Consider the following 144,179-nt stretch of genomic DNA (forward strand, 5'->3'; position numbering starts at 1 on the left):
GTTCCAAATCACCTAACAGAGCTAACCAAATCATAAAAATTCCAATCCGAGATTAAATACAAACAAGTCAAATCTTGGTCAAACCTTTCAAATTTTAAGCTTTCAACTGAGACTGTTCTTCCAAATTCATTCTGATTAACCTGAAACCCAACACCAACGATTTACATAAGTCATAATACACCACACAGGGCAAGTCATGCTCGAGAACTGGAGAGCAAAGTTCAAAAGCTCAAAACGATCGGTCGAGTCATTACATCCCCCTCCCACTTAAACATACATTCGTCCTCGAACGTGCCCGGAATTGTTCCAAAAGCCAACCAATTGCTGAATAACCTCACCATGCACATACCTGGGGGTGATCCCAAGTCACCCTATCATACATAGGTCTGATAACACATAGTAACTGAAATTTCACAACCCAATCTAACCCATAAGCCTTAGAACCACATTTCCACTTCTAAAATCATTCACAAGATCAGAATCTCACATCTATATTCAGAATAAGCCCGAACAAGTTGTAATCACCCATACAGGCAATCTCAGGTGCAATCACTTGATATACCATATAACTCAAACACTCGTAGTGATAACTTCTAATTACAATAGCTGCACACAACACACGAATACCGATAGAAAAACTCTTATCAACTAAAGTCTCACCCCAACACTTTCATATACTGCCAATGATCACTAAAACACGCGGTAAGCCATAACCATTTCCTAGATCAACCATTCAAGAAGCCACTCCTCCTTTGGCAAATACCACAGCAAATTTCTGAGTCGAAGCTCGATATTATCCTTCCAAAATGCTGAAATTGAATCCGTTCATATTCATTAATGATCCCAACGATCTCCTCTAATCCAACACACTACTCTGGTGACATAACATATCAGTACAGGCCTAAGCCACCACTTGCATAATACGCGCACCAATAAGCAACAGTCAGAACATACCTCCAATCATGAAAATGACTCAAATGAAAGAGCTATACCTCAAGCTCACTAGTACCACCACAACACAAGGCTAAGAACCCGTCTCGCATCATAGGAACAGAACACACGAATCTAACCCCCAAGGTCATACCTCCACATAACTTCGTTGTGTTGCGCGATCCTATCCAACACTGCACCACATGAACCACCTCAAGCCACTATGCTCGAAATCGACAACCACACACAATTTGATATCTGGAACCAAAGCAAATTATCATACCCATGGTAGAGCAAATAACCTACACCACACAAACCCGAAAGGACATAACCAATACACAATTCATCGAGTAGCACCCAATTTCTCTTCCCGCTCAACTTCCACTATGAAACCTCAATAGAACCGCACCCTAGGTGCCTATAACTGACAAGTCACAACACCTCTCCCAGCAATACAATTCGGAGCCAACCAAGCCGACTCAAGTTAGAACACGCATCCACATTGGCCTGCCAATGAACTCCTCATCAAGGAAATCCTGAGGTTGTTCCTTCAACTCCTCTAACTTTGCCGGTGATATACGATAAGGTGTACGACATCAAATCAATACCGAAATCAATAACCTTGCCTGGCGGCATGCCCGGCCACAAGAACACATCCAAAAAGTCCCTCACCACCGGAACCAAATCAATGGTAGAAGCTTCTGCACTGACATTTATCACGAAAGCCCACATAAGAAAGACAATTCTTCCCAGTCGTCTGTTGGGTCATCGAAAAATAAAACCACTCCACTAGGACATATTCCGTCGAACCTCGCCACTCAATCTATGACATTTTCGGCATAGCCAACAGCGCCGCCTTAGCGCAATAATCCAAAATGGCACAACGTGGAGACAACCAGTCTGAACTCAATATCACATCCAAAATCTAACATACCCAGCAACGAAAGATCTGCTCGGGTTTCCAAACCCCGATAGTCACTAAACAGTGCTGATACACATGACTCACAATTTCAACATAGCCTAAATGTGAGAACTTCCCTGCCTCCAAATCCGTATGGCAAATGACTCAACACGCCTGACCCCAATTTCGTTGTCCGAATGCATACCACACCTCAAATACCCAATCATTCCACGAGAGATACTCTGAAATTCCTCGGTGCCACCAAGCAAACTCGAATACCCGCAATTGATCCAGCAAGAAGGTGCCGCAATACTATCGAAGTACCATCAACTTAGTCATATTGCCTTTCCTGAAACATATACCCTCGTCAAATCACTCCAATTAGTAATACCATTTCCTTAATCATCTGAAGATCATCCCCCTAATCATCTGAAGCTCGTTTCTCTAATCATCTAAAACTGCCTGTGCTGCCTAAGAATTTTATGGCCTTCCATCCAGAACTAAACTGTAACCTTACACATGCAAATCTCGATCCTCCACACATACCGCATATACCATACCATCCTAAGATAACCATGAGAACTTCATATCCCTTCTGAACTACAAGCAACTATGCACTCAACCAACCAAGAACTTTCCATTGAGCCCAACCTGGAAGAAAATCACTATACATCCCCTACTCCTCACGCCAGCAGAAATATACATCTCTAACCATGGTAGAAATCGACAAGAATTTGCCAACTCCCCTTTGCATAACAAGTCCGTCAGGGCTGAATGTTCCTATCTCAGCCAACCTACACAAGCCACTAAAACCCAAGGGCATTGCCACGAAATACCCGTAAAACTCATTACCTCGAACACCCCCAAGGAATTAATCATATCCCTACCATACCGATCCAGCCTACTACCAAGCTACCCCATCTATCCGAGTTCCCTTCTGATTTACCTTCAGCTTGATATCCCTCCTTGCTATATCATCACAATTCCTCAACCCAGACTTACCACACAGAACCCAAGCATAAAGCCACACCGTCTACGGCTCATAAGCCGCTGAATACCTTTTTTTAAAGTGTTCCCAAAGCCATTACCTTCACCTTCCCGATACTGATATATAGAATCCCATAATTAATATAGAAAATACCACAAGTCTTGCTATTTTCCACTGAAAACTCGGTTTCTAGCCAAAAGTACAACTTGAAAGCCTCCAATTATTGCATTTAGAGTTTTGAACACAATAAAACCATTCTCTAGAGTCATTCACTCTACTCAAACCGCAGTTAGATTGATTAAACGAACCGAACAACCTGTGCTTCGCTAGCACTCCGACACTGCAGAATGTGACCTCATTCCAATATAACCAAGCAACTTCCTGTCCTATGCACCGAGCATTCCTTACCAACCACAACTCAAGTCATTCCCCGATTGTCGTACACCCATACAACATAACATAGCCTTTATTGAAATTTCCGTTACTCGAGCCATAACTAATTCACAAATACGCCTCAAACTGGAACCATTAGAGCACATAACCGTGCAATCAACTATTCAATAGCGGACTACCCCACTTGGCTTGAAGCCATAGATCAAAACACGCACCATAACTCATAACGCATACACTTTATTGTTGCCTTAATACCATAGTGAGATTAAACTCAAACCTTCATAAGCTCGTGAAACACATACCATCTGGTACCTTGAATCTTCTGCGAGTCTCGTATTTATTTCTTGCGACAGTCAAGCCCACTCTCTTAAGCAACTCAAAATTCAAATTTCAACACTTATATTTCACTTGTAAATGAGACCTTCTAAAAGACACATAAGGATCACACAACCTCGGAACACTTCGCAGGAGATAACCCAGCTTTGCCTCCAACTAACATTTTGGTATACCTTCCACCGTCATAAACTGTACGCAGTCACTTAGTCTTCCTGAGTCTGAATCATACCGCAATACGAAATTTACTTCACTTTCAACTGGGAAACATGAAAATATCCTTCACATGCCCATAACTCGGGGCTATACCTCGAATCACGATGGAATTCAAGCACCTAATAGTTCTTCTATCCTCCCGCGGACCTTTCTCGTCGCTTCCAAATCATATGGATACATCTCGTAGTACCAACATACTCATCGTATAGTTATCTGGCCGTCACTTCCACTAATAGGGACAACATCGAAGATATAAGTTCAAAAACACTTGCTCACACAATCAGCACCTCGGTGCTCGAGCCATAGGCAAAGATCTGGCCTCAAGTCCTCTAGACTGGCCCAACATCAACTCACAGAGATCCCACCTCGCCCCTCAATCGGGAAATCACAAGCCATTGATGCACATCTGATACTGAGTGCTCATACGCGCATATAAATGCGTGGAAGGAGTTTTAAAAGTTTACTTTTCAAGCTAAATAAAGGACGCAAAATAAGAATTCAAGAATGTGAAGTTCTTCCTGCCTCTCGAGGATAAATACAGACGTCTCTGTACCGATCCGCGAGACTCTACTAAACCTTCTCATGACTTGTGAGACCTATGTAACCTAGGCTCTGATACCAACTTGTCACGCATCTAACCCCGAACCCGGTCGTGATGGCGCCTCTCATGAAGACAAGTCCAGCCAATTATACCCAATTCACTTTTTAAAACAGTTAAACAAATATAAAAGCAGTCTAATCATGCATTAATGATAATGAGTAGCGGATATACAACCCAACACAACCCTAACCGGGGTGTCACAAGTCACGAGCATCTACTAGAGTATTAATATAACTGAAGGTCTGAAGTGTACAAATACAGTCTAATGAAATGAAGAGAGAGAAAAGCAATGATGCGAATGCCGACAGCTACCTTGCTAAACTCTGATGACTCTGCCTCCGATCAACCAAAAACATACCTGAATCTGCACACATGGTGCAGGGAGTAATGTGAGTACTCCGACTCAGTGCGTAATAGTAATAAATGAAGACTGAAGGTAAGAAATCACGTAAAACATATCAAGATGTTGTATAGAAGCAGTCCAAAACCAGTAAGAAAGCAGTGAAGCTGTAAAAATCTCTTTAAAATATTTTGGCTTAGTTTAAACTTCTTTGAAAATGACTTTTCCAACAGTACGCAAATGAATGCCAAATATAGTTAGTGCAGATAAGCACAGAAATCTGTTTCTCGGGCACAAAGACCATAGTTTAATAGGTAAAATGACAAGTAAATATGAAAGATAAACATATAAAGGTTCGCCCCTCGGGCACAATGTCAACAACTTCGCCCCTCGGGCAATATCTCAGAACAATATCAGCCCCTCGGGCAATCATATAGAATGGTACCAGCCCCTCGGGCAATCACATAGAACAATACCAGCCCCTCGGGCTATCACATAGTACAATATCAGCCCCTCGGGCTATATCTCACATCACAATGGGTACCCGCGCTCACTGGGGGTGTACAAACTCCGGAAGGGGCCCCTTACGGCCAAGCGTAATATCAAGCCATCTTGTGGCATCAAATCTAAGCCATCGGCCTCATATTAGTCAAGCTACCTCGTGGCGTACATATCTCAGGCCCTCGGCCTCAATCAGTATCAGTGTTTCCTCACAACTAGGCCCTCAACCTTACTCAGTCAAAAATACTTACAAGCCCCTCGGTCATTAGTAAAACAGTATTTCTCAGCCCAAAACATCATTTAAAATATCATTTAAGTCTCAAAACGGAGTAAAAATGGCTGAGTGGTAAAACAGTAGAAAATAGCATGACTGAGTTCAATTAATAAGTCAAAGCAGTGAGGAAATAGTAATAAAAATCCCCGAAGGGTTCAAATAGTTGGAACGAAGCCCAAATATGGCAATCAGCCCAAATCATGATGATAACAAATAAGTTTCAGTCAAATACGCGGTAAAATCATCAATCGGGACAGACCAAGTCACAATCCCCAATAGTAAACGACTCCACGCTCATCATCAAGCGTGTGTCTCACCTCAATATAGCACTACGATGTGCAATACGAGGTTTCAAACCCTCAGAACATTATTTACAATCATTATTCACCTCTATCCGGTCCGAACTCTAGCTCGTGATGCCTTGGCCTCTCAAATCGGCCTCCGGATGCTCCAAATCTAGCCGAAATCAGTACCAAACCATCAAAATGTGCTAAGTGAACAAAGCCCACTCGAAAATAATCAAATTACCATAAAATTCCCGAAATTGGTCAAACCCGACCCCCGGGACCACATCTCGAAATTTGACAAAATTCACAAAACTAGAATCCTTATACTCTCACGAGTCTAACCATACAAAAATTATCCAATTCCGATACCATTTGGTCCTTCAAATAATCATTTTACATTTTTGAAAGATTTTTCAATTTCTTCCCAAGTTCCATCCCGAATCACGAATTAAATAATGAATTCAATGATAGATTCATGTACTCTAGCCAAATCAGAGTTAGAATCACTTACCCCGATGAATTTCTTGAAAAACCTTCGAAAAATCGCCAAAATTCGAGCTCTCTAGGTCAAAATATTAAATAAAACCCAAAACCTCATATTTATAGAGTACCCCACGGATTTCCAGCTCTGCGGACCGCACAAAATCGACCACGGTCCGCACAAAACCAGTGCGGTCTGCACAAAAACGATCGCGTCCGCACAAGTTTTCCTCTGCAGTGATAGGCTTTAGTATTTTGGCCATAACTTTCATTACAGATGTCCAAATGCCTATTATAATATGTTTTGAAAACTAGATTCAAAGATCTAAAACTTTCGTTTTTGAATCATCTCAAAATTCCTTGTAGATCAAAAGATATGAGCTTCCGAAGTAGGACCAGTAAAAATTTCCTCACCGCGGCCACACTTCATTTTGTGCGGTCCGCACAACACATACCGCGGACGCACTTTTTTTGTGCGGACCGCGCGGGTGAGTTCTGAGGCCTGCAACCTTTCTGGACCTGCTACAGCTATGATTTCGGCCTAAAACATCCCGGAACCTACCCGGAACTCCCGGAACTTCAAACCAATTGTACCAACACATCCCATGACATTGTTCAAACTTGTTCAAAACTTTGGAATGCTCACAACAACATCAAATCACCAATTTAACATAGGATTCAAGCCTAAGAACTCCAAGAACTCTTAAATTATGCTTTCGATCAGAAAGTCTATCAAACCTCGTCCGAATGACCTGAAATTTTGCATACACATCCCAAATGACACAACAAAACTACTGCAACTCTCGGAATTTCATTCCGACCTTTATATCAAAATCTCACCTATCAACCGGAAAATGCCGAAATCTCAATTTCGTCAATTCAAGCCTAAACCTTCCACGGACTTCCAACATGCATTCCGATCACGCTCTTAAGTTCCAAATCACCTAACGGAGCTAACCAAAACATAAAAATTTCAATCCGATATCAAATACAAACAAGTCAAATCTTGGTCAAACCTTTCAAATTTTAAGCTTTCAACTGAGATTGTTCTTCCAAATTCATTCTGATTAACCTGAAACCCAACACCAACGATTTACATAAGTCATAATAAACCACACGGGGCAAGTCATGCCCGAGAACTGGAGAGCAAAGTGCAAAAACTCAAAACGACCGGTCGGGTCGTTACAATCAGCAGATTCTTCAACAAAAAAGCTTCAACAATCCTTTTTGCCTAATTTTTAAAATAAGTCGAGCTGACGACGTTAAACTCAGAACTATTTTCTTTCCTTCTCTTTAATTGTTTAAGTAATTATTAGTAGTAACATATAATAATTCCTTTTTAGTAAATTTATTTAATAAATTTAGTTTTTTTTCTTATATAAAAAAACTAATAATAATAATAATAATAATAATAATTGAATGTTTGTATATATATATATATATATATATATATATTGTGTGTGTGTGTGTATTTAGTATGTATTAATATATTTTTCCATGATAAAGAAGCACTCCCATGATTTTGACAATGAAAGTTTTCTCCTATCATGAAAAAGAATATTTTCTTTGCCATAATCTTGTCTTTGTTATATGAGAAAGACCCTGAGAAGCTAAGAAAAAGGAAATGAGTCCAGAATTGAAAAAAATTCAGGGAAGCACTTTTATCTCCTTTTATTATTATTATTATTATTATTATTATTATTATTTGTTTATCATGAGGACATGATATTATTTAAGCTTGGGGTAGAGGAAATTTTTGTTATACATGTGTTTCTTTAAAGTTTTTTATTTTTCCTCTATTAAAAGCAAAAGGTAAAAAAAAAACTCAAAAATAAAAAATAAAAAAATTGATAAAAATTGAGTTGCCTTATTCCTAAGGCGACTTATTTCATGTACTTCCATGGATTTCTTATTCGGTTCTTTGCCATGGTCGTAATATTTTGAATCGAACATTTTTTTAGGACTTTTAGTTGTTTAATTTGTTTTGGTAAATAAGTTGGCTAAACTTGATTTGACTTGAAAAGCATGAGACTTAAAAATAACGAAATTGATTAAGTACCAATCACGGGTTTTATGATTACCTTTCTAAGCTCATACTTACTTATTGGTGATTGAAATCATAATTTTTGTGGTTCCAAGTATATTGTGCGGTTAGCTTATATTGTCTAGTTCTCTTACTTATTTGGAAATCTAGAACTTGCCTTGAATGTGGTTTGAAGCGAAATTCTAGGTAGATCTTTGAGTTGAGAAATGAAAGTAGGCCTTCTTTGTTGAGCCACCGCCTAAATTAATCTACCTTGATGATCTTTATCCCTAGTTAGCTCAGTTGAGCCTAAATAAATTATTATTATTATTATTGTAGCCAAGCTTTAACTCTTATCTTGTTTGTTGTTAAGACTTATTATTTGTTCACCCAATTCCCTTTGGGCACTTTAAGAGTTGATCTAAATGTGAAAATCTAGGGGTGAGGTGTAATTGTGGAAAGAACTGATGTAAGAACAAGTATTTGAGCTTGTTAATCTCTTGAGATGTTTTTATAAAAAGAAAAAAAATAGTTGCTTCTGAAATTCAAAAAAAAATGAAAGTTGTGAATGGGTTAAGAAGAAGAAGAAGAAGAAGGGGGATGTCGATTGCTTAAAGAAATATGGAAGACAATCATGCTTGAGCGATAAAGTAAAGTGTAGAGCCTACAGGGAATTTGAGTCGCTATTATCCATATGTATCCTTCTGATCCCTAAGCCTTCATTACAACCTTGTAAAAGTCCTACATGATCTTAACTCATAGACTCCTATATTAGTAGAGAATTACATAATAGTCAAGCTTATGGTAATTTCCAGTAGCTTGAGGTACTTTTTTTTTAGAGTGAGCGAAATTTTCTATTCATGCCCTTCTTTGTTCTTTATCTATATATTGTGTGATATACGGGCATCTCTCTTCATCTAGTGAGACACACTTGGGATTAAATAATATTATGATTTCGATACTCAATAGGTGAACATGAGTACGGTTAAAGATGTTTGAACTCATGGATTGGTCTTAATTAATTCTTCTCTGTCAAAACTTCTCATGATTTCACTTAAAGTGTTTAGCTACCATGTTTATTTGATATTCTTTTTTCTCGAGGACAAGCAAATATTTAAGTATGAGAGAATTTGGTAAGAGAAAAATATCATGCATAAGTTGAGCTAGAATCTAATTTTTAGTACTAATATTTTTCTCTTTCTTTGCAGGAAATAATTAAACTAATAAGAAAAATGAACAATGAAAAGAAAAAAAATTCACTTTCCAAGTTTGCAAAGAAAAACTATAATGCTGAAAAATTAAAAGTAAAGTGGTTTATGCAACTTTACAAATGAGAAAGTAGTTGTACACATGAAAAAAAATCCAAGACAAACAAAATGGAGAAAGAAAAGGGACAACCATTGCTGGAAAGAGGAAACCAAGAAGGACTAAAATCATTACTAGCAAGTGGACATGTGCTACTTTTTGAAAGAAAACATTGTCAGCAAAACCAATTTCAAGACACAAAGTTTAATTTGCCAAGTAGATCCAAGTTGCCGTGAAATCAATTTGGCATTTGTTAGTTGGCAACTTGGGCCAACTTAAATGAAAAAGCTGACAAAGTTTTATTTAATTGAAAAAGAAGTCCAGAAATAACGGGAATTGTTGGGGAGAACTTGCTATAAATAGCTGCATCTTGAGCTGTTTGAAGGGGGAGCAGAAGGCAGAAACCTTATTCTTGATCAACTCATTTCTTTCAATTTTCTAAGTTCTTATTTTGTGAATATTTTCTTTCTTCTTTTAGCCACTATACTGGCTTCATTTCTAGTTCCGAATAAATTATAATATTGAAAATTACTCTAGCACCTATTTTTAATAAATAGGGGGAATTATTCTCTTGAATATTTCTTTCTATTTTCTTATTTAATGGGCAAGAATATTTCCGTTGTCAATACTAACTCCATTATGGAGTAACTTTTCTTGTGTTGGGAGAGTGATGGATCTTAATATTTCTATATAATAGTAGATATTATCCCTCAATTTCACATGTTTTAGCTGAAGTTTTACATTTAAATTTTATCTGCTTTATAGTTAGGTGTTATTTAATTTGTTAACATCTATCTATTTCATACTAAACATTAACTCTTACTAATTCTGTAATCAAAAGAGGCAGAAGAGTAAATAGTTAATTTTGGTATTGATAAATGTTAACTTTTAGGCGAAATGGCTTCCTGCTCACTTAAACTTGTCGGGTTTTTTAAAGCCGATACATAAACTTTTTTATTTTTCCATTTGAACACTCGAACTCGTTTTTTTCATAACTAATAAACGCATCTGACAAGAGACCATGTGCGCATGTATTACACATACACATACGTCTCCATCCAGTCAGTAAATGACCAATGGATGTCTTACACGTCAAGGGCGCGAAAACCCTAACCCTGGTCCCCTCTTTAATGCAAGCCTTTTGAATGAGCCTGATTTGGTAAAGAGAGCCAATGCTGCTACGATTATACACACCAACAGCCAAGAATTTGAGATGGAGCTAGAGATCCTCTGCAGTGTTCGCCACAACAGTATAGTTAATTTGTTAGGTTATTATGCAGAAATGGAGGAGCAGATTCTTGTTTACGAACTCATGCCTCACGGAACGCTTTACGACCATCTCCACTGCGATCTTTCTTGTCTGAGATGGAACCTTAGGCTGAAGATTGTGATGCAGGCTGCAAAAGGGCTCGAGTACCTTCACAAGGAAGTTTCTCCTCCTATTGTGCACCGTGATGTGAAGAGTTCGAACATTCTGTTGGACGCTGATTGGGGAGCTCGTATTGCAGATTTTAGATTGCTTACACCTAATGAGAAGGATCTTAACGGAGATGTGACAACTGATGTCTATAACTTTAGGATTGTGCTGCTAGAGATTCTTAGTGGAAGAAAAGCTTATGACAGGGATTGCACACCTTCAAGTATTATTATTTGTTAATCTTGTTCTGATCGAGCTTCGTTTGGTCCAAGTGATGCAAAACTTAGCTTTAACTCTACAATGATAAAATATACAACTTTCCACCATTTCCACGGTCTGAAAAAATAAAAAAAATTGAAAATGGAGCTTCAAATTTTTAAAAATGGAAAGGGGGGTATTTTAGAAGGAACAAATAAGAACACAATTAAACACAACCCATTTTGTATTGTTGGGCGTTGGGAAGGGGGGGTTTCACGCTCTTGTGGGTCATGTTCCTCATGTGGGCTGCTGATTAGGACCAACTGACGCCACATGGGTATGGTCAATGGTCATATATATTTATTAGTTATGGAAAAAATAAGTTCGAGTGTTCAAATGGGAAAGTTATAAGTTTATGTATCGGCTTTTAAAACCCCGCCAAGTTTAAGTGGCCAGGAAAGCATTTCGCCTACTTTTATTTAGTGACATCTAACTCTTATATGTTAAAATTGATTCTACACTTATTTGTAATCGAAAGAGGCAAATATTGTAGTAATTAGTTATAACATGTAGGGTAACCGAAAGGGACTTACTAAAAAAAGCAAGTTTTAGTTTAAGCATACATTTCTGGCTCTTTAATATTACTATTCTAACGATTAATTTGTATAACCGAGAGGAATGCAATTAATTGTTCAACTTAAGTAATGATATATAAATGTAATCGTGAGAGGCATTTATACATTTGTGAGAAATAGAAATTGAAGGATAATTTTACCTATTATATAATAGAAATATTAAGTGAAGTTATGATCCCAACACCTTTTTATTATATTTGTGAAAAATAAAATATTTTCTATTGCTCTATTCATGCATTTTTAGTTAGTTAATTCACAACTCAACTCTTCCTGGTTTTCTCAAATAGTAATTAAAACAAGAAACGTCTGTAGAATATATAAACCAATATCTATGGGTTCGATATCTTTATATACTATAATTTGACAGAGTACGAGTTTAAATTTTATACACGCCATACTCTTGTCAATTAACAAACTTAGCCCGCACCCCATCAATACGCAATACCTCCCCAAAATCCTAATCTTCCACCAGTACCCACTCCTCCTCAACACCAACATCTTCCAACTCAGTACCCGCAAACCACTTACCATACTCCTCAGAATACCCCGCAACCTATCCCTGATCCGCAAAATTCAACTAATAATCACCACTACACTCTAACCCCCAGCACCCACCAAAATAATCTCATATACGTGGAAACCTTACCCCACTCTACTTAACTAATCTCATACATTCCAGAATCCACCGAGAAGGACCTGCTTATTAAGAATATGGTGGAGGAGCTCAAGAAGCTCACAAGCTGCGTCTAGGGTGTTGAAGGAGGCAAAGGAATTGAGGGTCTGAATTATGAGGATCTATGCATTCAGCCAGACGCGGAACTGCCAGAAGGTTACAAACCTCCTAAGTTCGATATGTTTGACGAAACGGGTGACCCAAAGGTACATTTGAGGACATACTGTGATAAGCTCGTGGGAGTGGGTAAAGATGAAAGAATTCGCATGAAACTATTCGTGAGGAGTCTCACTGGAGACGCCCTATCTTGGTATATCAGTCAGAATCCCAAGAAGTGGGTTAATTGGGTAAGCATGGCATCGGACTTCATGGACCGATTCAGGTTTAATACAAAGAATGCACCAGACGTCTTCTACATACAGAACCTCAAGAAGAAACCAACGGGAACTTTCCCTGAGTATGCTACTCGATGGAGGTTAGAAGCTACAAAGGTCAGGCCAGCACTAAAGGAAGAGTAGATGAACAAATTCTTCGTCAGGGCCTAGGACCCACAATACTATGAAAGGTTAATGGTCATCGAAAATCACAAGTTCTCCGACATCATCAAACTCAAGGAAAGGATTGAAGAAGGGATCAAGAGTGGGATGGTAACCAATTTTGAGGCATTTCAGGCTACGAACAAAGCATTACAGGCAGGAGTATATCAAAGAAGAAAGAAGTGGGGGCAATGATGGTAGCCCAAGGTCCAAAATCTCCACTCACATACCAAATACCTCCACCTACATACCAAACTTCACCTCTACCGCCTATCACACTTATAACACCTAGCCAGTCTATTACCATTCACATCCAACCCGCCAAAACTATCAAAAACCTAGACCTAGTTTCGATTGCATGCCGCCCAGATAATACACCCCTATTGTTGAGCCTATCAACGAGATATATGAAAGACTGAAGGCTGCCGGATATGTCACCCCTATTCCTGTCGTCGCCATCTCAATGGGTCAACTCGAACAAAACATGTGCGTACTATTCCGGCATGAAAGGGCATACTATTGATTAATGCCGCACTTCGAAATATAAGATTCAGACCGTGATTGATACCAAAGTCATACAAGCAAAGGAAGCAACACCTAATGTCTGCAACAATCCCCTTCCAGATCATAGGGTGGAGGAGTAAATGTGATAGAAACTAATGAAGAATGGATCCTGAAGGGTTGATTGGGCTTATTTGGGAAGATGACGACCCTAAACCTACAATCACACTTACTCCTATTATGGTACAGATACAACTACCGGTCGAAGTTGAACTAGCCATATCAGTTTCGTTTGAAATTGAAGTAACAACACCTGCAACTACACGTACTCTATTTGAAGTAGAAGTAGCCACACCCTTTATTGTGATGGTAGCATCCACATCACCCTTTAATTCCAATGACATACCTTGGGATTATATTGCCGAAGCTAGGAGAAAAGAAAAAACAAAAATAGAATAGTCTGGTTCTACACAGGGGATAACAGAACTGGAAAGATCTATACACCCGAAAATTTGGGAGGAACAAGCAAGGAAGTTGTTGCCAAACAACCCATCATTGAAACTGGTCTAGATGATCTCTAGAGGAAAGTACAGGCAAGAGAATACTCTGTCGTTGATCATCTGAACAAGACTCCTGCCTAGATATCCATCGTGTCACTGCTACAAAATTCTAAGGCATATAGGAATGCTCTGATGAAGGTGTTGAGTGAAGCGTACGTGCCCAACAACATCACCAGTGGAGAGATAGCCAACATGGTGGGCAAGTACTGAAAAGCCACAAGATCACCTTTCACGAAGATGAACTGCCACCGGAAGGACTAAGTCACAACAGGGCCCTGCACATCACAGTACAGTTTGAGGACAAATTCATCGCCAAAGTCCTAATAGATGGAGGTTCTGTCACAACTCAAACCTATGGGCCGCGACGGGCATCCGATACCTTACTTAACCGAGTACCAACATAACATATTATTCTTATCGTACTTTCATTGGCAAATGGGACAAACGGGCCATCATGGGCTAACTAGAATGAACATGGGGGAGTACTCAATATAGGACAACCCAACCTGATATAAAAACTTACCCATGTGACATACGGGCCTATAAGGCCAACATGATCATTTGTATACTTAAAACATAGGCCGACAAGGTCATACAAGTATCCGTATATATGACATCTGTCTATAAGACTCTAAATTATATAGTTATCATAAAGGTTGGGACAGAGCCCCGCCATACCAAACAATACATGTCTAAATCATACTGACCAAACAAGCAACTCCGGAGCAAATGGAGTGCACCAACATCTTCCGCTGAGCTGATAGCCTGCTTGGAGGACTCTTGACCTGTCTTTCGGGACCTGGGGGCATGAAACACATCATCCCAAGCAAAAGGAACGTCAATAAAAATAATGTACCGAGCATGTAAGGAATGAAAATCAGTAAATAATCGATAATAGGCATGAGAGAAGCATGGAGTAAAAAACTCGACATGTAAGTCTGGATAACTCTATAAATCATGTAATACTTATAGTGTCATGCATATGCATATGAATGTCATGTCATGCATAGGTACATGTGTTCATAACATCATCAAGCCTCTGAGGGCATCCCATCTTATCATCTCGGCCACTGTGGGCAAAATCATCAACGTGCACCAACTGTTGAGGTGGTGGTGCGTATATAACGCTGTAACCTTTTTCCATATACCATATATATATATAATATACATATATACGCGTATATAACGCTATCTGATCATGGGTCAATGTACATGTATAAATACATGAAATGCATAAGAAATACGTTAATAAGATTTTCTCGGAATGCCATAAAAATCAATATGCCTTTCGGATAAACTTTATCAAATACGTATTTTTCTGAGACCCATGAACAGAAGATATAATAATAATTCACATGGGGAATCAAAAATATAGACACCCCTAGTATTTCTATGAATAGAGTCATTTATGAAAGTTATGTATTTTGCTCGTTTCATTTGTATTATTTGGATCATGCCAAAAAGAAAGAAGGGATAGCCTTAACATACCTGAACTGATTCTCTTGTCATTTCCTCTAACATACGTCTTTTGTGAAACACATAACGGTGGATCAAAGTAAGAGAGAAGGGATAGCCTTAACATACCTGAATTGATTCTCTTGACATTTTCTCTAACATACGTCTTTTGCGAAAACACATAACGGCGGATCGAAGTAAGAGAAAATCCGTATGATATTCTTGAGAAAAATTGCACTGTACTCTCTTAGAATCACAAAATCCTGTTGTTATTAAATTATAACTTCATATGAATTTTTCTAAGCAAATCACGCTGCCATTTACTTCATATGATATGATATCTCTCTTTGTGAATTTAATCAAAGTCTTGTATGACTTTGTTGAAGCTTCACCCGTACAGTTGGAGTTTCCATTTTGTGAATTGAAAATAGGCTCCATCATATCACATAACACCAACTCTTAATGAGATAAGAATATCAAGTCTTATATTTGTGGGTTTGTGGGCCCCACTTACATTATGACTAAGCCACAAAAATTTCTCAAATTTTGCCACCTTGTTACATGAGTTATGACTCATTATTCAAGACATATTTGGCAACCACATTCCCTTAATCCCACGTGAATTGCCCCATAATGCTTATCCAAGATCACTTAAATAATTATCCACAAACTTTTAATTAATTTTTTAACTTCCCACTCAAATCAATAATTAACCAATTATCCACATAACTAAGAATTATCTCAAACTACTTAAAATACTACTCACTTTTAACATACTGCATACACTTTACTATCATGGTCATATGGTACCCTGTATGATACTAGTCCATAAATACCGGATATTTTAGCTCGGGCTATATTTTATTCCAACATGTCAAACTTTGATGAAAATTTATTTTCTTTGATTTGCTTAACCTCTCACCTTCTCGAATTTACTCATCACTTGTTTGAAATAGCATAATGCTTATAATCTCAAAATAATTTCATTCCTGAGCTTACGTCGATTAACTTTACGATGAAACTTTAACATCCGAAAATGCAGAATGTAACATCTCATTACCGAGCTTTCATCAATTCACTTATGGCATACTTTCATGTACGAAAACATGGGGTGTAATAGATTCAAGCCTCAACATTTGCCCATTGATTACTCTAAAAAGGCTGGGTAAAGATTTCCATGAGATACAAGCAAGGAGTATGAATGTGAAGGCATTTGATGGGTCTCAAAGAGCCACAATTAGGGGAATTAACCTTTGTTTACAAATGGACCTGACTTGGTTCGATGTTGAGTTTCAAGTATTGAACATATCTGCTACGTACAATCTTTTACTGGGACGACCTTGGATACATGCCGCTGGAGCTGTGGCTTCTATGCTAAACCAGGCCGTGAAGTTTGAATGGAACCATCAGGAGGTAATCATTCACAGAGATGGAAGTAATCCCATTTACACCAGTCAAACTATCCTGGTTGTCGAGAATAGAAGAAAGTTGGGTGGAGAAACTTATCACCGCATCGAGCATGTCAATGCAATTGAGAAAGATAAATGGTGGAGCAGCAAAATAGAAAGCATACTGGCATGGTCAGGGTATGAACCCAGCAAAGGACCTGGGAAAACTCTAGGGCATTACCAAACCAATACAGTTGAAACGTCATGGTACAACTTTTGGGCTTAGATATCAATATACATAGCAAGAATATGATGATTGGTCGCCCCCATGGCGTGGTCCCTATTACCCTCTTGAGCAGCTAGTGCCGCATCTAAGTTAGACTTTTCACCAGTCCAACACAACATAGGGATCTTAAGAAGAGGAAGCTCTGGCAAACACACTGGCTACTCTATCTTCCATGATACAACATTCAAGAATCCAAAACGAGTTCGCAGACGCACTGGCTACTCTGTGTTCCATGATACAACATCCGGATAAGAATTTTATTGATCCCATCTCAATTAAGATCCATAGTCAACCAGCTTATTGTGTTTATGTTGAAGAAGAAACGGACGAAAATCCATGGTTCCACGACATCAAGGAATATTTGGCGAAAGGAGACTACATAGAGCAGGCGAATCATACTCAGAAATGCACACTGCGTAGGCTGTCCAATCATTTCTTCCAAAGTGGAAGAATTTTGTATAGGAGAACACCTTATCCATAACTATTAAGGTGTGTTGACGCCAAAGAAGCTTCCAAACGGCTCGAGGAAATACATGCCGAGACCTGCGGTCCATCTATGAACGGTTTTGTTCTAGCTAAGAAAATACTTAGAGCAGGATATTTTTGGATGACTATGGAAACAGATTGCATTCGGTATGTCCAGAAATGCCACCAATGCCAGATATATACAGATATGATACGAGTGTCGCCGAACGAACTCAATGCAACAAGTGAACCTTGGCCTTTTACTGATTGGGGAATGGATGTCATTGGTCCAATCGAACCCACTGATTCAAACATAGATTCATTTTAGTGGTCATCAATTACTTCACAAAATGGGTAAAGGCAGCATCTTACAAAGCTGTAACCAAGAAAGTCGTCACAGATTTTATCAAGGATCATATTGTTTGTCGATTCGGGGTTCCCGAGTCCATCATCACTGCTAATGCCGCCAATCTTAATAGTGATATGATGAAAACCATGTGTGAAACTTTCAAAATCAAGCACAAAAACTCCACAGCATACATGCCTCAAATGAACGGAGCCCTGAAAGCTGCCAACAAGAACATCAAGAAGATACTAAGGAAAATGGTATAAAATCACAAGCAATGGCACAAGAATTTACCATTTGCCTTATTAGGGTATATTACCACAGTTCGCACATCAACCGGGGCAACTCCCTGTTTGCTGGTTTACGGTATCGAAGTTGTCATTCCGGTCGAGGTAGAGATTCCTTCTTTAAAGATTATACAGGAAGTCGAACTCAGTGATGTAGAACGGATAAGGAGCCACTATGAGCAATTAGCTCTCATAAATTGAAAAAGGATGAATGCAGTGTGTTATGGTCAGCTTTATCAGAACAGAATGTCCAGAGCTTTCAACAAAAAGGTCAAACCAAGACAATTCACACTGGGGCAGCCAGTGCTGAAGCGAATCTTCCCATATCAAAATGAAGCCAAAGGAAAGTTTTCACCCAATTGTCAAGGGCCCTACATGGTTCACATGGTACTAATAGGAGGTGTACTCATACTTGCAGAAATGGATGGACAAGTTTGGCCAAAACCTATCAATTCAGACGCAGTTAAGAGATACTATATTTAGATTGTTTACATTTCTTTGTCTAATGTAACTAAACTACGCTTGACTGATTCCCGTTTAAGAGGGGATACATTGGCAGCCCTGTGGGTTTGGTCACATCTTAATAAAATCTTCATTTTTCCTAGAACCAGAAACTGGGGCAGAATTTTGAGGAGGACCCTCAAAATTTTGGAGCAAGTCTAGCTGATGTCATCATATGTAAGACAGTTAGAAAATCGGTAGAGTAATTGGGGCAAAATTTTGAGAAGGATTCTCAAAATTCCGGAGTAGATCCAACAAATTTCGTTACATACAGAACGACCGAAGGATCACTTACTAAACTGGGGAAGAATTTTGAGGAGGACCCTCAAAATTCTAACGCAAATAAAGCCGTAATGCCTCTAAAAGTGTCGTAGTCATTAGTTCGTCTAATTTACTTGATGTTATATACCACTATGTTTTCTAAAATGATTCTATTTCATCAAATAAGTGCATATTTTTCGATACTTTATTTCTATGGTAGCCAGGTGTTACTCAGGGTAACTCGAACAGGATCTCCAGAGCAAAGCAAAGCAAAACAAGAAGACAAAGACACGACCCAACCACCCACGCAAAACTCACAATTTTTCTTTGAATGCAGGGAAAAGAAATAACCACAAGTACGTGGGCCTTAAAATCATTACCTTAATAACAACTAGACCGCCAAGCGCAAATATATCTCTAGCTAAGAAATATTTTGCTCTTATTTGTTATTTGTTCATTGCATGAGACTAAGCCCTGTCTTAGATCTTGCATGAGGCTAAGCCCTGCCTCCCTATTTGCATAAGGCTAAGCACTGCCTTCTCTTTGCATGAGACTAAGCTTTGTCTCAGATCTTGCATGAGGCTAAGCCCTTACTCCCTATTGGAATAAGGCTAAGCATTGCCTTATCTTTGCATGAGACTAAGCCCTGTCTCAAATCTTGTGTGAGGCTAAGCCCTTCCTTCTCAACTGAGTAAGGCTAAGCATTGCCTTCCATTGCATGAGACTAAGCCCTATCTCCTCTTCTTATGTAAGTCTAAGCTTTGCCTTTCCTTGTCTAATGCCAGACGTTACCCTATTTGAAACCTAGTACCATCTTGCCTTTTCGGGACTAAGCTCTATCCCGATCTTATACAAGATTAAGTTTTGTCTTGTTTTGCTCATATGCATCACCATGCCTCTGTCCGAAGGCGTCATAGTCCGAAGGCATCATCCTCATAGCCTAAAGACACCATGTCATGGCCTGAAGATCTCTCAATATCGCACATCATTATTCAAAGACGTCATAGTTCGGAGGCACCATTCTCATGGACTGAGAACATCATTTCATGGCCTGCGAATCCCATATCTCATGATTCATGGCCCGGGACGTCATGGTCTAAGGACGTTATCCTCACTATCCCAAGACAACCTTCATGGTCCAAAGGGAATTTGCATCATGTTTAAATTCTCATAGTAATCCTTATATATTTGCACGCATCGTGTTTTAAATTTTGTAGCTAATTCAAAAGTTAACCATTCTTCAAACAGGAGCAACCTTTGCTCCGGTTTCCGCTCATACCATTCACACTCTGCCACTATTTCAAACGTAACTGACTCCCATCAGTTACACGCCTTAACTCTATGACCGTTCAGATATCTATCCTATGATACATCCATTATGCTTCAAATTCACATTCATAACTCTGCATAAATCCATCTGATACTATCCTTCGCAAAAGAACCCTTTCCAAAACATACGACTATTCCTATAACAATTTCATCGGTTTCATTCACCGTTGGGTCCAGAACTACACACGGCCTGATTCCTGTAAAACAAGGGATATGTAGGTAGCTCAGAGACCAGGGTGCGGCCTATATTTTTCAAAACACCTCATTCGGTCAAAATCGGTCATCATTTCTTTACCCGACAATACTTTCATCCTTCCCGAGTAAAGAGGGACAGTTGTTGATACCCAATGTTTTCCTCACATATTTCAAATATGCACATATACCTTCAAAATAGTGCATGAGCATCACCAAGTATTTTTTTTTCATAATTTTCTATAATTTTTAAAGGCTTTTAATCAATTTATTCATGTATTTTTATATAAATAATTATTAATTACATCACAAATAATTTTATAATAATTTATTATTTAATTTTTTCATCATTTATATCCATATTATTTTAAATAATATATATATATATATATATATATATATATATATATATATATATATATATATATATTTATTTATTTATTTTTGTATCCTTAGGCTAAAATTGCATATCTTGCAATAATAGCCCATATATATGCATAATTATACTATTTACATAAAAATAAATTTTTATATTTTTATAATGTTAATTAATTATTTTAAATTATTTTCATGCACAAGTGATATTTTTGTTATTTATTAATTATTTTTATAATTATTTACTTATTTAATTGGTATTTAAAATCTAGCTCTTTTTCTTAATTAATTTCGGACCTAAACACTATCCATTACCCCAGCCCAATACCAATTAACCCAGACTCATACTCGTTTAAAATCCCCTGACCCAATTCCCTTTTTAAAATCACAGTCGTTGATCTCTGATGATCAATGGCTCACAACACCCTTACCCCTTTAATTATACCCATCCGCCCAAACCCTAAATAGCTTTACCCCAACCCTCTGTCTCTATACACTCCTTCTTCTTCATCTTCTTCCTCTCAAAACCCTAGCGCCGTCACTTGTTACCCCCTCTGATTCCAACCTAAGATGGAATCAATCAATGATTCCCTTACCTTATTGAGGCTTTCTCGCTACTAGCTACTCATTTATGCTGTTACATAATTGCTTGCCTAACATGGCAAGCAGCTCTCTCTCCCGTCGTGAACAAAATCTAGTTCAAATTTTTGCTTCTTTCTATCTATGTTCATTCTCCGTCTCTTTATGGCACGAATCTCTGAGATTTTCTTTATTGTTTATTTACCCTAAAGCTAGGGTTTAGATCTTTTAAGATCTGTTGAGATTTTGTTCCTATTTTGTTAAAGATCTTAGTTATGTTTCCGCATGTCTATCTCTGAATGTTTTGCGATTTTTCGTCAAAAGTTTTCTGTCTAATTTACACGCCCTAAAATTAGAGCCCAAATCTTTTCAAAGATCTATTATGGTTTTGTTTTTGTTAAGTACCTTCTTTGTTATCCGTCTATGTGCATTTTCTTAGTGATTTTAGTTAAAGTTTTCTGACTAATCTCATTTGCCCTAAAATTAGGGCTCAGATCTTTTAAACTCTATTTTGGTTCTATTTTTGGTTGAATATCTTCTCCAATGTTCCGTATACATGTCTATATGCATGCTATTGTGATTCTACTCGCCCAGAATTAGGGCTCAGATCTTTTCTAATATGTTATGATTCCTTAATTCTGAGTATTTTCTCTTCAATGTTCTCATATATCTACGTGCATCCGTGTTACTCCTTTGGTTATTTCTGACTATTTTACTTACCCTAAATTAGGGATTTTTGATTCTGCAAAATCAAACCAAATTTATTTGACTCTTTAATTATTGTGTTAAAATATCTATCTATATGCCTATATGTATCTCTTTGCTTGTTATTACTGCCGATTTTATATATTTTACCTAAAACTAAGGTTTGAGACTTTTACTCTTTCCTTTCTCGTATAGTACTGATACTTTCTTTATTTCCAGTCAATCTACCATGCTTCTTGTATTGCTTGCTTTATTTACCATGAGACTGACCGTTAATTGATATTTTCCTTATTATAAGTAGTACTTGCCTGATTACTCATTAATTGACTGAACTCTGACTTCAATTGAATCCCGATTTATTCCTTACTTGTGTATATTTGATTTATTTCCTTATTTGTCTTCCTAATTGAACACTATTTAAACCCTTTCCCCTCTTCCTTTAGGGCAGACTCAAACTCTCATACTCTCATTAAAACTTGGTTCTTTCACTCTGATTATGCGCTCATTGTTTCTGGTCTTGACCGGCTGAAATCCAAGGCCAAGTGATTCTGGAACTTAACTGATGTAGCATATCTACTTGCTTAACTGGTAATCCCTAATCCCTTGTTATTTCATTCTCCATGTTTTTTCATAATCAGCGTTACTTGAACAGCATGTCTTGAACCCTACTTTTAGCATGATTCTACTTTTTGTGCTCCTATGACTCTCTTCTAATCTTATGGTTAATATTGTTTGTTTAAGATTATCTATTTTGAATAATATGAATCCTCTTATAAGTTAGCTTAATGTCCAAATTTGTCCGGGCACACTATTTGCTAATCATGCACCTGTTTTGAACCTTGCATTCTTAGGATACTACAAACATGTAATTAGTTAATTTGTTCTAATTTGTTGCTTAACTCATGTGCCCTGTCTATTAATATGTCATGTGATGATCTGATTTCTTTGCCTGAGTTATTTTTGTGATTAAAAAATGGTTGTCTTAAATGTCAGCATGCTCCCTTAGTGTTATTAAGTCTCTCTTCTGAATTAACATGTTTGAAACTATGTACTTTGCAAACTTGCTGTTTTTTTTCTGAATGCAATCCTGTGTTTTAACCTTGTTTCTTCTGAATTCAAACTATTTTGAAATCTGCCCCTACTCCCTTTTACAAGCAGATTTTTTTAAAACCTCACTCTTAGTCCCTTAGGTTCTCAACCATCCTAGTATGAGCACTGCTAAGAGTCCACATGAGACTCATGTGAACTCTGACACACTCGGAACTGGTTACCCATCTCTTGTGAATCATCTGCTGAATACATGGTTCTGGTGTGAGCATTGCCCTGTGTCTCTGAGGCCCTTGGAAACTTTGACACACTGAAAACCGGTTCTATATTTACTATGAGTAAATCACTCATATTTTGGCTATGTTATACCTATGAAATGAGCCTCAAAGTTGATTGGTGTGAAGGCCTGGTTCCCAAGTTTAATTGGGCCTAATGAAAGATCCATATAGTTTATCTTACTACTATTATGTAATTCATTCATTTACTCTAGCCTGTAATAAGTTTGTAACAAACAAATTCTGGGGTATATAGTAAAATTGGGAAGGGTCTTTATTCTCTTTGACCAATCCGGGTAGAGATCTTGCCAATAGGGTTTCATTTGCTCTGTTAACCCATCGCTATTAAAATCGTGTGGGTGATGTACTGTGCTTGCATATTGGAAATCCTGCCTATAGAAAATTAAACTGCATTAGAGATCTTGCCTATAGGAAATTAATTGCATTAGAAGTCCTGCTTATAGGTTATATTAATTTGTCCAACAAGCATATGTTAGCAATCATGCCTATAGGACCTCAATGTTGATCTAACTATTTTCCTTTTGGTAATATGTAAAATTTCTACCCGTATTAGTGCTCAATAGATACCATGTCTATTGGACTAAAACTGGTTTCAAATCTAGAATTCATGCCTATAGGATTTAAATCAATTCTGAAATAGATACCATGCCTATAGGATAAAAAATCAGTTTCACATCCTGGAGATCATGCCTATAGGATTTAAGTCAATTCGATATTAGAAATCATGCCTATATGGTTCTATCAATTGGTTCTGAACATAATCGCCACTGTCATCACTTAGACAATATGCCTATTGGACTTAATAATAATTCTGGATTCTGTAAGCATGATGCACTACTGTTTGAAGTCCCCCGCTATATCACTGAATAAAATCAGTAAGCAAATAACATGTCCTAATACCCGCCTTAATGAAGCTGCTCCTACATAACAATGCGCGCCTATTTTCTCACATAGATATCTTGTCTATAGGATTCTGCAGATTAACAAAACCTACTAATTAATTACGTGCATTTGTTGTTTATGTGTGAAGGTTAACATGAGCCCATATTTGCTTTATACTTGCAAGTCCTAACATGTTTTGTTTGTGGTTTAGTCTTTTACATTTTTTAGCAACCTAGGCTTAGTATAGAACTATTCCAAATAGAGGTCCTAATACCTCCAGGTCCATTGGTAAGGGATGGGTAATGCACGCATAAGAATCGAACTATAATCAATTAGAGCGCTTTAGGTAACAACTTAAAGATAGTAATCAGGTAGCAGGAGATGATAGTCTATGCCCGCTGAATAAATATGAGTAACACCCCAACTCTAAGGAGTTACGAAGTATTATTTATATTGCACGGGGTGATCCTTTAGGCTAAAAAATTTAGGACCCCCATCCTTATTAAATATTCTTATCGCTTCTTTATTAGACTAATTCATAAGTTAAGTTCGGCTGGGACTCACCGTTGTGGACCTCGAGGGGTGCCTAACACCTTCCCTTCAAGGTAATTTCGAGCCTTTACCTGGTCTTTGGTAATGTAAACTGGTACAACATGATTTATCTGTTTTAGGTGCCCTAACACACCTTAATTCGTTAGGTGACGATTCTTTCAATCCCAATTCCCTACCCTCTCAAAAAGGAGTTGTCCAAAAAATGTCGAAACCCGATTTTGCGAGAAAAAAGGGGCGCGACAGTGTGGTCTGAGTGAGTTCTTGGTAAGTGTTGCACAATTGATTCTGGAAATAGTGTAACCCAATCGTAGTTTGCTAAGAGTCTATCTAATCATTCTAAAATATGAAAGCCATATCGTCGTTTATTAGTCCAAGTGTATTTACTGTCCTTGAAGCCAAGATCAATCAAATTACAGTAGTTTATACAATTCGCAAACGGGTTTGTTCAGAGATCGTCTGCCAAATTTCTCAGTGGAGTGCAATATTTCATTGAAGTCGCCCCCAATGACCCATGGACCCTTATAATGATAAAAAAGACACATAAGGTTTTTCCATAATAATTTGCGGTTAGCATGATAAGGCTAGAATATATAGTAGAAAAAGTCATTTTTGTGGATTAGGGAGTACCTGGATCATGACGTGGATCTCCTACTCTGTCATAGCTACATTATCAACACTCAAGAGATGGTCATGCCAGAGCATGACTATACCACCTGCTTGGCCGTTGGCAGGAACCTCATAATAGTTGGTAAAACCAAAGTCGTCACGTAGTATAACATGGTTGTGCATGTGAGTTTCAAAGAGAACTATTAAAGTCGGACCATGGTAGTCCAGTAGTAAACGAAAGTTACGACAAAAATCAGTAGTGTTAGCACCTCTACAGTTCCAGAGCATAATAAGTTCATGGTTAAAGAAGGTTGGGAGAGTGCTACAGATAAGTCAGGAAGAGGTTGGGATGTCTCCCTGGGGACTAGGGGAAGGAGCTCCTGTCCGGGAACCAAAAGGCCAACCGGCTTAGAAACTTTCCGAGCCTCTTTTATTTAGGGTATGACACTAACAGAATAGGGAGTCTTAACCAGTAAGCACATCCCCGGAGGTAAGAAGAGTAGGTTTCGGCACAGTTTATATACAGTTCAGATAATATCAAAGCGGTAAAGGCAACATTTAGCACATTAGGCTCAAAACATGTAAAAATCAGATAAAGCCAAACATAACAATTTATCTAAGCTCGAATTTCTAACCCTGAACCAGTGGTTCTGGGTCAAAGTATTCCCCAGCAGAGTCGCCAGAGCTGTCACACCTCCTTTTTCCGCACCCGCGAGGGTGCAAGGGAGTTTTTCCAATTAAAGGACAATCGAGACGGGATTGGTTTATTTATTTCAGAGTCGCCACTTGGGAGATTTAGGGTGTCCCAAGTCACCAATTTTAATCCCGAATCGAGGAAAAGAATGACTCCATATTACAGTCTGCGTACCAGAAATCCGGATAAGGAATTCTGTTAACCCGGGAGAAGGTGTTAGGCATTCCCGAGTTCCGTGGTTCTAGCACGGTCGCTCAACTGTTATATTCGGCTTGATTGTCTGATTTTATACAAATATGAACTTATGTGCAAATTTTATCTTTTAACCGCTTTATTATTATTGTTTTTAAAAGAAATATGAACATCGCTTAAAACACGTCTTTGGACTGCGTTACATGAAATGCACCCACAATCCGGAACACGTTTTATTTGATGTTTTGGGATTTGGATTCGGGTCACATGAAATGCACACCCAGGCTTAAGAAAGTAAAATATTAAACACGCGCCTAAAGAGACTATCGCGTTATTATTTTGGGGAAGACCGTGAAATTCGCTAAACGGTCCTTCCGAATTCTAATTAAACCATACATTTTGTGAGGGCCCCGCAATCTATACGTTTTATTTGGCGAGGCTCGTCTCATTTTTATTTTTACAGGATAAACCTACAATGACTATATTTTCTATTAAGTTCGTCTCTAAACTAAAAGAAAATCTCTTAATTATTTACATGCTGAAAAACGTAACTTATTAGTTATTAGTTTACGGCTAATGCGAATGGAAAATTGCGATCGAGTTTGTACAAAGAAAAACTGCTTTCATTTTATATTCTGTTATTCAATAATACTAGAACATGAGATTGACCATAATATCAAAACAGATTAATTATTCTCCGTAATTTAAACTAACATTATTAGATGAAGAAAGTATACATATGCAACCTCATTATTCATTAATCATTCAACTACATCTTTATACGAAGAAAGAAAAATTATATTCAACCACAAATCTAAACAGGAGGAATTCAACAGGAACAAAGCCTGATTAATATTTCATTTTTTGCTTCAAGCCGAGATTGTACAAATGTGTACCTGGAAACAGCAGTACAAGAACAAAAGAAGGAGAAGTCAGCAGCAGTAATAACACAGCAACAACAGATTCAGCAACATCGCAAACCAGTACAGTAGGAATAGCAGAAAACCCAGGAGACTATAAACGAATCCAAGTATAGTGAAGAAGTAAAAGGCAGGAAGGTTCTGACTATTTCAGATCTTAAGCGAGGCAATGAAGCAGTAACTATTTTTTTTCAACTTCAAAACTCTCCAAAATGAATTCTGCCCCTGTATATTCAGTGTATACAGAATGTATATCGGGTGTATACTTCTCACTCCGCCCCCTCTTTTTTCTTCTCTCTATCTAGTTTTTCCTCTCTTTTTTCCACCCTTCTTCCTAAATTTTCTCTTCTATTTATAGCAAAATTTTCGAAATTTTCAGATTTGTTTTTTATTATTTTATTATTTTTTTAATTAAAAGAAATCCCACTTACAAATTGCTTTTATTTTTTTAGAAAAAGAAATCCCACCTTTATTTACTTTTATTTTTAAAATTCCAACTTTAATTACTTTATCTTATTTAAAATCCCACTTTTTATTTTTTTAAAAGAGAATCTCACTTTATTTAACTTTTCTTTAAAAAATAAACCACTATCTTTTCTTTTTCTTTTAAAAATGCTACTTTCAATTACTTTAAATTTTTTAAATTTTCAAATATCTTTATATTTATTTTTTAATTCCAACCTTCTTTTACTTTTAAATTTTTTAAAACTTTTTACTTTTTTTTTAAATTTTCTACATTCTTTTACATTTTTTTATTTTTTTATTTTTTATTTTTTTAAAATCATTTCCGAAATTACTATATATATATATATATATATATATATATATATATATTTTTTTAAAATAAAAATAATAAATAAAATAAAATATTTTCGGATTTTTTTATATATATAAAAAAAACAAAAAATAAAACTATTAATAGTGATAATTCACTTTTTATTTTTATTTTTTTATTTTTTTGGTTTTGTTTTGTGTTGGACAAAAATGAAGAAGGGGTGTTGGGTTAATGGACTGGGTCGACCCAGTTCGAAATGGACTGGGTCGTAGGGAAGATTGGGCCATTTTTTGGGCCTATAGCTTGAAATTGAAGAAGAGGCCCAATTCCGACTTTCTTTATATTTTCGCTCTCTTTTCTTCTTTTATTTTTCTAAAACTAAATTATAAAAATACTTAAACTATTATTAAGAACTAAATTAAGTTATAAAGGCGCAAATTAACTCCCAATAACAATTAACGCACAATTAAGTATTAATTAAGCATAAAATTGTATATTTGGACATTAAATGCTAAAAATGCAAACGATGCCTATTTTTGTAATTTTTAATTTTTGTAAAACAATTTTAATTACTAACAATTGTAGAATTAAATCCTACATGCAAAATGCGACATATTTTTGTATTTTTTATTAATTTAGCGAATAAACACGCACAGACAAATACAAATAATTCTTCAAAATATCACAAAATTGTACACCAAAGAAAAATCATTTTATTTTTGAATTTTTTGGGAGTAATTCTCATATAGGGCAAAAATCACGTGCTTACAGCTGCCCCTCTTTGCCCGGAGACACGAAGGGTTTTCGTGCAAAGATAAAGCGAGCGATTTTTGCCCATCCGAGTACTCCGTTGAAGCATTTTTTGAAAAAGATTTGACCGAACCTTTGCTTCAAAGGTTTCCTACATATCCTGGGCTAAACAGGAATCAGGTCAATGTAGTTCGAGAAATTTTGGTAGCTGGGACTACCGTTGGACTGCAATGTTACTGTTGTTGCATGTTATTACTACTGCTTACCGATCTCCTTGTTATACCGTGCTTAAAAAAACAAGAAGCTAGGCTAGAGTACAATTTGTTTTTGTTGCCTTGCTTCCTTGTCTGCTTGCATTTCTTTCGGTGCTTTACTTCTTTTGACACATGTACTTGAGTTTGTACTGTGACCTCTTGTTGCAACCTTCTGTTTCCCGGTGCCGGGGAATTTTATTGTTTCCTGCTGGGGATTCCTATTGTAACCCTCTGTTTTATTGTCCTCTGACTTGATTTTGAAATGTATGCCTCTGTTATCTGGGCGGGCTCCCAATTTTAATACTTGAAAATTAAAGACTTGAAATGTATGCCTCTGTTATCTGGGCGGGCTCCCAAGTTCAATGCTTGAAAATTAAAGACTGAAATGTATGCCTCTGTTCTATGGGCGGGCTCCCAACTTCAACAACAACTTTAAAAATGAATGTCATTCCTCTCTTCAACCAATACATCGCCATTCTGTTCTTCAGAGGGGGCTCCTGATTTCAACAACTTTAAAAAATAAAATCCTATTCGAGGGCGGATGAACCCGAAATATCCTATTCGAGGGCGGATGAACCCAAAATATCCTATTCGAGGGCGGATGAACCCAAATATCCTATTCGAGGGCGGATGAACCCAAAATATCCTATTCGAGGGCGGATGAACCCAAAATATCCTATTCGAGGGCGGATGAACCCAAAATATCCTATTCGAGGGCGGATGAACCCAAAATATCCTATTCGAGGGAGGATGAACCCAAAATATCCTATTCGAGGGCGGATGAACCCAGAATATCCTATTCGAGGGCGGATGAACCCAGAATATCCTATTCGAGGGCGGATGAACCCAGAATATCCTATTCGAGGGCGGATGAACCCAGAATATCCTATTCGAGGGCGGATGAACCCAGAATATCCTATTCGAGGGCGGATGAACCCAGAATATCCTATTCGAGGGCGGATGAACCCAGAATATCCTATTCGAGGGCGGATGAACCCAGAATATCCTATTCGAGGGCGGATGAACCCAAAATATCCTATTCGAGGGCGGATGAACCCAAAATATCCTATTCGAGGGCGGATGAACCCAAATATCCTATTCGAGGGCGGATGAACCCAATATATCCTATTCGAGGGCGGATGAACCCAAAATATCCTATTCGAGGGCGGATGAACCCAGAATATCCTATTCGAGGGCGGATGAACCCAGAATATCCTATTCGAGGGCGGATGAACCCAGAATATCCTATTCGAGGGCGGATGATCCCAAAATATCCTATTCGAGGGCGGATGAACCCAAATATCCTATTCGAGGGCGGATGAACCCAAAATATCCTATTCGAGGGCGGATGAACCCAAAATATCCTATTCGAGGGCGGATGAACCCAAAATATCCTATTCGAGGGCGGATGAACCCAAATATCCTATTCGAGGGCGGATGAACCCAAAATATCCTGTTCGAGGGCGGATGAACCCAAAATATCTTGTTCGAGGGTGGATGAACCCAAAATATCCTATTCGAGGGCGGATGAACCCAAAATATCCTATTCGAGGGCGGATGAACCCAATATCCTATTCGAGGGCGGATGAACCCAAAATATCCTATTCGAGGGCGGATGAACCCAAAATATCCTATTCGAGGGCGGATGAACCCAAAATATCCTATTCGAGGGCGGATGAACCCAGAATATCCTATTCGAGGGCGGATGAACCCAGAATATCCTATTCGAGGGCGGATGAACCCAGAATATCCTATTCGAGGGCGGATGAACCCAGAATATCCTATTCGAGGGCGGATGAACCCAGAATATCCTATTCGAGGGCGGATGAACCCAGAATATCCTATTCGAGGGCGGATGAACCCAGAATATCCTATTCGAGGGCGGATGAACCCAGAATATCCTATTCGAGGGCGGATGAACCCAGAATATCCTATTCGAGGGCGGATGAACCCAAAATATCCTATTCGAGGGCGGATGAACCCAAAATATCCTATTCGAGGGCGGATGAACCCAAATATCCTATTCGAGGGCGGATGAACCCAATATATCCTATTCGAGGGCGGATGAACCCAAAATATCCTATTCGAGGGCGGATGAACCCAGAATATCCTATTCGAGGGCGGATGAACCCAGAATATCCTATTCGAGGGCGGATGAACCCAGAATATCCTATTCGAGGGCGGATGATCCCAAAATATCCTATTCGAGGGCGGATGAACCCAAATATCCTATTCGAGGGCGGATGAACCCAAAATATCCTATTCGAGGGCGGATGAACCCAAAATATCCTATTCGAGGGCGGATGAACCCAAAATATCCTATTCGAGGGCGGATGAACCCAAATATCCTATTCGAGGGCGGATGAACCCAAAATATCCTGTTCGAGGGCGGATGAACCCAAAATATCTTGTTCGAGGGTGGATGAACCCAAAATATCCTATTCGAGGGCGGATGAACCCAAAATATCCTATTCGAGGGCGGATGAACCCAAAATATCCTATTCGAGGGCGGATGATCCCATTTTCAAAATCTTGGAATTGTCTTACCTCCGACTGTTTTTCTTCGAATCGTGTTGTCTTGCTATCTCTTAAAACTTGAATTGATTTCCTCGTTCTTCCGAGAAAATTTTCGACAATGGCAGAAAATCTTCTGCCCCAGTTTTGGTGCTTTTCCTTGTTCTCCAGGTGGACGCCTGACTTCTGATATTTCAACTGTTCTTCCTTGTTCTCTAGGTGGATGCCTGATTGCTGATACTTCAACTGTTCTTCCTTGTTCTCCAGGTGGACGCCTGACTGCTAATACTTCCATTTCTCTTCCTTGTTCTCCAGGTGGACGCCTGATTTCTTCTTCAATTTTTCATCCTCCGCTCTGCTTTGTTCTTGCTTGCTGGGGATAATACCACTGTGGGAGTCTCCTTTCTTCCCCTCCTTCAAATTCAATTTTTTTTTCAGAATTTATTTTCTCTCAACACTGCTGGGGATAAAAGTGTTATCTTCTTGGGATAACGTTGTTGAGGATAATGCTGCTGGGGAATTTTATCCCTTTAAATTGATGCATCATTCTTCTTGAAGCTGCTGGGGATGATAATGGTTTTTGCTCTTATGAGCACAAATGTCATCCCTTTGTTCTGTCTGCTGGGGAACAACTTCTTTTATTAAAACTTGTTATGCTGGGGGTAAAACTGGTTCAAAGACCACTTCCCTTGAGACTGATGCTATATTCATTTTACCCTGAATGGGTATCTGACTTCCAGAAAAATTTCCAAATGAAAGGAAAATTTTCTGCCCCAGTTTGACAGTCTCCCTTATGGCCTGTATTTCTGTCATCAATGCCACTTCCTTTACCTGTTTCAATTTAAACAAAATTTGTTAGTTTAAAACGCGGTGGTTGGTTGTGATACTCCCACTGGGATGGTTTTCCCTTTTCCCTTCCTTGCTCTGCGTTCCACAACTTGTTGGGGATGATATTATTTGCTGGGGATAATCCTTTTCTGCTGGGGATATCCCTCTTCTTTCGTGGCATGGCTTGGAAACTTGCATTTTCCCGACCTTTTAGTCTCGCATGAATTTCCCAAATCATGCTTATTGTTTTTCTTGTTTTGTCCATGGGCTCTGGTCTTGAGGTTTAATAACCTTTGATTTCGGCAAGGATATCCCTCTTGACACTCGTCAATCCTTTTGCTGGGGATATCTTTCTTGACACTGGCCTCGCGCTTGTTCCTTCCTGACTATATCACTTGGATGTATTAGTCATATCCTATCTTGGAAAGCTGATGGCCTATTTTGAAATCATTTCCCACTGGTTCTGACCAAACAGACTCTACTGGGGAATTTTTCTATGAAAGGAAAAGATAAAAGGGAACAGAATAAAAGACAACGGAAAAAGATGACTCTTTAACAAAAGAAACTATAAATAAAACCCTATCAAACGCAGACACCGACTCTAATGGTCATGACATGCCTATGTGGCCTATCCTTCGTCAATCATCTTTCAAGATCTTCAATTGGCAATTCCCCATCTGATTCTTAATCTTATTCGACTTGTAGTGCCCGAAGGGTTTTCACTATCAAGCCTCTCTCATTTTGGGTTTTTCTCTCAACTTTCATCACCTTATGGTGCATGTGAAGGTTTTCACCGATAAGACTCTCTCATTTGTATCACTTTTCAGCTGGGGTTTTGGAGTGTTGCCGGTATGACTCTTTCTGTTGGAGATTAGAGTCCTTTCTGCTGTGGAACAAAATGTTATGCTCACCGGTGAGACTCTCATTTGTCTGACTTGAAATCTTTTGAAGACTGATCAGAAGGTCTTTCTTTGAACCGTAATGTGGGTTTTGGATAGGGCTAGAAAAAAAAAGGTATTAAAGGCTCAAAAATGCATTAATTTTTGGGTTATTAGTTACAACCTTCGGAATTAGATTTATTTACAACAAATGCAACATTTGCCCCAGTTTCTTGCTTGGGGTTATTTTAATTGATTGGTTTTTTTTTCATTTTTTTCAAAACTATGACCGAGCCGTGAAGCGCCTACGTATCCTCTTTGAGGAATCAGGTCAAACGTAGTTCCCAATTCCTCTTTTTTCATTTGACTTTCTTTTGTTTTTGTTTTTTTTCATTTTTCTTTTTTTTTTTTTTTTGATTTTTCTTTACCTTCCAGGCTCGTATTTCCTAGTCGTTGCTATTGATTCCGAACGAGGGGTATGAAAGAAAATAAATAAGGCTCTAAAGGGGTAACGAAGGATAAAGTATTTAGGTAGCAGAATAAAATGCCTTCGTCATTCCAGTCTTCAAAACATGCCAAGTGCAAACAACACAATTGAACAATAGATTTATAGTCTCTTCCGGTGGTGCTGGACTTGACAATTATATTCAACATCTGTTTGTTCATTTGTCACTTCTAAAGCACCGTTGGGCGACACTCTCATTCTCATTATTATGAACGACCCTCATGCCAATTTAGGCGAATCTTTCTTTAACGGTTTTCTTTGTGTTTAACTTGCCCCAGTTCCACATGACTCGGGCTCCAAATAATCTCAAACCGTTCTTATTTCCTTTAAATGCTTTGATCACCTTCCCAGGGTTTTATGATTAACTTTTAAGACTAGGCCCAAACTGTGTGCGCATGTCATATCACTGGAATCGGCGCTGAACAAAATGATAAAAGGACTAAACAAAAGATGACTGGAAACAATAAAAGACCGGCTTTTGTATTAGACTACCGGTGAAATGGTTTGAATAATAAAACAAACAAAACAACCAGAATAAAATCTTAACACAACCTTGACAAAACTTAAACAAATTGATATGACAAACTGGAAAGATAAGAAGGTTTGACACAAGACAATATTCGGATTACAATCCTAATAATCCGAACAACAGAAATGACAACAAAATAAGACACCACCCGCTTCTCTTTTGCTAACCAAGGAACGGAGCGACCTCCCACTTTATCAAAATTGGCATCTTTAGCCACTGAGCTTTGCATCAGTATTGTCTAGACCATTTCCAACTTCGATATCGTCAACCTTAGTCAACAAGTCCCAATAGGATTCGAGTGCTTCTGCTATCTGGCCTGATCTCCGCAAAGTGTGCTTCTGGGTCTTGTATTTCCGGCTTACCACAAACCAACCACCTTCTTTCTTTGCGATTCAAAACAGGTTAGAATGGACTCCGTCGGTCCCCATAATTAATAACATCTTTTTTTTCATTTTCTTTCTTTCTTTTTTTTTCGATTTTTTTTTTCATTTCATTTTTTCTTTTTTTTTCGATTTTTTTTTCATTTTTTTTTGTGGTCGAATCTTATGGAGATTGCCTACGTATCATGACCCCGCATGAATCAGACCTTGCGTAGTTCGGACCAATAAAAGATAAGCAATACTAATCATTTTTTCAATTTTCATATTGAGTTTCAAAGGTTTAAAAATGACCTACAAACTTGAAAATCAAACGACCCACATATTATAATCAAAAGTTTTACAAACTCCAAAACAAACGGCAAGCTTCCTTTCTCCGTTTGACAAATGCAACCGAACGATTATTTTTGCAAATGTGGCCCTTCCGAATTTTGAGGCCGGAGAGGATTATTTTATGACACTTTACAAACTTGCTCATTCTTTTACGAAAATAGCCTTTCGACAACTGAAAGATACTCTAAGGCTATTTCGGCAAGAACGGTTTAAGACGCGGTCGAAGCTGGCTCGACTTATTTTGACCAAAAATCCAAACGGTATTCACCTGACCGCTGACTCTTTGTTTTGTTTTTTTCAAATTACAATAAAATCGTGTGTTGCAAACATGGCCCTTCAGCGCCTCGAGGACGAAGATTTTTAAGGCCGTGTGGGTCGACTGGACCAAAATCCTACCCATGACCCCAAAAATGGCTGTTTATGCGAAGTCAGCCTTCCGGCGTCCCTTTCGAGAACATTCGGCTATTTTTGACAAAAACAGCACCACCCTGACTTATTTATGACTCTTTAAAATTTGTCATATATTTTTTTTGTTGCTATTTTTAGCAAAAAGGGGGGGTTGGACACCACCCGACTTATTTATGACAAAATTAAAATTTTGACACGTTTTTATTTATTTATTGGTTTTTGGCTATTTTAGCAAAAAGGTGGGGTTGGACCCGATGAGGGTTGCCTACGTATCTCACATCCGGTGAGAATCAAACCCGCGTAGTTCGGGTCGGTCATGAATAAAGTAAATAAACTGATTTTAAATTATGATTTTTTTTTGTAAAAGAACTGCTTTAAAAGAAGAAAGGAAGTATTTTTATATTTTTTTTGGATTTTTGATTGATTTTCTTTTTGAAAGAAAGATTTCTAAGAATTCCTTTTCTTTTGATTTGAACTTTGAGAATTTCAAAAGTAAAAGGAAGATATTTTTTTTCTTATTCTAAGAAGAAAGAAAATATTTTTTTTTTGGAATTTTACCTTTAATAAAAGAAACGCTTTCTAAAAAAAATATTTTTTGAATTTTGAATTTTCTTTTCAATTTTTAAAGAAGAAGGAAAATATTTTCGAATTTATTTTATTTTATTATATATATATATATTTATTTATTTTAATAATTAAAAAGACTTTCTAAAGAAGTCAATAACGGAAATTTTTTTTTTTGGATTTTTTTTGTTTGAAAATTGAGAGTCTAAAAAAACTTTTCTAGACTTTTGGCACGACAAATATTTTTGCAACAAATAAAGATATATATACATTTTTTGGAAATAAAGAACAACTTTTTTGGATTTTTATATATATACATATTTGCAACAAATAATAAAACCACTTTCGACGCGACTCTTTTTATTTTATTAGTTATTTTTATTTTGGTATCTAAACAAATAAATAAATAAAAACTCATTTTAAAACAAGATTTTTTTTTCATTTTTATTTTTTTTATGGCAAGACAAACTATTTTTTTTTCTAATTTGTTTTTTAAAAACAAGACAGAACAACGACTCTTTTTTTTTCTTTCTATTTTTCCTTTGCTTTTAATAAAACAAACTAATAAAATATTTTTTTTTCATTTTCTCAAAATTTCGGCAGAGTTTTGACAGTTATTTGGGCATTGTTTTTTTTTCCAAAAATAAACAATCAATTCCCTAACCGCTATTTTTTTTCAATTTCAAAATATTATTCCTGATATTCAAAAGTCAGTCAACACAAAAGTCCGAATCAAATAAATGCGCAAATAGCAGCAAGTAAGATGCATCAGGATGGTCATTTTCATTTTTTGGTACACCTGTCCTAGACAGACCCAACCCCTGTGTTGAGCCTCCAAAGTCAAATGCACGTGATGCAAACAAACGTTCCTACTAGGGATCCGGCATGAAGCTGAGTTATTCTAAGTGAAAAAAAACCTGAGGCATATTGTTCTAGCCCTGGCTTACCCAAGTGGACAACTTGAGCCGAAATGGGGGCAACGTACCGGGAGCACGAAAGTCTGCCCGGCCTAGTTACTTGTCCCAACTTCGTCTTATTTGGTATGACTTCTAACAGAAAGGTGGGTCACGCGCACGTGTAAACCATAAATTTAGAAGACTCAGAAAGAAGAAGAGTTTCGTAGCAGTTTTATACACAATTCAGATAATATTAAAGCGATAAAAGCATCATTTAGCATATTAAGCATAAATATGTAAAAATCAGATAATAAATAAAGCCAACTATAACAGTTATTTTAAGCTCGAATTTCTAACCCTGAACCAGTGGTTCTGGGCCAATATCCCCAGCAGAGTCGCCAGAGCTGTCACACCTCCTTTTTCCGCACCCGCGAGGGTGCAAGGGAGTTTTTCCAATTAAAGGACAATCGAGACGGGATTGGTTTATTTATTTCAGAGTCGCCACTTGGGAGATTTAGGGTGTCCCAAGTCACCAATTTTAATCCCGAATCGAGGAAAAGAATGACTCCATATTACAGTCTGCGTACCAGAAATCCGGATAAGGAATTCTGTTAACCCGGGAGAAGGTGTTAGGCATTCCCGAGTTCCGTGGTTCTAGCACGGTCGCTCAACTGTTATATTCGGCTTGATTGTCTGATTTTATACAAATATGAACTTATGTGCAAATTTTATCTTTTAACCGCTTTATTATTATTGTTTTTAAAAGAAATATGAACATCGCTTAAAACACGTCTTTGGACTGCGTTACATGAAATGCACCCACAATCCGGAACACGTTTTATTTGATGTTTTGGGATTTGGATTCGGGTCACATGAAATGCACACCCAGGCTTAAGAAAGTAAAATATTAAACACGCGCCTAAAGAGACTATCGCGTTATTATTTTGGGGAAGACCGTGAAATTCGCTAAACGGTCCTTCCGAATTCTAATTAAACCATACATTTTGTGAGGGCCCCGCAATCTATACGTTTTATTTGGCGAGGCTCGTCTCATTTTTATTTTTACAGGATAAACCTACAATGACTATATTTTCTATTAAGTTCGTCTCTAAACTAAAAGAAAATCTCTTAATTATTTACATGCTGAAAAACGTAACTTATTAGTTATTAGTTTACGGCTAATGCGAATGGAAAATTGCGATCGAGTTTGTACAAAGAAAAACTGCTTTCATTTTATATTCTGTTATTCAATAATACTAGAACATGAGATTGACCATAATATCAAAACAGATTAATTATTCTCCGTAATTTAAACTAACATTATTAGATGAAGAAAGTATACATATGCAACCTCATTATTCATTAATCATTCAACTACATCTTTATACGAAGAAAGAAAAATTATATTCAACCACAAATCTAAACAGGAGGAATTCAACAGGAACAAAGCCTGATTAATATTTCATTTTTTGCTTCAAGCCGAGATTGTACAAATGTGTACCTGGAAACAGCAGTACAAGAACAAAAGAAGGAGAAGTCAGCAGCAGTAATAACACAGCAACAACAGATTCAGCAACATCGCAAACCAGTACAGTAGGAATAGCAGAAAACCCAGGAGACTATAAACGACTCCAAGTATAGTGAAGAAGTAAAAGGCAGGAAGGTTCTGACTATTTCAGATCTTAAGCGAGGCAATGAAGCAGTAACTATTTTTTTCAACTTCAAAACTCTCCAAAATGAATTCTGCCCCTGTATATTCAGTGTATACAGAATGTATATCGGGTGTATACTTCTCACTCCGCCCCCTCTTTTTTTCTTCTCTCTATCTAGTTTTTCCTCTCTTTTTTTCCACCCTTCTTCCTAAATTTTCTCTTCTATTTATAGCAAAATTTTCGAAATTTTCAGATTTGTTTTTTATTATTTTATTATTTTTTTAATTAAAAGAAATCCCACTTACAAATTGCTTTTATTTTTTTAGAAAAAGAAATCCCACCTTTATTTACTTTTATTTTTAAAATTCCAACTTTAATTACTTTATCTTATTTAAAATCCCACTTTTTATTTTTTTAAAAGAGAATCTCACTTTATTTAACTTTTCTTTAAAAAATAAACCACTATCTTTTCTTTTTCTTTTAAAAATGCTACTTTCAATTACTTTAAATTTTTTAAATTTTCAGATATCTTTATATTTATTTTTTAATTCCAACCTTCTTTTACTTTTAAATTTTTTAAAACTTTTTACTTTTTTTTTTAAATTTTCTACATTCTTTTACATTTTTTTATTTTTTTATTTTTTATTTTTTTAAAATCATTTCCGAAATTACTATATATATATATATATATATATTTTTTTTAAAATAAAAATAATAAATAAAATAAAATATTTTCGGATTTTTTTTATATATATAAAAAAACAAAAAATAAAACTATTAATAGTGATAATTCACTTTTTATTTTATTTTTTATTTTTTTTGGTTTTGTTTTGTGTTGGACAAAAATGAAGAAGGGGTGTTGGGTTAATGGACTGGGTCGACCCAGTTCGAAATGGACTGGGTCGTAGGGAAGATTGGGCCATTTTTTGGGCCTATAGCTTGAAATTGAAGAAGAGGCCCAATTCCGACTTTCTTTATATTTTCGCTCTCTTTTCTTCTTTTATTTTTCTAAAACTAAATTATAAAAATACTTAAACTATTATTAAGAACTAAATTAAGTTATAAAGGCGCAAATTAACTCCCAATAACAATTAACGCACAATTAAGTATTAATTAAGCATAAAATTGTATATTTGGACATTAAATGCTAAAAATGCAAACGATGCCTATTTTTGTAATTTTTAATTTTTGTAAAACAATTTTAATTACTAACAATTGTAGAATTAAATCCTACATGCAAAATGCGACATATTTTTGTATTTTTTATTAATTTAGCGAATAAACACGCACAGACAAATACAAATAATTCTTCAAAATATCACAAAATTGTACACCAAAGAAAAATCATTTTATTTTTGAATTTTTTGGGAGTAATTCTCATATAGGGCAAAAATCACGTGCTTACATTAAGCAGTGACTAATACAATGTAATTTTTCCCTTAATTTACTTTCCTTAGTGGATGTGGGATTGTATGAGGAAAGAGGGTAAAAATTTCACGGGCCGCCCTATTTGGTAGCCGCTATTTAACCTGTGCCCAAAGTATAGAGAATTTCATATTTTCTTTCTTCTCCTCCTCCTCTTCCTCCTTCCTCTTCTTCTTCAATGTGAAAATAAAAGGTGAAGGTGAATTTATATGGTGTTTGTGAGCATGTTTTAAAGTGATTTATGGTCTTTTGTAGCAGTGAGTTGCTGTGATGCTTTATTTTTTATCCTCCTCCTCCTCCTCCTCCTCCTTATTATTAGTTACAAAATGGGTTTGTAAGATTTAGTGGACGTTTGGACATAAGAATTGTAAATTCCAAAAAAAAAAGTAATTTTTTTCAAGTGAAAATTGTATTTGAAAATTAGAGTTGTGTTTGGACATGAATATAGTTTTGGATTGTTTTTGAATTTTTGTGAGTAATTTGAGTAAAAATTTTGAAAAATAACTTTTTGAAGTTTTTCAAAATTTTGAAAGTTTCCAAAATTCATCTGCAAGTGAAAATAGAAAATTTTATGACCAAACACTAATTTTGAAAAAAGGTAATATTTTTTGAAAAAATTCTTATATCCAAATAGGCTCTTATTATTGTTTTGACAAATTGATAATTGGAGTTTGTTCTTGATGGTATTTGGAAGTTACATTTTAAATTTGAGCTCATTTGAAGTCGATTTAGATGTCAAATCATATATTGGATTGTTGAAATTCGAAGAACAAGTTTTTGTTTCTGGGCAATTTGCATTTAAGACATATTTGGCCTTAAGTGCATATGAAGTGCAATTTTTTCACTTAGACCTATTTGGCCTTAAGTGCATGAAAACATTTGTTGCACTTCATACTAATTGGCCCTAAGTGCAATTTTTGCACTTTAGATTTAATTGGCCTTAAGTGCATTGCACTTTAGACTAATTATTTTCTTTCAACTACATACCCGATAAGTCAGAAGTTGATCCTAAAGTGGGTAGACTTATAATTTTTTATATAAAGTGGGTACTTCAATTGTGACCCCAAAATTGAGTATAGATACAAATACCCTGAAAAGACACCCAACCGTGGATGGTAGGCTTAAGAAGTATGTGAGAACCTAGTGAAAAAGCTTTGCAAATGAACAAAAACGAGGGTTTTTGCACCTATATCCGATTTTGGGGTTACAATTGAACATATATCCACTTTGCAAGTCTACCCATTTTACCATCAACTTCAAACTTATCGGGTCTGAAGTTAAAAAAAATAGTCTGAAATGAAAAAATTACACCCCAGATGCACTTAAGGCCAAATAGGTTTGAAGTGCAACCAATGGTTTCATGCACTTAAGGTCAATAAGTCTGAAGTAAAAAATTACACTTTAGATGCACATAAGGTCAAAAGGTGTGAAGTGCAACAAACGTTTTCCTACACTTAAGGTCAATAAGTCTGAAGTAAAAAATTACATTTCAGATGCACTTAAGTGTAAGGCCTCGAAAAATTTCGACAAGTAATTTAAGATTTCGTGGTGCCAAGGTGTGCTAATTATATTATTTTGTATGCAGATGAGGACTATTAATATGATGGATATCAATTAGATATAGTAATAAGTGTACGAGGTATATTATAAGTATTGTGGGGTCTAAAGAGAGGCATAAGTCTAAGTAAAATTGGAAAATTACATAATAGACTAAAATTCCAAATGAGTACGCACAAGACCAAGTTTTGGACGAGCATATCTGCATATATATAATGCACAAACTATCAAATAAAAAATCTTCGAGTCTAGTTTATAACTCTTTAAACCTTTTGTCATTTGGACACTCCTACAAAAGTTATGGCCAAATTACCACAAGCTGGCAAAATACAATTATGCTGCCAATTGTGCGACCGTAAAATAATTGTGCGAACCGCAAAAGTGGTATGCGAACCGCAAAATGGTCACAGACCTATCCAATGTAGCCCAGTTCTGGGCATCAGTTTGTGGTCCATTGTGCGACATGCATACCCATTCTACGGTCCATTGTGCGACCTGCATACCCGTTCTACGGTCCATTCTGCGACCGCATGCCTGAGTTCGGAGGATTCATTTTTCTATTTTCATAACCCGATCCCATTTTAATAAATAGGCTTTGGGGATTTATTCGGGGCAATTTTTTGGTGAATCTAGAGAGATGCGAGAGAATTTTAGAGAGAAAAGGAGGGGACCTAACATTCCAATCATCCAATCTTGCACAAATCTTCAAGAATCAAGGATCATCCATCCGGATAAGTTTTACTTCTAAGCTCTCATTCATGAAGCTATGAGTTTAAATATAGTATGGGGTTAGAAATAAGTCATACATGTGACACTAGGTTGTAGTATGTGGGATTAATGAACCATTATGAGTAAGTTTCTTGTTGAAATCCGTCGAGGGAGGAGGGGATTACCATTTTAGAGTCTAGTAGTCTATTTTGCATGTTAGGTGTTTGACAAAATTCCTAAGAGAGTTACACCATGGGAATTCTTCGAATCATTAACCCATTCTCGCTATCTTCCTATAGATTGTTAATTGCTAGAAGTGTCGGGGTGTTGTAGTAACTTAAGGAAAACTCAAACAAGGTATGTTGGCTAAACTTTCTCTCTCGGAATCGAATTCCGTAATATTTCTCTATGTTCAAATATGGGTGGCTCAAAATCCCTAATTTCTATATTCTGGGTTATCCCCTATAAACTTGACTATTTCGCATGAAACTTATGTAGAAAGATATATGTTTAAAGTATGGTTTGCGTATTAAAATGTTATGGCTTTGAGTCGTGATTCAAGTGAAATCTAGTATGCCAAATTGTGTAAGGGAGACTCGATGTGCTTGAGGCTCCTAATTGCTCATATGTGTACCTAAAGTCTTGATTGAAAATGTCTTGTTGTTGATAATCTATAAAGATGTTTGAAAATAAAATAAGTGAATTGGGGGATATAGTGTATGGCCAACGTGCCAAGAATTTACGTTATAATTGTGACTAGTGGTGCCAATGAAATGAGAAAGACTATGGAATGAGCCTCGACTCAATTGTTTTTAAATGACTTCTAAATAGAAATTGCCTAAAATCTCTTGTACACAATGTATGCCCATAAATGATTATTTTTAACTAATGCATTGCCTTATAGATACATCCAATGTGATTCAAATTTTTACATACCCCAATATTGAAATTGTACATTGTCGTTGTTGGAAAAGAGTATTTCAAGAATAATTTGTGTATTGCTTGTCTATGGCTTTGATGTTGTTTTTATTGCTGTTTGGTATGCCCCATTCTTTGAGAAAAAACCTTTTGCGTTTAAAGTTTTCGTTACTAATGAACTTGAGGTATATGATTTCCGAAATATTCTTTATATTAATATTGGATGGTGATCCTTGAAAATTAAAAAAGTGAAAATGAGGAATATGAAATACTGCCACTGTGCTATGAATAATGAATCTTGTGAATGGCCAAAAGAGCCAAGGAAATATTATGGCTGTGAGAGGCTGAAAATACTAAAAAAGATTTATACAATGTGAAAGATGTCTTTCCTCGGCTAATGGAAAAAAATCCTTCTTTTACCATGTCTGGCGCCATCCATTTCCAAATAGTAAATGCACTGCTAAACTCAGATGTCCACTCGTCTGACAAGTTGGCAGCAAGCACTTCCTCCCCTTTTTGTTACCTTTGTGTTCAAATTAATATAAAAATATTTTTGGGAGTATCGATAGTCACCGAGGAAGGGTAGGTTGAAATAACCTAACCCAGAAACTACATGTGCCGGTGTAGGAGTGAGTTGTGTATATTCCCCTTATCTGGTACGAGATTGATGTGATGAAATTATTTTTCTCAATTAAGATGAGATTATTGGTAAAAGCGGATGGTGTCGAACCACACGACATTGTGGAGAGACGACCTAGCTGATCGGGCCATGATCGGATGCCATGTCGCACACATGGTGGTGATTGTGCTGGAAATTATGATATAAATCTGTGACATAAATTGTGATTGTGGTTGATGTCTTCAAATAAGGCAGCCTAGCCGATCGGGTCGTGATCAGACTCCGTGCTAGATTCACGGTGGTATATTTGCATAGAGAATATGATTGTGCTTGAGATTGTGATTGTGGTTAATTTCTCAGATGAGATGGCCTACCTAATCGGGTAGTGATCGGACTCCGTGCTAAGAGTACGATGGTATTGTGAATAGTGGCATTGTGAGCAATGGTATTGTGGATAGTGGTATCGTGAACTATGGTATTATCGGTACTAAAGATCTTCCAACTAAAAATATGTATTATTTTTGTATTTTGAAAATTGAAATGTTTCAATTGGGCATTTGGATATTATTGGTTGTGACTTGTTGTTTCTATGGTTTTCCTTTTCTTATATGGTCATTCTATTTTGAAGGAGGACTTTTAGCTTTACATACTAGTACTATTCGACGGTACTAACGTTCCTTTTGTCGGGGGCGTTGCATCTTTAAATGGATGCAAATGGTTCCATAGCAGGCAGTGTTGATCAGCGATAGCGGCACATCCTCTTTCCAGCAGACTTGGTGAGTCTCACTTCATCCCGGGGCCATGTGTTGTATCTTTTTTTCATATTATTATCAAATTTTGAGGTATAGTCGGAGCCTTGTTGCCGACACTATCATAACACTCTTTTGTATCTTTTAGAGGCTCCGTAGACACAACGTGGGTTGTACATGGATGCTAAAAATGTCAAACAAGCTATGTTGTGTTTTGATCAATTGTTCCATTCAAACCATAAGAATGTGTATAGTTTGAGACAAAAAAATGATGTGACTAATGAAAACAGTTTGATATTGTATGCATGATCACCTTATTGGTTAATTAACAATGTTATGTACTCTCTCTAAAAAAACATGGGTGAGTTTAGGTGGAAAGTGTTCAACATGCTTGCTTAACCGGGTTCACTCGGTTGAGTGCCGGTCGCACTCCCCGAGTTTGGGGCGTGACATTAAGGCCAAATAGGTCTGAAGTGTAACAAATGGTTTCATGCACTTAAGGCCAATAAGTCTAAAGTGAAAAATTGCACTTCAGATGCACTTAAGGCCAAAAGGTCTAAAAATACAACAAACGTTTTCATGTACTTAAGGCCAAATAGGTCTTAAGTGCAAATTGCCCATAAATTGAACTTTATTCTTCGAATTTTAAGAATCCAATATACAATTTAATACTTAAACCTACTCCAAATGAGCTCACATTTGAAACATAACCTCCAAATATCATCAAGAACAAGCCTCAATCATCAATTTGTCAAAATTATAACAAATCGAACGAACCCATTTTGCAATTAAGAAAAAGAAGAAGAAGAAACCCTAAGCAACAGTAAAAAATAAAGGGCCTCAACAGCTCACCACTTTAAAATATCACAAACTACCTTAAAATATATTCACAATCACCATGTGAAATCATCGTCACTCGAAGAAGAAGAAGAAGAAGAAGAAGAAGAGGAAAAGAAGAGAAAAATGGCTGAAGTTGTTTTAAAAGTGAGTAAAAATTAATTTTTTTTAAAATAATGGATATATATTAAATGGGGCAGACTAAATAGGCCAGTGCAATTTTTACACAAAAAATACTAAAAGGTAAATGGACGAATTGAAGGAAAAAAAAAGTAAATGAAATGGAGATTCATCATGTCACGTCTTCATGTTGATAGTTCGTAGTGTTTGTAAAAGGGAGATAAATGAGAACAAAATCGAAATATTCAAACAAACATTCATATTTTAATTATTATACCTCTTTCAAAATGTTTATTTATGATACTCTAACCAATTGACTATTTATTGTTTTTTGAAATGAAATATTCCACCATTTGACATTAGGCAAAATTTTTATCTTATAATATATTTTATTCAAATTTTGGCTTTTCAATTTATATGGGGACAATTTATCCACTTCAATTTTAAAAAATTGGTCGAATAAACTCATTCAACAAACAGAAAGTGTCTAACAAAGAAGAAAAAATGAAATAAAAGTGGCTGGATCGTTGCTCTAGGCTCTCTAGCGCGGGGTTGAAGTCCAAATTAGAATTCCTTCGACCGTACCCCTATTTCCCCTTTCCTTCTCTTTCAATTCAAGTGTTGGTGTTCCTATCAAAAATCCGGATCTTGTCTTATAGAGAGTTTTCCTACTGCTCTCTCTTTTCTCCTTCGACTCCTCAGATCCAGTGCTACATTTCTTCTCTTTCATTCGGTAAGCTCACGCCGTCACTTTACATGTCTTAGCATTTTTGTTTTGCTGTGGAATTTTGCGGAGGTTTTCAAATTATTGGATAATTTACGAATTTTGTTTAACCTTTTGATGCCTGGATCTAGAGAATTTCTATTATGCTCGGATAAAGGAGGATTACTGATCGACTGTAAATTGCCAGCATTCAGTTGTTGCTAGCAATTAATTAAACTAAGTACTATTTACTGATCAAATAAAAAAGAAAAAGGAGGGCGAGTGCCCTAGGTTTACGCCAGCTTATATTAGTCCAGCCATACTGAATAACATGGAAGATACAGAGTATTGAGGATTCTTAATGCTGATTCAGCTAGAGGCATAGTTGATTGATTGATTGGTAGATCTTTTGTATATTCTTGTTGGCATTATGTGTCTTCCATTTATTTTTGCGTTTAAAGTGCTATATTTATTATAGTTGCAGGTTGCAAGGTGGTCCTAGTTGCTTAAATTATTGTAATCATTTTCTCTGCTTCCTCCATCTATGTTTGGGAGTCTTGTGGATGCTCCTGCCAACAGTCCACATCTACGGAGGTCTGGAAGCCGAGCAGTTGTATCTGATATTGGTAAGAAACATTGTCCCCTTTTCATGTCCTTTCCGATGCTTCCTCTCTGTTTTGTTTTTCCTCAATGGTTACGCCATATAGACTTTTAATAAACGTAATCATCTAGGTGTTATTGAGCTTGGAGGAAGTCCTGAAGAATCCCTTTTGCATAGTATAGAGGTCGATGAAATGAAGGGTGTGACGACACCATTGAGCAGTGCGGCCATAATGCCATCTCCTGTTCTTTTATGGAGGTTTAAGGTGTGAAATTTATGACAGTTTCAGTATATGAACATCTGATCTTTATGCTCTGTTCGGGAATTTTGAGATCAGGATCAAGCCTAAGTTTAGATCTGTATTATGGTGAAACTAATCTAGAGCTAGTTTTCTGGTTCATGTTTGATATTTGTTTGTCACAGTTTAAAGTTATTTAGGATTTAATTCAGTCCTAGTTTGAAAAATCAATATCTGGATTTGCAATTTTTTACATGAATAAGACTAAGTTTGACAAATTATTCTCCATGATGGAGCCTTTGAAAAGAAAAATGTAGTAGCAATGTATACGTAATCATATATTACTTACAACGCAGTACAACTTAGCAAAAAAATAATAGCCTCGAAAGCATCCTATTGCAATGTTATGTTCTACAAAATTGATGGTGTTAAGTTTAGTGCTCTATACACAGTACTCTCTCTGGCTCATCTTATATGACACCATTTGATTGGACCGATAAGATATTAGTTTGACTTGTATATTACATACATAATTGTTTAATCTAATTAGTTAGATGGATTCGAATATAAGACTAGTGTATTAATAGCATAATGATTTCAAACATTTGCAAGATAAAAATGATACCACGTGTTTGAACCCTTCCGCAGACAAAAGCATGGTGTTTAAGTTGAGAAGGGTAGAGGGGTGGGTTTATTATCCACCGAGTTTCAAAACGTGTGCTAGCTAGCCCTCGGAGATTTCTTAAGTATAAAGAAATTTGGATATAAGTACAAAAAATAAAAATTCATAAAAGTAAGAGCCTGTTTGGCCGAGCTGCCAAAAACTACTTCTTTTGAAAAAGAGCTTTTGTTCAAAAGTGCGTTTTGAAAAAGTATTTTTGCAAAATAGCAGTTTGTGTTTGGCCAATTCATTTGAGTAGTGCTTTTTGCAAGCTCATTGTGCTTGGCCAATTTTTTCAAAAATTACTTTTAAGTATCAAATTACGAAAAAGGACAATAAATATTCAAATTGCAATTAGTATTATTTTAAAAAATGAATGTAAATATTTATTATAAAATAATTAATTAAAATATAAAACATAAAGTAAAAATATAAATTAAAAACTATTATCAGTATAAAATATATTTATTCCAAAGTAATAGTATTGAATTTCTAGTATTACTTATTGTTTACATGATAATTTAAATATATCGAAATACATTATTTAATATAAATTAAAAATCTACTCTTAGGAATAGGAGAAAGAGAATAAAAATATGAATGAAATAAAAAAGAGAAGAAATGTATGGTAGAAATAAAAAGGAAAAGGAAAATGTTAAATTAATGAGGAATAATTTGGAAAATATCAATTTATTGTAAGGTTATTTTTTATGTTGAACAAATAATTTTCTGCTTCTGCTTCTTGGAAGAAGTTAGAATTTGTAGCTTCTCCCCAAAAGCAGAAAAAATACTTTTGTTGCTGCTCAAAAGTACTTTTCCGTCTTGGCCAAACACCTCACATTATCCAAAAAGTACTTTTTTGACAAAAAATGTACTTTTGGCCAAACAGGCTCTAAGAAAAAGAATAGAGTGGAAACTGGGAAGCAAAATGATGCAACAAAATAGATGAAAGGAGAGATAATCCTCTTTTTAAGCCAAAACAATCAGGACAAGTTCAATCCACAAGTTCAAACCAGATTGGAGTGCTTCCCCAACACTACTTTGATCATGCTTTAGTCTTTGCTTTCTCCATAAGTTCCTTCATTTGATAGCATATTGTTTTTTGAGAATGGTAACAAATTTTATTCATCAGCACAAAGATTATGTTGGCAACAGTATTTACAAGGTACTATCCTTGTGAACTTTACAAGGCTTCCAAAAATTGTGGAATAGATTCTGCATCTCCTACAGAAAACTGTTTACACCAAAAGTGAAACTTTAAAATACAATTTGCTTTAACTACTTGTATGGAGCTACTCCTGTCTTCAAAACATCTGCTATTTCTTTCCTTCCATATGGTCCACCAGATGCAAGCTGGGATAATCCTCCACCATTTTTTCTGACTGACCATTTTACCAGCATAGTTCCAAGCTTTCAGTAGATCACATGTGTTTCCCGGCATTATCCATTTCAAATTTACCAGGGCCAAAAATAGATTCCATAGTTGGGAAGTGAAAGCACAATGGAGAAAGAGATGGCTATTGTTTTCAGATTCAGCTTTGCAGAGGAAGCATCTGGAGGTTAATTGCATACCCCTTCTCTATAGAATATCCTGAGTTAGACAAGCCCTTCTTGCTACTAGCCATGTAAAGCAGTTAACCTTGTAAGATATCTTCATCTTCCAAATTTGCTTCCAAGGCCAGTTGATGTTCTGTTGTCCATTATTGGAGAAATAAGTATATGCATCTCTTAGTGTGAATACCTTACTGCCCCTACCATTCCATACCATGGTATCCTCACTATCATTGGGTCTTCTCAATCCCTCCAAAGTTAGATAGAATGCAGTCACTGTCCCCATTTCACAATCATTTAATGCTCTACTGAAAGTGAGATTCCATCCATGTTGGCTCCATACTTCACTGATTGTTGACTTAGGAAGAAGTGCTAACCTAAATATTTCTGGAAACCTATCTCTTAAAGGTTCATGCCCTATTCATTTATCAGACCAAAATGCTTTTTTCTACCATTCCCATGGCAGAATTCAGTATTAGCTGTAAAGTCTTCCCATAATGCTCTGATGGACTTCCAATTGCTCACCCCATAGGCTGTGTTGATAGGTTTGGTGCACCAATGACCCATTTTCCCATATTTTTAAGTTTCCACCTCTTTCCACAGGTTATTTTCTTCCCTGCCATACCTCCAAAGCCATTTACAAATTAAGCTCTTGTTCTGAATTTTTAAGTTCCTTATTCCCATGCCACCTACTATCTTACTTGAGGTTACTGTTTTCCATCTCACCAAATTATACCCTTTCTTATCTGTGTTTCCATGCCATAAAAAATTTCTCCGGATAGCATCCAACCTCTTCTCCACCTTGGCAGGAAGCGGAAATAATGACATAACATATGTAGGCAAAGCATCCAACACAGTATTTATCAAAGTGGTTCTACCACCGAGTGATAGATACTGTGTCTTCCATCTAGCCAATTTCTTTTCACATTTGTCTAGTACATCATTCCAGATCTCCATTGCTTTGTACTTGGAGCCTAGAGCTAATCCCAAATATTTTGTGGGCAGAGATCCCACCTCATTTCCAAGGATACCAGCTAGAACCTGAGTTTCTGCACCTCCATTTACTGGATATAACTTGCTCTTCTCCCAATTAATATATAACCCAGAAACAGCTTAAAAAAGGATCAATATTAATCTGATGTGCCTGACATTCTCTTTATTAGCTTCACAAAAAATTAATGTGTCATCAGCATATAGGAGATGAGTAATGGCTAAGCAGTTTGTTAATCTGCTGTTTATTTGAAAGCCCCTGATCCATCCATTTCTAGCAGCCTTCACCATCATGTTGTTTAGTCCCTCCATGGCAATAATGAACAGGAAAGGAGATAGAGGGTCTCCTTGCCTAAGTCCCCTTTGAGATGGAAAAAACCTTCAGGGCTACCATTCACTAGTATAGAGAATCTGAGACTGCTAATACAGAAGTGAATCCAGCTAATCCATTTGGAACCAAAGCCCATGTCCCTTAGGATATTTGTGAGAAATTCCAATTTACATTGTCAAAAGCTTTCTGTATGTCCAATTTGCACAGTAACCCTGGCTCATGTCCCTTCATTCTTGAGTCCACACACTCATTTGCAATTAAAGCTGCATCCATAATTTGCTTCCCTTTGATGAAGGCCATTTGATGTCTGCTTACCAACTTATCCACCACTTTCTTTAATCTTTCAGCCAAGATCTTGGAGATTATCTTATAAACACTGCTAATTAAGCTAATAGGTCTAAAGTTCTTTAGCTCTTTAGCCCCACTCTTTTTAGGAATCAAAACCACATATGTAGCATTAAAGCTTTTCTCTCTTTTTTTTTTTTATGAGATAAGTTGCTTCATTGCAAGCATCAAGAAGATGCAAAAGTTACAAGAAGGATCAATGTTAGCTCCATTACAATATAACAAAAACCTGCCCAGGAGCTAACAAAAAGAATCAAAAGTAGAAAGGGGCTAGCATTAAAGCTTTTCTCAAAGTACTCCTGTGAATGAAAGTTATGGATAGCATCCATAATATCACCTTTGATCACCTCCCAACATGAATGAAAGAAACCCATGGAAAATCCATCAGGTCCAGGTGCCTTTTCTGCCTCACACATCTTAATGCATTCAAAGACCTCTTGTTCCTCAAACTTTCTTTGTAGCCATTCTTGTTCTTCCTCAGAAATACTTTGGGAGTCTTCCAAAGTAGACTGTGGTCTCCAGGCCTCTGTTTCTGAGTACAATTTCTGATAAAAGGAGATAATTTCTCCTTTAATTTCTTCAGGTTTAGTGATCTCTGCCCCATCAATAAGTAATTCATCAATGTGATTATGCCTTTTGTGAGCATTTGCCATTCTGTGGAAAAATTTAGAGTTCTTGTCTCCCTGTTTCAACCATAGTATTCTAGATCTTTGTCTCCAAGCTATCTCCTCATGCCTTGCAATTTCTTCCACTTCTACTTCGAGGTTTACTTTCTGGGCTAGTTCATCATCAGTTAGGTTTCTTTGCTCTTGTAATAAATCCAGATGGGCTATCCTCTGCAATATGTCAGTCTTCTTCCTTTCCAAGTTCCCATAATTTGCCAAATTCCATTCCTTGAGCTTTCCCTTCAGCATTTTCAGTTTAATGGCTAGAATATAATCTGGTCTGCCAGTCACTCTGAAAGACTCCCACCATTCCTTCACCTTCTCTTTGAACCCTTCTGTCTGTAGCCACCAACTTTCAAATTTGAAATAAGATTTACTGGTTCCCCATTCACCACACTGTAAACTTATAGGGTTGTGGTCTGATGCAACTCTTGGGAGTGTAGACTGCCTAATGTGTCTGAAACTCTCATCCCATTCAGTGGAGAATAGAATCCTGTCAATTCTAGATGCCTCACTCTGATTATTCCTCCTCTTCCAAGTAAAAGATCCCCCAAATAAAGGGGGGTCTACTAGTTCCAATTGTTGAATGATATCTGAAAACTCCTTCATGGCTCTAGTAAGATTGAAATTATTACTTCTTTCATTGATGAATCTAGTTGTGTTGAAATCTCCACAGACCACCCAAGGTCCTTCCCAAATTCCTCTAATAGCAGCAAGTTCCCACCATAGTAATTTTCTTTCCTTCCTGCAGTGAGGCCCATATATACCAGTGATGCACCATGTGAAACTGTTGTTCATATCAGTCAATTTACATGTGATGCTGTAACTGCCTGTGTTGACCAACTCACCCTTATGACCTCTTTTATCCCACATAATCACTATCCCTCCCCTAGTCCCACTTGCCTCTAGGAATACAAAATCTACCCATCTATTGCCCCATAGTTGACTGAAAAAGCAACTATCATCACCTTCAAGCTTTGTTTATTGTAAAACCACCACATCTGCCTTCCATTGACCTAGCAGCATTTTTACGACATCCTTCTTGACCTTTTTTTTCAAAGCAGTGAACTATGAAACTATGAACTATCCAAAGCGTGATTTTTACGATAGCATATTGTTTCTTTGAAGGAAGATAGATTATGAAATTGGACAAAGCAGTGAACTATGAAACTGTACCCACCTGAAGCTATTCTATTTCTTGAGATTAGCTATTACTTTATCTATTTTTTAATGGCTTACTTTGACATAATAATGGGGCTCATCGGTGTTCGCTCATCGGAGGCAGTATCACAGGAATATTGATCTTGAAAAATGATTGCGTGATTTTCAAGTAGGTCTCAATGAGTGATAAGTTGACTAATAAGATTTAGATATTCGTTTAAGAAAATCCAAAAAAAGGATTTGGATATTCTTGAGATTGCTTACTTCTCTTTGTTATTTCTTCAACTTTAATCATCCCTGGGGCCTCTTTTCCTGCATTTCTTGTTGTTGTTGTTGTTGCTGCTGCTGCTTTCTTTGATTTATTTTCTTATGCTTCTCTGAAGTCTGAAAGAGATGTAATGCTCTCTTATGATTCTAAGCATGCTGTTTTGTTCAGGTACTTCTGTTCCTCATTTGGGGTGTCAGTTGTTGCAAGGTTAGTATGACCAAATTTTTGGGAATGTACTTGGTTCATTGTGAACATATCCGCGTTATGTTTAACGAGTATTTCTCCTAATTTGCAGATTGGCTGGGATTCAGTCATGAGAATGAGCGTAAACCTTCGTGATCTATTCTTATACGAGGCTTTTCTTTATTACAATCCTCTTCTTCTTGTGGTTAGTGAAGATCATAATACTAGTTTATGCAAAGTCCTTTCTGCAACATTACTCTTATTTGCATTTCTTTGGTTTTGGTGCTGCAGACCATGATGGTTTGGTTTTGGGGAATAAACCTATGGGTTTTCGCGCAGGCTAATGTCAACTATGCTAAAATTTTTGATCTTGATCAGAATCATCATCTCTCTCACAGAGAGATTTGGAAGGTAACTTACACTTGTCATGAGCTTATAGTCTTGCAACTTAATGCATCCTTAACCAACTCATTTTCACCTAAATGCTTTGGTGCTGATGCATTTATTTTAAGATGGCTAAGTTAAAAAAGGAAAGAGATGGCTTAGTTCCTAATATTCTCATTAAAAACTTCCTAGGGAAACATCAACTGTCACTTAAAGTGCAATATGTAGATTTACACTACATTCTTAAGCATGGTTAACTGAGTTATTTGGTTTTACTTTTGTCTCGATATGCTAACTGTGGAACTTTGAGCATTGAGGTTTGGCTATATAAGTCTGTTTCTCGGTAAACATTTTACAGCCCTTTTAAACCTAGTGTAGTAAGATTTAAATATCAGATCAGACGTCATGTATTCCACGAAGCACCCTCTTTTTATGCGATATATTAAATATCATTTAATGAAACTTAGTACAACTTGCAGCAAAAGAAAATTTCTGATATTTCTTTCATATGAATTCACCATGTCAACCTTTTGAAAGTTGATTTTAATACCCCCTATATTAGCTTAATGGAACTTTTGCCCTGCTTGAAGTTTCTGAACTTTGTTTTAAGGTTTTTTTAAGATACGTGAAATTGATGAGAGTGCTGCAATATTTTTGTCTCTTGCATATCAGATTGAAGGAAAGAAGTAAAGGGAATAACTAATCTCTGTTGCATGACATTTGCCTCCTTCATAACTCTCCATGAACTGCCTGTTAGATTTTTGTTTTCCTTGTACAAATAGAAATTTTTAAAGGTCCCTTGATAATGCAGTGTGCTACTTGGATGACGATCATTGTGCCGACAAGCATGACGGCCTATCTCTATCTCTATTCACATGGAGAAGTTTCATTGGCTGCATCTCAACCAGTGTAATAGATGCTTCCTTCCCTTTTAATTGATAGCAGTTTTTGCTTTATCCAATTTAAGTCATATTCAATGTGAACTGTTGTTTTGGTTCCTGGAAAAGCTTCTGATAAATTATCGAAAGGGAAGATGACCATTTGTTCATAATAACTGTCCAAATTTGGTTCGGACTTCAAGTTCCTCAGCTTGGTCATACTGTTATACAAAATTCTCAAGTGTGACAGTTGCATTGGATCAGAAGTATTAAGGATTCAAAACTTCTTATTCTTTTAACCAGAGGATTTGGCATCAGAATTTGTATATTTCGGAACTTACTTTTTCCAGTTCAAAAAAAAGAAAAAAAGAAAAAAAGAAGAAGATGTGCCAAACCCTTCTGATTTTAGGGGCAATTATTGTAACGAAACCTCGCTGATCTTTAGTTTACTCACTCTATTGAATAGGCAGGTGCTGCAGAAGTCTTGTAAATGTGATACTTCTTATCTACTATTTTAATGAATCTTTATGTCATTGTAGGTGCTTCTATATGCTGGGTTTGCCATGGCTCTGATATTTCCATTTGATATATTCTTTTTGTCATCTCGCTACTTTTTGTTAAGGACGCTTTGGCGGATAGTTTTCCCGTTACAGGCAAGTTTGCGTTTCTATGTTACATCGAGAAATACTTTTGACTCTTAGCCGTAAAAATTGTATCATTGATCTCTCAATATCAAAATGAAAATGATATGAAGCTATATTGATTATCCTTCTCAAAAAATAAAATAAAATGAAACTCTATTAATTTTTACCTGAAAAAGTTATGCAATTCATTTATTTCTATATTTTATGGCACTTTTTTTTTTAAATTGAAACCATTGATATCAGCATGGGTGAATATTTGGTGATTACAAACTGTAATGTGCTTTGACTGGCATTTTAGTTATAATTTTGACATAATCGAGTACTTTAGTACTAGCTGATATGGGAAGAATTAGGTAGCTTCTAAATAGGATTTCATCTTCTTCAAATGCCCATCATTCCATATAGATTTGATTGGATTTGGTGGAAAGAAATATTCCCTTTCCCCTAAAGTGGATTTCTGTTTGATTTTTCATAGTATACTTACTGCGTCAGAGCATTTCTATGTTAGTTTCTTAATATTGTGAAGCATATTTTAGAGGAATAACCATTTACATTCAAATTTTTAATCATCATATAAATCATGCCTACAAAGATTCCTGAAATTAATTAAAAATATGAAATATGTCATACTAATTTAGATAGAGGGTTCCATATTATTATTTGTCTCATATTGCAATTTAATTCTTTTTGGTATCGATGCAGGCTATATCATTTGCTGACTTCTTTCTGGCTGATATATTGACTTCTATGTCAAAGGTATGCATCTTCTTCTCGCCCAAAAGAAAAGAGGACGTTAACTCATTAGCTTGTATATCCTTATCAAAATTTCACTACTTTGTATATTTGTATATACTGTGACATAGTCTAGTTCATCTTTTTCAACTAAACCATTCTGTTTCTGAAGTAGGATTATGCATCTTTTTGTTTTCTAGTACACATTTCTTTTCAATAAGTAGGTCACACATAGTTCTATCAGTTCATTACTAGCTTGGAAACTATACTTGGAAGCCGTAAATGTTTCGTCGTTTTTCTTATTTGTACTTAGCATTTGATATTGTTATTTAGCCATATTTCATGATGATACTATCAACAGGAGCTCTATAGGGCCATATTCCAAGCTGCATAGACTTATGTCAGATTTATCATCATATTAATGCATTGGTCAGGTTGTCCCATCATTGTTGCTGACTGGTAAAATTCGTAGTTGATATCCCATGAAATGCGACTTTTGCTTAGAGAATATGTTATAGCTTGGGCAGATCATGTCATGACAACAGAGAACTGAACGAAACTTAAGGTTCTGCTGGTCTAGGTTCAATTTGTTTTGACTCTCGAGTAGACCACAATAACCCCAAAAGTAAATAAAGAACCAAAGAAGATTGCTCATCTCAATGCATTGAGACTTGGTCCTTTACCCCTTCCAAAAAGCTGCCAGCTTCACTACGTTTCTGTCATCTTAGTTCGTCCTCTTTTTGCAATAATTTCCTCTCATATTAAAGTGATTCTTTATTTTCCTTGATAAAAGAAGTTCTTTCTTATCTACCGATGCCATTAACGTGGTTGATATACTGATCTGAATTTTTTCCAGAACAATTGATCCTCCTGGAACCCTCCTTGTTCTTTTGCATTGTCAGCTGAGCCAGAAGAAAAGTGTTTGACTAAGTTACCCTGTTAAATCCCAATCTGACGATCCATTTCCAGAGTGATTGCTTTCAGATTCAGTTTATCCTTTAGATGGTGAACTGTAAGCTCTTATGAGTTATCCCTGTGCTTCATTTTGGCCTTGAGCCAAAGCTGTGTGTCCAGTCAAATCAATCTCATATATACTTGTTGTTTTAATATGTTAGGCAAGTTAAAAGATTATTTATTCCATCAAACAGCCTGGTATTGATTCTTTTGCAGAACTTGCACATTTTGCGATCAAAGCCTTGTAGATGTACAATAATTCACTGGCTTCTGTCATACCTATTGCTGTAGTTTCTCGTAAAGAGTGTTATTGCATATTTTCTGTCACCTGGTGTGGCAATGCCCAACGTTTTCATACTTTTGTGCAGGTATTTTCGGATTTGGAACGTTCCGTCTGTAGAATGGTTCATCGACAGGTTTGTTCCTTTCTGTCCTATCCTTTTGGTGAGAATAAGAAAAACTGATATGATATTGCTAGCTTTTTCTTTTTATGATAATGCGAGATGCATTTAGTTGTATCTAGAAGAGCGGGTTGTCTAGTGGTCAGTGGGGAGTTGGGATTGACGATTTTAATGAAAAGAGTGTTGCATTTGGTTGTATCACTCTCTTTCAAACTATGATGTATGTTTAACATTTAACACCATCACTTGCTGTAAAATTATGTTCACCCATCACATGTCCATTCATGTATAAGTTTTGATCAGTGGACTAATATTTCAACAAAAAAAAAACAGCTTTAGATCAGTATCTGTGCAGTTTTATAGTCTAAAGTCAAGGAAAATTTTGATACACCCTGTGACCGATGTCTTCTTGTAATGTTTCAATCAATTCAAGAAATAATTGGCCCTTTTTGGGGCTCCTAAGTAATCTGGCAAATTGTTGGATTGACATCTAAGCATAGCTGATCGCTTCTTTCTGTTCCTCAGCCAAATTAGTGGTGTTTGCTTCGTTTGTAGATCTAGCTGCATTATCCTCCCTTTGCAAGGAGTTCTATATCTGGCAATAGAGCAGTTTCTCTGGGTTTGAGAAAGTAGTAGGAAAGTATTTTCTACAATAATTTTCAGTTTATACACACACTCTCTCTCTCTCTAACCGTAGGTAGTCAGGCTTTGAGATTTTTGCTGTCACTTAATATCATTTTGTTTTCTTTAGGTGAAGTTTGTGTCAGATTTTTTATTGCCTCTGTACAGATAATCTTCTAGAATGCCCCTTGCAAGTAGATTTTTGTGAAAGCTTGCTCTATTACCTGAAAGATAACTAATGACATGAACAGGTTGCTACCATTGCATGGTTTGAAGCTGATTCTGTTTGTGGAAGTCATGCTGTTGCAATTCCCATTGTTCTTGTATTGCCTTATCTATTCCGTCTCTTTCAATGTCTTCGGCAATATAAGGATACCAGAGAGAAGACTACCCTGTTGAATGGTAAATTCCTGTTTTCGCTTTTGCATTTTCATTGTTAAGGAAGCGTGAGTTGCTTTGTTGGTAAATTTTGAGTGGGTATCTTTGTTTTGGATTGGTTTTCAGTTACATTATCTATTAAAGATTATTCCTTGATGCTTGACGCTTAAGGGAACTATTCCTCTCTGAATATATAGTGCATTTTAGCTGTCTTATAACCATGGTAAATATCGAAGTGCTGATGAAGGAAATTGAGGGGTCGACTGAAGTTTTCTGGAAATTGGTGGGCCTTGAGGGTTTAAATAGTAGAAAACTTATTGTGTGATTTGATGATTAAAGCCTGAAGACTTGGAAGAAGTCTGTGCTGATTCATTGTGAATAGCAACTGTTGGGAGAATGGAGGAAAAGAGGATGATGAATAGTTCAATGTTTTTACTTACCATTCATCATCTTGGTTTTGTTCTATGCTTATATCTTTTGCTCCCTAAAAGTAAAAGGACTATGAAGTTTCCAGGAGTGTCTCACATAATTTACAATGTTCGTCTAGTTTATTGTTGATCCTAAGAAAAGTAGTAAATGTTCCAAGTTCTTCATTTTTTAAGCGTGGTTTTATACATAAGCTATCTCTCTTCAACTTGCTTTTAATTTTCCTGGTTTCAGCTTAACATTGGGTCAATGCTTAATAGTGCTAATTGTCCTTAATGTTTCATTTCAGCCTTAAAATATTCAACTGCAGTACCTGTGATATATCTCTCAGCCCTTAAGTATCACGTCTTCCCTGACAACTGGGTTAATATTTATCGGCCTTTATGGCTTCTATCCGGTGTGGTGAACTCTCTCTACTCATTCTATTGGGATCTGACAAGAGATTGGGACTTGAGGTCAGTGACATCTTTTTCATGCTAATTCTTCAGAGCTTTAGCTAATTTTTCAAACTGTATGCGGGCACTAGTGCTTTAGTTTTGCACCCAGTTATTGCTCATCCAACTCAGACTTTGATTTAGTTATTTATATTTTTCTTTGATTTTGCTGCCTTGCAACTGTTTTAACTGTCATGCTTTATATCTTAGTGTCCCAATGTTGACATTGTTCTTAAAATAACAAAATTCGTCCTCTAACAATTCAAACTAGTATAACAAAATACCACACCATTTTATTGATGTGACATTTTCCATCCAACTTCTCTATCTTTCTGCATTTTAAATTACATGGTTATTACTAAGGTACCAACAAGTTAACATGTTAAACATTCTCCTACAAACTTGATATGATTGTCTATTTTTTTTTCTTCTTTGGAGATGGTAACAGATCCAATATATTAATAAATCATCAGCACAAATTTTGTACTGGAACTAAGATTACATCAAGAAGAGCTAGGACAAAAACAAAAATTAAACTTCCTTGTTCTTCTTACAAGGAGCCTACGACTTCTATGATTGAATCCTCGTCATCTATATATTCTGCTTTACACCAAAAACTAAAAAGAAGATCTTCTGTACAGGGCTACTTATATCTTCAAAACACCTTGCATTCCTCTCCTTTCAAATTTTCCACCAAATGGCTACCGGGACAATTTTCCATCTATCCCCACCCCCAACCCCACCTGCGTTCCAGCTAGACAAAAGTTCATAGGATCTTCCTGTGCGTCATTCCAGCGACATCCGGGAAGAAAGATCTCATTGCCGTGAAATTTTCCGGCAACTTCGTCTTGTTCCCAGGGTTCATCACTGCTACAGTGCTATTGTACCACCATCAGATTCGAAACCCTCGTGCAACCAAACCCTAGAAATCAAAGTCCCAAAGGAACAGAAAAGTCAGTCATCGTGTGTCTTTCCGGTTGACGACTCAAGATTGATTTGCGTTATCTCCTTATCGGTAAGTGGTGTGCGAAAACCAACACTACCATCTTGTTCGGAAACAGTCAATTGCTCCTGCAGAAAGTACCTCACGCGCCTCCACGTGCCGCAGATAGTTATGTATAAGTAGTCCTAGTCCCATATGCAGTAGGAGTAGAATATTTTTCCGCCAGAACTAGTAGGAATAGAATATTTCCTAGTCTCATATGTAGTAGGAGTAGAATATGTATTATATAGATGGCTCATTGTATCATTGTTAATAAATAGATTTATCTCCCGTGCATTCTCACAGTAGTTGGTTCCCAGTCTTTTAAGAATCTTCTGAATGTCAAGTTCCATCCTTCAGTGCCCCATAACTCCTTAACGGTTGCCCCCTGTTGCTGATTCGCTTCTCTACCTTTCTGCATTTTATAATTACGTGGTTATTACTAAGGTACAAACAAGTTAACATGTTAAACATATTCCTACAAACTTGATATGCTTGTCTATCCAAAACTATATTACTCTTAACCTTCAGAAAATGGGATGTAGGGAGTTCTGCGTAGAGACTGGATATTGAGTTCTCATGTTTGTGGTTTGAACTATTTTGCATAGGATATTTTGGAAATTGATTTGTACACTCCACTTTTTTACTCCCTGTGTTCTAATACTTGTAGTCGTATAAATGACAACTTTCCCCTTCCCCCTCCCACCCCGAACCACAAAACCAAATTTTAGATCGCACACTGCTGTCACTCTTGATGTCTCCTTCATGTATTCCCATAATTGTAGCCAAAAATATACCAAAAAAGGTAAATGAGTAAATAAATATTAACATCATGAAATGTATGTTTTGTTCATTGAATTCCCAAGGTTTTAAAAAAAGCATATAATTCAAAAACATAAACAATAAATAAGGGGAGAGGAAGGCTCATTAATTTTTCAAGAATTGTAAACTCTTATTTCACAAAGCATTTGAAGCAAAAATGACAAAGATACTAGAATAGAATATAAGGAGACAATGAAAATGTGGTCTCAAAGGGGATGCCCTTGTGGTTGAGGCATGAGAGTAACAACCTAGAGATCCGAATCCCAGCTACATACATCATTTTTTTTAAACTTAGCTATGTTTGCTCTTAATATGGAGTGCATGTGTAAAAGGTGCATGCACGAATCAAATTCCCATGTTTTTTATTTTAATCATACATTAATAATTGGGAATTCTGCCACAATACACTTCCTTTGTCCACCTGTTAATGTGCAAGAATGTCCTTTTTTATAGGTAATATGCAAGAATGTCTTTTACTAGAGGTTTCTTTCTGAGATTATTCTTGTTTAATCTGATTACTCAAAAATGCTTCTTTCTGCTAGTTGCTTCACTCGGATTTTCAAGTTCAGCAGACCGAATGCATTATCACACTTGTTATATGGGCGGAAATGGGTAAGCCTATACCTTTTGCTTATCACCACTGCTTCCGTAACTTTGTTACATTCTATAAGTTGGCAAATTTTCCAGCTTGTTTTCTAGAGCAAAATTAAGGGAGAATTCAATGATACTATTAGTGCTCCTTTTACTTTCATAATCTGGTTGAAGCTGAATTGATGTTACGTTTTTTAATATAATTTTGGCCAACATTTTAACACCCCTGCATATTCAGGGTCTTAGTTCTCTGACCTTTTGGGAACTTGCAGGTCTACTTTTGGGTGATTGGAAGCAACCTCATCCTGCGATGCACGTGGACATACAAGCTGTCTGCCCATCTCCGGCACAATTATCTCACCGTGTTTGCAATAACTGCGCTTGAGATCTTCCGTCGCTTCCAGTGGGCTTTCTTCCGTGTAGAGAACGAGTGGAATAAAACAAACTCTAAACCAAATATTCAACTCTCCACGAGTGACAAGCCAACTGATGAACAAAAATTACTCGACCCAAACGGTCACAGTGTGTAGACTATGGAACACTATCGATCCTAACAGCATTGTAGGAGGTTGATTGAGCCTTCTTTAAACCTGGCAAAAAGGTTAATGGAATTCCATTTTCCCCATTTGCACATAAGAATTTCTGTCAATAGTATAGTATAAGATAGAAGATCAAGAGACATTAAATAACATACATGATTCAACCGGCATTCCTTTTCGGAAGACTTTATCCCTGTTGTTCTTTGGTGTGATTTTTAATCATTATTTGTAAGAATACTCATTGCCAATTTTTGATGTAACATCCCTTGGAGTTGTTTCTAACTTTATGGTGTCTCGAGATTATTGTATTTTCGAATCAGCAAATCAAGCTGGAACTTATATTTTGGATTATACATGATCTTATTGAACAACTGTGATTGTTAACCTTTGCTATGAAAAGGACGTAATATCTAAGTTTTTGATAGAGACTTGTGGGAATATTTTTTAGTTGCACTTGCACTGTCAGTTTTCCTCCACATTACTCCTGTTGTGTCAGATGCTGGCATGGGTAGGGTTTTACTGTCTGAACTTTTTATGTTGTTATACATTATTGGTTATCATACTTTGTCATTTGACCCTACTTTTAGTCCAACATTTGAACTCCAGCTACATAGCAAAATGGATGCAGATTGCTTGATTGATTGAATGCCAGAGAGAAGTTAAACGACAACTAAAGTACTGTAAAAAAGGCAGCCCAGTGCACTAAGCTCCCGTTATGCGCGGGGAAGGGTTGGACCACAAAGGTATATTGTACGCAGCCTTACCATGCATTTCTGCGAGAGGTTGTTTTCACGACTCGAATTTGCTTCAAATAAGAGATGAAAGCCATTAGAGTTGTTTAGAACATCATGTGGATACAAAAAAAGCACTTAAACTTCCTTCACATGTTCAACTAGTGGTCCTAAAAATCCATCATTTCAATAACACAGACTAAAAGTGGAAAATCTAGACGAGTAAATTTTTTTCTCACCAAATATTAGGTGCTTAAGGAGAAATTGAGCAAGAAAAAATAGAATTTGCCAGTGAGGCTAATATTCTTTCTCCTTTTGTCTTTTTGCAATATTGTCTTCTCTTATCCACACTATTCACAGCCATAACATTATCCCACCAGCATATCCTGTGGTTTCAGTTTCCCACTAAACTATTAGTATTGGGTATGTAGTCTATTCATATAACGTCGTAACCCCACTTACCTGTCTTGGAGTTCTGTTCATAACTTCCAACCACATAATTTTCAATTTTTAAGCATTTAACAAAAACACATCATTTTCGTGAAAATCTTAGAATTCAAAACCAAAGTACACTTCGAACATGCATTAATTTCTCTCAAGGCTCCCACCTATGTTCATGCATGAACTCAGGTTTCCCCAAGAATTGGAGTTTCAACAATTTCCCGCCATTTTTTTGTATTTGAACTTATTGTTTAGCAGTTATCCATTTTTGTAATCTTGGTTTTCCATGGAGAGAATTTCCCTAAAGGAAAATGTTTTATTCGAATATGGTACTCAAAGATCATTTGAGAACTCATCTAGTGACATGGACATGGATTTTAACGATGTTTTCGGGGGTCCCCCGAGGCGCTTTTCAATCCAAGAAGGGAGAAAGAGGCATAGTTTCAATGACCCAATGGAGTATGAAGAAGATTCAGCAGGTTCATCGCGCAATTCGTATGAAAAGCCAGTTTTTGGGGCAGAAAATGTTAATAGAAGGCGAAATCAAGGTGAAGATTTCTATGATGATATATTTAGAGTTGATGAGTCGCCGAGGAGGAGTGATAGGGATCCCTTTGGCTCAAATCCTGGTTCCAGAGTTTTAAGCCCTGTTCGACCTTTGTCACCAAAAGTTGAAGCTTTTGGCACTTCACTCCCAGCTCAATTCAGGTACTTTGTGTACCTCTTTTCTTTTGCTTTTGAGTTAATATGTGGAAGGATTTAAGTTATATATACTGACAGTGTAACGAATTTTTATACTTTAGGTCGGGGGATGCAACTTTAAGGTATCGGATCCATATGAATCCAGTACTTTTGACAGTGTAAAAGTTCAGTAGATAAATAGTAGATATGAAGCCATAACTTAAAAAATGTAATGGATTCTATACTAAGAACCTCAGAGGTTGAATCCATAGAGCTTAAATCTTGGATCCGCCTCTGACCGGTTATAGTAGGCTATTACAATAGTTTCCGGGTTACGTTTTAGTTACATGTTGTAGGTCAACTTAACCTGATAATCTGTCAGTGCATAGAGCTTAAGCTTTATATACGATATGTTTTCTCAGTTAAATGTGCAGGCCTATAAATCCATTTATTTTTGGAGTTTGTAGTAATTTTGATGTCCCCCACTTCCTGATGGCAAATAAGGGAAAAGGACTGAATTGTTGGCAGCAGTAGCTGGCCTTTACACTGTAAAACAGGAAAGAATGTTAACAATTACTTGCTGTTGAATTAATGGCGATAATCTGTACTCCTTTTTGCGGTCCCTTTTTGGGCACAGTGGTAGTATTGTAACAATGGTGTAAGCCAATTGTGTGTCTACTAGAGTTGTTTCAATCTATATCTTTTACAGGAAGTAAATAATTTCAGTTTAGATGAACTTTACATGACAACATCAACTGATCTACTCTCTATAGCTGATAAAGGAAACGGGTCAATTCTAGTTTTTTAACGTTTGGTGGTCGTAGTAGTTGGATTTTCTAAGGAGCAAGCTGTTGTTACATTGTTGCTTCATAGATTGATTATTAGTGTTTGTTCGCTCTCCAGCCTTCCTGCCAAGTTAACGAAAGCAACAGATCTTCCCCTATTTTCTTCGGGAAGTCATAGTCAACACAAGAAGCGAGAGAAAGAGATGAAAAATGATGCTGCAACATTTTATCGACAAAGTCCATTATCACGTGAAGGTACTTCTATTGGTGATGAGTTAAGATACATGTCTGAATCTGATGAGCAAGAAATAGGAGGGAATCTGAAGACGAATGGAGAAAGCACGGAAGCTTCAACTGATGAATACCAATTTCATTTCTCCATATACAAGTGGGCAGGCAAAGGAGTTCCCGTACTTATTCCACTGAAGGGAGGGAAGCATTTCAAGTTTAAAGATAAGATTAAACTTGAAAGATGTTCTAGCTCCAATGGAAGGATAGAGAATGATGACTTGGATACCAGCTCACCTCTAGGAGAAAACCTCAACATATCCAGGGATGGGAATTCTCAGTCCTTTAGTACTACAAGTAAGATCTCCGAGAGAGGTGACAATGCAAATGGTATCGTTGGGGAAACTGTCGGCATTTTCAAGTCAAAGTCCGTTCAAAGTGTTAAAGATGACACTATATTAAGAACTGAATGGGAAACAGAAGAACCTCAATTCAGACAGAAGACAGGTTTAGGTGAGGGAATTCAGATAGAAATTCCAAAGAACTCCGAAGAAACTACAAAGGATGAGTTGAAGCCTCTTCGTGCATTTTTAGTTAATGAGGCCAAGGAAAAAGGTACTTTCTAATTTCAAACCTGGCAACTACAGACATTTGTAGTCTTTCTTACACAAAAATTGTCATTTTTGCTTTGCAGGTGACGTTAAGATGGCACAAGAAACAGAAGGGAAGAGTAACACGGTCAAAGCTACGAAAGCAGAAGCACGATCAAAGGTTAAAGTCAAGGAAAATGTGAAGAAAACTGATGATGAGGTTGATAAAAATTTGAAGAAAGGTGATGTTGAGGTCAGTGACAACAAGCAAAAAAGCGACTCACAAGCTAAGAGAAAAGGGAAGAGAGGTTTAGACAAAAAACCTATAGTAGATACAGGAGTTAACAGAGGTAGTCCACAAGCTTCTCCGTTAAGCTCAACCGAGAATTCTACTAAAGCTGGAATTAAAGGAAAGGTTCAAGACTTTGTAAAGATGTTCAACCACGAGGTTCATTCGACACCTCAAGAAGGTGAAAGCCGAAGCAAAAGCTTTAGATGGAAAGCTAGCAGCAATAGTGGAGTTGAAAGTGAAAAGAGTTTCAACATGCCAAAAGCAAATGAGAAAGTTCGGTTCCCCACCGTTAACAAGACGCAAGATGCAACTCAAAATGTAGGCACGGGGACAGTTGGTTCACCGTTGTTTCCCGGTAGTGATCTATAGAATTTTCTGATTCTATGTCTTGCTTTTTGCAGGTACACCAAAATGTTAACAAGCAGGAAAAAACAACTAAATATTCCCAAACGAAAACACCAATTCCTCAGACTAAAGATTATTCAGATCAAAAGGCTGCTCCATCAACTAATGGTTAGTTATATTATTGTTCTCAATTAAGTTTAAATCATCTTTTATTTTTCCGATTCCAATAGTTCATTCCACTGTAGCCTGCAAATGTTAAAGGAATAGCTGGTAATGGCAGCATCAACTTTTACTCATTTCTATACCATAAATCAATTCCACACTTGTGTGTTTATTGCAGAGTCAAAACGAGATGATCGAAAAGCTTCAGTTGGAAGCATGGATGATCTATTTGGTGGAAATTATGTGGTATGAATCCTTCTCTAAGTTTCTTTAATTGACTGTTTGTGAGCATTTATGATGTTTGGCATTGCAACTTTATGCTGTACCCAAAAAAGAAGAAGTAATGCAAGTATTAGAAGAGGGAAGAAATATGTTAGACGAAACAGAAACATCCTATTTTAATATGCAACTTGTTACCAGTTTGATGTCTTAATAGGTCGGGTCATATGACTTCAGATCTTTGCAACTATAAGGGGAAGCACATTTGTGGAATTGCTCAGTTGTATATTTGTGTTACTGATGAGATAGTTTACCTTTTCGTAGGTGGAAGAATTATTTGAAGATCAGGACAATGCTTCACAAACTAATAGCAAATCTGAGGACAACCAAGTAATTTATTTCTTTTTGTCGATATCTCTGCTGAATTCAAGCATCCATAACATGATTGTAATTGTTTGCTATTATATTATAGGTTTCAGATGCTAAAATTAGGCAATGGTCACATGGGAGGAAAGGAAATATTCGCTCATTGCTCTCAACCTTACAACTTGTAAGAGTATTTCCTCTTTTACATCTTTTTTTCATGGCTTTCCTCAATATGACCTTAAAACTTAATCCAATGTTAAGGGTAAAAAAACTCAAATCCATCAGTTTCTGTTAAAGCTTTAGTTGATGATGATATTTGAATATTTCAATAATTTCTTCCTATTGTTATATTTGTGGAAAGGAATAGGATTTTTTCTCTCTAATTGTTAAAGCACAATCATTTTTAAACAGGTTTTATGGCCAGAAAGTGGATGGAAGCCTGTGGCGTTAATGGATTTAATTGAAGGAAGTGCAGTGAAGAGAGCATATCAAAGAGCGTTACTCTATATACATCCGGATAAGCTCCAACAAAAGGGTGCTGCTGCTCACCAGAAATACATTGCGGAAAAAGTTTTTGATATTCTGCAGGTACCTTATAATTTTGTTGAATGCTACATGTCAGTTTTTCCGAAGCAAAAAATCCCAGTTTCGGATCCAGGTTTTAGACATGTCTCACTAGATATAAGCAATTTTTTCCCTAGAGCAAGTCTTACAACATTAATTTTATAATGTGAGTGTGTAGTAGCATATGAACCTTACACAAAACTATGATGCAAATGAAAAACTGATCATTGTTGAGTATTACGAGTCATATACATTTTCTGGTTTAGACTGTTAAGTCTATGATTGTTCTATTCGTCGTGATTCTACTACTATTATTCAGCCATGCTATTAAGTTAAGTCATGTTTCATGAGCCGAAATCCTTTTACTTATATTGTCGAATCATATTTAGCTAAGTTTGTTTGTTGCAGGAAGCTTGGGATCATTTCAACTCGCTTGGTCCTATGTAACATTCACATATGCAATGTGGTATCTGAGGAGGCACGGTTACGAAAAATCTGTTCATCTGTGTACATACCAGGCAAATATGTCTTACATATTCAGTCCACACAACATACCATAAACTGGTTCATCTATACTTAAAAGAGCAGACAAAGACTTTCATCAAAGTTCATATATTCTTTTTGCCACAGCATAGTTATGAGTTAGTGAAAGTTGTTACAACATGCGATAGTAGGCAGCAGGAAGCTGGCCTTATTTTGGATTTAAATGAGAAAGGAACAGTTGATAATCAGAAACTGTGAAATTAATTGGCTCATAAACCTGACCCCACTTGTGGTAATATACTGGATTATTGTTGTTGTTGTTGTTGTTGTTGTTGTTGTAGTATCAACATAACTCTGATTCCCCACTCAACTTCTTTGTTGGTGAAATCAAAGGTGAGCCTGAAGTTTTTGGTACATATAGGCATCCTCAAGATTAAAGAGTTTAACTTGTTTATGCTTACAATGTAAATAACATTTTTACACTACCTAGAAAATAACTGCAGGTTACCGTCCATAATAAGTAGGATTAACAACCTGAAAAATAAGGTAGGTTATCGGCTTCAATATTTTAAAATACTTTGAAGTGTAAAAGTCAGTTTAATGTAAAATACCAATCATATTCTAAAGTCATAAATGTCCTCCACTTTAGGATCTCAAGCAAGATTCTCATCAAACATGGGTTCTAAATGTAGACGACGACGGATTTATATTCAGAAATATTGAGTTCTCAAATGTATATTTGACTATCAATATTTATCTTTGTGCGTATATATAAAAAAAATTAGATCTCAATTCTACTGAATTCACGAACCCATGATTGAATCCGTGACAGAGACAGAGCTAGCTTAGAATTGATAGAGAAGTTGCAGTAGTTATTCAGTTAAATTGATAAAATTCATTTGTGAAAAATGTTTCATTCCTAAAATCGACCATAACTTTGTCACTGATTTTTATCATTTGCTATTAAAAATTTGCAACTCCAATACAGTTTAGAAAAGTATTATTGTGCAACTTGCATATAATAGAGTTCCTATTTAAGGTAAAAATTGCACAGGTACCCTATTTGGTCGCCCCCATTTAATCTATACCCATTTTTTAAAAAGTTTTAACCTGTACCTACTTCTTAAAGAACTTCAGCCCATTTCTCCTCCTCCTCCTCCTTCTCCTTCTCCTTCTCCTTCTCCTTTCTTCTTTTCCTATGTTGGTGCTGCTATAAAACTTCAGTTTATAGGGATGAACTTTCTGCTGAAGATTAACATTTGCTGCTTATGTACTTTGACCAACCTAATAACTTCCAAACAAATAAATACAGAAAGCAAGCCACAAGTCATCTTTGTAGTGAGCTCATTGTCTTCAAGCACCTTCAATACAGAAAGCTAAGGGATGATAGCAAGAGAAAACAACATAATGGACCTCGCAAAAGAAGAAACTCCTTTGTAGTTTATACCTTTTCCAACTCAATGTTGTGTTTGTCTAATTGGTCCTTCAACTCCTTCCTCCAATTTTGAATCAGTCTCTTCTGCTTGGTTATAAGCTCAGTCTTTGTTTTCAACTCTTCTTCCATTTTTGCAATCCCCTATTCTTAACTTTTGGTCATAAGCAACAAAAGTTAAGAATGCTGAAGTTCAGCAAATATAAACAAAAACTTCAGCTCCTAGAATGCTAAAGTTCAGCAAATACAAAACAAACTTCAGCCCTGAAGTTCATCACAAACATAACAAAGTTTCAGCTAAAACATGCTGAAGTTAAGCAAATATAGAATAAAACTTCAGCTAAAACATGCCGAAGTTCAGCAAATAGAGAACAAAACTTCAGCTACTAGAATGCTTAAGTTCAGCAATTACAAACAAAAACTTCAGCAAATAGAGAACAAAACTTCAGCTACTAGAATGCTTAAGTTCAGCAATTACAAACAAAAACTTCAGCAAATAGAGAACAAAACTTCAGCTACTAAAATGTTAAGTTTAGCAATTACAAACAAAAACTTCAGCCAACACTTGGTTCAACAATTTTTGCTACTTCAGGCCCATCTAATAGAATGCTGAAGTTTGCGTGATTGTTTTTGCTACTTCAGGCCCGTCTACTAAAATGCTGAAGTTTGCGTGATTGTCTTTGCTACTTCATGCCCGTATGCCTGAAGTTATGTGAAAAGTTGGTACACTTGCAATTTTTTTGCAAAGCGGTTATAAATTAAAGCGTGACCCAAAAAGCGGGTAAGGAGGAGAAAACATAAAGAGCCAAAATTTAAGAAATTTTTTCATAATCTTAGCAGCAAAGGTATTTTACATACATGGCAACAAGATAAATACATCCCCTAGCAGAAAGCTATCAATTTGAATCGTTAATCACATTTAAAAGAAATTTAAATCATTAATTTTCTAACAAAAAGTCAAAAGGGGTTTAATTTATTTCGTAGTCTTCTCTTTAAATTGATTCACGGCCTAATTTAGCTCCCGACATCAGCTTCATAATGGTTGAATCCCTTCGTTTCCATATATATTGCACATGTTTTCAAACATTTGTCTTCCGTTTCTTTGCTAGGGAATATTTTTAATATAATAGTCATTTATCATTTTTATATGCAAAAATTAAATGCTAATCGTTATACTATCCAAACAAGGCTTATACTTATTGCTCACCTTACATAACCCATTTGTTCTCATTTACAAAAATAAAATTAATAAATTTGAAATATAACATGTATAATAATATACACACCAAAGCTTGGAATATAACCTCATACTTGCAATAATATATGTTGTATAAATCATGTATAAATTTTAATTAACTATGTATAAATTATAATAGATAAATTATACACGATGTAAATCATGTATAAATTATACCAGATAATATACCAAGTAACAACCAAGTATAGATTGATGTTATATTTTATCATAAATTTTCAGCCATCTATGTATATTGATTGCCACACCTCCTTTTTACTTACACCCCATGAAGGGTGTATAAAGGGAGTTTTTTCAATTAAAGGACAATCGAAACGGGATTTATTTATTTGAAGATTCAAAGTCGCCACTTAGGATGATTTGTGGTGTCCCAAGTCACCGGTTCAAATCCCGATTCGAGGAAAAGATTGACTCTGTATTACAGTCCGCGAACACAGAAATCTGGGTAAGAAATTCTGTTAACCTGGGAGAAAGTGTTAGGCATTCCCGAGTTTCGTGGTTCTAGCACGGTCGCTCAACTGTTATTTTTGGCTCAATTATTTGATTTTAAAAACAGTTTTAGATCTATGTGCATTTTAGCTTTCAAACCGCTTTTACTTAATTTTTAAAGAAGATTAAACATCGTTTAAAACACGTCTTTGGATTGCGCCACATGAAATGCACCCGCAATCCTAAACATATTTTATTCAACGTTTTAAGATTTGATTTGGGTCACATGAAATGCACACCCGAGTTTAGGAAGGTAATATTATTAAAATACGCGCCCAAAGCAACTACGCGTTTTAAGTTTGCGAGGGTCATGGAAAGTTTGCTAATGGCGCACCTCGAAAGAAAACAAACCCATTAATTAAATGAAGGTCGTGCATTTAAAGTTTTTGTTGGTCACAACGCGCCTCGAATTCAATTTTAAGGGGAATTCAAGATTGAACTCTTAAGGGCCCTAACTATATTTGCTAAGTATGGCACACCTCAACTGTTGACAAAGAGCTTAATTAAATCTGAGGAGAATACTGAAAGGGGTTATAATTACTTTAACCTAAGGTTTGAACTTAATCCGCTTAATCAACAAGAAACCAAAAAGAGGCAGAAATTGCACTATCTCTAATCCAAAGATTGGCCCGGCCTGAAACCCAATTGTAGTTGCCCCTTACTACTGATTCTGCGTGAGAGGTAACTGGGCTCAATGGAAGCCCAGCTGGGCAGCCTAGTTATGAAACGAAGGGCAATTGTAATTGGGCCAATGATGATGGCCCAAAACATGATTCAACAAATATACTTGAAGCCAATTATCATTCAAGGAAATTCTGGATTTGGACGAGTGCTAACAATCCTTAAACCAAATGTAAAACATGTTCAGAACTCAGCGCATGTAATCTATAGCAGGATTACAGGATAAGTCATACAATCCTGGATCCAGACCTCAAACTATACAAGAACAAACTTAAACAAGATCGAAAGAGAGCACAACCTGTACCAAATTTATTAGAACAAAGTCTAAATTGACTTACATTCAAACCATGGCTGTGACAAAACACAATCCAACAACCAGACAATGGTTGCTAATTAAATTAGACCATAGTATTTAATTAATACACATTAAGAGACCTAAATAGCTTTAAATCAACTACATTTAAACAAACTCATATCCAAGCCTTAAAACAAAATGAAATGCACATAAGAAGCTAAACTAAAACATAAATGACAACATGGTACAATTTAACACAACAGGGACTGATATTTTCATTTAAAACCAACTGGATCACAGATCTTATTACAAAGCTCAATCAGGTTTCAGTTCCATCCAAGTTTCAAGAGCATACCTGGAAATTGAAAGGGAAAAAGAGGTGAAGAAGCAGTAGATAACAGCAGAACAAAAAGCACAGCAGTATCAATGCAACAGTGACCTCACAACAGCTTGAAACCTAGAAAAACCCAAAATCAAACCATCTCCCAACCCAGGTGCAAGATGTGAAACTTTCAGAGATTTTAACTAACGAAGAAGATTAGAAATCCCCAATTGATACAGAATTTGATCAGTTTTTATCAAAGAAATATGCTGGAAATCAGTGCAGTTTCAGAATTCTCAGTCGTTTTTGTTTTCTCAGAATTTTTATCTCTTTCCAGTCTCTCGGGTCTGCCTTGAAAGGCAATTTTTGGATGCCTTTATAGGCAAGGGACTAGGGCAGCTTAAAGATATCAGTCTTTGCATTTTGCCCCCTTTTCAATTTTGGTTTTAGCTCACCTACCCCTAATGTAAAATTCAGAATTTCAAAATAGTCCCAAACCCCAGCTTCCTAGAAGCTTCCCATTCAGTTACACAAAGATTCCCCACCCCAATTACCTATACTACCCTCCACACTACTGTTTATTACCCTCTATATGCGAGGAAGAACCCGGGTCCAATTGATCCAAATTAATGGGTCTGCGTAGACCCAATTCAGTTCCCTTTTAGGCTATTTAATCCTTATGAACCCAATTAATATGAAGAAAAACCCAAAAACCCAAACGTTCAAATTCAGAAACCTAATGACTCGGAACAAAATTAAGCCCAAAATAAGAATGAAAATTCAAACTATCCATACTTGAAGACAGGACCCAACTAATAATCAAACACAACTTAAATCTAACATGCAGATACAGACAGTGTGAAGAAATAAAAAAACAAAACAAAAAAATGGTAAATCAAAATCAGAAAACTAAAAGAAAGAGTAAAAGAAGGTAAGAAGAGAACAAAGAAACAGAAGTTAAATAACAAAAGGTAAAAAAGAGCAAAATACCTAAAAACAACTCGGACCAGTAAAGAATGGCGACGAATCTTCAAGTCTTCAAATTTTCGGCTCAGTTTGAGATTAATCGTGTGTTCTTTATCAGAAACACACGAATAAAGTCAAAATGGACCTAAAATCTTCAATGAAATCTTGATTCGGAAATCTTGGGATTTTAGGGTTCATTTTCTGATCTAATATTCGAGAAAATCGGGCAACATTCGAGGGAAACTGACCCGGGATTTGGGAGGAGGTGGTCGTGGAGGTTCCAGGATGTAATTTTGGTGGTGAACAGAGGTGGCGCCGCCGGGCTAAGGCGGTGAGAATTAGGGCGGCGGATTAGGGTTTCGGGGGTGTCTCTGAAGAGACGAGGGTGAGTGAGAGACGATGAGGGGGGTGAGAGGGGGGTTCCGACATTTATATATCAAGATGAAGTTAGTTCTGAACCGTTTGATCAACTGAGATCAACGGTCCAGATCAAAAAGTGTGAAATGACATCGTTTAGTGGGGTGTGGAGATGGACCGGGTGGAAACCAGGTTTGGGCCTGGGTTGGGTAGTGTTCTGGCGGATTTCAATTAAAAATGGTCCAAATTACAGCCCCCTTTTAATTGACTCTTCCCATTTCTTTTAATCAATTCTTTTTCTATTCTTTTTTTCTTTTCAAATTAAATTAAATCCTAAATTACTTTAAACTAAATATTTCACCAAATTAAACTAATTACTCGAAATAATATTTACCCCAATTAGTTAAAAACCAAATTCAAGGAAAAACTACCAAAATTCGAAATTAAAATTAAAAAGTGCAAAATAAACTATTTTTTGTGATTTCCCCATTTTTATAAAATAACTAATTTGTTAATTAATCCTAAAATATAGAATTAAATCCTAAATGAAAATGCAACATATTTTTGTATTTTTCATTAATTAAATAAAATAAATATGCACAGACAAATGCAAACATTTAACATAAAATGCCACGAAAATCCACAAAATTGCAAACACTGAAAGAAATTATTCTGTTTTGAATTTATGGGAGTAATTCATATATGGCAAAAATCACGTGCTCACATTGATCGTGTATTATTAATGTTAATAATAGTAGATAATAAATATATACAAGGAATACATCTATACACAATATTATAATAGTATAAAATTATGTATAAATGTGTACAGATACAGTATAATTATGGTATTTAATGGTGTATAGACTTACAATAATATATTGAAGGACAAAGGCATCTTCGACAAATATAATAATCCTATTTGAAGAAGATGTCATAAATCAACGAAATAGAAAATTCTTCGATTTTTTTGTTTTTTTTTTTGTTTATGGAAAGAGAGAAAATATGCAATCCGTTTACACGATATTAGCGAAGATTGAAATATTTTCCTTAAACATTGGGTGCTTGTATTTTGGCTATTAAATAGATGCCCTTTATAGCGGTATTTAAGGGATTACAATTATATATATATATTTTATAAATGCTATAACTGTAATAAAATCTGCTATATTTGGAATCTGTTATAAAATAACGACTGTAAAGTAAATAAACTAAAGACAAGTATAGAGAGAAACTGATATATTATTCGAATTCAAACTCATGTACATAATGAACTGAAATCTCTTCTATTTATAGAAGAAAGGAAGCTGCTGTGTAAGCTGTTACGCAAGCTGTTGTGTAAGCTGCTATTACAAGCTGCTGTGTAAGCTGCTACGCAAGCTGCTGTGTAAGCTGCTACTGCAAGTTGCTGTGTAAGCTGCTACTACAAGCTGCTGTGTAAGTTGCTACTATACCAGATATGGATAATCTTCTACCTAAGGTAATGTTTATCCATAACCGGGTACCGAAGTGATAAGCTTCTTCAGGAAGCTTATTTCCAATAGAGTACTAAATAGATAAACATATTTACGGTGGAGTCTCATATGGATAAACTTCTTCAGGAAGCTTATTTACAACGGAGTACTAAATGAACATCTATAATATAATATATTTATAACACTCCCCCTTGGATGTTCATTAAAAGATAATGTGTCTCATTAAAACCTTACTAGGAAAAACCACGTGGGAAAAAAATCCTAGTGAAGGAAAAAGAGTACACATATTTAGTAATACGCATTGCTAGGTGCCTCATTAAAAACCTTATAAGGAAAACCCCATGGGAAAAAATCTTAGTAAGGGAAAAAGAGTACATCGCGTATTTTACTCCCCCTGATGAAAACCTTGTTTCAAATATTTGAGTCTCCGCATTCCAATCTTGTATACCATCTTCTCAAAAGTTGAAGTTGGCAAAGATTTAGTGAATAAATCTGCTGGATTATCACTTGAACGGATTTGTTGCACATCAATGTCACCACTTTTCCGAAGATCGTGTGTATAGAATAATTTTGGTGAAATGTCTTCGTTCTATCTCCTTTTATAAATCCTCTCTTCAATTGGGCTATGCATGCATCATTGTCTTCGTATAAAATTGTGGGTCTTTTCTCACATTTCAAACCACATTTTTCTCGAATAAAATGAATTATTGATCTTAACCATACGCATTCCCTACTTGCTTCATGAATAGCTATTATCTCAGCGTAATTTGAAGAAGTAGCAACAATAGATTGTTTTATGGAGCGCCATTATATGATAGTACCTCCATATGTAAATATGTAGCCAGTTTGAGATCAAGCTTTATGGGGATCAGATAAATAACCTGCATCTGCATTACCAATACGATCTGCACCACTTTTGTTAGCATTAGCAAGATAAATAAGTACACCATCTACACCGAGATAGAATATTTCAGGACCAAGGAGCTCCTCATCCTCTTCTACAGGTTGGAACGGATCCTTATTCACTTCAAGTGATTGAATATTCATTGGTGTACTTAATGGATATACTTTGTCCATGTAAAAGTATTTTTAAGACCCTCTTGGAGCTCTTCCGGAGTTCCAATAAGATTTAAGTCACCAACATAAATAGCAAGTGTAACAAATTTTGATGACATTTTCTTTATAAAAATACATGGACAAATAACATAATTTATGTAACTTTCTTTCAGAAAATATTTACTGAGGCGATTATACCACACGCGCACAAGTTGCTTTAAACCGTACAAAGATCTTTATAATTTTGATCGAGTACATTTTTCAAGACTTTGAATTATATGCTTCGGGCATTTTCAATCCTTCAAGGATCTTCATATAGATTTAGCCAAATAAGTCATATAGGTTAAGACTTGTATCTAAATAGTATGACATCTTCAAGTGTCTGGACTCCTAGTCCGATCCTCACAATCGTTTACAATATTGTGCACTATATTGTATTAAATATATCGTCGACGATCATTTTGTGTCAATTCCGAAGCGACATAACTTGTAGAGATCTCATCACTTTCTTTATTTTCAGGTACCTGAACTTTTTCGGGAGTTTCATGAAATGTTATGTCGTGGGCTCTTCTAGAGCTTATTTCCTCCTCATTTTGATCATTAGCTCCTACTATTTTTCAAGGATTGTTACCTTTGGAACCGATTGGTCTACCACGCTTCATGCGTACAGTAAACTCTATCCTTCAGGGACTTTAATTTTAATAGGAGCATTTGCAGTTGAAATATGATATTTAATTTTGGATCAACAAATGCTTCTGGCATTCGACTTGAATTATCTTCTAAGTGAGGATCATGATAATTCGATTCATATAACATATTTTTCAACTGTTTATTCCATCCCCCAAATGTCAGAAAAACTAATGTATATCCCCAATCATCTTTGGGAAACATATCTTTGTGTATTATGGTAGAGAAATTAATCATATACCACGCAACAAAAGATAGTAAAAATATTTGGTTTCTGATCCTAAACCAATTGTGAAGGGAGGACTTATCATATATTGTTGATCTGATGCATACAAGTGTTGTTATATGCAATTTAGAAAATCTTAGACCAACACATGAAGCTTTGTTCTCATAAGCAATGGTTTAGCCATTAATAGGAGGTATTCAATGCTAAACCAGCTTGGATATAAACCAGCATTATCAAGATGAACTGTCTTGATTTCATAATCTGAAAATTATGCTCTTAATCGAGAAAAGCAATTCCAAATGTCAAACTGCAGATTGACAATAATTACACATGTAACCATTTCATATATGCACCTATAAGTGGTTCACAGGATAGGTGAACGGGCCCATATTCACCTTTTATATATTTCAGAATCAGGGGTCTTAGTCCCAACTTTAGCTGGTATAATCAATTCATTATGAGAACAAGCAACACATGAGAATTTCTGAAGAATCTTCTAGTTCTTTAGTATATACTTATCTGAATTCTCAAATAGCTCATTTAAAAATGGCAAATGAAAACTTCAAGTTTATCATGTCATGTGTTATCTCTTAGTAAACGTCTGGTTTACTATGGCATAAACTTTTGCTTTAGTAAACTTCTGGTTTACTGTGATACATGATATAGTACAAATTAAAGAATAAGGCAGGTAACTTCTCACATACATATTATTTTACCCCCTATGATTGTGGAAACATGAAGATTATCAATTTTCCAATCATTTGTAGTCTCAATATGATAGTCATTTGTATTAGTAAACTTCAGATTTACTACAACATATGTTTTGACCATAATCATATAATATGGATGACATATTTGTATATAAACTCTTCGAGAGCCTTCATTTATTATCCACAATTTAATATTTATCAGATACTACTGGTGTCATATGTCTTCTAGACAAACAGTTAGCTCTTCAAAAGTTGTTGATATATTTTGTACTATCAAATATTGCTTAGACACTTCTGGTATCATGAGAGAAATTCTTAATAAAATGAACATTATAAAGACATTATAAATTTATAAATGTAAGAAATTAAAAAATTTAGTATTTTTACCACCAACTTTGTGACAAATATCTCCTTCAGGGAGAAACGCCATTAACATCTGAATATTTTATATCAAAGCGGCAACCACATAATCATTACATCCTTCAGGGAAAGATACATGAGTTGTTATTTCCTTCGGGGAACTCGATAACTAACCATAAAATATTAATGTGGTTGTAGTACAAAGCATTCTACAAGAATTCTTTTTGCCTTAGAATGATATTTAATAAAAATATTCAAGATATTTTACGTACAACGGGTACGTGCGGTAATGATCTTTATGCCATAAAAACAAATTTTATATCATTTGTTATTCTACCTCTCCAGGAGGTGAGTTGTGATATTTCTTCATTCACTCCAGGGAATGAAAATGTGCTTCAAAAATAACTTTGAATAGCTTATTATTTTGTTTAAGCACAGAAAGACACAGTTTCATAATATTTTCCTGCTTCAGGAGAAAATTTCAATTGTGTTACTTCTTCAGGAGCAAATTTAAAATATGAAATATTGAGTATATATTCCTTCAATCATATTACCTCTTCTGGAGGTGAATTGTAATATATTCACATAAAAAACGTGTTCCTATTTACGCCCTTTATTAATATTGTCATATTTACTTCAGGAATGGGCTAATATTTATCAAAAGTTCTCATCCTTCAGGGAACAGAACATAATTATTTGAACGTGCATTAATCACACCAAATCGTGTGATGTCTTAGAAGCTCTTTTACGATAATGCTACTTCAGGAGCAAATCGAGGCATGCATGTACTATAGAGAATATTTCTCTAGTGTATATTTAATTGTAACCATAGAAAGCCTAAATTATCACTTATGGTGATCATAGGCATATACCACTTCTGGTAGTTAACAAAATATAATTACAATGAGATATACGAAATATAACCACTTCTGGTGGTTGTATATTTCTTGCAAACTCTGCTGGAGTTTAAGTGAATCTAATAATGTTACCCATTTATAATCAAAAGGAAAATAAGTACCAAAATAGCGACTGTATAAGTATTCATAGCGTCCAATCGTTTTCCACAAAAACTACTGGGTCTCGCCATCATATAATAGCTTAAGAAAAATTATTTTTTTTCTTTCCAATTTCACGAGATTTCATCCAAGTAAAATAACATCTACATTATTAGTTGGCTAGAAAGACGTGATTAACATACATGGTAAACATATTTTTAGAACAAGAAAGTTCATACTACTGGTTGAGCATATAAAATTGGAAAAAGGTAAAGTTTCTGCCTTTAGTCCAAAATCACAAGACCCAAGTTCTAATTCTTATATTTAAAGAGGAAAATAAGAAGGAATCACCTGAGTAGAGGAGAGAGAAGGGTTCTTCTTGACAGAAATTGACAGCACTTCATCGTTAAACATAATTCATAAGGTTTTGACTAGTCATTAACGCTCCGTTTGGAACTTTAAGAATCAAATCCCCTTTCCTAATATCACGAGCTGCTGCTAAACCTCTCATTGGATACTTTCAAAGATTTGCTCGATATGACAGAGTCTCGTGCTGATAACGTGTTATAAAATAACGACTGTAAAGTAAATAAACTAAAGACAAGTATAGAGAGAAACTGATATATTATTCGAATTCAAACTCATGTACATAATGAACTGAAATCTCTTCTATTTATAGAAGAAAGGAAGCTGCTGTGTAAGCTGCTACGCAAGCTGTTGTGTAAGCTGCTATTACAAGCTGCTGTGTAAGCTGCTACGCAAGCTGCTACTGCAAGTTGCTGTGTAAGCTGCTACTACAAGCTGCTGTGTAAGCTGCTACTATACCAGATATGGATAATCTTTTACCTAGGGTAATGTTTATCCATAACCGGGTACCGAAGTGATAAGCTTTTTCAGGAAGCTTATTTCCAATAGAGTACTAAATAGATAAACATATTTACGGTGGATAAGTTTCTTCGGAAAGCTTATTTACAACGGAGTACTAAATGAACATCCATAATATAATATATTTATAACAGAATAAACAAAAATTACTATTAGTTTCGAAAATAATTTTTATAAAGAGACCATCTGTGTAAAAATCCAATTTCAGAGGAGCAGCCCACTAAGCCCAAAATCCAAATAAAGCCCCATTATTCCCGTCTTTCCCAAACAAACAACGAGTAATTCTTTTCAAACCCTCACCGCCGCGAGGTTGCCGGCGAATCAATTTCCATGGCAGAAGAGAGACGCGTGGTTACTGTGGGTGGAAAAGGCTCATCACTGTCATCCTCCTCCGTCTTCGAAATTGCCAACGGACTCAGTCGCCTGAGCATTGACACTTCAGCACTCTCCAAAGTATCATCCTCCTCAAATAACAACACTAATGCTCCTACACAATCTTCCGCATTTTCAGTACTCGGTAATTTAACACCCGAGGAGTCTAAAGCTTCTCTTGTAGTTCTCCTTAACAAGCTCTTGCTCTCTTCTTCGTCTTCCGCTGCCGTCACTCAGCTCTTTGATATCATCCTCAATGACGTGTCCTCCATTTCGTTTGATAGTACTATTGACGGCGTTTCTCCAGGCGATTTTTCTGTAGCAGCAATATCTGGAATCTCCGCTATATTGGATCATAGAAGTTCAGCTTTGTCTGTTATTATTGACGCCGTTGCTGCCTTGTCCTGCGAGGCCTTGGGTGCGGACATTTCAGCTTTCAACTTGAATGATTCCGGTGATGGTTCCACTGCCAAGGACGTCGTTTCCGTGGCTACTGACGTCAAGATCTTACTTAATGGTTCTAAATTCGTGAACAAAAATAGTGATGAAGTTGCAGTTTCTAGTGTTCCAGTTGTGCACGGCAAGTTTAGAGAAATTTGCCGGCTCCTGCACTCCAGCACACGTGTGCAACTGAACTCTGCTGTTGTATCCAATTCAGGATCTTCTGGAACAGCTAGTGCAATATGCACCACGTTGTTTTCTTTGGCCGTGGCACTTAAAGATTTGGGCAACATCAGTTATAACCGAGCGAAGCGCACCAGAGATGATGGAATTTCTGCAATGCTGCAAAAAGAATGTCCTCGACCTGATCAGCTGAAAGCTGTTTTTGCGTCTTTGGTTTCAGCTCACTCGGATGAGGAATATGTTAAGTTTTCACATGATGTTAACTCCTTACTGGTAATGGTAGAGAAAATAGTTTCATGGGAGGCCTTAGCTGCTTTCTTTTCGCTCGAAGAAAAAGACTTTATCAGTGGTAATACGAGTGTTTGCGAGGACAGTGCAAAAGCAGGTAAAAAAGGAGGCAAGAAGAAGAAGATTCTTGGTAAAGGTACCACTGCTCTGCTGCAATTTTTGAAGGATAGGCTGCTGAGCATGCATATTCAGACTGAGGCATTCGAGAATTTGGTTCGCCATTTCTTGTCTCTGTTGGACCCGAAGGACTCGGGATTTGGCACATTATTGAGAAAGGTGAAAGATATTGTGGAGAGCAATGAGAGCCGGCGGTTGCCTAAACTCCCAAAGGTAAGAACCATACTGTGTTATCTTTTTCCCCGCTCATTGAATTATTCGTAGCTGTGATAATTTGGGAACTGGTTTAATACTTGGCTGTCTCCTTTATTTGTTTTTGTGAAAAAGATATGTCGGCTACACATAAAACAATGCTGGAAACCTGCTAATCTGGTTTTGTTACCAGGTCAAATGATACCAAATCCTTAAGACAATGCTGGAATGGTCCAAGAACTTTAATAAATCCTTGCGTATGCCCCTTTATACCCGATAACACTATATAGCTCAAGAGCTATGGAAACATTCTATTTAAAAGCGCTAGAAAATAAGAAATTTGGCAGCAGTCATTTAGAATATGAATATGTTTCCTTTAATATTTATTACTTCTGAATAAGTTCTGATGTTTATCCTTGTAAAAAGGTCTCAAGTTTATCTAAAACAGAAGTAATCTAACTCTTACGCTTTCACTCAATTTCCTTTTAAACACTTTAATGTTCAATTTACTAAAGGAACAAAAAAGAAACAGTGTGATATTCAATTGTTATGCTTGCTCAATGCCTTCTCTTATGGAATAGTTTCTGTCAATGTTGAGTTTGGTGGAGGTTTTCCAGCAACTGGATGGAAATGCTGAAGGATGTACACTAGGTTTTAGGTGATGCAATGGCAAAATTGGCTGGCCTATAATGAGAGGATTCAGAGGCGGAGTGTGAGTTAGGAAGCCTTAACAGCTATAAATCCCTTTGGACCCAAGAAAGATTGTGCGGGGAAGTTTCTGCATCAGCTTTATGGCTAATAATATTGGTTAGAACTTAGAAAGGCTAAATATTATCAGCTTTATCAGCTTCACGGTATCAGCTTTATGGCCATAAATCTTTATGAAGTTTCTGCATCAGCTTTATCAGCTTCACGGTATCTAAAGTATGGTGCTGTAAACTTATTGTGCAGTATCTATTTTATCAGGAGTCTTTTATGTTGAAGTTGGACTCTTATTTCTGAATTTTGTATGTTTCATCCCCTTGGCAGAAAGAGGAACTAGATCTTTAACTTACCTTCACAATGTTTTCTGTTAGGTAATTTGTTTCCTTATCGAACAGTGTTAGAGGAGGTAGAATTGTTAATTCGGAAATTAAATTACCTTCAGTTTAAGTCCTGATATTCTTATTGCCTCGTCATTGACATATCAACTTAAAAGAGAATATCAATAGTTATAGCTTTGTTTTGTAGGTGCACAAAATGGATATTGTTAACTTTTCATCTAACATCAAATCTGAATGTTCAATTTTTTTGTCACAGGGTACGCGTGATTTTGCAAAAGAACAGATGGCTATAAGAGAGAAAGCATTCTCAATTATAGTTGAGGTTTTCAAAAGGCATGGTGCTTCAGCTTTGGATACTCCCGCTTTTGAAATGAGAGAGACACTGATGGGAAAATACGGGGAAGACTCAAAATTAATCTATGACCTTGCTGATCAGGTGTGCTAGTTGTTTTAACTGCTATTTATTTGCTGATTTGCTGGTGCACCTTGTCACATGTGAGTTTCACGCATGCACACATACACATATATTTGCGACGTGCACACAAGGTTTAGGAGGTGCATTTTATTTTCAGTATTAGAATCCGAGTTATGTATTTTTCCTGATCTTTTTGGTACTGATGAATCCCCTTTCCCCGTCAACGTTTGCAGGGGGGAGAACTTTGCTCTCTTCGTTATGACCTGACAGTTCCGTTTGCTAGATACGTAGCAATGAATGGTCTGACATCCTTCAAGCGTTATCAGATAGCGAAGGTGTACAGAAGAGATAACCCGTCTAAGGGTAGATACCGTGAATTCTACCAATGTGATTTTGATATAGCTGGTCAGTTTGAGAAGATGATGCCTGATTTTGAGGTCATAAAGATTTTGACCGAGTTGTTAGATGAGCTTGATATTGGAGAGTATGAGGTAAACTTTCTAATGGTTCTCAAGCCATGTCCAAATTCAACCAATGCTTGTTAGTTGACCTTGGAATGATATTAATCCTGATAGGACACAATTTAGTCCCCATCACTTGAAATATGATTGTCTTATGATTCTTGCTCGCTCCCCTGCCCCCTTTTCTCCCTGTGCATGCTCTCAAATCATTATCTTACATTACCACAGTATTTTTGGCTATTTCATTGGGGCAATTTAAATCTTCTAATTGTTTTGTGGCTATGCATATCTGCCCGGAGTTATACCAATTTTATTTGTGTATATATTCTCTTTATGTTTCTTATAATCCAGAACATTCTGGTATCGTTTCTCATACAATCTTAGGAATCCTTTGTCCTATTAGTGGTGTATGACATTAACTAACTATGTAAAGCATCTATTTTTTATTCAGGTAAAGCTTAATCACAGAAAGCTGCTTGATGGTATGTTAGCTATATGCGGGGTGCCACAAGAGAAATTCAGAACCATTTGTTCAAGCATTGACAAGCTGGATAAACAATCGTTTGAGCAGATAAAAAAAGAAATGGTGAGGCATCATCTCAGGTCGGCATAAACTTGTACATTTTATTAAGATAGCTATTCAATATTTTATCAGTTACTGGTGCTTTGCTTAGTACTGGCTTGCTAGTTTTGGTTTCTCTCATTCTTGGTTCTCCATATGTTGGCATTTCGGTCATCTTAAAGCTATCTCAGGGCTCGGTTGTTAACTCCTAGTCTATAATATGTGTGACTAGAGGATCAATTTTCCTATAATTAACACAAAATGAAAAACAAGTGCAACTAAACATGCTGATTCATGCGCTGTTTAATGTAGCAAAAACACCTAATGAATCGTATCCTCTCTTCCTATAACCTAAGCAATTTTCTCTTGTTTGGACTACTTGAAACACAACCTAGGTTTACACTTCGTTTCTTCTCTTGTGCGTTGCTGGACTGCCAATGTTCCTTCACCTCCCTGGCTTTTGTCGCATATTTGTTTTGTTGGGGGGATTTAGTGCTCTAAATTCCAGAACTTTCAGGCTATAGAGTAGTTTGAGTTTTTTTTCTTGCGGTGTTTACAATATTAAAGCCAATCAGGAGAGCAATGAGATGAGAATTTTGATGACCCATTGATGCTGTCTGGTTTGGTTCAACCATAGCTCACAGGTTCTTTACCAAGTCAAAACTTGGTCTAGCTGGACGGCAGTGCTACTGATTCCCAGTTGAACTGTTCCACTAACTGGTCTGTTTTGGTGTTAAACATTGAAAAAAGGATAATATAATGAACGGAAGAAATGTTTAATTTCTTCTATGTTTCCCTCGCTTTTTCCTTGGGGTGTGGATACCAGGATGATCTTGAATTTCAATGCAAAATCTAACTTTGTTTCTTATAAATCATTTTTTTTCATATGTTCTTGTGGACTTCTAGCATGTTATAAGGTAAGGATTCTCTTAAGGTTACTCCCTCGTATGGTTTTTTCTAGTATCTCACTGCAATCTGTGAATCGTTTTAGTTTCTCCTACTGAGTAGTTTTCTTCTTAAATATTTGATTATCTATTTTCTAAAATCATTGTTGTTCCTGCCTCTTAAGATTGCTCATATTTCAGTCATTTACTTTTCAAGGGCCATTGATCAATTTCACAGGTGAAATTAGATGTCAATATGTACCTAAGGGACTTAGGAATGACATGAAAAATACTGCTTTTCTAGATCTTTTAATCAAATTACTAAAGAGACTTATGTCTTCATAAAAAGAAATACTAAAGAGACTTATGTTGAAAAATCTGTCAAAAATTTTACTCCCTCCGTTTCAATTTAAATGACACACTTTCCTTATTAGTCCGTTCCAAAAAGAATGACACATTTCTATATTTGGAAATAATTTAACTTTAAACTTTTCATTTTACCCACTACCCTTAATGAGAAGCTTTTATAGCCACACAAATGTCATGGCCCTACAAAGTTTTTGCCCCTTACGCTTTTAGGACCACATATTTCAATAGTCTTCTTAATTTTTTCTTTAACTTTATGCCAAGTCAAACTACATCATCTAAAGTGAAACGGAAACGGAAGGAGTATCTTTTTGAAACAGAGCGAGCATGTCATTAGCACTCTAATGCCACTGTATTTTGTACCAGGTGGATGAGAAAGGCTTAAGTGATGAGATATCAGACAGAATTGGTACATTTGTCAAATGGAGGGGACCTCCTGTGGAATTATTATCTAAGCTTAAGCAGGAACGCAGTTTCTTGGAGAACAATGAATCCTCACTTGCATTGGATGAATTAGACATCATGTTTAAAGCTCTTGAGAGGTCCAGGTGTATTGACAGAGTCGTTTTTGACTTGAGCCTTGCAAGAGGTCTTGACTATTACACAGGAGTCATATTCGAAGCTGTCTTTAAAGGAGCTACTCAGGTAGATCTCTCAGTGTGCTAAGGAGTTTTTAGTTCCAGTTGGCTATGCTTTTGCAACTTTGGCTTGTTGATGTGGTGATACTCAATTCAGATTTTGTGCATTCAGGCATGTAAGAAGTTTATATATAAATTGTTTGAGTTCTCAACATTGTCAGGAGTCGAAAGTATCTCTCAAGTACCTTTGATCAGTTTGCTTTGACTTTCATATTACTGAAAAGTAATCTAAACTGGAGTAACCAGTGTACATAATTGTAGATTCCTCTTGACTCACATACTATGTTCGGAGTTGAACGCTACTCTAGGTAATTGACTCTTTGCAAGGTGAACAGCATGCTTCCAAGCCTCCAAGTGCAGCCTCGTTTTAAATGTCCGATCATTATACCCTGATGAAAGTCCGACCCATCTGTGTATCAAATTGATGGTGAAGTTCTAGTAGTTTGATTATGGCATATACCAATATATAACTCTCGGTTCCTACGTTGTTGTTCCTATTATATTTTTCAGTGCATGAAATGTTCATAAATGAAAGTTTCTCTTCTCTGAGCACTACTGCTGGTCTGGAAATGCCTGCAGGTTGGTTCGATTGCTGCTGGTGGACGTTATGACAATCTAATAGGGATGTTTGGCACACGGCAGGTTCCTGCTGTTGGGATTAGTCTGGGAATCGAGAGAGTATTTGCAATCATGGAACAGGTTCAGAAAGACAAGAATCAGGTGATAGTAGCTAAACATATCTGATTTGTTCTGAAATAGACTTTGGTAGTTTTCACCTTCTCTACCTTTTTGCACATCAATAAGTAAATAAAAGTGTCCAATCTCTAGCATCTTTGAGCCTTCTTTTAAGATTATAAATGAGACAGTTCACATAATTCAATATGATAACAAGCGGTAGTACTGATACTATTACAAACCTACTCAAGACTTGATGAATGTCCCTAGCATTTCATGGTGCACATAATGCAGTTAATAAACGAATGTACTCCCACAAGAAACTGAAAATGTAGAGTGAAAATGGGGTTGGTGGAGAACAATTCAGAGACTGTTCTGTTTTACTTGGTTTTTCATTTTTTATTTCTCCGCTCAATGGCAAGTGCAGTCTGCATGTCTGAAGATGTCCTAACTTTGTTGGAGTACTAGCTCCATTTCATTGCCTACCTTTATGTGCTTTTCTCGTCCGCCTATGATTTTATAAGCTCCTCTCTCCTCTCTCTCTCTCTCTCTCTCTGTCCATGTTTTTCCCTGAAGTGTACAATTTTCCAGGAAATCCGAGCCACTGAAACTCAAGTTCTCGTTAGCATTCTTGGTGATGACAGTGCTTTAGCTGCTGAGTTGGTTGGTGAATTGTGGAATGCTAAAGTGAAAGCAGAATTCATGATACATAAAAAAGTGATGAAGCATATTGATCGGGCCAGAGATTCGAGGATCCCTTGGATGGTACTTGTTGGTGAACGTGAACTTAGCGAAGGAGTTGTAAAATTGAAGGATGTTGTTGCAGCTATTGACTATGAAGTCCCCAGAGGTAACCTTGTGAACGACTTATGCAGACGATTAGACATGTAATATCTCAAGTTATTAATATTGTTAGATTGATACAAGAATGCTTTTTTGGGGGGTGGGGGTTAAAATCCTCCATTTTGGTGGGGGTTAGCATTGACCCCTACCTGTCCATTAATCACAAGTTACATTTTGAGAACCCATTACGTGTGAAATAAACTAAACTGAGATTCTGTAAGTGCATTTTACATTGATGGGAGGACTCCTTCCTTTAACACTTAGTCTAACTTTAAAATGGATTCTATGCTGTAATTTTAATATGCAATCTATGCAATGCAAGTTATACATCTCTACTTGTTCATCATACGTTTGGCGTTCATTTTCTTTCTATATATAGGGTATTAATATTTTTCAAAAAGATTTCCTTAATCATGTTTGCCTTTTCTCTCCTTGAAGGGCAAATTGACTTTCAAACTATCCTAACCGATTAAGATCTTTTGCAACAAAATTTGTTTGATTGTATTTATCAGTTGCTTTCTTTCTTTATAGGACATAAACTCCACAGTTCAGTAACGATATGTGCAGTAACCTTCGATACTCTTGTTGGGTGTAAAGAAGATTCAAATTCTATTCACAAATTTCGGAAACAATACATCTAATCCTATTAATATTGGAGACAAAATTGACAGCCAAGGCAATCAAAATTATATAGATCTTAAAGGAGGAGAATCGTTATCATTTTGAAACTCAAGAATACACATGAAATAGCAGCCTACCTTCTTGACGACTCGGCACATATAAACTATTCTTTCCCTAGAAAAGGATGGTAAATTACAATAACTACAGCATCAATTTTTTAAAAGCACCCCCCCCCCCCCCCTTACACACACACCAAAAAAAACAAAAAAAAACACAGCCACCCGATTATTTTATTTAAAAACAAGTAAGAAAATACAAAATAAATTTCACATATATATAAAACTTATATATATATATATTATATTTGTGCGGCTCGACGGAGACTTGCTCAACAAACATGCCACGCATTTTAATAAGAGTTGGGTGGCATTGAATCAGAGGCGGATCTAGAATTTCTTGAACGCGGATACATCACTAAAAAGAAAATAGATTTTTTTTTTAGTATGAATTCATCCATATTTCTCTGGATAAATAATCTAATATTCAACCAAGCACACTATTCAATCTTTTTGGAACATGGGTGTTAGACCAATTCAAAAAATATGTACATAAAATACTTAGTTTGACGAAAAGACGGTGGGTTAACGTGCCCCATAATTTGGGCTATAGATCCGCCCACTGTCATGATCCTATGAACATTTCTTGAACGATCTCAAAACCTTGAATATTTAGCCAGATTACTAATGGAACGATGCTCCTTAAATAAATTCAAAAACCTAATCTAAAGAAGTCATAATGTCTGAGTTTGTACTTACTCCTTGGATCGTATGTAGTAGAAACACACAACATTCATTTCATGATTGTTCAAACAAGCATCACATTCAATAAAAAAAATAGCGGAGTTGGCCTATCTTTTGGGATGACTATTAGAGTTTAGCCATATTTTAAATTGTAGTGGCAAAGTAACCACTTGTTTGATTAAATTGACGTATTTTTTCCCAACTAAAATATGGAACAGAACTCCAGTAATTAGTGATGAAGTTCGAAACTTTGACAAGTGGAACTCCAGTAAATTATGCTAAAATTTTCAAAATCCAATAATTTGAACTTTTAACAAAATCCAAACTCCATGAACAATTCCTGGTTTTTGAACCTTTACTAGTGCAAAATTCAAAAAAATCCAGGAACAATTTATGATTTTTGAATTCACATTATAGTTTAGTAATTTTTAATTTTTAACTTTTAACTACAAAATCCAAGAAAAATTACTCTTTTTAAACTTTACTCAATAAGCTTCAAAACAATCTTGACTATCTACTGATAATGTGAGTGTGTAGTAGCATATGAACTTACACGAATGACGAAACTATGATGCAAATGAAAAACTGAATATTGTTGAGTATTACTAGTCATATACATTTTCTGGTTTAAACTTTAAGTCTATGATTGTTCTATTCGTCGTAATTCTACTACTATTATTCAGCCATGCTATTAATTAAGTTATGTTTCATGAGCCGAAATCCTTTTACTTATATTGTCGAATCATATTGGGATCATTTCAACTCACTTGGTCCTATGTAGCATTCACATGTGCAGTGTGGTCCAGAGAAGGGCCGGACAACAAGGATTTATTATACGCAGCTTACCTTGCATTTATGCAAAAGACTGTTTCTACGGCTCGAACTCATATGGTCACACAGAAACAACTTTATCAGTTATATATAGGCATCCTAAAAATTAAAGAGTTTAACATTTTTACGCTTACAAGTAAATAACCTTTTGACGCTTACCTAAAAGATAATTGCAGGCTACCGTACATAAAAAGTGGGATTAACAACCTGAAAAATAAGGCAGGTTGCCGGTATCTACATTTTGAAATACACTTAAGTGTAAAAGTCCATCTATATAAGTTAAATTCCAATTGAATTGTGTGGATTAATGGTAAGTGAAGATACAAAAAGTTTTTGAAGGTGCCCATTATTAGCAGTTGAGATAGGTGAAAGTTGGTGTTTGTCTACTTGAGATACAACATTTTAATGAAGGTTTATTTAATTGTTAAAAGAAGAGGCACAACTACAAGTAGCTGTACTTATTCATGAAAAAAGCTGTCAATCTTGTAAAATGTGCTTCATATAATTGACTTGCATTATTATAGTGGAGCAAGAACTAGTACTTGCAATAAACTAATCCTTTTTGGTATTGAAATATTTAAGTTTCATTTGTCCTTTTTGGTTACAATATTGGTAACACCCCCCCCCCCCCAACACCCCTATATATATAAGTTTCATTGGAAAGATCTTGATGTTTTCCATTCAGAATTGGTACCCCCCCCCCCCCCAAACACCCCAACTCCTACCCAAAAAAGTGTGTATATATATATATAAAGGATAAGCCTAAATAAACTATAGTTATAGTAGTAGAAAATTCAAATCCATATAAATCAACTTCATAGTTGCCTCCCACGAATGAGATAAGGTATCATATTCTAAAGTCATAAATGTCCTTGTCAAGTCCATTTTAGGATCTCAAGCAAGATTCTATAAGTGACTCATCAAACATAGGTTCTAAAGGTAGACAACGAAGGATTTATAATTTAGAAATAATGACTTCTGAAATGTATGTTTAACTCTATCAATACTTATCTTTGTGTGCGTGTATATATATATATATATATATATATATATATATATAAATTAAATTTCATTACGTAGGCAAAGAACTCTTGATTGAATCCGTCAGAAGATAGATTTAGAATTGATAGAGAACTTGCAGTAGTTATTATTCAAATTGATAAAATTCATTTGTGAAAAATGTTAAATTTCTAAAATCGACCATAACTTTGTCACAGATTTTTATCGTTTGCTATATATAATTTGTAACTTCCAAACAGTTTAGCAAAGTATTATTGTGCAACTTGCATATAATAGAGTTCCTATTTATGTGAATAATGTAAGTAGGGTTAGGTTGGTAAAAGAGGCCAAATTTGCAAACACCGACTTGAGACAAATGGCCATGGTCTATGGCCAAAGCTGCCTGTCTTCTAGGAAACACATACGAGATCGCACGTTTCGCTATTATTTAATACCTTAGGCTATTAATAGGCTGACGCAAATTTAGGATATATTCCCTCCGTCTCATATTAACAGTCGTGATTATTAAAACTAATTATCTTAAATTATTTGTCATTTTAGAAGTTTAAAACAAAATTGATTATTTTTTTTCCTTTTTTTACCCTTAGTAATAATTGTTATTGAAGATGGAGATAACATATAAATAGAATAACTATTCAATAAAGAGAGATTTTAGCTTAAGACATAAATAAGGGTAAAATAGTCTAATCCTTTTCCTAATTAATGTTTCTTAAAGAACGTGTAAAAGAGAAACAAGATAAATAATTTGACATAGGTGGAATATGGTCAACTCACCTGTTGCTTTAACCTCAAACTATATATAAGTATTTAAATTTTATGTAAAAAATTAAATAAAATATATAACATGATGACACTCTACCTCACATACCGTAGGGATAAGTTCAACTTGCATTTCATCATTCTCAGACCCCACTTATATTATTGATATTCATATTGAATTCTGTGAGTTAACTTAGAAAAGTGATTATTTTGATGGAGGAGATGGGAAAGAAGAGTTTGTAAAAAAAAGTCATTTTCGAATGTGGGAGGACACGTGGCAATCCCAAGTGAAAATCATTATTCTTTGTGGTTCATTTTAAGTAGTTTTTTGTAGTCCATAATATGTGATTTTTTCGGATATCAAGAAGAAATTAACTTTTTCTTTCCAAAGTTGCATTTGGAGTAAAGAGTCTAGGAGTAGCTTGTTATATTTTCAATGAATAAATTAAGGTTAATATAGTCAATTTTATTGTTAATTAATGCTAAAAGGTGAATTCTTTAATATATGTGAAAAAAACCAAAAAAATCACTTTAAGTGGACCGGAGGAACTATATTTAAAATTTAAGAACTCCGTCCGCTTCATTTTAATTGATGGTCCACAGTATTTAATTTTTTCAAATATCAAGAAGGAATTAACTCCTTTTTTCAAAGTCGCTCTTGGAGTAAAGAGCCTAGGAGTATTTGTTATATTTTCAATGAACATATTAAGGTTAATATGGTCAATTATATTATTAGTTAATGCTAAAAGCAGAGCAAAGAAAACCATAGATCTTTGCTTTTTTTGTGGTATGGACCAAGGGCGTCCCGACGAGTTTTGTGGCCTAAAGCCAAACTTTATGAGGGGCCTTAACTTTTTTAAAAAAATTATTTATTTATTTATTTGAAGTCTATTTTTCTAGCGTTTCCTAGATACAAAGTTATTAATAATTTTTTATAATCAATAAATCCTAATGAGTCTTTCTTAATTGACAATATAACTAATCCATTTAACTTTTCTTGAGACATTATTTTTCTTAGGTAAGATTTTATCAATTTTAATTTTGAAAATTTCTTTCCGCTGAAGCAACGGTAACAAGAGTTATTAACATTATTCCATAAGTAATATAGGCATTGAAAAAATAATCAAATCTTTTTATTTCACAGAGTGTATTAATTAAACAGTTATCTTCTAATTGTACTTTTTTCTTAATATTTTTAATTTCGAAAATAAATATAAATCATCAATATCAAATTGATTATTATGCTTTAAGCAACATTCAAGATTAAGACAATATTTTTTCAAATTTTCATCATCTAGTGATCTTCATTTTTACCGCTAAATAGAAAACCAAAAATATTTTCATATGCTTCGAATTGATCAAATCAATTTTGAAGTGAAAAAATGGTCTTGTCTATTATGTATAAGGTAATCAACTCCAAAGGACTCTTCGAAAGATTTTGAGATTATATTATCAACATTCTCATCAGATTGTTACTATCTGTATATCATATATTTCTTACGAAATTCGGGTCCGATATTTATTTCAAGTGTAATTTTCGTGGCATAAATCATAGCAGTTGTAAATCCTTCTTCTCTATTCTTGTTAAAGAAATAAATCAATTTTTTTCACTTCACAGAAACTTTTTTTAAACTTATACATAGCTTATTAGATGTAACAAAAAATGGCCCCCCCACAAATGTGGGGCCTAAAGCAGTTGCCTTACTTGCTTTATGGAAGGGTTTCCCCTGGTATGGACCAAAGCAAAGGTTCTGCTGCTATCGACACCTACCCAATTAACCAAAAATATAATCTATCGAGACCGAAGCTTCTGCAATTGTGGAATTCCGTTCAAATAGTAAGCTTTTTGGCCAGTTCATCTTTCGCTCTCTCTTATTATAAGAAGGAAGGGGTCGACCCTGGCCTTGGAAGCCATGAATTTGTTAATATATGTAAAAATAACCAAAATATTAATTAAAGTGGATCGAAAGAAATAACTACAAGCCTACAATTAATCCTAATTCCCAACTATTAAGGGATAACAAAGTTACACTATTTCATGACTTAACAAAGGATTAACCAGTTAAGTCATTGATTAGAATATATATTTTTTATCTTTCTTTTATTTGTAGGATAAATCATAAATTCTCAAAAAAATATTATTCCTTTTTTTCAGGTCGAAAGAAATAACATTACTAACAATACATTCCATAAAATAAGTACCATAAATCCATAATAGAGCCAATCCTCTCTTTTACGTAACTAGTCTTACAATACGCGCGTTGCGCGTGTATCCATTCTCAATAAATATCTATTTTCTAAAAGTTACATAAATATTATATTAACTAACTACACTTGAGTTATAAAACAAGTTCATGAAAAAATGTGAGTTCCTAAAAATGATGATTGTTGATTTTGTTTAGCAACTTAATAAATAAAAAAACGATGGCAATGTAGAAGTCGTCAATTATCTTAGTCAATATTTTCAATGTAAGATTTATTCATTGCTAAAATTTCACAAGTTGTCATGTTTATTGTTTACTTAGCTTATAAAATAAAAATTACAAAAAATTATATAATAATGAATATTGATCCCATTTAACTAGATCATTATGAAAAAATCATGCTCGTAGAAGTCCTCTTATGCCTTATTGTGATTTTGAGGACTTCTTTGGGAATATCTTACAAAAATTATTGTTTTTGGGTAACTTAATACTTGAAAAAAACAAGTGACACAAAAATAGTTCATTGCAATTCTCCAAATATTTGTCAAATAAAGCAAATTAAAAAATTAAATCTTTTGGTCTTTTAAACATTTGGGAATGTAGATGTTGGCTCTATAGCTCCTAGGAAAGAAAAAAGAAGTGACAATGTAAAGTCTATAAATGACTAATGTTGAGTTAATATTTTATAATACATAACTTAATAAATTAAAATAATAGGAATTTATCATTTGCCGGACAAATGCAAAGGAAAAATAAATTAATGATAGTCATTTAGAATTTATTTTGTCTTCTACTATTTTATCCTTATTACTTTAAGTTTGTATTTTTATCAATTTGACTCTTAATACTATGGTGTAACTAATTGTGCTTTATTTATTTTATTTCTTTTACCATCAATATTATTATGTGCACTACAAATTTTGCAGTTACTTATATGATGAATTTGTAAAATAATTGAATTGGATTTTCTAACTAATCAATTGATTCAAAAACTTACTTTGTTAAATTAGTTCAAAAGTTTAATTATTGATTCTCAATAGTAGAGGAAATAATTTTTCTTCATTCAAATTTTTAATATTAGATCATCCCAAGTTTAATATTTAATTATAACTATATTATCATCCAATAAAAATTCTATGTTCAAAGGATAAAAATATCGATCTAACATTTCACGTAGAGAATTTTAGTTATTTTTAAAACTTTAAATATTAGAAAGATAATTAAACTATAAAGTTTCTTCAATGTAAAATCTATATGCAGGTAAACATATTGACCAATGTATGATTATAATAAATTATAAAAAAATTATTATTTTTATCCAGCTTATTAGAGTGCAAAAATCCAAACCCCTCGATATGTTAAAGGAAAATGCAAAAATAAAAAAGTTAACTACACACGTTTCAGATGCAAAGTTAGGTAGAATTAATCCACATAACTAAAATAAGAAAAAACTTATTAATAAGTAAAGTTTCGGTTGATTTTAAAGTTTTATATATTAGAAAAATAATTAAATGACTATTCCTAAATAACGATGAATTAATTAAATGAATATTTTTAAATATTAGAAAATACTTGAATGACTATTTTGTCTAGTGTAAACTTTAATTTTGAAGGGTAAAAAAAGCGGACGACATTTCATTAAGGACGTTCTTGTTCTTGCTTTTAATATAGTATAGATTTGCAAAATTTTCTCCATGTCTTCCCATGAAATTATGGCTCAATTTAGCTTGTCATTTACTCTACTCTAACTTTCCTTGTCTGATTACACTTTATTCCAAGAGCTGTAAAACACACACAAAAAAAAAAAGGAATAAAAATAGAAACAAAGACTTTATTCTTGGAACGAAGACCACAATAAAAATTAAAAGAAAATAAAGAAACTGAAAAAAAAAAATAAGAGAGAGAGAAAAAGAGTGTGTGTCTGTGTTTTCTCTCTTGTGTCAGTTTCTGCTTAGCTTCTCAAAATCTGCTGTCCCTTCAAAATTCCTCTTTCTGTTTTCTGCTTTTTTCCTATCTTCAGTTCTTTTTGCTTATTATAAGCATAATTTACTTTAGTTGTGTTCAAAAAAAATTGTTCCCGTGATTTCAGAGCTTTTTGCAGTGTAATATTTTCTGAATTATTGTCAGAAAAACATGAATGTGTGATTAGTTATTCTTGGAGATTACACAACTAGCACAATTTCAAGAATGGCCTGTTTTTCTTCACTATTTGCATTACTGTAGTTTACATGCTCAAGAAAAGCTGGAGTCTTTTGTATCTCTTCTAATGGCAAACTGTAAGTCTTCCATCCAAAATTTTCTTGTTCCTCTTCTTATTATACTTAAGTTTCTGATATTTGTTAAATAATTTGGCTTTTAATTTGGATTTTTATTGAACACTTGTGGTTCAGTTCTGTCCACATTTTCATTTTTTTCTGTTGGCCACTTTGATGTTTTGTGAACCTACTCTTCTTGTTCAAGAATTGGTTGAAACTTTTTGTTCAGTGCAAAAGTTTCAATCTTGTTGTAAGATCTGATATATTACTGGTAATTCTTACAAGTTTGAAGCTGTGACTCTCTCATAATTTCTCCTTTTTTTATTTTCCTACCCTTAAAGAGCACCTTTTGCTTTTTTTTTTCTTTTTTTTGTTGGGTTTATTACCTGAATTTTGATGGCCTTTTCTTTGGAAAGTAGCATTTCAGAACTGGGGTTTGTATGAAATATTTGGAGGAATGAACTGTTAATGTCTGAATCCAAATTCTAATCATAAGAGTAGCGGAAATCTATGTTGCGCGGACTCTCCAAAAAGCTGTCGCACCCGTGTCGGATCCTCCAAAAATATACTAATTTTTCCACTAGAATGAAACCAGTAGCCAAGTCATCAAAGATGAAAGAAGTGCCAACTCCATTCATTGTTTTTCAACTTGGGTGAAATTTGCCATCATATAGTTAAAGGTAATAACTTCATTTTTTTCCCGGGGGGGGGGGGTGTTTGAGGAAGGCTAGTAATGGTTAATGAATAGTCTTTTCTTTGGTTATGTTTGTATTACCGGACGATTAGATTGCTTATATCTGTAGTGTTTTAGCAAATATCTACCAAATGAGCTAATTAATTGATATTGTACTCATTCCTGGAAATTAAATGCAGACTAAAGAGGATTATATACTAGATTAGTTGTTTCCCACTAATGCCACAAAGTGGACTTTCTTGGAAATGAAAGAGATGGATATATATTTTTATTCTTTTACTTCCCTCTCTCCTCTTTCTCTCAACTGAAGATTCCTTCTCAATAATCATTTTATGGAAAGTTCCTCACAACTGTTCAAAGTTCAGTTATCTGTGTTTGGTTTAAATACTCATTTGTTAATTGAATAATTCAAGGTTTCATTGAGAAATCATAGAAAGGCCTTGCCGCAAGCTGTATCATAGATCAGTTAACATGACTAGTAAAAGCAGGCTGTTAGCTAAATAATTCCTCTACTTCAATACACAAAAGAGCCTGCAATTGTCTGATATCTCTGTTTTAAGAAATTAAAAAGTGCATGGACCAAGGGTTGTAATGTGCTACCTCAAGTGCAATGGGTTGGTCTTGTTTTTGGATTGACAGCGCTAGCATACATGACAGAGCTTAGCAATCATGTGGTTACTAGTTCTAACTTAGAAATTTGAGACAAACTTGTGTATAATCCAAAGTTCTGAATGTCTGTTCGAGTTTTGGAGGTGACAAAACTAGATATGTCTCGTTGTCGTTAGTGGATCCAAATTGTATTAACGTATAATGCTTCAAATTTCAAGCAGAATGATATGTTCTTTTAGATGGAAAGCATGCTCTAGTGCTTTACCCCTTTGTTCTGTAGTTCTCATATGTAACTGATGTCATTGGTTGATACATGGAAACATTGGTGCAACTTTCACTTAAATATTTGGAATTGTATTGTACGAAATCAAACAGCTATGATTTGTGATCTTTGCGTCATTCTGTTCTTGACCTATCATTCTTTCATTGGTATATTATTAAGTTTGTCTTTGCATTGTTTCTTTTCTTAGTTGTTCTGTAGACTGACTTCTTAAACTTTAATATGAAGCCTTATGCTTTTCTTTTCATGCAGATATACAAGACGCAAGTGGGTTTTGAATGATTTTTTTGGCATAGTAAAAGGAAAATGACATTAAAATCAAAGAAAGGATGGAAATCAGTAGTGCCCCTCCGTTTGAAGACCAAATCATCAGCAAATTTTTGTTTGCTCCCCAGAGTGAAGTCAGATCGTTTTGGTCCTGGTGAGACGCCAGTGTGTCTCAACGTGTATGACTTGACCCCTATGAATAACTATGTCTATTGGGCTGGCTTTGGTATCTTTCATTCTGGTGTGGAAGGTAAGAGTCATTATTTAGCTTTTTCCTCTTTACTTCTTTTTAGTTATTCACTGTTACTTATGTTAGAATGCACCTACGCGAAGTATCATGCTTGTAAATAAATGGTTCTATACGGATTCCTTTTCCTATCTTATATGTTGATTTTACTAATTGTTTAATGAGGGATTGTATCTCCAAGATTATGTGTACATATTATCATATGCTTGTCTGTCTTACATGCCATTTTTAGCTATTACAAGATAAAAGAATTTCATTAACTTCAGGATCTGAAACTTGCCTCTAGGGTATATTCATCTTGTGTCTTAATTTAGTAATGGTGGTCTCGGTAGAACTGAGAAGCTTCTAATTCAATTCAAATTTCAATTTGATTGGTATATATATATATATATATATATATATATATATATATATATATATATATATATATATATATAGCATGCATATGCATATGTAAGTTGTATTTTTTGTCTGATAATATTTGGTATGCATCACAGTTTGTTCGTAACTTTTACTTTTGGAGTGTTATAGAATCTGGCACTTCTTACTTCTTAGTTCATCTTGGGATGTTTTCTGAAGAAGAGAATGCTCCAATAGATTAATTACCTATTTTCATATATAGTTTTTGTCGGTACGTGCAATATGTTTCTCGTAGAAAACTGCATTTCTGCAAGTTCATTCAGTCGGTTTAATGAAATCTCAAGGTTCTCTTAAAACTCCACTAGCTTATGAGGCTTGAGATGAACTTTGAAATGATTTTATACTACTGCTCGGAAGAGACATGTCTCTAATGCATATCTTGGATGCATCAGAAACTATCTTTTGGCTATTAAAAGTTACTTAACAACTGCTCTTCCACTCTTAATCTGTATGGTAACCTCAAATGAAATGTGAACTCCAGTTTTGTGAAATGAACAAGTGCGAGCTACGCTTTATAGTTACTACCTGTTTGTGTGTTTCATGGTGGGATGTCATATTGACATATAGACACTTTTGCTATTAAATGGACAGCTTTGTTTTGACCTCAGACGTGGATAAATAAGTATTTTGTCTCTAGACATACCAATGAACCTGGTAGTTGATCCGCTGCCAAAAGTAGTCTCTATTTTCAATTCTCATATTTTTGCAGTTGAACTAATGTAACCTATACTTCACAGTTCATGGTGTAGAATACGCATTTGGAGCTCATGACTACCCGACCAGCGGTGTCTTTGAAGTTGAACCGCGGCAATGTCCAGGATTTAAGTTTAGGAAGTCGATATTTATTGGAACCACAAAGTTGGATCCGCCTCAGGTTAGAGAGTTTATTGAACATCAAGCTGCTGCCTATAATGGTGACTCGTATCACTTGATTGTGAAGAACTGCAATCATTTTTGCAAGGATATATGCTACAAGCTCACTGGGAAAAAGATCCCGAAATGGGTGAACCGACTTGCAAAATTAGGTATCGCTCTACCATTCCACCTCTCTTTACTTGATCTGGCTTTTATACTTGATCTGTAGAGAACTGAATTCCTACCTTTATTTCCTGCCGCGCACACAACTAAAATCTATTCTCCCTCCTCCATCTTGGCACTCAATCTTTAAATGCAATATCATTTACATACTAAAGGGTCGTTTGGTACAGGGATAAGGTAAGATTAAGTCTGAAATTAAATTTATACTGTTTTTTGGTTGGCGGTATAAATTTATCCTAATCTCAGACTTAATCTTGGATATCCCACCTTATCTCATCAAACTTGGGATTATTTTATCCCACCTCTCAAATGGGATAAATTAGTCCAGGATAATTTAGTCCGCGTACCAAACGACCCCTAAAGCTGCCACTTGGCATCAGTTCAGTTATAGTACACCGAAACTTGGGCCCATTATCTACCGAGTTTTGAACTGTGGACAAATCTTGGGATTTCTCGATACAGGAGAAAAAGAAGTACCTCCAATTTCCATTTTAATGATATCAGTATTCATTTTCTTTTCTTTTTGGTCTATAAAGGTTCAGCATTCAACTGCATGTTGCCTGAGGCTTTGAAAATTGCTGCTGTCGAAGACGAACCTAATGGCCCAGAATACGTTAGTGAAAAGAGAAGGTTGAGAAGTACTTTCAGTTGTCTTTCTTCAATTTCAACAAGACAGCAGAAGTTATCTAAGTCTTCGATGTTTTTACAGTCACCCCTTAAAGGATGCTTACCTTCTTGGGAGTTAAGAAAGTCTACCAATCGCTCAGTAAAAGAAAGGTAAACATTTATGGACCCTTTTGTGATCACATTTCCCTTGGAATATCCTGAAGAAGAAAATTTGTGAAGGCTAGCTACTCCATGTATTTCATGAAAACAAAGAAATGATTGAGATTAGCTTGCTTTAAGAAGTTGTACTATTTGTAATGTGGCATTGCAGTGTGCAATATGCCTTGTTTGATCCCTTATCTTTTAGGGTAATTTCTGTCTCGTTCATCGATTGATCACGTGAGTATGTCAGAAAAAACACGTACATCCTGCATTTGAGAAAAAAGTCTGTCAATTGATCTCTATTCATTCGGTCAAGGTTTCCACTTTTCACGTCGTTCTACAAAGAGATGCACCATGTTGAGAAATCACCAATCCCTTGGAGCAGTATATTTGCCACCTTAAGTCTGGTGATATGCCGGGATGCTATACTGCATATGACCAGTGCTCTTTTACAGTTTAGGCTTTACTTTTTACTGCAGAATGTTGCAGTTGTACTACCATTTCTACTGTAAGTTATCTTAATTTTGTCTTCGTAAAGAATTAAATACTAGAAGGTAATGTGAGTTCAAAAGATCAGGACAGTGCTCATATAAAATATTTTGCGTTATTTTTATAAATATTAATCTGAAAAGGAAAACAAAAGTTCAAGCATTTAGCGTTGCCTATATTAACAGAAGAAAAATATGTTTTAAGTTAGCAACCATACAGGAAAAGCAAGCTAATATGTGGAGAGGGACCACTTTAGCTTGCTGCATATACAAATGGATATTAAATACAGAATATGTTCCTTTTAATAGAAGCCGCTTCTTTTGGTTTTCATTTATTGCAATGTGAACCAAATCTAAATAGTCGATAAACTCTGGTGATCAACACTACATAAAAGCCATATTAAGCTACACCTTGGCTCTAGATTATGTTAAAAAGGATTGGCGCATAAAATTATATATAGGTTCACATAGATTAACGACATGTTTGGTGCTTTTTCTGAAGTTACTTTCTCATACTAGAATGCTTTCTCATTCTCTTCAATCATACAATCCAAATGAACTGAGTCTGTTACTTTTGCCCTCCACCACAGACGTGCCGTCATAGTTTCAGAGAGCCAAATTAGTCTAAAACTAGGGAGAAAAATTTAACAAACGGATGATGCTAAGAATTAACTTGGCTAAATTTACAAAACACAATAACATCAATTGTAACATCTCTGTCCTCTCCCCCCTAACCTCTCCTCCCAATGACAATCTTCAATAGTGTATTAAGCATACGAAAAGGAGACGCGAAAAGAGAAATAAGCACTTCCAGATGCGGGGAATGATATTTGAGGAAGCGATGATGCCTCCAACATACCTGATTTCTGATCTTTGAATACATTAGCCAAACACAAAAACGAACAAAAACATTTAGCGCTCCTGATAGCCAAGAAACAGTTGTCTAGCTCAGAAGCAATCGTCAAGGAAAATTAGTGGAACTATATTCACATACCCGAAGACAAGGGAAGAGACTAAACTAATCTTGTGAATTACACTTAACCCAGCCAGCAGCGCTAGCTGCTAAGCTGAATCACTCTGTTGGGTCTGTCAAAATGGAAGGTAAATGAATAGGAAACAACGATATTTGAGCATGTAACCACTGGCTGTGGCCAAACAATGATGTCCATAGGTCCATTTTCATTGATATAGACACAAAGAATGCTTCATCTGGAAGGTTATCTTCATATAACTTTTGCAAATAATAGAATCACAGAATGAATATACAGATGGCGAACCCGAATTACTGTTGACAAAACAAACCTGCACGAACACCAAAGAGATGCTTCAGATAAACAAATGTCCAAGATGCTCGGTAAAACATTGCCTAACTGTCATGTAACACATGATATACAAAACATAGAACCTCTCGAACTGGATACTTGAACAACAAATGTCCACTCAGGATATCAAAAAAAAAAGGATACTCTTTGATACATGAAGATACAGAAGTATGACAGAACACCCAAGTTTTCTTATTTTAGATAGTAGAGAGGACAACCCCACTGTGCCATTATATTCAGAAACAACACAACTAGTATCGCACTTGGACTAGATATCATTTCAGTGTCCAGGCGATGAAATGATCAATCGTCTTTCTGATGGAAAACAGTAGGCATGCTATTATTACCATTGAGAGCAGCATGATATACTCGCTTCTCTGCCAGGCCAATATCTGAGAGTATTAAATTACCCTGCAAGAACAGAGGAATGCGATCACCCATCAGTACATAAGTGCACAGAGGAATGAAATTGCCCGGCATTAAGTTCACGTGCTTACTTAACATGCCTTGGGAGATTACATGGTGAAAAGACTACTACTTTCTAGAGATAAACATCCGTTGTTTGCAGTGTAGAGATCCTGATACTAAACTCTCCACTTTCAAGGAACACAAATATAAGAGCACAGAGAAAATGGGTGACTCTCCAAATTGTGGAGGGCTCCTATTTGCTCTATGACATTTCTACAAAAGAAACAAATTCAACACAAGCTCAATATGGGTATGGGACATGGGTTGACATCTCCAGATTGTGGAGATGTTTATCCACAACCTATTTTCTACAAAACCACATCTGAAGAGCAAGAATCAATGAGTGAAATTTCATTCTTACAACAAAGTTCAATGAAGATGTGTTCCCCTAATTGTAGGGAGAAAAAGGCGTAAAACTAGCAAATCATATTCCTAACAGGACTCTAGAGTGGCTTTTATGTTCTTACTCTTTAAATATAATGATTGAACTGTCGTTAAGGAAAAATTGCATACAAACCATACCTCATGAGCCATCAACCTCCGGACATTCTCAGCATAAAGTCTAGGATCATCCTTTTCTTGCTGAGAGGGGTAGTAAACAGGTAACCAGGTTGCCTCCACATAATTGACAAATTGACAGAGAAGGAGAATCACATGCCGAACCTGCAAGAAGAATTGCATTTTCATCCAATCAGTGAGAACGGATCTTATTTAATGAACTTTTTTGCAATCAGCAATATCTTCATATATCAGAACAAATATTCAAGTATTGGATACTGAATTTTCCTTGTTGTAATGACTAACTTGGTGCCTCAAAGTTCATCTTCAAATCTATCATTTAACTATTTTGTGGTCAAGAAACCAAGTTTCCCACAAAGACTTAAAATGTTATAGATGATATCTGTATTCTGTTACACCAACTGTCAGAACAGGGAACTCAAAGTTCAGCGTTCATTGCACAAAGTCAGGAAAACAATTCGTACATGACTAAATGAAAGAAAATGATACTTGTGGAGTCCAAAAGTAGCAACATAACATGTTTTAAGAAGAACACAAAAGACAACCATGGTGTTAGGAGGGGGCATGAATATAGCCTGTAACAGAGCACAATATTATGCAACTGCATCAACCACTGAAGAGGAAGTACTACCATATCTTCTTAAAATGACAAAGCAAGTTTTAGATCACCAAATACTTACCCCAGATATCGAGTCCCACGCAGGACTTAATCTCTGGTATGGATATCTTAATATCACAGGCTGCACCGGAGCTCCTGACAGAAATGCACCAGACTTGAACGGAAGGAGAAAGTCACCATTTGTGGTTGTGCCTTCTACAAGGATAAAGAAAACAGATCAAAACTGCAGTAAACCATCAAAAGTCAATCTTTGCAAGGATATCCAAGAAATGAAATAGAGGGTGTTTGTGTTGGCTTAAAAGCTGGTCAAACTAGATTTTAAACACTTTTTTGTTTATTTTGGTGTATGGTAAACACTAAAAGTGCTTTGAAGCCAAAAGCTATAAGATGGGCACCCCCAATTAATGGCTTTTTCAACTTAAAAGCTCTTTAGGTTTGACCAACTTAAAATCAGCTCAAGCACTTAAAAAACGTTTTTCAAGGTAGAGACTTCTAAGGGTATTAAATTTTTTTTTATATTCCAAGTAATACCCAAGGTTTAGATACATTGGAAGACCAAAAATAATTACTAAGCAAATGTTTGAACTCTTTAAATAAGTCTAATAGATTCTAAGCATATTTTGTGTGAGCAGTTGGTCTGTCTGCTCAATGAACAACTTTACATCATTGAAATTAGTAGAAGAAGACCATGTCCAGAAGGAAATGAATTAAAGACATCTCAAAGTCTGGTACCAGCACTGGGAAGAATGAAGTACAAACCACTAGAAGAATCCTGGAGTACTATTTAAGGCGAAAAGGCTATCCAAAAGCAAATAAAAGTTTAGGCACGCTGATAACATTAACTAAATGCCAAAGATGTGATAACCCTCAGGAGTTGGCCTGGTGGCAATTGACTTGAGCCTTGAGGTTTGCTCCCTTTCAAGGTCTCAAGTTCGAAACTCGCTGGGTGCAAACAATTTCTGAGGGTCATCGGACTGGGTAAAACCTGAATTAACCGTGGTGCACTTGCGGGAAGCTCCTTGCCGAGGGCCTGTGCACCCCCGGGATTAGTCGGGACTCGAAGAGACTCGGACACCCGGTGCAAATCAAAAAAAAAAATGCCAAAGATGTGATATCTCTCATCTATCTCTCTTTCACTACGCAAAAGAACCCATATCTACTATCACTCATCTATGATCTAATCAGTGTTAAATAGATAACAAGATTGGTAGAATAAATGTGCAGTAAAATGCGTGAGAGAATTCAGTGGGTTGGCACGCTAAAAGCAACATTGACCTGGAAAAAGCAGCATGATTGGTGCAGATTTGTTCTGGTGAGCTTCACGAATCCTTTCATTTACGACACCTGCAAATTTACAAGTTTAATCCTAAGGATGTCGCAAAAATTAAAGCTGCATACCATATGCAAGGAAGGAGAGGGTAAAAGACAAGGGAAAGATGGACAGGGGTGGAAAATATATGAACAAAGACTATCCTCCTGCGCTTTCCACTACAAATAAGAGAAAGCGCCATATTTTTGCCCTCTTCGGCTTACTTGCTTTTATAGACAAGACACTGTGAATATAATATCCTTACTAATTTTAGTCACCTATGGGTAGAGCCTAGCATTAAAAGTTGAATAACATTTGAAAAACAGTTCTACTACGTCTCTGCAAGAGTCATGGTGCAGAAGATTTTACCTTGAAAGGCTTCCACACATGCCAAGTCTATAAAGCCATAAATGTTTCCAAGACTCCCAAACCATTTTGTAAAAGAAATTCAGCTGTCACTTGACTTCAAGAGACTCCCTCTATCCTATTTTACCTAACATCTTTTCACTAAGCATAAAGTTTAAAATATTAATTTAACTAGTATATTATATAAGGAGTGATAAGGACCTTTTTTTGTCATTTACATAATGCAATATATTCCAGCATTGAAACGTGTATAAAATAATATAGAGATTACCACATATAATTTGCAGGTATTATGATAAACAAAAATGGTAATCAAATGTCAAATTAATGATGCAGAGTTCTAGACAAGACTACTTTCTCTTATACCTCAAAAAACTAAACAAGCCTTATAGTTGTACCAAATCTAGTGCAATATTTTTGTTACCTGAGACACCTTTAAAGTCAGGTGATTTCGATTCTCGCTGGACATAGACACAGCCAAGGCACTTGCTGTAAAATAAAAATAAAAAATAAAAAAAACAGTCACTAGCAATTATATGGAGTTCATGCTAATCAATTAACTCTTTCAAACCAAGCATATGTATCTGCCATGTGAGCAAATGTGAAGAGTTCAATATATCCAACTCATGTATCATTTGAGGGAGTGTTAGATAACTATGTATAATGTAAATATAGTTATATTTAGATGAATATGGTAAATAGTACTCCATGTCAATAGATGTATCTATGTGCATTGAATAGTGTGAATATAAAAGATTTAGACACAAGACTTTTGACTTCATGAAGAGTGATCTTTTCTCTCTTTTTTTCAGAATATAACTATATCAATCCCTAGATTAACAGATAACTGAATAAATGGCAACCGCATAAGAAGCTATAACTAACCTGATGAGACCAACCAGAGGAAGCTTAGCCACTGATCTCTTCAGCAATAAAAACAAAAAGGAGCAAGGTCAGGAGATTAAGCAAAGAAGTATGTCCAAGGTCAAGAGTAAAGAAGTGGGTCCATCGAACTAAAATTAGTTATGTCTCAATCACATTTTACCCATATGGTAAAAGAAGTCACAGACCTTAGCAACAAAGCTAGGAAATGAGGAAGACATGTGATACAAGATATCCAAGTACGAAATGTGATTTGACACAATAGCCCCTGGTCTTTCAAGTTCTTCAGTCTGATCTTTTGATCCATGCTGGCAAAGAGAAAAAGTTACCATGTCACACGTCAAAGCAGTTAAAAACCAAGGATATTAGTTAAAAGACAATTATAGAAGAAATTTTCATCACAAATCTACAGATTAAATAAACCAATTTCCCATATTAATCATATAGATATATGTATATCTATAGATGAGCAGAAAATTAATTTACAACACTGCATTATATTATGAACCAATGTTAATAACAAGCTTCTTATATTTTCTCATATTTAGTTAAACGAAAATATAAGAAGAAAGTCCGTTCACAAATTTACAGATCAAATGAACCAAGTTTCCCACCAATAATCCATAGATTCATGTGTACAATAGGTTACAACGCAACATTACTTCATGAACCAGTATAACGCACTTAATCATGTAAAATTGCCAGTAATTCTACCTTTAACCGGTTCAACTGTTTTGCTCCGACCAAAAGTTAGGGTCGGAGCAATCCAATAGTATATTGGTCACTGTTTTTTTCTAATATTCAATTGCATCAAATTGCATATGGGTAGTATAGAGGTTTTCTAGTAATTCTCCCATTTACACAATAGGGCCAACACTATGCAACCCTCCCTCCCCTCAACACAACAATAATACCAACAACTATGCCTCGGTCCCAATCAAGTTGGGGTCGGCTATATGAATCATCACTGACCATGTTACTCTATTTAAACTCATCTCATGCCAATATTAAACAAACAAAATAATAATAATAAACAAGAAAAAAAAGTGCTAGAAGCTTATGTTTTCTACTGAATTCTATTGATTGTGTAACTTGCCGAAAGGCCAAACAACTCCTAGAAAAGCATAGGACATAAAGTAAAAGTGCTAACGTACTTTTGGGCAACAAAAAAACGAGAACTTTAAGGTCTGTCCATAAATAGAAAACTTTAGTAAGTAATTTCAACTGATGCATGCCCAAGTTAAGTAATGTGCCTAAAAACTAAAGGATTTTTTATGTCACTTTTACCAGTTGCAGCAGGTAAACTATTTCAAGAACATATTTTTACACACAGTATATATAACTTAAACTCTTAGAACAAACAACATTCAATAATTACAACTACAATTTATTACCTCATTATTTGAGTTGGCATTGAGATCAATGGGGCAATAAGTTTCGCTAATCCAATAGAATCCAAAAACGAAAAGCATTACTCTCGAAAGGAACATCCCACTCTGCATCATCACAACCCTTCTCCACCCACCAATATGCGCATAATCCTCCTGCTCTTCCTCTTCCTCTCGATTCGGTGCTGAAAACGCTGTACAAACCTTACAAATCAAGTAATACACAACCAATACAGTCATTGCCCCAACAACTCTCACAGGTACAACCGTCACAAGCGCAATACCCAAAAGCACCTTCTCGGTCCATGGCAGTTCGCCCCGACCCATTACTCCATACACGTCATGCCTCACATATGGGGCGTATTTCTTCTCTAATTCTTCGATGCAAGGGTTAGAACTAGAAGACTGGGATTGAACTTGGAGTTGAGGGTTAGTCGGGTCGGGTTTGAGCAGTGGCCGATCGTCTTTGGTAAGGGAACTTTCGTCCACGGATTCGAGTTGTGTTGTTTGGGTAGTTTTAGGTGGTAATTTTTGGAGTTCGGACTCCATTTTTTTGATTCTCAACGGGATTTTTTGAGCACACAGTTGTTATATCTTCTCTATCTATTGGATTGGATAACCATTGTTGCACACAAGTGTTGTGTTATTTGTTTGTAGATCTGGGCAAAGGAAAACGCAATCCAAATAAAATATACTCCTACTAAAAAAGTTTTAAATTAAATCGCACTTACTCTCCACTTTAGTGTTATTGCTAATATCCTGTCCCACAACTTTTAAATATTGCATTTACATCCCCCCATTTTCGTGTTGTGTTTTTTTTCTTCCTAGCTAGTACTAGTACGAGGATAAGGATAACTCAATTAGGAGAATGTGATTAGGACACAACTACTTCCACCTCGTACAACTTTAATTTTCAGTCAAAGTAATCATAATTTTTATAGTAATTTTTTTTTTGTTATAAAGAAATATACGATTTGATTTTCTAAATAGTAGAGCTGTATGTTAGAATATACTATAAGTCATGCGTATTGTTATAGTATTCTTTATGCACAATTATTTATTTACTTGTTTAAATTCAATAAAGTTTCATTTTAAATAGATCATGTGTTGGTTTGTGCGTCCATTGCTTACATAGTAGATGATTTAGTGTATAGAGTTTAGCTTATACACGGAAGATTAAATCATCGGTTCTTGTAAGACATAAAAGTTAATGTTCACAATCTAATGATGGAATTGGACAAATCATCGGAATGATTGTAGCACAAAATTAAATATAATTTATCTTGATTATGAGAATGGTTTAATTCCAACTTCTTGTGCTAGTACATTTTGTATGTATTGAACGGATCAAGTAGAGATGAGTATTTTATACTGACTTTATAAAATAATTTCTCTAGTCCATTTAATGTACTTATACTCTTAATCCTGATATAATTATTATTAGCTGTGTATGTCACTTGTTGTTTTGATTTATTAAAAGGCGAGATTCTTTCGCGAGTCAATAAGCCTGGTAAATTGGATAACAATGATATACATTGGCGAAATAATAATTAGTTGATGGAATCCATGTCTCGATTTTGAGATTGATAATACTGCTTTATGAAAGCTTATAAGTTTTCATGTGTAAACCCGGTCGGTGGATTTTGTATCTGACACATGAAATAAGTTAAGTGTAAGTCTAAAGGAAGTAATTAATAAATTAAATAGTCAGTAATTTAATTTGATTGATTAGTATCTGAATCTTAACATGAGGAGTTAAATAAGGTTTTATGGAAGAATTTCGAAATTGAACTAAGGAGTGCAATTACGAATTTTTAGTGGAATAATTCGTAATTTATTATGATGGAAATTAATTTCAGAATTTCGAAATTAATATCACAATAGGAAGCCTTGTTAATTAAATTTTGTGGTCCCTACTGTGCCTAAATAATAGAAAATAGTGAAAACTGTTACTTAGTGGGAAAGAAAACGTGGAAACCGTCCCTTAGTGGGAGAAGGAAACCTAACAGGTTTTGAAAACGGTTTTGACCTAAAACGCAGCTATATATATGGATATAAGGGCTGGACGTTTTGGACACAATTTTGACTGCGGTTTCTACTAGAATTTTGCCCACCCAAAATTCTCTATTTTCGGTTATTGTTTGGGTAACACAGCAGAAGACTGTGGAAATCTGCTGATGTGTTTTCAACTGAGGAACTAGAGAACGACATAGATTTGTTGTGTTTACGCTTCAAGAGCTGGACGTTTTGGACACGATTCTGACTGCGGTTTCTACTAGAATTTTGCCCACCCAAAATTCTCTATTTTCGGTTATTGTTTGGGTAACGCAGTAGAAGACTGTGGAAATCTGTTGGTGTGTTTTCAACTGAGGAACTAGAGAACGACATAGATTTGTTGTGTTTACGCTTCAAGAGGTAATCCTAAAATCTCCATACGTGCTAGTTGTTTAGATTACACGTGAATAAGATTCTGTTATTGCTTCCGCTGTGGTATATATTCAAACAATTGGTATCAGAGCATACTCACGTCTAATTAAATAATTAGGATAAACCATAAGGATTAATGTCATATTCTATATGCAAGTTTTGAATTACATGCAAAGTTTGTTTTTCTGAAAACCTGCACTGTTTTTTGGTGTGATTATCCGTTATGGATTGTGTTGATTACTCTAAAAACTTGATGTATCCTTTTAATATTGGTGGTGTTGAGTTAGAATAATCTAAAAGTTGAATTTTATCATGTAAAACGGAAAAACAAGTTTTGCCGAATTAGGGCAGAAAATTGGAGGTCAAAAAGGTGACGGACTCCGATTGACCTGAAACTTGGCAGGTCCATGCGAAACGGCTCAGTGAGCAATACACATGAAACATGATTAAAGTCGTTTTTTGGGCTTTCGGGGTCGTTTAGATGGTGTTTTTGCTGTTTTTCTAAAATTCTGAAATTATTTTTAGTTGTTTTTAATTCCAGTAATTGTGGGGATCAATTCCCTTGGTCCCCGGGCTTAAAAAATTAGTGATATAATGTTTTTACACGTTGACGTAGGTCTTCTTCCATATCGGATAAAAATATTATGAATAATCACTATGTTATACTAGTCATTGATTATTTGTATTTACTTTCCATCTGAGTATGCATGATGGTTCAATGGGACTAATATATGTTAAATGTTGATATTCACTTGGCTTAAATTAACAGTTTACTCTCCATCTGAGTATGACCTGTTTAAGTTTATGGAGTGAAAATCTGTCATTATATATGTATATTGCAAGAATAGCTTCTTTCCCATAGAAATTTGTTGTTCAAGGTGCATAGATTGTATATATATAATGTGTTTTGAATTTTAATGTTCATAATACAAACTGATTTGATCTATTTAAATATTTAATGTCTCCCAGATTGATAATGACTGCTTTCAATCCCCTTACTGCCCTTCTTACCCAAAACAAACTTGAGGGTCCAAATTATGTTGATTGGAAACAAAATTTGGATATTGTTCTAATTGCTGAAGAGTACAAATTTGTGCTCGATGAGGTGTGTCCAAAAAAACCTGGAGATGATGCCATAGATGATGAACAGAAGGCTTACCAGAAATGGATTAAGGCTGATGAGATGGCGCGGTGTTACAGTTTGGCATCCATGTCGAATGTTCTGCAACATCAGCATCAGTCGATGGAGTCTGCTTATGACATTCTGGAAAATCTCAAAGAAATGTTTGGAGATCAGAATCGTGCGGCTAAGCAGACTGCCATGAAAGCCCTTCTGAATACCAAAATGGTTGAAGGTTCATCGGTCAGGGACCATGTTCTGAAGATGATGAGTTTTCTGAATGAACTGGAGGTTCTTGGAGCTAACATTGATAAGGACACGCAGGTTGAAATGATCCTGCAGACTTTGCCTGACAGTTTTCAGCAATTTCGCCTGAATTATAACATGAACAAAATGGATTTGTCCCTTGCGAAATTGTTGAATGAGCTGCAGTCGGCAGAGACTATTATCAAGTCCCAAGCTCCTCCCGTGGCATTGAATTTTGAGGCAGGTTCTTCTTCTAAGCCAAGAGGCGGGCAGAAAAAGAAAAAGGCTCAAAAACCCTCTGTTGGTGGCGCGACTGCTGGTGTGAAAAAGGCTAAGGGCAAGTGTTATCACTGCAAGCAGCCCGGGCATCATAAGAAGCAGTGTCCAACTTATCTGGCCAAGCTGAAAAATAAACCAGGTGATTTACATCTACTTGTCGTTGAAACATTTTTAGCGGCTGTTTCTACCATGTCATGGTGTGTAGATTCGGGAGCCACTAATCATATATGCACTTATTTGCAGGGGTTTCAGGTAACGCGGCGGCTAAGTAGAGGAGAAATCAATGTTTATCAAGCAAACGGTTCAGCAGCCCCAACTTTAGCATTAGGAAATATTAGTATTTCGTTTGGTAGTGGTAGAGTTTTAGCTTTAAAAGACACATTATATGTACCTTCCGTTAGAAGGAATTTAATTTCGGTTTCTAGCGCTATGAGAGATGGTTATGATTTTAATTGTCATGACGTTGATAAATGTGTTATTACTCATAATAAGCGTTATCTCTCTTCGGCTACATTGATTAATGGTCTTTTTGTTGTTGACTCTATTCCTAAACCGTTACCACCTAAAGAACTGAATAATATTGATTTACCAAGTAAGAGAAAACGTTCTTCTGAATTGAATGAAACATATTTATGGCACTTGCGTTTGGGTCATATAAATCTAAACAGAATTTCCAGGTTGGTCAAGGATGGACCTTTAAGTTCATTGAAAGTGGAGGCACTACCAACTTGTGAATCTTGTTTAGAAGGAAAAATGACAAAACGAAATTTCCCCTCAAAAGGAAATTGGGCAAGTGATAAATTAGAGTTAATTCATTCTAATTTGTGTGGTTCAATGAATGTCCAAGCAAGAGGTGGTTTTGAGTATTTTGTGACTTTCACAGATGATTACTCAAAATATGGATATATTTATTTGTTGCGTCGAAAGTCTGAATGTTTTGAAAAGTTCAAAGAATTCAAGGCTGAGACTGAAAAGCGACATAATAAACATATCAAGACACTACGATCTAATCGTGGTGGGGAGTACCTCTCTACGTACTTCATTGGTTATTTATCAGAATGTGGAATTACATCTCAATTATCTGCACCTGGAACTCCACAACGAAATGGTGTAGCTGAAAGAAGAAATAGGACTCTTATGTAAATGGTTAGATCAATAATGAGTTATTCCGATTTGCCTTCGTCTTTTTGGGGACATGCCTTAGAAACGGCGAATTATGTTCTGAACTTAGTTCCTTCAAAGTCAGTACCCTTGACCCCTACAGAATTGTGGACTGGGCGCAAGCCTAGTCTGTGGCATATTCGAGTTTGGGGTTGTCCGGCACATGTGCTAAAGGGGAAAACGGATAAATTGGAGGCAAGAACGGATGTATGCATGTTTATAGGTTATCCAAAAGGGACGAAAGGTGGTTTATTCTATTGTCCTAAAGAGAAAAAGGTAATTGTTAGCACAAATACCAAGTTTCTAGAAGAGGACTATTTGATGAACCATGTTCCTAGAAGTAAACTCGTTTTACAGGAACTTAGCAAAGGAATGGAAACTCAGTCATCTGAAAATCAAAACGACCATATCCAAACCCCGGAAGTCGATTTTGACATACCATTGCACTTTAGTAGTGGGAGAAATGTCAATAGACTTAATGTCCCACAAGAACAAGTGCCCGCAGTCATACTACCACAAAGTAGTGGGAGTCATGTTGAGCAGACTGCACAACAGGAAGAAGTCGTTGATATCCCTGTGGATAGCATGGAGACTCAGGTTCCTGATGATGTTGTGGTTCAACCACAAAATCAAAGTGATGTAGTTGCAACTGATGTAGTGCATAGTCGTAGTGGGAGAGAAATAAGACAGCCAGTTCGTTATACGCTCTTGGGAGAATCATATGATAGGATCCCAAAGGAGCCTACCTCCGAACCTGTCAATTACGGCCAAGCACTACATGATAAGGATGCCGATAAGTGGGTTGCTGCTATGAAATCAGAGATGGAGTCTATGTACTCTAATCAGGTTTGGGATCTTGTAGAACCAACTGATGGGGTTAAACCCATTGGATGCAAATGGATCTATAAGAAAAAGAGAGGTGTAGATGGAAAAGTACAAACTTTTAAAGCAAGGCTTGTAGCGAAAGGGTTTACTCAGAAAGAAGGGATCGACTATGAGGAAACCTTCTCGCCGGTAGCCATGCTTAAGTCTATAAGGATTCTCTTATCCATTGCTGCTCATTATGATTATGAGATTTGGCAAATGGATATCAAGACAGCTTTTCTTAATGGAAGTCTTGATGAGTGCATCTATATGATGCAACCAGACGGTTTTATGGAAAGTGGCAAAGAGCACATGTTATGTAAGCTTAAAAGGTCCATTTATGGACTAAAACAGGCATTTAGGGCATGGAACAATTATTTTTATAAGGCGATTAAAACTTTTGGTTTTGATCAGTGTCTTAACGAATCTTGTGTATACAAAAAGTGGGATGGGGACAAAGTGGAGTTTTTGATCTTATATGTAGATGACATACTGCTCATAGGAAATGATGTGGGCATGTTGAATTCAGTTAAGCAGTGGTTGTCCACACATTTTGATATGAAAGATTTGGGAGAAGCGGCTCATATCCTTGGGATCAAACTCTTGCGAGATCGCAAGAAAAGGATATTAGGCTTTGTCCTAAGGTCTTTATATTGATACAATACTCTCCAGGTTTAGCATGCATGATTCCAAGAAAGGATTCCTTCCTTTCAGACATGGAATTTCTCTATCTAAAGATCAGTCTCCTAAGACTGATGAACATATAGAAAAGATGAAGGCGGTCCCTTATGCATCAGTTGTGGAGAGCCTCATGTATGCTATGTTATGCACTAGGCCTGATATCTGCTTTGCCGTTGGCGTTGTTAGCAGATTTCAGTCTAATCCTGGGAAAGGGCATTGGACGACGGTTAAACATATAATCAAGTACCTGAAAAGGACTAGGGATTACATGTTGATCTACCATTCGGATGACCTGGTACCTTTGGGTATACTGATTCGGATTTCTAATCAGACAGAGATTCTAGAAAGTCTACCTCAGGTAATGTGTTTACTCTTGGAGGTGTAGCCATAAGTTGGAGGAGTATCAAGCAAACTTGTGTTGCTGATTCCACCATGGAAGCCGAATATGTGGCAGCCAAAGAGGCAGTTTGGCTCGGTAACTTCCTGAGAGAGTTGAGTATGGTTCCTTCGATTCAAGCGCCAATTACGCTTTACTGTGATAATAGTGGTGCGGTTGTGAGCACGTGATTTTTGCTTCACGAAAACTACTCCAAAAGAAATCAAAAAAATAAAACAAAATTTTCTTGGTGTACAATTTTTAGGATTTGCGTGGCATTTTTGATAATTATTTGTGTTTTTGTTTATGAATGTTTATCCTGTTATAATTAATTGAAATAATAAAAAATATGTGGCATGTGCACTTAGGATTTTTATTTCTTACAATTAGGAATTAATTAAACCATAATTTGGTTTTAAAAGAAGGAAAATCACAAAAAATATGTAATTGTTGTAATTTTATCATTTAAATATGCCATTGTGAGATTTTATTTTTAATTAAATGTTTTAACTTGTGTGTTGTTTGTTGTTAAGGGTTAATTAATATTTTTGTAGATCAATTTTGTTTTACAATTTATTTCTAGAGTTGTTGTTAATTGTTAATTAAAAGAAGAGAGTTAAAATAATTAGCTAAGTCGGACTGGGCCAGGCCAAAATCAGGCCCAAAATGCAATGCAATGACCCAGTCCATTATGCCTGATCTCTCATATAGCCTAAACGACGCTGTTTAGGCGTCTTCAATCTGAGCCGTTGATCGAACAGATCAAACGGTCTAGTGCAGCCCTGGCTTGGTTTGAAACGACACCGTTTCAAGTGTTTAATCCGAGCCATCCATTTTCTTTGATCCAACGGCCTCAAGGCCTCACCACGACCCAATCCACTTCACCCCCGGGCCAACCCATTCCCCAACTTAAATAAACGACACCGTTCAGTTAAGTGAGTTGATCTAGGCCGTTGATCGTGCTTGATCTAACGGCCAAGATCAATCCCCCTTCCACTATATAAGCCTAATAACTACCCCAGCCCCCCAAACCAAACACCCCCTAAGCCATACCCTGTTCATCATCTCTTTCAGAGACGGACCCCAAAGCTTTGACCAAACCCTAGCCGCCCTGAAACCCCTCCGTTTGAAAGCCGGCGGCAACAACACCGATGACCACCAAAATAACACCCCTGAACCTCCTAACCACCCCCAATCCAAATCCAGTACCCGTTTGTTTCGAATCATTCTCAAACTTCTCGAATCTTCATTCGAAGATTCGAGCAAAGCCTGAACCTACCCCAATCTGCCTTAAACTTACACCAAGGCAACCCCTAACCACCCTCGTTACGGATCTGTTGGTTGCTTACCTTGAATCAACCTCCAACTTCTCGAATCTTCAATCGAAGATTCGAGAAAAACTAGATCTACCACAACCAATCCCAAACTCATACCAGACATGTACCTGACCTCCCTCGTCACCAAACCACCATGGGTTTGGTTCAAATCTGGCTGGAAACACTCGAACCCCAAATCGAACCCCCAAGAACCCTAGAAAACCAAAGACTGAAATCTGTCTAAATCAAAGGAAGTTGGATGTCTAGTGGACCTTAGTCGAAGTGTTCTCAGTTGAGAATACTCGATTAAGGTCCGTTCGACCTCAAACAGTTCGACTTTGGTTTCAAATCAGGGTTGCCCATGTTTTCGAGTTCTGGAGGTATTTTTCTTTGTTTTGTTTATTCCGTTTTTTGGTTTTTATTATTCTGTTTACTTTGTTGAGTGTAGTTTTATGGTTTTTTCAATTGTTGTCGTTTGATTCTGTCATTCTCCCCCAGACCTGTTATTTGGTCCAATTCTATCATTTGCTTCTATTTGCTATAATTGTTATGTGTTATAATTTGTGTAATCGATTAAGTGTTATCGATTAGTCCGATAGGCCTGAATATTAATTTAATATGATGGTAGCGTAATGTTGGTTTTGGTTTCATGGTTCATGCTAGTCTGTTTCCCCTCCTACTTCGTTTCTGTCCTAAATGTTGTGTTGAAACAAGCCTGTTGGTATAGTTGAACTTAATACTGAGCCTGTGGGTATATTCAGTTCGTCACACTGTTTTGTTTGATCATTTGAAATGTTCTGAATTGCTTGGTCAATCGAACTGCTTCATCACAACTGCTATTTTGGTTGTCACCTAAACCTGCTGTGTCATGCCCTGTAAGGGTGTTCTGGGTCATTAATAGCCTTAGCCTTTATTTTTGTTGCTGTTTGATTCAAGTTTAAGCAATTGATGAATCGAATCCTACTGTCTAGGGTATGAAATGAATCTGACAACTGATTTAAATTCAGTATTTATTTGATAATGTCAACTGGATAGTAGTGAGTCATAATGTTGCATTCAGAACTTAGGAGAATTGGCTATAACTGCAATTTCAGGGATTCAGGGGTGATTTAGGAATGAAATAGTTAGGATAATATTTTAATGTTAGTGTTTTGTTAGTGGGATATTAATTAATATGGTAATGGGGAACAAATGGGAATGGGGGGCTGAAATTAAGGAAAAGTTTTTCTTAGTAGATTTTAAGTGGAAAATTTCAGATTTAGTGGGAGAAGGGGGTCGGGCAGTAGGTTTAAAAGGAAGGCAAGCTTGTATAAGAGGAGGGGGTCTGTAGAAAAAAAGGGGAGGGAGGAAAAAGAGCAAGTTGGAGAGTTGGTTTTCTTTCACTTCTAAAAATCAGAATCAGTTTTGTTAGTGTTTAATAAAAAGTTCAAAGTGTTTTTTTGGAGAGTTTAAAAAAATAGAAATCAAAGTTTGTTGTTCTATTGCACTTCTGGTTCTACTGTTCTGTTTGTGATTGCTGGTTTGTTTCTGGGATTTCATTGAGGTTTCAAGTGGTTTTCTGAGTTTGTTATTTCTGGTTTGCACTGGTTATTTGTTGTTGCACTGTTACTGCCCTGCTGATTTCTCATCTTCCTTTTCTTTTATTTCAATACCAGGTACACTTTCGAATCAATACTGATGTGGCTGTGAGATGTAAAAGTAAAATGAAATGCTAGGGTGTTTGATGAATTAGTGTTGTATCTATAGTTTAATAAGAAATGTGTATTTATATAGTTTAGTTTTATAGCTCAACTGGAATGCATGACGTAGTCTTGTATTTAGCTGGAACTGTTTGGTTTTCAAACTATAGTTTGTAGTTGTCAATTACAGATTCCATGTAGTTAAATATGTAATTTGTAGAATGAACAAATAAGTTAAGGGATTAGTTGCCATATTTCATCTCTAGCTTTCTTTTGTATTTGAGGCAGATTTTAAATAGGCAGTGTTTGATTCCGTTAGGCAGCATATAGGTCAATATTCGAATCCATGTTGATAACATTCCCTAGCCGTTAATTCCAATAGTTTAAATCAATTTTAGGAATGTTAGTTTAAATCAATTTGGAGAATGATCAGTTTGTTTTGAATATCTTGACAATTTTGTATGCATTTTGTAATTTCAGCTTTAGTAGTTCACTTATAGAACAAAGGCACGAAATATTTCTCCATTTTTACGAGTTCGAGTGTAAATTACCGTTATCATCTACTGTAATCCAATAACTACTTGTCAAGCATATAATTAATTAAGACTTTTCTCGTTTCTTTTAGAGACAAACTTAATAGAAATGTAATCACTTTAGGATTGCCCTTTAAAAATAAATGAGACGAGCCTCGCCAAATAAAACGCAAGCTGCGGGGCCCTCAATAAAGGGTTAAAAATTAATTAGACTTCGGATGGGCCGTTTTAGCAAGATTTCACGGCCTTCTCAAAAATAATAATGCGCTAGTCGCTTTAGGCGCGCCTTTAATAATTTACTTTCTTAAACGCGGGTGTACATTGATGTGACCCAAATTCAAATCTCAACGGAGTCGAAGTGTGTCGACGACCACGGGTACATTGATTGTGACGTGGTTCGAAATACATTTTCACAACGTTGCAATTCTCTGTATAATAATAATAAAAGCGGTAAAGAGTTAAAATTTGCACATAAGTTCATATTTGTATAAAATCAGATAATTAAGCCAAATATAACAGTTGAGCGACTGTGCTAGAACCACAAAACTTGGGAATGCCTAACACCTTCTCCCGGGTTAACAGAATTCCTTATCCGGATTTCTGGTTCGCAGACTGTTAAATAGAGTCATTTTTTTCCTCGATTCGGGATTAAACCGGTGACTTGGGACACCATAAATTTCCCAAGTGGCGACTATGAATTAAATAACAAATCTCGTTTCGGTTGTCCTTTAATTGGAAAAACTCCCTTTCGCGCCCCTTTGCGGCGGCACGAGTAAAAAGGAGGTGTGACAGCTCTGGCGACTCTGCTGGGGACCGAACCCAGAATCTCTGGTTCAGGGTTCAGAATTCGAGCTTAGATGAATTGTTATATTTGGCTTTATTTATTATTTGATCTTATTACATGTTTTGGCCTAAATGTGCAAAATGATGCTTTTTTACCGCTTTGATATTATTTGAACTGTACATATAAACTGTGCCGAAACCTTCTCTTCTCACCTCCGGGGATGTGCTTACTGGTTGAGACTCCCTATTCTGTTAGTGTCATACCCTGAAATAAAAGAGGCTCGGAAAGTTTCTAAGTTGGTTGGCCTTTTGGTTCCCAGAAAGGAGCTCCTTCCTCAACTCGAGTTGTCCGCTCGGGTACACTGTCTAGAACATATACCCAGGTTAAACCTAGAATAACTTGACTTCATGCCAGATCCCTAGTAGGAACGTTTATTTGCATCATGTTGCATTTGACTTAGGAGACTCAACACAGGGGTTGGGTCTGTCTAGGACAAGCAACCTGAAATAAAAAAAGACCATCCTACTGCATCCTGTTTGTTTTGCACATTTATTTGCTTCAGATCTGCATGCTGACCGGCTTCTGAAATCAGGAATTTTTGAAAAATTGTGAAAAAGAGAAAAGAAAAAATAGCAGTGTAGGGAGATAACTACTTATTTTTAGAAAAATAAAACCAATGTCCAAGTAGTGTCAAAACCCTGCCGAAATTTTGAAAAATGAAAAAAAATTGTTTTTTTTAGTTTGATTTATTTGAAAAACAAAAGAAAGGAGTCTTGTTTACAAGTTTAGTTTATATTGGGCGAACTACGCCGGTTTGATTCTCACAGGGCGTGAGATACGTAGGCAACCCTCGTCAGGTCCAACCTCCCATTTTGCAAAAATAGACAAAAAATGTCAAATTTTAATTTTCGTCATAGAGTCGGGCGATGCCGATTTTTGTCAGAAATAGCCGAATGTTCCCGAAAGGGACGCCGGAAGGCTGACTTTGCATAAATGGCCACTTCTGTCATTTTTTGGATTTTTGATCGTTTGACTCACACAACCTTAAAATCTTCGTCCCTGAAGTGCTGAAAGGTCGTGTTAGGAAAATCGGGTCTTTCTTTTATGAAAAATAATCAAATCGTTTTGAGTCAAATAAATTTTCTTTTGTTTAATCAAATTAATAAATGTGCAGAATAAGCACGACTCAAAATGAACCTTTTTCAATCATGAATAAAATCTCCCTCCAGTTGCGGCTATGGTGGAATGATTTAGGCAAAGAAGGGCGAGATGAAGTCAAGAAACATCTGAAAGGTCTCACGGGTTTGTTGGGTATCAGGCCTCGAGGGGATATTATAAGGGCACTGGTCACTTACTGGGACCCGGAGCACAATGTCTTCCACTTCTCGGACTTTGAACTCACTCCGACTTTAGAGGAAATAGCCGGGTACATCGGTAGTGCTGAGGTTCCATTGAGGCGTAAATACTTGGTTGCTCCAAGAGCCGTAGCGGTGCACCGATTTTTGGACTCGTTAAAGATAGTCAGAACGATCCATAACCCGGACTTGGCGAAAGGTTTTTGCACTCTGAGCTTCATATACCAAAGATACGGCCACGTAGGAGGATTCGACAAGCCAGAAAACAAGTTGTGCAGCAAAAGTAACCGTCGAAAGTGGGATGAACATAGACGGGTTGCTTTCATGATAACCTTCTTAGGACTTTTAGTGTTCCCAAGAAAAGACGGGAATATTGACATAAAGGTAGCTGGGGTCGTCAGTACTTTGCTCACTCAAGATGACAGCACGCTTGCGCCCATGATTGTATCTGATATCTTCCGAGCTCTTACGGCCTGCAAAGCCGGAAAGAACTTTTTCAAAGGGTGTAACTTGTTATTGCAAATGTGGATGACCGAACACCTATGTCACCGAGCCCAGTTCCTGAGCCGTGGATCTTCTGAGAAAACCTGCATAGAGGAGTTCTACACCAGAATTAATGAGGTCCGCTTACCTGAAGGAGTCTCGGCATGGACCTCATACTTTCGGACCCTCAATGCCAGTCAAATACAGTGGACACTGGGATGGTTACCGATCGACGAAGTCATATATATGCCAGCACTTAGGCCCCATTTTCTCTTGATGGGGCTTAAGAGCATTCAACCTTATGTGCCGTATCGGGGTTTGAGGCAACTTGGGAGGTGTCAGATAGTGCCGAAAGATGAGGACCTGAGCACCCAAGTGACTGAGATCAGTTTCGATGGTCAGTTTCCTAAAGCAAGGGTCCGCCAGATTTGGAGCCAATGTCAATACTTGGAGGCAAATACTTGTGTACTGAATCGGGTAAGAGGGAAAGTTTCACCCAGATATCAGGCTTGGTACAAAGGGGAAGTGTCGTCTGGAAGGCCGATTAAAAGACCTCACCTTCAAGAGTTTGCCAAGTCCTCACAAGAGCATTGGGACTGGTTGGCGAAAGAAGAAGAATACAGGGCCACAATAGGCAAGTTGAAGCAGCAGGTCACAGATCTTCAGTTTGAAAGGGAAATTCAGACCGCGGCCGATGAAGGGGACAGAAATAAATCAGCCCAAGAAAATGACTCCCTTAGAGCCCAAAACTTACAAGTCATAATGGATGCCGACAACCAACGGAGAAGCCGGTCCAATAAAAGGCTGATAGCAGGGTTAAGGAATCAGGTCATTGAAAGCCGAAAGGACTTGGAAAGATCCGTCGAGAATAGCAAGAATGCGGGCCAGATGGGCAAAAGGTGCAGCAGCGCGGAAAAAGAACCTATGGCAAGTGAGAAGGGATTATGAAGGGAGCATCGAAATATTAAGAGAAATAAATTCCACTCTCAGAGATCGGGTCTTTAAACAAGCCCGAGATGCTAGAACGGACAGGGAACGCTGCTATGATTTAATAGCCCAAATGGAAGAACAAATGGAGAGGTTCCAAGATCGGCTCGTTGACAACACTCAAGTATTGGGATTAAAAAATCAACGAATAGAACTGCTGTGTATGGAAAGGGGTAGAATCAGGGGTAGGATCGATGAGATTGGGCACTACATCACCACGAGGTGCTTAACCTGTGAGGAAATACCCCGTGATACCCTTTTTGCCTCAGTCATGGGTTATGTCCACCGGACCATGGAGGAATTAAAAAGCTTGCAAAGAGTCCTTACACCAAAGCCCGCAGAAAGGCCGGCGGGCACCAAAATTCAAGGCCTTAATGTATCCCTAGTTCAAGTCTGCACTTGTTGTTTCTAAGAGCCTGTTGTCTACCCTTCTGTTCTCTTTTCATATCAAACAATATTAATAGTGTGGAGTCTGTATTTTGTTTGTCTTTTTTTTCAAATGGGTAGCTTGTAATAGCATATTTTGGTAATAAAATGAAAAAAAAATTCCAAAAAATAAAATAAAAAAATTGTGTCTTTATTTTTACTTGTGACAGAACTACGCCCGCTCTGATTCATGCGGGGACATGATACGTAGGCAATCCACATAAGATTCGACCATCACTAAAAAGATAAAAAAAAAGAAAAGGCATTGTGAATAAAAGAAAGGAAAAAAGGACATAAAAAGAAAGAGTAAGTCGGAATGACGCATGCAGTCAAAGCAAAGACATGTTAGAAATGGTTAAACTGCCTAGGAAAATTGCATTCCCCAATGTGAAATTGCAATATGTTTTAAACTCTAACGCTAACAAGTTTGTTGTTTATATCAGAGAAAGAGATTTAAAAACAGTTAGCTCGTTAGAACGTTCTGGCAAATTACCATTACCACACAAGATCAAAAGGGCCCATTTCGGAAAGTATGTCTGGTTCGGACAAAAGTGTTGAGGAGGAAAAGACGGAGATGCGAATGATGAAGGAGGAAGTAGACAGGTTGAGACAAGAAATGACTGAGATGCACTTAGCTTGGGCTAAGGGACAAACATTACCAATACTTCCCCCTACTCCTACCCTTTCACCAGCTCGGACTCCGGAACACCCTTCCACTGGTCCATCAACGAGCTTCCCCATTGCCCAATACTATCAAGGGGAAACTTCCTATAATCCTCAAGCTTCACCACCCAAACAAAACCCTCCTCCACCAGCTGTTCCTATTTTCGTGGCACCTCCACCCACCACATTGCAAAAATCATCCGATGAACCAGTGTTTCAGGTTCACGACAACCAATACTTTCCTCCTGAACTCACCTTCAAAGCACCCGAGCCACACACTTACACCCCTCACCTTCAGCTCTCAACAGAAACTTTGAGGCCAACAAAGAATCCGGAGCAGGACGAAGTGCTCCGCAAAGTGAAAAGCCTGGAGCAATCCTTCAGGAAAATGCATGGATTGGGCAGCCAAGTTAGTATGGCCTACAAAGATCTGTGTCCCTTCCCCGATGTTCAATTGCCGGCAGGTTTTAAGATGCCAAAGTTTGATCTATATGAGGGACATGGTGATCCCATGGCACATTTACGAGGCTTCTGTAGTAAGATGAGAGGGGCAGGTGGAAAGGATGAGCTGCTGATAGCTTATTTTGGTCAAAGTTTAAGCGGGTCCACACTAGAATGGTACACGAGGCAGGATTCTAGTAGGTGGTATACCTGGGACGATCTAGCACAAGCATTTGCAGGTCATTTCTAGTATAACCTTGAGATCGTCCCCGACCGTCTCACACTGTTAAAACTTGAGAAAAAAGCCTGGAGAGAGCTTCAGGGAATTCGGATTCCGTTGGAGAGAACAAGCAGCAAGAGTCGATCCACCAATGAGGGAAGGTGAAATGGTGGACTACTTCTTACAAACGTTGGAGCTAACTTACTTTGATCACCTGGTGACATCAGTTGGTAAATCTTTCAATGAAGTAGTAAAAATGGGCGGTATGGTTGAAGAAGGACTCAGGTCCAACAAGATAATGAGTTATTCAGCAATCAAGGCTACAACTCAGGCTATCCAAAGCGGCACGAGAGGTGCGCTCGGGAAAAAGAAGAGAAAGGAGGTCGCAACAGTCGAAGCAGGTACTTGGTCCAAATCTAGAGGTCTTTCCCTCGCTACCAACCCAGACCCCATTACCCAAATTATCCACACACTCCATACAACCCTCCACAACCTTATTATCCACCACAAGAGCCACATATCTCCATCCATCACACCCAAACTTACACCCAGTCTTCGGCTCGCCCGCAATGGCGTATGCCATTTCCCCAGAATACATATCCACCTCCACAAAACACATACTCACCTCCGCAAAGCTCATATCCACCACCAAGGGCCTACAGGAATCCTTTAGGGCCAAGCTTCCGTGGAAATCAGGCTTTCAGGAACGAAAGGATGTAGAGGCCGAGAAGATTCACTCCACTGGGAGAAACCTATACTACTCTGTTCCACAAGTTGAGGCAGTTAGGCCTATTAAGCCCTGTTGAGCCCAAATTGCCAAATCCTCTTCCCAAAAATCTGGACTATTCTGTAAGCTGTGAATATTGTTCAGGGGCTCCCGGGCATGATACTAAGAAGTGTTGGAAGTTGAAGACAACCGTACAATATCTTATTGACACAAATAGGATCGAGGTTCAGGAACCAGAGGCACCAAACATCAATGAGAACCCGTTGTCGGTGCACCACGAGGCTCACATGATCGAACAAATGCACGAAGGGGGAGAGCCCAAGAAACCCTCACAAACGGTAATGATGATTCGTGCCAGTCCAAACGAAAAGTCGACCAGTGGAAAGGCAGTGGTATAGTTGGGAAAGGTAGATGACAAGCCATTTGTGGTAGTGGGGAAAGGTTTGTCTGTTGCTGCGAAAAAGCCAAAGTCAGTCAGGGTAGTGCTGCAGGGAGTATCAAGCACACCAGTGTTGGTAGTGAAGGGGGTCCACATAGAACCAGTTGTTATCAGGCCAGTAATGCAGTTGCCGATAACAAGTGAGAAAGTTGTGCCATGGAGCTACAGTCAAGTGACAGTGATGCATAAGGGGAAGGAGGTTGTGGAAGAAGTATGCGAGGCCCAGGGGTTAACTCGTTCGGGAAGGTATTTTGTTCCACAGAATTGAGAAGGGCCAATCCTGTAACAATAAAGAAGCCAGTGACGGAGGAAGAAGCAGAGGAGTTTTTGAAGAAGATGAAGGCACAGGACTACTCCATTGTAAAGCAGTTGAGGAAGATCCCGACCCAGATTTCGTTGTTATCCTTGTTGATCCATTCAAGCGATCATTGTCGGGCATTAATGAAGATTTTGAACGAAGCCCATGTTCCGGACAAGCTCTCCGTGAACCATTTGGAGAAATAGCGCACAAAATCTTCGAGGTAAACCGAGTGACATTCTCTGACGATGAGTTACCGGTAGAGGGTACAGAACACAACAGGGCACTCTACCTGACGGTGAAATGCGAAGAATCGGTGGTCACTCGAGTATTGATTGATAATGGGTCAAGTGCCAATATCTGTCCTTTGGCCACTCTGAACAAACTGAAGGTGGATGATGATAGGATTCACAAGAACAACGTCTGCATCCGAGGTTTTGATGGGGAGGTACTGACACAGTGGGTGATATCATACTGGAATTGACCATTGGTCCGGTCGAGTTCACCATGGAATTTCAAGTGATAGATGTGGCAGTGTCGTATAATCTTCTGTTGGGACGACCCTGGATCCACGCAGCCAAAGCAGTGCCTTCTACACTACATTAGATGGTCAAATTTGAATGGAATAGACAATAGATTGTGGTACACGGGGATGACGGTACACATGCCGTTAGTGATGCCATTGTGCCCTTCATAGAAACTGACGGTGACAAGGGCCCATGAGTTTATCAGGTTTTTGACGCAGTCTCAGTAGACAAAATTCCTGAGGGTGGGGGCCTCCCACTTCCCAGAATCGCGGCTGCGGCCTTCATGATAGCCTCGGAAATGTTAAACAGCGGATTTGTACCAGGGAAAGGTTTGGGGGTTGATCTGCAGGGTATTGTCCAGCCAGTTTCCTTGCCCAAGAACCTGGATACTTTTGGGTTAGGATTCAAGCCTACTGCAGCGGATGTAAAGTGGGCCCGCAAGTTGAAGAAAAGAGTCTGGGTCCTTCTTAAGCCAATCCCGCGCCTATCCAGATCATTTGTCAGAGCAGGTATCAGAGAGTTGTCGGTACCGAAGGTTCTCGGACCACTGATCGGGCCAGATGGAGATTTGAATGAAGACTTTGAAAGGCTGTTCGCCGATGTCAACATGATAGAAGTTGGAGAAGGTTCCGGTAAGGCACACATACAGTTTGTGGGGCCTAGGGCCAATGTCAACAATTGGACAGCTACTCCTCTTCCTACTCGGAGGGAGTCCTGGTAGTTGGCTCTGATTTTCCTTCTTGTTTTCTGGATTATTCTAGGGTTGTAATCCAGATTCTTTTTTTATTTTTATTGCGTTCATCAAAGTGTGAAACCTTGTTATCCCATAATTCAATAAAATAAAAAAGTTTCTTCTTTATTCCTTATTTTATTTTTAATTTTTAATTTTGTTTTTTTCTTTTCTTTTTCTGGACAGTTCTCTTTATACTGGTCTTAATGACATGGTATGCACAACGGATCTTCAACCTAGTCTAAAAGATCAATCTGATTCTGAACTAACTATACAAGAGGTCGATTATGATAATGAATCGGAATACGATGAGGACGAAGCCTTCGAAGAGATAAACAGAGAGTTAAGCCAATTTGAAGAGAAATCCAAGCCCAACTTAAATGACACATAAGCCATCAATTTAGGGGATGCAGACGATATCAGGGAAACTAAAATAAGCATCCACATTGCACCAAATATCAGGGAAGAACTAATCAAAATACTTATTGAGTTCAAAGATGTTTTTGCATGGTCGTATGATGACATGACGGGGTTAAGCACGGATTTAGTGGTTCATAAATTGCCCACTGAACCGGCATGCCCTCCCGTCAAGCAGAAATTGAGGAAGTTCAAGACGAATATGAGTGTGAAGATTAAAGAGGAAGTAACCAAGCAGCTGCAAGCAAAGGTTATTCGTGTCACTCGATATCCTGATTGGTTGGCTAATGTGGTGTCGGTGCCGAAGAGAGATGGGAAGATCAGGGTGTGTGTCGATTACCACAATCTGAATAGGGCAAGCTCAAAGGACAACTTTACTTTACCCAACATCCATATCTTGATCGACAATTGTGCCGGATGTGAGATCGGATCTTTTGTAGATTGCTATGCTGGATATCATCAGATTCTGATGGATGAATAAGATGCGGAAAATACGACATTCATTACGTCGTGGGAGACTTATTGCTACCGGGTAATACCATTTGGTTTGAAGAATGCTGGGGCAACGTACATGAGAGCAATGACTACTGTGTTTCATGACATGATACATAAAGAAATTGAGGTGTACGTGGACGATGTGATTATAAAATCCAAGCATCAGGAAAACCACGTAGCAGACCTAAGGAAGTTTTTCCAAAGACTTCGAATGTACGATATTAAGCTCAACCCGGCCAAATGTGCATTTGGAGTTCCATCTGGAAAGTTGTTGGGATTCATCGTCAGTCGGCGAGGTATTGAACTGGACCCATCAAAGATCAAATCTATCCAAGATTTGCCACCGCCAAAGAACAAGACAGAAGTAATGAGTCTGTTGGGAAGGTTGAATTACATCAGCAGATTTATTGCTCAACTCACAGCAACTTGTGAACCCATTTTTCGGTTACTGAAGAAAGATGTTGCGATAGAATGGACGACAGAATGTCAGGAGGCATTTGACCAGATCAAAGGATATTTATCAAATCCACCTGTGTTGGTTCCACCTGAGCTGGGGAGACCGTTAATTCTTTATCTAACGGTCCTGGAGAATTCGTTTGGCTGCATGTTGGGGCAACACGACATTACAGGAAGGAAGGAGCAAGCCATCTATTATCTCAGCAAGAAGTTTACAGTATATGAGGTTAAGTACACTCAACTCGAGAAGACATGTTGCGCCCTAACTTGGGTGGCCCAGAAATTGAAGCATTATCTGTCATTATATACTACTTATCTCATTTCACGCTTGGATCCACTAAAGTATATTTTCCAGAAGCCTATGCCCACAGGGAGGTTAGCGAAATGGCAAATATTACTCACGGAGTTTGACATCGTCTATGTGACGAGGACTGCCATGAAAGCCCAAGCACTGGCCGATCACTTGGCTGAGAATCCTGTTGATGAAGAATACGAGTCGTTAAGGACATATTTTCCTGACGAAGAAGTGATGCATATAGATGAGTTGGAATTACCTGAGGAACCAGGTTGGAAGCTCTTCTTTGATGGAGCCGAAATGCGAAGGGAGTTGGAATAGGAGCGGTACTTATTTCTGAAACAGGACGTCATTATCCTGTTACGGCTCAGCTGCGTTTCTATTGTACCAACAACATGGATGAGTATGAGGCATGCATTTTGGGTCTGCGACTAGCTGCAGACATGGATGTCCAGGATGTCTTAGTCTTGGGAGACTCGAACCTCTTGGTGCATCAGATTCAGGGTGAATGGGAAACACGGGATTTGAAGCTCATACCATATCGACAATGTTTGCACGATCTGAGCAAGCGATTCCAATCAGTGGAGTTCAGACACATCCCAAGAGTTCACAATGAGGTTGCTGATGCTTTGGCCACTTTAGCATCGATGTTGCACCACCAAGACAAAATTCATGTTAACCCGTTGCATATCCAGGTTCATGATCAGCATGTTTATTGCAACATGATAGAGGAAGAAATGGATGGCGAGCCATGGTTTTATGATGTCAAGGAGTACCTCAGGATGGGGATATACCCGGAGCAGGCCATTGGAGATAAAAAAAGAGCCATTTGGCGATTGTCAAGTGGATTCTTCTTCAGTGGAGGAGTGTTGTACAAAAGAACCCCAGATTTGGGATTACTGAGATGTATAGATGCCAGTCAAGCCACGACAGTTATGACAGAGGTACATGCTGAAGTTTGTGGGCCACATATGAGCGGATATGTATTGGCGAAGAAGATTCTTCGAGCAGGGTACTATTGGCTCACTATGGAGCGTGATTGTATCAATTTCGTGCGGAAATGCCATCAGTGTTAGATACACGGAGATTTGATTCATTCTCCGCCAACAGAATAGCATACAATGTCAGCACCATGGCCATTTGTTGCCTGGGGCATGGATGTCATTGGACCTATTGAGCCGGCAGCTACCAACGGTCATAGGTTCATTCTGGTGACCATCGACTATTTCACTAAATGGGTTGAAGCTAAAACTTTCAAGTCAATAACCAAGAAGGCAGTGGTGGATTTTGTTCACTCCCATATCATCTGTAGTTTGGGGTCCCAAAAGTGATCATCACGGATAATGGTGCTAATCTTAACAGCAATTTGATGAAAGAGGTATGTCAACAGTTTAAGATTGCACACCGCAATTTCACCCCATATCGTCCCAAGGCGAATGGAGCAGTTGAAGCGGCCAACAAAAACATAAAGAAGATACTTCGGAAAATGGTAGAAGGTTCTAGGCAATGGCATGAAAAATTACCGTTTGCATTGTTGGGTTATCGTACCACTGTCCGTACTTCGGTAGGGGCAACTCCTTATTTGTTGGTATACGGAACTGAAGCAGTAATACCGGCGGAAGTTGAAATTCCATCCCTTCGGATTGTCGCTGAGGCTGAGATTGATGATGACGAGTGGGTCAAAGCCCGTTTGAAGCAGTTGAACTTGATTGATGAAAAGAGATTGGCAGCTGTGTATCATGGCCAGTTATATCAAAAGAGAATGGCGAGAGCCTACAATAAGAAGGTGCGCCCCAGAAAATTTGAGGTGGGGCAGCAGGTGTTGAAACGAATCCTGCCACATCAGGCCGAAGCAAAAGGCAAGTTCGCCCCGAATTGGCAAGGACCATTCATTATAACCAGAGTGTTGTCCAATGGCGCTTTATGTTTAACAGATATCGAAGGGAAATGCGTCGACATGGCTATCAATTCTGACGCAGTTAAGAGATATTATGTATAATTTCTTTTGATTGTAATTGTTATTTGTTTGTAGTTGGCATTTATCGGAGAATGAATTGACAGAGGCAATTCTTTCTTCTATCCAAACACTTTAATCTTTGCTTCCACTTTTGAGCCTTACTTATTCTTTCATATCCCTCTTTTGGAATCAGTAATTAAAATGAAAGAAAAAGAAAAAGAGAAAAATAATGATAATAAAGGCAAAAGAAAGTCACAAGAAAATAAAGGAATTGGGAACTACGTTTGACCTGATTCCTCAAAGAAGGATACGTAGGCGCCTCACAGCTCGGTCATAGTGTAACATAGTGTGCATAATGTAACATAGTGTAACAAAATAAAAATCCCCAAGCAAGAAAAACTGGGGCAGAAGTTTGGGTTTGTAATTTTGGTAAGAAAGTTTGATTCCAAGAGTTGTACTATTTTACCCATCAAAATTATTTTGAACTTTTGACCCCTTTTTCCTTTTTAACCATACACCAAAAAACCATATTGATGTCCAAAAAAGACATCCCGATCAGTATCTGAGAAGTGCCAAGTCAATGCAAATGGAAGTCGGGAATAACACTCTGATCCCCAGCAAAGAAGAAGATCATAAGCTGGAAATGAATTGATAACCGAAAGAATCCCCAGCAAAGAGTCATATCGACAGCACTCCAATCCCTAGATGAAAAATAAAATAAAATGAGAGAGTCTTATCGGTGAAAACTTTCACAGGCACCATGAGGCGATGGGAATTGAGAGAAATGAGAGAGTCTTATTAGTGAAAACCCCTCGAAGGGCACTATGAGGCGACAAGGCAAGATTGGCGGAAATGATCTGCATTTGGCAAAGAGTTGAGTGTTTGTTTATCCCCAGCAAGATGAGGCCATCCGAAAGATTGATTGATATAAATAGCCTGGGTTGGTTAATCCGAAATGCACGACATGATCGTTGGGATCGGTTATATCATTCAGATAAGTTCTTTTCTTTCTTTCTCCCCAGCATTTGTTCAGAAAGATTTCTTCTTTTTCTATTTTTTGAAATCATCGCTTTTTAATTTCTTGGTTTAAAGACTTTACTTCCCCAGCAGTTTGTTTTTGAAAAGGATTTTTAGAGCTTACTACCAGTGGCCAAAATGGTGCAAAGCAAAATGCGAATAGGACAGGCCAAAGATAAGGCGACAAAGCGAAAAGAAGTTTGTTGCAAGACCAAATGACGCATGGGTCTAGATCCCAAGAGGACCAAATTTCCAAGGGAAGTCGGAGAAAAATAGAAAGAACAACAGTTGAAAAGTTATGGATCAAATTCCAAGAGGATCCCCGGCAGATTTGCAAGATACAGGGACAACTCCGACAGATTCTCGACCAAGTTCCACAATGGTCTGACAACACAGAGCGGGGAAGGAAGAGAAAAGAAAAAACCATCCCCAGCAGGAATATCAGCCCCAACAAATAATATCATCCCCCAACAAGTTTTATAGCAAAGTAGGGAAAAGAAAAAGGGAAAAACCATCCCCAGCAGAAGTGGAACGACCACTCGCCACGTTTTAAGCAGGGAAAGGAAATATTATTGACAGCAAAAAGACAGGGTCACAAGGAAGATTATCAAACTGGGGCAGAAAATTTTCTCTCATTACGAAAATTTTCTTGAAATCGGATAGCCATTTGGGAAAGAGAGAAGATAACACAAGTTTTGAAGGAAGTAAAATCCCCAGCAGTATACGAAGAGGGAGCTACAAGTTTTAAAAGAAAAGCAATCTTGGAAGAAGCAAGATAACCCAAAGTTTTAAAAGTAATGGCCTTTGAATCAATATCATCCCCACCATTGTTAAAAGGAGGAAGTTAATTCCCCAACAGTGTTATTCCCGGCAGGTTTCGGGGAAGTGAAAGCACCATCTTTAAAGGAAGTAGTCTTTGAAGAAGGAAAATGACATATTTGTGAATAAATATCGGTGTTATCCCCAGCAGTTTTCAGAGGAATAAAACACCAGTTTGGAGGGAAGTAGTTGAAAGAAGATGATTCAAGTTAAAGGAGTCAAGAGCCCGCCTGGAGAATGGAGGTGTTGCATTTTAAGGAATTGTTGAATTCAGGAGCCCGCCTGGAGAATGGAGGTGTTATATTTTGAAGAAGTCAGGAGCCCGCCTAGAGAATGGAGGTGTTACATTTTAAAAGTTATTGAAGTCAGGAGCCCGCCTGGAGAATGGAGGTGTTACATTTTAAAAAGTTGTTGAAGTCAGGAGCCCTGAATGGAGGTGTTACATTTTGAAAAAGTTGTTGAAGTCAGGAGCCCGCCTGGAGAATGGAGGTATTACATTTAAGAAGTTGTCGAAGTCAGGAGCCCGCCTGGAGAATGGAGGCTGATTTATTTTCAAAGTTGTTGTCGAAGTCAGGAGCCCCGCCTGGAGAATGGAGGTGTTAAAATTTTAAGAAGCTGTTGAAGTTAGGAGCCCTCCTGGAGAATGGAGGTGTTAAAATTTTAAAAGTTGTCGAAGTCAGGAGCCCGCCTGGAGAATGAAGGCTGAATTATTTTAAAGAAGTTGTTGAAGTCAGGAGCCCGCCTGGAGAATGGAGGTATTACATTTAAAAAGTTGGAGAAATCAGGAGCCCGCCTGTAGAACGGAGGTTGTTATATTCTAAGTTGGAGAAGTCAAAAGCCCGCCTGTAGAATGGAGGTTGTTAAATTTTAAGCTTGGAGTCAGGAGCCCGCCTGTAGAATGGAGGTTGTTATATTTAAAGTTGAAGAATAAGTCAGGAGCCCGCCTGTAGAATGGAGTTTGTTATATGTTTAAGTTGTTGAAGAAGTCAGGAGCCCGCCTGGAGAATGGAGGTTGTGTCATCTTTCAAAAGTCAAGTTGGAGTAGGAGCCCGCCTGCAGAACAGAGGAATACATTTCAAGATCAAATCAAAAGTCAGTAATGAGGAGGGTTACAACAAAAATCCCCAGCATAACAAGCTTTAATGTAGGAAGCAGTGTCCCCAGCAGACAGAACGGAATGATAAAACTTGTGTTCAGAAAAGCAAAAGGCCAGTGTCATCCCCAGCAGTTTTTGAAAGAAAAGCACCAGAGGAAACACAAGCCGACAAGAAGGCAAGGCAACTAGAGCGAGTGGAAGATAGATAAGATTTTGTAATTCCTAGTTTAGTCTAGCCTCTTGTTTTCTTTTGAGCACAGTGTAACAAGAAGATCGGTAAGCAGTAGTAACAACATGCAGCAACAGTAACAACAAAATTGCATTCCCACGGTAGTCCCAACTACCAAAACTTCCCGAACTACATTAACCTGATTCCCTTTTAGCCAGGGATATGTAGGAAACCTTTGAAGCAAAGGTTCGGTTAAACCTTTTCAAAAAATGCTTCACACGGAGTATTCCAACGGGCAAAAATCGCTCGTATCCGCTCACTTTATCTTTGCACGAAAACTCTTTGTGTTTTCGGACAAAGAGGGGCAGCTGTGAGCACGTGATTTTTGCTTCACGAAAACTACTCCAAAAGAAATCAAAAATAAAACAAATTTCATCTGTGTACAATTTGGAGAATTTACGTGACATTTTTGATAATTATTTGTGTTTTTGTCTGTGAATGTTTATCCTGTTATAATTAATTAAAATAATAAAAAATATGTGGCATGTGCATTTAGGATTTTTATTTCTTACAATTAGGAATTAATTAAACCATAATTTGGTTTTAAAAGAAAGAAAATCACAAAAAATATGTAATTGTTGTAATTTTGTCATTTAAATGTGTCATTGTGTGATTTTATTTTTAATTAAATGTTTTAACTTGTGTGTTGTTTGTTGTTAAGGGTTAATTAATATTTTTGTAGATCAATTTTGTTTTACAATTTATTTCTAGAGTTGTTGTTAATTGTTAATTAAAAGAAGAGAGTTAAAATAATTAGCTAAGTCGGACTGGGCCAGGCCAAAATCAGGCCCAAAATGCAATGCAATGACCCAGTCCATTATGCCTGATCTCTCAGATAGCCTAAATGACGTCGTTTAGGCGTCTTCAATCTGAGCCGTTGATCGAACAGATTAAACGGTCCATTGCAGCCCTGGCTTGGTTTGAAACGATACCATTTCAAGTGTTTAATCCGAGCCATCCATTTTATTTGATCCAACGGCCTCAAGGCCTCACCACGACCCGATCCACTTCACCCCCGGGCCAACCCATTCCCCAACTTAAACCGAACGACATCGTTCAGTTAAGTGAGTTGATCTGGGCCGTTGATCGTACTTGATCTAACGGCCAAGATCAATCCCCCCTCCACTATATAAGCCTAATACCTACCCCAGCCCCCCAAACCAAACACCCCCCCTAAGCCATACCCTGTTCATCGTCTCTTTCAGAGACGGATCCCAAAGCTTTGACCAAACCCTAGCTGCCCTGAAACCCCTCTGTTTGAAAGCTGACGGCAACAATACCGGTGACCACCAAAATAACACCCTTGAACCTCCTGACCACCCCCAATCCAAATCTAGTACCCATTTGTTTCGAATCATCCTCAAACTTCTCGAATCTTCATTCGAAGATTCGAGCAAAGCCTGAACCTACCCCAATCCGCCTTAAACTCACACCAAGGCAACCCCTAACCACCCTCGTTACGGATCTGTTGGTTGCTTACCTCGAATCAACCTCCAACTTCTCGAATCTTCAATCGAAGATTCAAGCAAAACTAGATCTACCACAACCAATCCCAAACTCATACCAGACATGTCCCTGACCTCCCTCATCACCAAACTACCATGGGTTTGGTTTAAATATGGCTGGAAACACTCGAACCCCAAATCGAACCCCCAAGAACCCTAGAAAACCAAAGACTGAAATCTGTCTAAATCAAAAGAAGTTGGATGTCTAGTGGACCTTAGTCGAAGTGTTCTCAGTTGAGAACAATCGATTAAGGTCCGTTCGACCTCAAACAGTTCGAGTTTGGTTTCAAATCAGGGTTGCCCATGCTTCCGAGTTCTGGAGGTATTTTTCTTTGTTTTGTTTATTCCGTTTTTTTGGTTTTGATTATTCTGTTTACTTTGTTGAGTGTAGTTTTATGGTTTTTTCAATTGTCTTCGTTTGATTCTGTCCTTCTCCACCAGACATGTTATTTGGTCCAATTCTATCATTTGCTTCTGTTTGCTATAATTGTTATGTGTTATAATTTGTGTAATCGATTGAATAAGTGTCGTCGATTAGTCCGGTAGGCCTGAATATTAATTTAAAATGATAGTAGTGTATTGTTGGTTTTGGTTTCATGGTTCATGCTAGTCTGTTTCCCCTCCTACTTTATTTCTGTCCTAAATGTTATGTTGAAACAAGCTTGTTGGTATAGTTGAACTTAATACTGAGGCTATGGGTATATTCAGTTCGTCACACTATTTTGTTTGATCATTTGAAATGTTCTGAATTGCTTGGTCAATCGAACTGCTTCATCACAACTGCTATTTTGGTTGTCACCTAAACCTGCTGTGTCATGCCCTGTAAGGGTGTTCTGGGTCATTAATAGCCTTAGCCTTTATTTTTGTTGCTGTTTGATTCAAGTTTAAGCAATTGATGAATCGAATCCTACTGTCTAGGTTCTGAAATGAATCTAACAACTGATTTGAATTCAGTATTGATTTGATAATGTCAACTGGATAGTAGTGAGTCATAATGTAGCATTCAGAACTTAAGAGAATTGGCTATAGCTGCAATTTCAGGGATTTCAGGGGTGATTTAGGAATGAAACATTTAGGATAATATTTTAATGTTAGTGTTTTGTTAGTGGGATATTAATTAATATGGTAATGGGGAACAAAAGGGAATGGGGGGCTGAAATTAAGGAAAAGTTTTCCTTAGTAGATTTTAAGTGGAAAATTTCAGATTTAGTGGGAGAAGGGGGGGTCGGGTAGTAGGTCTACTGTAATCCAATAACTACTTGTCAAGCATGTAATTAATTAAGACTTTTCTCGTTTCTTTTAGAGACAAACTTAATAGAAATGTAGTCACTTTAGGATTGCCCTTTAAAAATAAATTAGACGAGCCTCGCCAAATAAAATGCAAGCTGCGGGGCCCTCAATAAAGGGTTAATAATTAATTAGACTTCGGATGGGCCGTTTTAGCAAGATTTCACGGCCTTCTCAAAAATAATAATGCGCTAGTCGCTTTAGGCGCGCCTTTAATAATTTACTTTCTTAAACGCGGGTGTACATTGATGTGACCCAAATTCAAATCTCAACGGAGTCGAAGTGTGTCGACGACCACGGGTACATTGATTGTGACGGGTACATTGATTGTGACGTGGTTCGAAATACATTTTCACAACGTTGCAATTCTCTGTAAAATAATAATAATAATAATAATAATAATAATAATAAAAGCGGTAAAGAGTTAAAATTTGCACATAAGTTCATATTTGTATAAAATCAGATAATTAAGCCAAATATAACAGTTGAGCGACTGTGTTAGAACCACAAAACTTGGGAATGCCTAACACCATCTCCCGGGTTAACAGAATTCCTTATCTGGATTTTTGGTTCGCAGAATGTTAAACAGAGTCATTCTTTTCCTCGATTCGGGATTAAACCGGTGACTTGGGACACCATAAATCTCCCAAGTGGCGACTCTGAATTAAATAACAAATCCTGTTTCGGTTGTCCTTTAATTGGAAAAACTCCCTTCTGCGCCCCTTTGCGGTGGCACGGGTAAAAAGGAGGTGTGACAGCGGTTGCAAATTCAAAGGAGCCACGAAGCCATAAGAGGGCAAAGCACATTGAGCGTAAATATCATTTAATTCATGATATAGTGCAGAGAGGGGATGTAGTGGTCACCAAGATTGCGTTAGAGAACAACTTGGCAGATCCGTTTACTAAGAGCTTACCACAGAAGACTTTTGATAAGTATGTAGAATGAATGGGTGTCAAAATTGTAGACACATGGCTATTAGTCTAAGTGGGAGATTGTTAGAATATACTATAAGCCATGCGTATTGTTATAGTATTCTTTATGAACAATTATTTATTTACTTGTTTAAATTCAATAAAGTTTCATTTTAAATAGATCATGTGTTGGTTTGTGTGTCCATTGCTTACATAGTAAATGATTTAGTGTATAGAGTTTAGCTTATACACGGAAGATTAAATCATCGGTTCTTGTAAGACATAAAAGTTAATGTTCACAATGTAATGATGGAATTGGAAAAATCATCGGAATGATTGTAGCACAAGATTAAATATAATTTATCTTGATTATGGGAATGGTTTAATTCCAACTTCTTGTGCTAGTACATTTTGTATGTATTGAACGGATCAAGTAGAGATGAGTATTTTATACTGACTTTATAAAATAATTTCTCTAGTCCATTTAATGTACTTATACTCTTAATCCTGATATAATTATTATTAGTTGTGTATGTCACTTGTTGTTTTGATTTATTAAAAGGCGAGATTCTTTCGCGAGTCAATAAGCCTAGTAAATTGGATAACAATGATATACATTGGCGAAGTAATAATTAGTTGATGGAATCCATGTCTCGATTTTGAGATTGATGATACTCCTTTATGAAAGCTTATAAGTTTTCATGCGTAAACCCGGCCGGTAGATTTTGTATCTGATACATGAAATAAGTTAAGTGTAAGTCTAAAGGAAGTAATCAATAAATTAAATAGTTAGTAATTTAATTTGATTGATTAGTATCTGAATCTTAACATGGGGAGTTAAATAAGGTTTTATGGAAGAATTTCGAAATTGAACTAAGGAGTGCAATTATGAATTTTTAGTGGAATAATTCGTAATTTATTATGATGGAAATTAATTTCAGAATTTCGAAATTAATATCATAATAGGAAGCCTTGTTAATTAAATTATGTGGTCCCTACTGTGCCTAAATAATAGAAAATAGTGGAAACTGTTACTTAGTGGGAAAGAAAACGTGGAAATCGTCCCTTAGTGGGAGAAGGAAACCTAACAGGTTTTGAAAACGGTTTTGACCTAAAACGCAGCTATATATATGGATATAAGGGCTGGACGTTTTGGACACGATTCTGACTGTGGTTTCTACTAGAATTTTGCCCACCTAAAATTCTTTATTTTCGGTTATTGTTTGGGTAACACAATAGAAGACTGTGGAAATCTGCTGGTGTATTTTCAACTGAGGAACTAGAGAACGACATAGATTTGTTGTGTTTACGCTTCAAGAGCTGGACGTTTTGGACACGATTCTAACTGCGGTTTCTACTAGAATTTTGCCCACCCAAAATTCTCTATTTTTGGTTATTGTTTGGGTAATACAGTAGAAGACTGTGAAAATCTGCTGGTGTGTTTTCAACTGAGGAACTAGAGAACGACATAGATTTGTTGTGTTTACGCTTCAAGAGGTAATCCTAAAATCTCCATACGTGCTAGCTGTTTAGATTACACGTGAATAAGATTCTGTTATTGCTTCCGCTGTGGTATATATTCAAACACTGTAGACATATCCTTCTTTGTAATAAAGGGATAGTATATTGTGTTGCAAGTATAAAGAATAATTAAGTGCAGAGCCGGAGGTTGCGGGTGTCACTATATATACACACACCTACCACTACCCAGAAAGACTGAATAGGAAAAATGGATGATTTAATTAATTTTTTATTAATCCAGTTAGGTCTTTAATTTAAAAGAGGAAAATAAGTTCGATTTTAGTTCAGTTTTTTTATGTTTGATTTACAAAAAAAGTGTGTGTGCAATTAGATAAAAGTACCCCAAAAAAATCATGAAAGTTTGCTTGCAATTAGAAATTTTTTTTAAAGAGTTGCTTAATTACTATATAATTTTTGTTTGATTTGATTACTTGATCCTTATTTTTGGGTTAACTTTCCAATTTAATTGTTGCGTTATATGACAATTATTTTCAAAGCCAAAATTTTAAAGTTTTCAATCCATGAGAATTAATTTAAAATCTCTATTAATCAAGACATTTTTTTCAAAAGCCAACAAATGATACTGCTCAAATTGTACTCCAATATATAAATTAATGGTGTATCACCAAAAAGAGAGAAACTATATATTACGTAGAATTTTAAAACTACGCATCTAAAGAAATTGCTTATGAAATAAGATATAATTGTAGGAAGCAAAATAAAGGCTAATATAAAGAAATTTAAAAAGAGAAAGAAGATAAAGGGATGTAGTATTAAATAACAGGAAGAAAAGATGTGGGGGTTGTGGGGGGGGGGGGGGGAGGAAAAGAAAAGGAAGAAGAAATGAGGACCCAAGGCCCAACAGAGAATATAGGAAATCCAGGGCTAATATGTAAGAAAAAGAATTTAAAACAAAAGAAAGGGTCAAAAAAGTTGTTGCAGGGAATTGAACACGGATCCGTGCAATACATTAGAGACTTCAAAAGCAACATCTAAACCATCACATGCAATTTGTGTAATCCGGGTGCCAATTTATATCTATAACTCATATTTCATAGATATCAACATATTTATTATGAATTTTTGTCAAAGCATGCGGGTGGCGTGCCACCCCGATCCGACAAGGTAGATCCACCCCTGATTAAGTAGAGTAACTATTTTGTCGGAAAAATCTCATTTTATACCCATTAAACCCAAACTATTTACCCTTTATGACCCAAGCCCAAAAGATTTACTTTTCCTATCTATACAGCCTAAACTATTTACCCTCCTACCTAATCTCCAAAGATTTACTTTTCCTACCTATACAGCCTAAACTATTTGCCCTCCTACCCAATCCCTTTTCAATTTCCAAGTAGAGTCTCACACCCCAACATTCATTTCCCCTTTCAAAAAACACTCATAGCTTAGTTTTTTCAGTGGGTGATGAAAATTCAGACAATCCCATGCATTTACCCCTTTTTTTTAGAATTGTTTATATATATATTTTAAAAGATAAATTTTCATATTATTGTACATGAGTTTTACTCCAAAATCCTCTTTCTATATTAATATATTCTTTTTTGTATATTTATTTGTATTTCTGAACCTATGTGTTGTTGTGATTATATATATTAAGTTTTCCAGATCTGATTTTTGTGTGTGTATGAAGACCCACCATTATTGAGCTTGAAGCTCCTGTATTTGGAATTTATTTTGAAGATTTATTATTTGGTTCGATGTGGGTACTATAAAATATTGCTTATAGTACCTTCAAGTAAGATTTTCGGATCTGAAATTTTTTGTGTATTTAAATATCTACGATTGTTGGGCTTGAAACTCTTGAACTTAAACATTTTATTTTAAAGATTTCTTGTTTGATTCAAAGTGAGTGTTATTAAATATTACTTATGGTATCTTCTGAAAATTCATACTGAAATTTGATCATATTTAGAGTTGATTTGAGGTGATTGAGATTGAATTTTTCTGCTGAAAATTGAAGAAGAACATAGTTACCCAATAGTATACCGCTACGGTATACAATATGTTGTAGCAGTATATAACTATACTGCAATATATACTATTATAGTATACAATATACTGCAACGGTATACTATAATAATCGAAGAAGAACACAGTTACCTAACAAGATATCGCTATGGTATACAATATATTGTAGGAGCATCTAACTATACTACAATAGTATACTATTATAGTATATAATATACAGTAATGGATACTTTAATTATATGCAGTATACTGTAATAGTATGCTGGAATAGTATACGATATACTATAATAGTATACTTTGACTGCTATTTGTTGAATCATTTAGGTGTTATTGTGCAAAGCTAAAGGTATAATTACAGTAGCATTATATTGTTATAGTATACAATATAATATAATAGTATACCGTAAAAAATAAGTTATTTTTTAATTTTTAAAATTTTTTCCAACTAGCTCCTTGCAAATATTTTCTTAAATGATTTTTTATGGAGTTTCATAAAAATAATATTAATTATATATAAAGTAGTTGTCGGAAGACATAAAATTATAATATGAAAAAAAAAAGAAATTAAAAAAAGTTCAATGAAATTAGAAAAGGAACACGAAATAAAATAATAAACTAAAAAGAAAAAAATAAAAAAACGAGCCAAATTGAGTATAAAACCAGATTATTGAATAAAAAATAAAGAATAATTTGATTCTGAAAAAAATATATGTGAATAGAAAAAAAGCAAAAAAATAAAAGGAGAAAAGAAAAAAAAGCAGAGAAACAAAAAAGAAAATGAGAAAAACAAAATAATTACCCACAAAAGCTGCAATGGGTAAGGAGGGTAATTAGTTTGGTGGGTAGAAAAACTAATTAGTAGGTAAGGGTAATTAGTTTAGTTTTTGTGGATAAAACTATAAAGCTCCCTATTTTCTCTCATATAGTCTTATCCATTCAAGTTTAAATTAATTTTTCACTTTGTCGGCTTAATGATCTTTTAAGACATATAAAGTTAATTTACATGCTTTTTTTATTTGTCAAAATACTAAAATATTATTCTTTGTGACTAAGGAATAGTGTATCGTGCTCCAAGTATATTAAATGATAATTAAGTGGAGTAAATGTTTTTGCCATATAGTCTTGTCTATTCAAGTTTAAATCAATTTTTTACTTTGTTGACTTAATGATCTTTTAAGATAACTAACCGCTTGTTGGATGGTTGTTGCTCATTGTATCGTATTGTATTGTTATTTCAAAATAATATTTATTTTGATTGTTTTATTAAAATTGATTGTATTGTATTGTTAAATTTATTGTTCCGAAACAATAAAAAGTCTCATTTTTTAAAACAACCGATTTGGTGTGGTGGGATTGTTTTCTATTTTTCTTTCCAGTTATGTCCTAACTTATTACTCCATGATTCTATTTTACCATTTACCTTTTTTTTTAAACTCCAAATCTTCCACCTATAACCTACTTTGTCTTTATCCCTTTTTTTCCATACCTCTGCCACTTCCAACTCTAACGTAAAATTGCTAATTTTGTTAGAATTTGCATGAATTTAATTGCTTAATCCATTTATAAGACATATTTGGTGATAGATTGGTAGAAAGGGGTTTCTTAAATTATTTTTATGCGTAATTCTTGATAAATTTAATATTTGAACAATTGAGGGTATCTTAGTAAACTTATCAGTTGCAGTACAGTACGATACAGTCAAATCAAATAGAAAAATATTATTTAACAACCGCAAACAATACAATCTATCCAAACATTTAAAACGATACAATACATTATAAAATGATGGGTAACAACCATCCAAACAAGCTGTAAAGTTATTTACAAATTTGTTTGATTTTTGGAATTCATCAAATTTCAACATTTATAACGATACTTGCTGCGACGTACAACCCAATACCAATTATTTCATAATATTTGTTATGGTGTGCAAATCGTTCCCAATATCATTTCATAAGCATATACGACTCAATACAACCAACAGCATAATCTCAACACAAAAGGAAAATAAAGTATTAGGAACATCAAAGAACTACAAGTATAAATAGAGAATAACTAGTACTTCATATTCACAAATTTAGACAAATAATCATTTCAAGAATAGCTAAATGACTCACGTATCATAATAACATAATAAAGGGCAACAAGTAATGCAAGGGCAATAAGAAGTTAAGAACAAGTAAAACACATGAGACTATTGAGATATACAATTAATACATGTAGGAATATAGAAAAGGCAAGCAAATATTGAGTGAAGAATGAATAAGTTGAAACAAGAAACAATTAAATGAACAAATAACAAGGACAATATTTTCTCACATAGAGGAGAGAGAGAGAACGAGAACAGAATTGTCAATTTTGACTCACCCATACATTTTTTTCAAATAGTCGATGTGAATGCAACCGGTCTTTGAGGACATTTCATCGGTCAATCATAATATTTTTTTAAATCGTCACTCTTCACCTAAGCAAAAATCATTGATGGACTCCCAAAGCTAAATCGTACGTACATATTGTTTGACCAAAAATAAGAATCTTGGTTCAAATAATTAAATTTATGTGAATGAGGGTTAATTTTAGTTAAGAATAATATCTCTAGTGAGGTAGTTCTTGAAAAAGCAACAAACATTGTATGGTTATAGCCGAACAGTTGTCGCGCCCCCTTTTTCTCCCTCCCCTTTTACGGGAAGGAAAAGGTTCGGGTTTTCGAATTATGGTGTGTTAGGGCACCTAGAGCGATTAACTCTTGGATTGGTTTGCATTACCAGAGATTTAGGGTAAGGGCTCGAAATAACCTTGAGAGGAAGGTGTTAGGCACCCCTCTTGGTCCACAACTGTGGGTCTCGGCCGAACTTATATTTATGAATTAGTCCTTTAACAGATAAGTAGTTGAAACAAATAAATAAACCTTATTATAAGACATAGAATTTGAACAAGTTGTGTGCTTAAAAAAGTAAAGTTCTTAAGCAAAGGGGATTTGGGAAGAGGAGTCCTAGGTTGGTTAGCCTATAGGATCACCCACGCAGTGCCTGATAAACACTTCTCAATGAGGGGATTCACGTGACATTAGCGCTTAGTCATCATATCCCGTTCTACCCAAGTCCCTCCCCTTGATCATAGCCTGAAGCATTCTAATAACCTTGACAATGTCCTACGTGTGCACTACCCGTCCCTTCCTTGTGGTCCTGGAGGTTTTTTAGGACCTCTAAAGCTGGGCAGTTCTAGACAACCCCTAGGGTGCTTAAAAGGAGAAAATTCTAGGTGACAGGCAAGAACAATTTAGGACTGCATATAAAGCAAGTTAGAGGCTCACAGTTACCTCCTCAAGCATATCACATAAGTGCACGTCTTCAAAAAACATTTAAACACTTAAGAAAACAAATCCTAGAACATGATATCTAAGTGAGCAGAAGTTATAAAGTACTGAATTAGGCCAATATGTGAAGGATCCTATTTAACTTGCCTACTGATTAGACCTGTTAAATTTGAACAACTTCAAGTAGTATAAATACAGTTTCGGAGTTGCAGAATTTAAACTCGCCCTATAGGCTTGCCTATACG

General features: G+C 36.4%; 6 protein-coding genes across 12 annotated transcripts; 5 read left to right on the forward strand and 1 right to left on the reverse strand.

Moving 5' to 3' along the window:
• The first annotated feature begins 10,641 nt into the window (after positions 1-10,641).
• LOC107819537 (serine/threonine-protein kinase-like protein CCR1) lies at positions 10,642-11,229 on the forward strand. Its single transcript, XM_016645657.1, has one exon. The coding sequence runs from the start codon at positions 10,642-10,644 to the stop codon at positions 11,227-11,229; it is 588 nt and encodes a 195-aa protein (XP_016501143.1).
• A 34,888-nt stretch (positions 11,230-46,117) lies between these two features.
• On the forward strand, positions 46,118-62,500 carry LOC107803946 (uncharacterized). 2 transcript variants are annotated; one of them, XM_016627751.2, is made up of 14 exons: positions 46,118-46,379; positions 46,834-46,975; positions 47,082-47,215; positions 53,329-53,367; positions 53,456-53,548; positions 53,635-53,754; positions 54,539-54,634; positions 55,145-55,258; positions 55,952-56,005; positions 57,304-57,351; positions 58,209-58,359; positions 59,051-59,216; positions 61,542-61,611; positions 61,863-62,500. In XM_016627751.2, exons 2-14 carry the CDS (start codon positions 46,894-46,896, stop codon positions 62,118-62,120), a joined length of 1,425 nt encoding a protein of 474 aa, XP_016483237.1. In that variant the 5' UTR covers positions 46,118-46,379; positions 46,834-46,893; the 3' UTR covers positions 62,121-62,500. The 2 variants fall into 2 exon arrangements, with proteins under 2 accessions (XP_016483237.1, XP_016483229.1); XM_016627743.2 differs by having other exon boundaries at positions 46,136-46,379; positions 46,828-46,975.
• Positions 62,501-63,256: 756 nt separating this feature from the next.
• Positions 63,257-68,337, forward strand: LOC107803957 (J domain-containing protein required for chloroplast accumulation response 1). Of its 2 annotated transcripts, none has more exons than XM_016627761.2 (9): positions 63,257-64,009; positions 64,886-65,610; positions 65,690-66,195; positions 66,279-66,390; positions 66,563-66,630; positions 66,928-66,993; positions 67,076-67,153; positions 67,381-67,557; positions 67,942-68,337. In XM_016627761.2, exons 1-9 carry the CDS (start codon positions 63,588-63,590, stop codon positions 67,978-67,980), a joined length of 2,193 nt encoding a protein of 730 aa, XP_016483247.1. In that variant the 5' UTR covers positions 63,257-63,587; the 3' UTR covers positions 67,981-68,337. The 2 variants fall into 2 exon arrangements, 1 of the variants encoding a protein (XP_016483247.1); XR_012699921.1 differs by having other exon boundaries at positions 63,262-64,009; positions 67,076-67,189; positions 67,337-67,557.
• Positions 68,338-80,413: 12,076 nt separating this feature from the next.
• Positions 80,414-88,016, forward strand: LOC107829876 (histidine--tRNA ligase, cytoplasmic). Its single transcript, XM_075232563.1, has 7 exons — positions 80,414-81,821; positions 83,100-83,279; positions 83,492-83,749; positions 84,171-84,305; positions 85,898-86,176; positions 86,749-86,889; positions 87,436-88,016. Exons 1-7 carry the CDS (start codon positions 80,538-80,540, stop codon positions 87,733-87,735), a joined length of 2,577 nt encoding a protein of 858 aa, XP_075088664.1. The 5' UTR covers positions 80,414-80,537; the 3' UTR covers positions 87,736-88,016.
• Positions 88,017-95,817: 7,801 nt separating this feature from the next.
• Positions 95,818-101,071, forward strand: LOC107829879 (deSI-like protein At4g17486). 4 transcript variants are annotated; one of them, XM_016657353.2, is made up of 5 exons: positions 95,818-96,198; positions 98,013-98,277; positions 99,432-99,719; positions 100,269-100,362; positions 100,442-100,695. In XM_016657353.2, exons 2-5 carry the CDS (start codon positions 98,067-98,069, stop codon positions 100,476-100,478), a joined length of 630 nt encoding a protein of 209 aa, XP_016512839.1. In that variant the 5' UTR covers positions 95,818-96,198; positions 98,013-98,066; the 3' UTR covers positions 100,479-100,695. The 4 variants fall into 4 exon arrangements, with proteins under 4 accessions (XP_016512839.1, XP_016512835.1, XP_016512838.1 ...); XM_016657352.2 differs by having other exon boundaries at positions 95,846-96,198; positions 99,432-99,568; positions 99,656-99,719; positions 100,269-101,071; XM_016657349.2 differs by having other exon boundaries at positions 95,819-96,198; positions 100,269-101,071.
• A 576-nt stretch (positions 101,072-101,647) lies between these two features.
• On the reverse strand, positions 101,648-108,558 carry LOC107829878 (lysophospholipid acyltransferase LPEAT1). 2 transcript variants are annotated; one of them, XM_016657348.2, is made up of 9 exons: positions 107,868-108,558; positions 106,662-106,781; positions 106,477-106,514; positions 106,016-106,080; positions 105,192-105,260; positions 103,978-104,111; positions 103,301-103,441; positions 102,658-102,721; positions 101,648-102,290 (listed from the first exon to the last, which is right to left on the reverse strand). In XM_016657348.2, the coding sequence occupies exons 1-9, from the start codon at positions 108,408-108,410 to the stop codon at positions 102,271-102,273; spliced, it is 1,194 nt and encodes a 397-aa protein (XP_016512834.1). In that variant the 5' UTR covers positions 108,411-108,558; the 3' UTR covers positions 101,648-102,270. The 2 variants fall into 2 exon arrangements, with proteins under 2 accessions (XP_016512834.1, XP_016512833.1); XM_016657347.2 differs by lacking the exon at positions 101,648-102,290 and having other exon boundaries at positions 102,298-102,721.
• Between the last annotated feature and the right edge of the window lie 35,621 nt (positions 108,559-144,179).

This window comes from Nicotiana tabacum, chromosome 16 (assembly GCF_000715075.1).
Source record: "Nicotiana tabacum cultivar K326 chromosome 16, ASM71507v2, whole genome shotgun sequence".
Lineage (NCBI taxonomy): Eukaryota > Viridiplantae > Streptophyta > Magnoliopsida > Solanales > Solanaceae > Nicotiana > Nicotiana tabacum.

Bases quoted from the DNA above. Each gene is read 5' to 3' on its own strand.
- LOC107819537 (XM_016645657.1), top strand. From the start codon at position 10,642: ATGACCAATGGATGTCTTACACGTCAAGGGCGCGAAAACCCTAACCCT.
- LOC107803946 (XM_016627751.2), top strand. From the start codon at position 46,894: ATGTTTGGGAGTCTTGTGGATGCTCCTGCCAACAGTCCACATCTACGG. The intron at 53,755-54,538 runs GTAACTTACACT...TTGATAATGCAG, and splicing joins CTCACAGAGAGATTTGGAAG to TGTGCTACTTGGATGACGAT. The intron at 54,635-55,144 runs GTGTAATAGATG...ATGTCATTGTAG, and splicing joins CATTGGCTGCATCTCAACCA to GTGCTTCTATATGCTGGGTT.
- LOC107803957 (XM_016627761.2), top strand. From the start codon at position 63,588: ATGGAGAGAATTTCCCTAAAGGAAAATGTTTTATTCGAATATGGTACT. The intron at 66,196-66,278 runs GTAGGCACGGGG...TGCTTTTTGCAG, and splicing joins CGCAAGATGCAACTCAAAAT to GTACACCAAAATGTTAACAA. The intron at 66,994-67,075 runs GTAATTTATTTC...ATTATATTATAG, and splicing joins GCAAATCTGAGGACAACCAA to GTTTCAGATGCTAAAATTAG.
- LOC107829876 (XM_075232563.1), top strand. From the start codon at position 80,538: ATGGCAGAAGAGAGACGCGTGGTTACTGTGGGTGGAAAAGGCTCATCA. The intron at 81,822-83,099 runs GTAAGAACCATA...TTTTTGTCACAG, and splicing joins GGTTGCCTAAACTCCCAAAG to GGTACGCGTGATTTTGCAAA. The intron at 86,177-86,748 runs GTAGATCTCTCA...AAATGCCTGCAG, and splicing joins TCTTTAAAGGAGCTACTCAG to GTTGGTTCGATTGCTGCTGG.
- LOC107829879 (XM_016657349.2), top strand. From the start codon at position 98,067: ATGACATTAAAATCAAAGAAAGGATGGAAATCAGTAGTGCCCCTCCGT. The intron at 98,278-99,431 runs GTAAGAGTCATT...TATACTTCACAG, and splicing joins CTTTCATTCTGGTGTGGAAG to TTCATGGTGTAGAATACGCA. The intron at 99,720-100,268 runs GTATCGCTCTAC...TGGTCTATAAAG, and splicing joins GAACCGACTTGCAAAATTAG to GTTCAGCATTCAACTGCATG.
- LOC107829878 (XM_016657347.2), bottom strand. From the start codon at position 108,410: ATGGAGTCCGAACTCCAAAAATTACCACCTAAAACTACCCAAACAACA. The intron at 106,081-106,476 runs GTTAGTTATAGC...TTTATTTTACAG, and splicing joins CCTCTGGTTGGTCTCATCAG to CAAGTGCCTTGGCTGTGTCT. The intron at 102,722-103,300 runs GTATGGTTTGTA...CTGTTCTTGCAG, and splicing joins GGAGGTTGATGGCTCATGAG to GGTAATTTAATACTCTCAGA.